The sequence below is a fragment of the Aptenodytes patagonicus genome, chromosome 3 (genome assembly GCF_965638725.1).
Source record: "Aptenodytes patagonicus chromosome 3, bAptPat1.pri.cur, whole genome shotgun sequence".
NCBI lineage: Eukaryota > Metazoa > Chordata > Aves > Sphenisciformes > Spheniscidae > Aptenodytes > Aptenodytes patagonicus.
The window spans coordinates 11,915,205-12,058,545 of NC_134951.1; the positions used below are offsets into that span (position 1 = coordinate 11,915,205).

A 143,341-nucleotide genomic window follows, 5' to 3' on the forward strand; every position below is an offset into this window, starting at 1 on the left:
AGCGGGCTCCGCCCCAACATGGCGGACGGGGGGGGGGAGGGGGGGCGACGCCCACCGCGGGCCCGGCGGGCACCAGGCCTCGCCTCAGGTGAGCCCCGCCGCACCAGCCCGCCGCCACAGGTGAACGGCAGGGCGTCGCGCCCAGCGGTGCTGTGATTGGACCGCGGCGCCGCTAATCGCCTGTTGCCGCGGCAACGCGCACGCCCTCCCGCAGGCACACCCCCGCGCCCCCGCTGTCGGCGCCTGATTGGCCAGAGCGGCGGTGACGCGCGCGCGGGGGTTTTACGGCCCTCAGCTGGAGTAGAAGTGGCTGGAGAGGGCGAGCGGCGGGCCTGGAGGCGGGAGGTCGGCGTCGCCGCTGCTACCATGACGTTCAAGCGGAGCCGGGACCGCTTCTACAGTACCCGCTGTTGCGGCTGCTGCCACGTGCGGACCGGCACCATTATCCTGGGCACCTGGTACATGGTGAGAGACTGCCGCGGGGGGCTGCCGGCGCCGCTGAGGGGGCGGTGATCTGGGTTGTGCGCAGCGCGCATGCGTGGGAGCTTGGCCGTTGCCCAGCCTGGGAGCGGTGGGCGCGGAGCGGGCAGCGCGCGTGCGCCGGCGGTGGGCGCGGGCGGGGGCTCCGAGGGGGGCCGTGGCGGCGGGCGCGGCGGCGTCCTCCTCCCCTCGCCCGAGGAGTCGTGAGGCAGCTGTCGTCGTGCCAGCCGTCGCGATTGTGCCCTGTGCTGCTCCGTGCGGGGGAAGCTGCGCGAGTTTCCTGGAGTCACCCGGAGTGGTTCGGGCCCCTCTTCCTTCCCGGGGTCCGTTTCGGGCTTGCCAAACCCAGTTGTCCCTTGGCGGCCTCCCTTGCTGTGGTTAGAAAAATAAAATGACGGGAATGTTCGGGGCGTTTTAACCTGGGTCCCCGAGGGGTTCTGTTACTACTCCCATTCCTCTTCTTCGATTGGAAGTGTAGGGTCTTTTATATGTTTCAAACAGTACTGAACTGTAAGTAAGTTCTGAGGGAGGAGATGCTGACTTTTGGGGAGACTGGAACTTGGGGTATGTTGAGAATAGGATGATAAGATGCAATTCCTCTTAGTCTGTAACCTCCAATAGGAAGGTGAGGGTCTTCGAAATGAACACAGCTTCTGCTTGTTGAAGAGCTTTGTGGAAAGGGAAGTTCCCAGCTATTTGGTACTCTGTGTTCTCAACACAGTGAGGAGCGATAGAAATGGGTTTAGTTTCTAAAACGCCTCTTGTTTTCTGACTGGTGGGCGCTTTTTCTCTGAGAGCGCACTGTGGTGGTGAAGCTGAAATATTAAAGATAGTTTTGAACTAGAGTAAAGTAGAAATGTGAAAACAGTATCAGCAAGTTAAGGCCTGGAGCCTTAACTTCCCTTAGTTCCCTTAAAAAAAAAAACAAACCTGAGTTCCCCTTTGTTGAAGTCATTTCCTTATCTTTCCTTCCCGTTACCCTTATGGGCAGTAAAAAAGTGAGAATAGTTTAAAAACGTTGCATCATAGCTTTTCTGTTCTCCGGAAGATGTAACCAAAGCCTGTATTCTCCTTCACCCTTCCCCAGGTTGTAAAAATACAGAATGCAGAATTTTTATGCCTTGATGTGAAGGAGCCGTGCACAGAAACTGCTTTTACAGGCATGGGGATTTAAGTTTGGAGAGTTTATGGTTTATCTTCAGCAAGTATGGGGAGAGCCTTTTTTTTTTTTTTTTTTCATCTCGGTCCTTCCATTGACAAAAAAATGTACAGGCAAGCAATAAAATGGCAGGAGAGAGGAATAGGAGAAAAAGCAAGGTAGGGGGGTGGGAAGTGTAACAAAACACTAGGAAAGGGATATTTTTTCTTTTTCAAAAAGAAATTGGAAAAAATGTCTTGGTGTTGATTAAGTTCTACTATTGGTTCATGTAAAATAGAAAAGTAAGGTCCATTGCAGTATTGGACTTGTTCTGGAAACCTGCAAAACTTCCAGAAGTTTTACCCTATGTTGATGGAAGGAGATCAAGAATATGCTTCTGGTACCTCAAGTAAAAGCATAAATTGTTAACAGTAAGGAGACACTTATCCTTGTTATGAAACAAATGCACCTTACTGCCTTCTCCACTTTTGTTTCCTGTTTGCAGGAGTATCTAGAAACCCAGGAACTTGGTGGGGGCGGTGGGCAGGGATGTGCTTTACCTGGCCACAGACCTGGTAGTACTTCCAGCTTCTATCTCTCTTGCTGTGCTTCTGTTTCATCTTGTTGCCTGGATGCAGCACCTCTTCCATCTTTCTGAATCTGTGCAAATATCTGTAGTGCTTATGGACCGTGAAAAGTATTCTGGTCGTTGGTGAGGCTGGTGGCTTCAGAGGTGGAGTGGTGTCTGAGGCAAAGTGTTCCTTTGATCTCGTGTAACTGCAACAGATTCAGGCTGCTAAAGGGGAAAAATACAGTTCAATTCAGGGTAGCGGGGTGCATGCGAAGTACTCCATAGCTGTGTTTTTCTATAAACTGTATCAAACACTGTTGAACTATGCATTGACAACTTTTATCCAGTTCTTCCCAGCTGTCAGCTGGGAAAAGGTGATCACTTTTAAGTCTGACAGCTGTTAGCTGTTTGAGATGAAATAAGGTCTTACCATGAAGTCTTAGGTGGTCTTGCCTAATGCTTTAAATCAGAATTCGACTATAATTCATACCTTTTGAAGGTAAAGTACAATTTGGACAGTAAAAATTAAACTTATCTTTCTGCTGACAAACCTAAAAAAAAAAGAAATGGCCTAGGGTATGTCAGGTTGTTTAGACATGTTAATTAATGCACCATTTAAGTATATCACTAACTTCAGTCTTTCAGACACTAGCTTGTGATAAGTATTTCTAAATCAACTTAATCTGTGCTTGTAAGTTACAGTGGGACAAACAGTAGTAACTTTCTGTGTGGGGTGGGTTTTTTTGGTTTGTTTGGGTGGGTTTTTTTGCGAGGGGGGTAGCTTTTTGGTGGGGGAGAATGCTTAGTTCAACGATAGCTTTGTGTTACTGAAAATCTTGGTCAGCCTGTATTTACTGGATAGACTGTGTTCTCGTGCTGTGCAGTCCTGAAGGAATTTGATACCAAACATAAAATGGAGTCTCATAGCAATCTACTCCAGATGTTTTAGTAAGATAAGAATTTTGACTGTTTAATACAAGTGTGTTATTCTTAGGTAGCCATTTCTTTAGTCATTTTCCTAGTACTTGCTTATATGTATAATCTTAAATCTTGCATCTAATTAACTTATTTCCCTACTACAACAGTTATATCACTGTCCTTGCTGTGTACTTCTGTGAGTCTAGAGAGAACAAGGACATTATCTTCTAAAATGTCTGCTGTTGATGCTGTGTGATCAAACTGCGTCTTTTAAGCATGCTTCAGTCCGTATGCTGCTACTGTTTCTCATAAATAGATAAAACTGTATTTGCAAAAAAAAATGAGTTAAGAACATTTCTAGCAGACTCGTACTTGAGTTCCAGGACTAATATAGTTTGGTTTACTCTGCAACACCCACTGCTGTTCTGTGTAGGAAGGAAAAAGAAACCTCCTATTCCTAGCTCCATAATTGCAAATGTGTGGCTTTGAAGTTTGTTTCTTCCTGTAAACTTTCTTATTAGGCACAGCGCTTTCCAGAAACCGGAAGCATGAACACTGCACTGGCAAAAATCAGATCAGAGTTCAATAAACAGTCTAAAAGTAATAGCATTGTTTTGGAGGGAGTGGCTGTTTCATTCTGGCAGCAAACTTCAGCAATGGAGTCAAAATGATGCAATTGCTACTGGTTAGCAGGAGGGTGAGGATGATCTCTGAAGTCGTTTGTTCACTGAACAAGATTTCCAGAAATGAAGGAATGTAACTGGTCTCAATCTTATCTTGACAGTGCTAGAAGCTCTGAAGTATGCTATTTAAAATTATTCTTTTTCAGTTTTTATTACTTCAGTATAATAAAAAATCAAAAACCCCATCTTGGTTTGTTTCTTCAGGAACATGTTTAAGGAAAAATACTAGAAAAGTGAGAGGAAGATGAAAGTTTAGTAGTGCAAGGCAATTTTCCTCTTCTTTCCCACTCATAAAAGGAAATAAGCAAATGTTAAGTAGGGATTCTTGTTTATGTCCAAGATTTTTAGTCACTCAGAGTGCTTGGGGAAACCTAGACTTCATGTTCAGGCCTCCAGAGAGATGAAGCACTTACATGATTAGGCATTAAATGTATACCATGGAGATAAAACTCACTAATTGAAAAGCTAATGCTTGTTCTAGTCTCACAGTCTTTTGAGTTCTGATCATACGGAGAGCTAATATTTCTGTTACCAGTTTGTAATAAATGCTGACTTTCTACTTTAATACCAGCTATTGGGTTTTTCAATTTTGATATAAGCTGCACCAAACTTCCGTTAAGCTCAGTTATCCCATTAAGAAGTGTATTTCATTCTTACAAAACTACTACAAAACTAAATTAATTTTTTTCATCTTAATGGAACCATCTTTTGAATAAGAATTTGAACGTAGATTTTGTAATTTATTTTTTTATTACTATTTTTTGACTTCCTAACAAAAAAGACTTAGGATGGGGACTGCTGGGATTTCTGAGGTGTTACCCTAGAATGGTGCAGTATCCACCGAGTGCTGGCTTGTCAGGGTTGGTGGGGTTTTTTTGGTGGGTGGTGGTTTTAATCTTCAGATTACACTGAGGCTTACCTATGCTATGTTTTTTCTGACTTACTCTCCTTGTAGACCATTTGTGAACATATATTTTATTCGCGGTGAGTATATTCTTTTAAGCTCTGATGCCTTGCAGTCCAAACCATACTCTTGTTGCCAGTCATGTTGACTATCGAGTTGAAACAAGCCTTGTGGTCTTGCTGTTACCAAGCTTCTGTGAAAGAAGAATAGTAGTAGCTAAAATACAGGCTCTGGCTTTGTGCTTAAAAGGACTCCTAATTTGGAGTTGTTGGTAACTTAGTTGAAATCCATATGTTTAATATGATGAATTGCTCAGTGCTGTGATATGATTCACAAATAGCAGTAATGGAGTACTGGAAACCCTGGGGTGTTAATGGGCAGAGGTTTGGGTTTGTTGTTGTTTGGGGTTTTTTTAAGTTAATCTTTTTATTCTGTCTCACTGATCCTAACAGACTGGATTTTGAATGACTCTAATTTCCTATTTTCCTTGCACGCCATTTCAGGTTGAGAAAATAAAGCCTTAATACTTTGAACTGTGCTCAGTAACTAGTGAAATTACTAAGGACTTTTGTATGCTAAATTAGGACCATGGATAGGATGAAAATAAAAAAAGTGATAGACGTAGGATCACAGTCTCATGATTCCAAGGCACTCAAGTTCTTCAGTACTTCTGTATTAATTCAAGTGCTGCTAGCTCTTTATCTTGAGGCAGATAGCATATCATGGCAGTTAAACTCAGTATTGAAGTAATAATTGTCTTTCATCCTGAACTTTATCACTATTTAAGTTAAAATGATGACTGTGTATAAACAATAAATGATTTAGCTATAATTGAACGTCTCTTTTTGTGTTTTATGAAGTAGAAATCAATGTTTCAACTGACAGAGAGATGAACTGTGACATAGGCTTTTTAAAACAAGTACAGAGCAGGAAGTTACTTTCCAAAGCATAGGTTGATAGTCCTGGTTCACTCACAAAGAGGAGGAAGTAGAAGGCTTGAAAATGCATTGAGAGCAGAAAGCCAGAGTAGAGGAGGATGAAACAGGAGTGGTGAGAGAATATAATATTCTATACATTTGAACAATGGTGAAACAAAAGATTTAGACAAGTGACAGATGAGCAACTCGACAGTTTGTCCTGTAGGAAGTGTCTTGCGAGGGGGGGAAAATATGCTCATTTCAAGGCTAAAGATATTGGTGGGTAAACTTAGTTCTTTACTGCCAGCTGTACTAGTTATTATATTTTATATTCCAAGGCATAAAATGGAGGATACAAGTGGCTGAAAGTAGCTGGAATTTCTGGTAAGTTTGTATAATACATGATAGCATTCCTACAAAATGATCAGCTTTCATTTCACTAAAGGGCTCTCTTTAGCAGAAAATGTAAGCAAGCTTATCACCATGGTATCTCTAAACCCTGGGGGGGGAAGGAAAAAACCCAACAAAACCCTTTAAAAAAAAAAAAAGCTTGTAGGAACTGTGAGTCTTAAAAGCTAAAACTCCTTTTAAATGTTTAAAAGCTTTTTTTCCTTACTGAAAACTTCAGTAATTGTGCATAGACTTGCCACTATTAGTATCACTGACTCCTGGAACCAGGCCAGTAAAAGAAGAAATATCTGGCAAATATTCTTAAGTTGTGAGAAACTGCAAACCAGTTTGTTTTTTTCTTTTTGAGGCTAGTTGTAAAAGATCCTTCTGGTGGTGACCGTATTGAATACTGATTGGAAAGCGACTGCAGCTTGAAAACGCCATCATGACTTCTCTTTGTTATGTAGCCTCTTTCTTTGGCATGTCTCTCCAGATACTAGTAACAGAAACTATGCCCCTGTAAATCTTGAATAGGTTATAAATGCTGTGAAGGCAATTTTGCAGAGGCTTAAGCTACTTCTGACTCTTTGAGCTCTTACTGTCAGTGAAAGCATTTCTGGTATGTACCACAATGGGGAGACAGAAGTAGTCTTCAGCGGCAGTGTAAGTGAAGAGAAGGACTGGTAGGCACACAGCCAATGCTGAATGCTTACAAATTTGGGGGTTCAATCTTTGTGTGAGATTTCTTTAACTTTACCTGTGTTTGTTGCCTTTCTGATGAGGACTGATGAGGTTTTAATAAATGATCTAGGAAGGGGAGGGAGCCACTTCTCCCCTGCTTGTATTAAAACTGTAACATGGGAGAGACCAAGCAGCAAGCTACGTTTGAGGATTAGAGCTGTAGTGGAAGTTTTCCCTCGTATTTCCTGTGCGATGTTTGCATGTCCCCTTGCACTGCTTGCCCCCCAGAACAATTTGAAAGAGTAGGGTGCAGTACCTTATTTGTGCATTAAATTAACTCTGTCTTTCAATTTGTTGTAGAAAGCAGAAACTCTTTCCAAATGTTCCTCATCGTGTCCATTGTTGTACTTTTTCCTTCCTGGCCTCTTTTAACTGTTTCCAGTTTTCCAGTTCACAAATCTGTGCATTCATCATGCAGCATCAGTTTAATTATGTCATTTGAATCCTTACAAACCCTATCCATCCTCTTAATTTGCAAAGTTATTTAGTTGTTTTTCGTTAAAACTAGCAAGTGTCCAGTGCTCTTCTGGGTTTTTTTGGTAGTGGTTTAACTAAATCAGCTTGAAATTTAATAGTAAATTGTGGGGTTTTTTTTCTTTCTTCCCCATATAGGCAAAGCAAAGAGTTTATTTCTAACTGAAATAAGAACATGCTAAAATTTTTTTTAAAAAGATCATAGCTGTTGCAGTGTAAATAACCTTTAGGTAACTGTGATCTTTCTCAGGTGGTGAACTTGCTGATGGGCATCTTGTTGACAGTAGAAGTGACTCATCCAAACATAGTGCCAACTGTTGATATCCAGTATGAAGTCATCGGAAATTACTATGCTTCTGAGAGAATGGCCGGTAGGTGTATAACTCTGCTGTTTGATTAGAAAATAAAGCATGTAGTATCGTGGTGTATTTGCCTTACACTAGTGTGTAATATATGCATACAGCTTTTAAATATGGTTGTCTTGTTTTTTGAATTTCTCTTTAATTATTCTGGGATTGAGGTCTTCTACAAGAATTAAAAAAAACTTACCTGAAATGTTATTTTTATTTCGTATTACTCCTAAGCATCCTAAACGGTAAGACTTCTAAAGGTTTCTTGGCTTTCTAATGCTTTGAGTGTTGAAGTATGTGTGGATGATCTCTAATTCACTTTCTCCATAAATATTTACTATCCTTGCTGTGTCAGCAAAACAAAAAGCATAAAACTATTTTTAAAGATTTTTGGGGAATTTTTAGTGATCCTCATACATTTAAGGAAAGAGTTTACAGCTACTGTGTAGGAGTTTACTAAGAGGAAAACCATGCCATTTTTCTAAGAACAGTGGAAGAATTGGGATGCCAAGTACTTGAGTGAAACCAAAGTATTTATCTAAAAAGCTTGACATGCAGAAGAAACAGAAGAGAAAGCATCATGAGCAGAATTAAACCTACTTCCACTCTGTTGTTATAGATGAAGTGTCTGATGTGTGCAAGTGTAATCAGTGTCAAACTTTCGTCCGTAATGACCAAGTTTCTTAACTGTAGTATGACGTGTAAACTTGTGCGTATGCTTTGTTTTTCTTGGTTTTAAATGTGCAGAAATACGTTGAGTGTGGCACTTCTAATGTGTCTTGTCTAAGTCTGTTGTATTACACTAAAATTTAGGGAGGGTCAGATCCAGTCTGGAGCGAAGATTAGTACAGCACAGACCTGGATTTTGAGAGTTCTGGCTTATAGTCTTCGTATTAGTTGTTCATGACCTGAGTTGAGGATCTGTCAGTTCTGACCTGTGACTCTAACTCACACTTGTTAGTAATTAAATGAGTGGGAACAAGGACCAAATGCTTCATAAAGCCAAGATATTAAGTAAAATTACAGCAGATATCTGTAAAATGTTACATGTTTTGTAACAAATGTTGGTGTACTTGGTAGCCTTAAGCCTATATGACTGAAAGATGCTTGTGAAGGTGCTTTCTCCACTCTTTTAGTGTAAAATGGCTATCGCATGCTTTTGACTTAAAGATTCATGTTTCCCATGTTGGAATATGGGCTAGAGGGTTTTGTGTGCATGAAGGGATCTTAGAATTTTGATTGTGCACGTGGGTATTGTGAGTAACAAATCCTCAGAAGAAAACCACACTTGTTGGTTATTGCCGAGTACTTGGGGCTCTCTGATCAATGCAATGCATTTCAGACGTGGGAGGACCTTCGTGCTGCCATCTGTGTATGTAGATATTATTATCTTGTACTGAATTGGGTATGTAAGTGTTTCTACAGTGTATATTTTCAAATCAGTTGCAGACTAGAAAGCTACAATTCTCAGATCATCTGTTTCAAGTATGGGAACCACAACAGTTTGGCTTCAGTATTGCTAAAAACATTAGCTTACCACATCTATAGACTCTCAAGCTGGTTTCTTTCTTTGTGTTTAGAAGTGTAAACTGCTTGCTGTAGGAGAACAAGTACAATCTAACTCGTGGAAAGCAGCTGTGCTTCTGTCATCAGTAACTATGATGCACAAGGAGAATCTTTATCATTCAGTTTCCATGAGTGTCCTGGATTCTGCTACCATTTGGCTTCTGTTTGACTGCCTTTTCTTGTAAATAATGGGATACCTTCCATGCAGTGATTTCCTGTTTTCCTTAGTGTTACTGAAGGAGCAGTGCTGCTCCCACTGCCAATGACCAAATTACATAATCAACCATTTTAAAGTGTGAAGGTCGATACTGTGCTAGCTTCACTTAAAATTCTTTCCAGTTGTAAAGTTAATCACCTACATACTTCTAGCACTGACATATATTGCAAATCAGCATCGTTATGTTGCATTACTATCAAACTATGTCAGGCTTCTAATTGGTGTGTCTGAGCTTTATTCAGCCTTTTGATTAAGGCAGAGGGATTTTTCCAAACGCCTGCTGGTTTTCTTGAACCAGATTTTTTTCCATTAGGAGATGTCTGAGTTACTCAGTTCTGCTGCTGCACAGATGAAACAGTTGAGTGAGAAAAGATCATAGTAATGGATAGAGCTTGTGTACCTGTCAGCTGCAGTGTGACAACTTCAGGAAATGACTGATGCTTATTGTTTTTCTTTTAATGCAGAAAATGCCTGCGTTCTGTTTGCTATCTCCCTCCTCATGTTCACAATCAGTGCCATGATGGTGTATGGTGCAATCGCTGTAAGTATATTTATAGTACATGGTTTTAAACTTGCTACTTGAATTTTTAATGAAATACCTTACAGGCTGCTGCTTTGTTTTTTTCCTTCCTTCTTAGCATCGTGTAGGCTGGCTGATCCCATTTTTCTGTTACCAACTCTTTGACTTTGTGCTCAGTTGTCTGGTTGCCATCAGTTCTCTAACCTACTTGCCCAGAATCAAGGATTACCTGGATCAGTTGGTAAGTATTTGTTCAGCTCATTTTACATTTGAAATTAAACTTTGGTTTAATTGGATAAGTGACTGAACTATAGTTACCTTCCTGTGCATACGAAAGAGGAATTCAGGCTGCAGCAGCCATAGGGGATGACTGCTAGGGTGGTTATGAGAATGAGAGCTTATCAGAGGTGGAAGGGCCAAAGGTGTCATTGCACCCTAAAAGGAAAGCCAGGGAGAGTAAAGAAAGAATTGTGGCAGGAGTTGTTGGTTTAAACTGCCTCTGCTACGTTTGCACTCGAAACAAAGATGTTCTAACCCTTTAAGCAATGTGGTTCTGTGTCAGGTTTGCTTCTGCAGATGAAAAATGTATTGACCCTTATTTGGTGGGGGAGGGGAAGAAGAGTATAGGTAATGGTTCATATGATGTAGGGTCCTGCAGCATTATGGGATGGAATCTGAGATTCTGATGGTTCCTTTTTATGTTCTATATGGCTCTTTTCATTTTGCAACAATACCTTCTGAGGAGACTGTAATGGAGTTATCATAAACACTGCCTGTGTTTTAACTGCAAGAAGACTCAATGGATAGAATACGCTGTCAGTTAACGGGGATCACAGGCTTTTTCTGGGTGGTGTTTAGATCTGTTCAAGTAGATGTTTAAAAAAAAATCCTTTTAAAACAGATTAAAAAATTGGATTGGCATTGGAGAGAGGCTTTGTTACTGTGGCCAGGGAAAGAGAAGAGTCTGAAATTTGCAGAAGCTCTTAGTTTTGGCTCTTCTGAAGTTTGAGGGCAACTTTTTTTCCTTTCTACTCTGTGCACATGTACATTACTGGTAGGACTGACAGCAGGTAGTTAATACTAAGTCATTAAAGAGTTACCAAGTAGAGGACCATAAGTACAAATGCTGTATAAGTACAAAATCTGTATTAGCATGAGATTGAGGAAGTGACTAGGGACATGGACAGTAGAAGGCTTCTGTATAGGTAGCCTTCTTCTGTTAGAGACCTGTTCTTGCAGGACGGAGGCAGGATAAATACTGTGCTTTGTGGGAGGATAAAGAAGAAACTAGTGAGAAACAGGACTTTTCTTTGTTTCTGGGGGAGTAGTTTATGCAAGAGTTTGTTTCATTTGGCGTGAAGTTTGGATGTTCTTCTGTCATATTTGTGACTGTGCAGTGTTCGTGCTTATCTCCTCCCTTTCTCTCCCTTCCCTGTCTTTTTTAACTAGCCGGATTTCCCTTACAAAGATGATCTCCTTGCCTTGGACTCCAGCTGTCTCTTGTTTATTGTTCTGGTGTTCTTTGCTTTATTTATCATTTTAAAGGTAAGTTAAAACTTAAGCATGTGTCTGTTTCATGTGTTACTATATTAAGATGCTATCAGCCTGAGTTAATTCTCAGTGCTGAATTAAGAACTCAGTTGACTTCTTAATGCTGAGTTAAGAACTTATTTGAGCAGAATTGTTAGGATGTTCAGTTATGGTATGACTTAAGTCTTATATTTTGTGTACTGGTGTTTTCAACTAACTTGTTTCTATGCAGTGGGGCATGTTTATGCAGCTCTGCCCTTCCTGAGTAGGAAGTAGGAATGCACAAAGACTTCAAATGCCATCTTTTTGCATATGTGGAGATAAATTTAATATTTGTAATTAAGCTTGTAGTGAAACAATATTGAGTTACTGCATAAAAGTTTTCTAAACAAAACTTAAAATCTCTGACTGTGCCTAACAAACCAGGGTGCATGTTTTAGGAGGAGGAAATGCATAGGTTAATTCAGAGCTGCATCTTTCTTCCTACCGAAGGGTGATATTACCAGTTACTTTCTTTTTGATGGTCTAAATACAGAGGCGTCCATCTGAATTGCAAAAACTTGTGCAGACAAAGCAATTAGAGAAATGAGTTGATAATATACATTGGCCATGACAATATTCCTTTGTTGCATTCAGACTGAATTTAAGAAAAAAAAAATGAAGTAATGAAAAAGTATTTTACTCATTTTCTGTACATTCTCCAAGAGGAATGTCTGACTGGGGGGAGTGGAAGCCTAACACAGTAGATATCTTTGTATTGGGAAATTCGGTACCTTGTGTATAACCACGTGCTAACTTGCCAATGAAAAATTCAGAGATTAATGTTATACAGATTAATAATAAAAGAAAAATCTAATCCTCATCAGAGCATGATAGTATGTCCTTCTACAGCAGTTAATGTTGACTTTAAGTCCAGGCTACTTTGCTCTACAGTCTTCTTCTTGCCACCCCAGCTGTGTGTTCGTGCCCTCTCCTTCGCACCGGTAGTTGGACAAATAGTAATGCTAACTCCGGGATGAGTGGGACTGTGCTGTTGGCCTGTCCTCCTCCTCTTCCTCCTGGCGAGTTTGGACTGAGATCCACAGAAGCATAAGCCACTTGGGGATTAATTTGATTAGCACTGCTGAGGGAGGCAGGCAGAGAGATTAGTTGAACGGATCTGCGAATTCTTTTGCTAAAACCTGTGTGGTTCATCCTCTCTGAGTCACTATGATCGCAAAGCTAAATGGGGAACAACATAGGTATGTGGCTAAATCTGTGAAATAGCAACCGTTCCACAGATACGTATTGACTAAGTTGATTTATGCTCCTTTTTGTCATATGAATGTAATCCAGCATCTAATTGCTGAATCAGCTAATGCATACGAGGTCTTTAAAAAGAGAAATCTCTCTTCTTGCAGGCATACCTAATTAACTGTGTATGGAACTGCTATAAATACATCAGCAACAGAAATTTGCCAGAGATAGCTGTGTACCCTGCTTTTGAAGCTCCTCCGCAGGTAAAACCTCCTTTTGAGATAAAAGGAACCAGCATCATTTAATTCTGAAGTAGAAACCCACCATATCCATACATGTTTACAAGCCTTGTCCAGCTTTCTAAACAAAGACTGGAAAGATTAAAGAAGTTAAAGCAGCTAATGTTACGGTGGGTTATTTCTTAGTTACATTCTATAGTGCATAAAACAGGAGGGTTTATAGAGAAAAGTCTTTGAATGTTTTTCTTGTAGTAGAGGGAAGCTTTCTGATTGCACCAGTGAAAAGCTTCCTTGCCGCTTTGCAAAACCAAGAGTCAGTGGGGTGGAATGGATGACCTAGGGTTAGGTTCAGCAGAGCAGTAAACTACTGTTGCACCTTCTTTCGCTTCCTCACTAGCTTACTAGAAACAGCAGTAAGTTCATCTTAAAAACACTTGCCTGCAACAGGGGATTGAGTTGCTGATGGGGCATGTATGTTCTTGTTCTGGTTATTTTTTTTTCCTAAACCTTCTGCATTAATCTCTTCAAAATGTCTTCTTTTTAGTATGTTCTGCCAACCTATGAAATGGCAGTGAAGATGCCTGAGAAGGAACCTCCACCTCCCTACATACCTGCCTGAAGCAATTTTTATGTTAGTTAATGTCTGTACCAGCTTCCTGGGGGTTTTGTCTTTTAATCTTGCAAAACTGCTTAAGTAATAGAAATATTCAGGGCTTTAGGAGCAAACTGTTCTGTTTAAAATATGTTTGATATAAACTTACTAAGCAAAACACATCTGGGAGTGATTTTGTTTGCTTTAATTTTTGTTCTCCTTAATGCTCTTAAACGTTTTATTGCCTTAGGGCCTTACACTGCAAGAACTTATGCATGTGACTAACTTGTGGCTTTTCATAATACCAGCTGAGCCCACCTATGATTGAAGTTAGCTACAATTATAAGTGTCTGCAGGATCGTGCCCTTAATTTATATTAATTTTTTTGTAAAGTAGTTCATAAAGACAATCTGATCATGCAGCAAAATGACAGTTTGCCTTTATCCATTTTTTGGAGGGGGAGGGGGTTTGAATGTGGTATATACGTGACTTTTTTTACTTTGCACTTTTCTCATACGTTATCTTACCTTATTGTGTTGTTTTGGTTATCCTATGTCTTGAAACATCGCAGTTTTTGGGAAGAAGTGAGGGTGGCACAGGAGTTGTATTAGTGTGCTGTGAATGCAAGAAAAAAAACAGAAATGTGGAAGATGGTTGCATGCTTCTAATCTTATATGTATTTTCCTCTTTGTGATAAATGATACTTAAATAAATCTTTTACGAAATGTTTACCAGTAGCCTCGGTTGATCTGTTTGGGTTCTTTTGGTTTTGTTTTTTAAGCGCTTCAGCGTTCTGCAGGTAGTCCCACATCCATGCAGCTTAGTGAACACTGGCTTCCTACAGGTCGTTCAGTGGCTGATCTGTGTTCTTCACCAAAAGTCCTCCTGTGGGTGGAGGACGTGGATTCCCTTTAAGGTATAAGCTTGTATTGCAGCCTTTGCAGTTCAAGTACGCGGGTGTCATCTTGTCTGGTTGCTGCTTACACGTAAGCTGGGAAAAGGGAACTGTACTGGAGGCTTCTAGCCCTCGGGGCAAATTTGATGTCTGATGAGCTCAGGTGTTAAGAGCAGGACAGACACCCAGTAGGACTACATTATTTACATTGGAAAATGTCCAAGGTTGTTGGACGTATGCCATAACTTCAGAAATTTTCTTCTAAAAAAAAAAAACCAACCACCCAAACCAAAAAAAACCACTACACCACCACCTTTCTACTCTTCCTCTGCAGTAAGAGGTAAAAGGTAATTTAATGATCTGCTAATATATCTGAAGAAAAAATGGCTTTCTACTTCGGAAGATAAAAGGGATCTGAGATTAAACTCTGGAGAAAATTATTTAAATTGCTACACCATACAGGTTGCTGATTATTCCAGTCTGCTCAAGTATGTACCTCCTTCCTGTCCCCCTGACATGTTTAAAAATGCCCTCTGTCATTACCACGCTGTCAGTAATAGGTTCCTTAGTTTTCTCTTTGCTCTCACAGATGGCAACTTGGGTACCTTCAGCTGCGGTGGTGTAAGAACCTCTTGTGCCACTGTTCTGGCAGTGCCCTGCCCTTCCAGTTACTCTGTGCACCCAGGTGTCTTGGCAACTGCACTCGGCTTCCCAGTTCTGAGGAACTGCATTGGATCTGGACTCCCACAGAGACTCTAAAAAAAGGGGAATCTTTACATGCTGGCAAAGACTGTTTAAATGTGACTTCTGCAGGGGAGCTGAAAGACTACATGAAACGCAGCTGAAACTACGAGCGAGTTGTGTGATACTCGAATACTGATCCCAGAGCACGTACTCTGGCCTGGATCCATCTGCACCGAGGGAGATTCAGTGTGTGTGACAGAATCAAGCCAAAAACCTGCTCCTTCATTAGCTGTCATTAGTGGGCACCAAAGGAGCTTGAAAGTGTGTCGGGTATGGGCAGAGAGCTCTGGCCAAGGGGTGGGTGTTGAGACTTCCCAAAATGTGGGTGGGTGAGCAGTATTTGGCGGCAGCAGGCACTGCTCGAAATTTGTGCGGGGTGTGTGCCTGTGCTGTTGCTCAGAGCTGCAGCCCCCTCTAGGAGATGAAAGCCGCTGTACTCCGCTGGACCCCTGTCCCGTGGCTTTCCCCTGCGCGAAGGGTGCTGTTCCCTCTTCCCTGATTCCGTCTGCAGGCTTTGTAAATGCGATGGTGGCCTCTTCTGCTGTGCAGTCGAGATAGCACTTGCTGAAGTGAGTCAGTATCTGCCCGAGATTATACTGCTGGTGGGTTGTGAGGGTGTGGTGGTTTGTTCCTGTTCTAAATCGGGGCTTCCTGTTCCCCTTACGGAGGTGAAGGGAGAAAAGATGGTCCTGCAGCCCAACACGCCGACTGCGGGTTTGGCAGTGGTGTCTTCTAAAAGACTGCGCTGGAGATCGTAGTGGATTTGTGCCTGAAACCGTGCTTTCCGTTAAAGCGTCCTGCAGCTTCCCACAGGAACTGGCAGGATTTGCAGTGCCAGGGACCAGACAAAACGCCCTGGGTCAGATTTGCCGACAGGGAGGGCAGTTTCCTGTGCCTGGGTGATCACGCCGCGAGCTTTTTCTCCCGTTCTTTGCAAATACTGCCCTGGAGATAAAGCTTTGAGACCAGCAGGGCAAAGTTAGCAGACCCGGATCAAACAATTCCAGCGGAGGGAGAAAGGGTGAGTTTGCATTTCAACTCCCCCTGCTCCCGGGTTTGAACCCCGTCCTTAACCGTGCCGCAAGTTCCCAAAGTTCAGCTCTAACCCTTACAGCCCTTCCCTCTCGCCCCGGCCGAACGCCCCGTCGGGGCGGGGGAGCGAGGGCTGGCAGCCCGCCCCTTCCTGGCCGCCGGCCCCCCCCGGGGAGGAGGCGGCGGGGGGAGCCGATGCCACCTCGGTCCTCGTCCCGGTCCCCCCCCCCCTCCCCCCCCCGCGGCCAGCAGCTTTAAATGCGGCGCCGCGGGGCCGCGGGGCGGGCGGCGGCACCATGCGGCGGGCGCTCGGCATCCTCGGCTGCTGCCCGGCGCTCCACCTCCTCCTCCTCCTCCTGCTGCCGCCGCTGCTGCTGCCCGCGGCGCGGGCTTCCCCGCACCGCCTGCGCCGGCAGCCGCGGCCGGGCGGCGGCCTCTCCGGGAGCCACGCCGCGGCAGGTACCGTACTCCCGCGGGGGCGGCGGGAGCTGCCTTCTGCCCGCAGCCGGCTACCTCCTGCGAGGGGCTGCGCGCCCCCCGGCCAGCCCTGCCCAGAGGCGATGCTCCCCGGCTCGCTCGCTACGCGCTTTGCTCGCTGCTACCCAGCCGCTCGGGGTACCCCCTGCCCTTGCTTCTCTTAGGATGCTTAGTTTTACAAACGATTACGGGAGAGTTGTGCCCCGGGGACATCTTGCTGTAGCTGCAGCGGTCCACGGACCATGCGCTTCCAGGCAGAAGTACCATCTACATTTTTTTGATGCAAAGCTGGCCTTGCTAATCTTTAGAACCTACATGACTGTTCTCTACCTGCGTTCACTTCTCAAAACGTCTCTTTCAGACTCACGGAACGGTCAGGCTGCTGAAAAGTTTTTTCTTTCCTAATCTGAAAAAGATAATTCTTCTGCTTTCAAATCTGGGATTTGGTCTTTTCTTTGTAGGACAAACATTGTGTGTCTTTTTCTTTCATGTCTTAAGCTATGCATGCATGCACAAACATTTCTCCATGTTTTCTCAGCTTTCCAAAGGGCACAAAGCCATTCTTCTAAATCCTTACGCAAAAACTGAGTTACGGGATGCATGTAGAATTAGATATGATATACCTGGACGGGATCCTAGATTCGTTCAGTCTGTTAATCTGTCCAAAGGCAGAATCAACTCTACTGCTGTGTTTCCTGATGGAAGAAAGATATATCTGTGCAATTTGATTTTTTCCCTCCCTTTTCACTTGCACAAGAGAAAAAAGTTTTTTAATGCATTGAAAAAAAAAGTGCTGTTTTCACCTCTACTTTTAAGAGACTTGTGAAGAATGTTTTTTTTTTTTAAACTGGAATGGAATCATAAAAATCAACCTGATAGTAGCTGGGAAAGGTGTGTCCCATTCCCAAAAAAGCTCTTCAGGTAGTATATTCAAACTGAACACCTCACATTTTGCTATTTAATGCACTGTTGATCAGGAATGTCTCTTTTGTAGAAATATTGTGCTTTTGGGTTGTCTGTTTTTCATAAACCAGCAGTACAAATCCATACCTTGATGGTACAAACTAAGTTCATGGTATCGTCAATGTCAGGTCAGGGTATCGGGACGGAGAGTGTACAGCTTAGGCTGCCTGCTGTTGCTGTCTTGCTTATTTTTCGTCTTCCTAGAAGTCATGCTTGTCTCTGATCTGAGCTATGGCTTTTCTGTTTCAGTCTACATTTATATGTCAGTGAGGAATTTTAGAAGTTAGAAATATTTGTGTAAATGTTCATTTTTACATGTAAAATTACTTCATAAATAATAAGTTCCATTTTTTTGTCTGCTCTAGAAGCCTTTACACAGTAACAACTTCTAAAGAAGCCTTTATCACAGCATCATTTCCATCTTTTTTCCTGTTGGTCTTTATTTCTTCTTGTTGTGTACTTTGGATCGTGAATTACAAACAAGAAATAATTCCTAATCAGCAATCTATATTGTTACTATCCTAAAAAATATTGTTAGCATCTGTTCACCGTGTAATCTAGCCAGTTGTTTTACCATTTTATTTCTGTAGCTTGTAAAAATGGAATTCAGGCTTTATCTTTATAAAAATAAAAAGTAAGTACATTTATATATCATTGCTACATTTCTATGTTGGCTGTTACATGCAAACTACAACCCTTTGTTTCAAGGATAGTTAGCCATTTTGTGGGCTCAAATGTGGACCCATCTTTTAATGCTTAGAAAAGGTCGGTTATTTATTACTTGTCAAAATGAACATTTAAGAATTTATATAATAATATAAATATATATTATTTATTTAATATATATACACATTTCTATTTTATTGTATATATATATTACATATATGTAAAATAATGTGTTGCTCACTCTAATTTTAAGCCTCTTCCTAGAGAATTGAGAGTGCCAGCATTTATCTGGTAGGAGTAGTTTGCCATGACAGCTCTCACTGCCCTAGGGTGAGAGCTCTGGTCCTGTGTAGGAGATGATTGAAGTGTTTTCCTTCCTTCTTGACAGACACTGCCTGCAAGAACCGGCCCCTAGACCTCGTCTTCATCATAGACAGTTCCCGTAGTGTCCGACCTGAAGAGTTTGAGAAAGTGAAAATCTTTTTGTCAAAAATGATTGATACTCTGGACATTGGGGAAAGAACAACCCGTGTGGCGGTCATGAATTATGCTAGCACTGTCAAGGTAGAGTTTCCCCTCCGGACCTACTTTGATAAAGCATCTATGAAGGAGGCTATATCTCACATTGAGCCCTTGTCGGCTGGCACAATGACCGGCCTAGCCATCCAAACTGCCATGGATGAAGTCTTCACTGAGGAAATGGGCACCCGGCCGGCAACCTTCAATATCCCCAAGGTGGTCATTGTTGTGACAGATGGACGACCACAAGACCAGGTTCAAGATGTGGCAGCAAGCGCCCGGACAGCTGGCATTGAGATCTATGCAGTTGGGGTAGACCGGGCAGACATGCAGTCCCTGAGGATAATGGCCAGCGAACCACTGGATGAACACGTCTTTTATGTGGAGACCTATGGTGTGATTGAAAAGCTGACATCCAAATTCAGAGAGACTTTCTGTGGTAAGGTGGTCAGTCCAAGAGGGTAGTGTAATTTGGCTCCTTTTGGCTCCTGCTGTGGTTCCACTCCCTAAGAAAGAAGTTTCTCTTTTTGAGAAGTGTTACGTATCACGTTTAAGTATTTCCTTTGCTGTCTGTTGGGAAAACAAGTCAACCTTTTTATTCACTGGAGGCCAAGTAATGACCTTGAATTTTGAATAGTGACCTTACCACGCAAGTAACAGACCTGATTTCAGTGGACCTCCTTGTGCAGTTGGTCTGATTTAGTGCAAGAGAAAGCACGGCAATCTGGCCGGGATTCGGCTATGTATATTTACTGACTTACTGAGAGCGCACACCGGAGCTGTGCAGTCCGCTCATTTCTTCTCCCATCCAGTTGGGAAGCAAGGAGGGTGGAAGTGTGGTTCTGAAAGGCTCCTTATAGATTCAGAGTAGGAAAATCAGTGTGGCAGGTGAACCGCCACACTAGCTTGAGAAATTTGGTGCAGGATGAAGTGCCCGAACACAACGGCAGGTCATCTCGGGATGGACTTTCACTCTGCAGGCATTGCTGGGCTTTTTCAGTGTGCCAGATTCACACCTTTCTCTGTTTCTCTGCAACTTGATTTAGACAGGGAGCTGTGTCTGTACCTCCAGTTGGATGGGTTGAATTTGCTTCGCTCTTTGAGGACTGGTCTTGGAAAAATGCTGGATGTGTATTTGGTTTGGGCTAGAACTCCACTAACGATGCTAGGCCAGTGTGGGTTGTTATTGTCCTTCACAGAAAAAAAAGGGTCATGTATCTGGACTATTTAGAACTGCCTATAGATAGCTATGCCACAGCCCTACCCACAAAAATCAAACGACAACTTTTTGACAATTAAAAGACTTGTATGGAGTAGATTTTTCTAGTAAATTTCTAAGGAAATTACTTGTAAAATAATTCTCCAGCAAGTAATGGGTAAAATCAGGTGTAAAGAACATTGTAAGAGAATTAAAATAACAGCCATTGCCTTGGGAACTTGGTTGGCAATGTGTTACTTTGTTATTTCAGAGCCTTACTGAAAATTACCACCATACCTTTTGAATACGTTTAGAGTGAACAGACCTCTTTTTCTAGGTATGAAATAAATGTGTAGGACCATCTGTAGACAGGACACTTTGCCCAATAATTAACATAGGAAATGCCTTGAGGTTTGGTTTGACATCATGTTGTGCTGCTGATGTGACCACATCTTCTCTCTGGTAGCTGGAAGTGGGTACCAGAGCCCACCTACCTGGACAGCTATGTGTGCTGTGAACACAGCACTAATTTTCCACCTATGTTCTCGCCAAAGCAAGTCCTTTCATAGCACCGGAGAAAAATCTCTTGTTCTTAAGAGTAAACGTACAGTTTATTGTGCTGAAGCATAGGAGTTACGTCCCTACTAAGCTGGAGGATAAACCAAAGAGAGCTCACACATACACACTTCCAGTCTAACTCTGAGTTGCCTGCATGCAATTAGCCAGAATCTGTGGGGTTCATGGACAAAAATGGGGTAAAGGGAATAGTTTTTCAAAAGGTTCCTGCAAACCGAATGAATCTAAGAGGGTCTTGTAAGACAGTGTGGGTAAACTGGGTCTTTTCCAGCTCCAGACTGCTTTTTGGTCAGAAATCTAGACTCACCAGTGACAATTTTTTCTTTGCTTTGACCAAGCCAAATAAATTTGTAGGGTGAACTGAAAACAGGAAAACTAATGTTCAGGGGCAAAATACTTGGCTGAGATCAAGTTCTTGATGCACTGAGAGCATCATTCAACATGAGACCATCCTGTAGGTGGAAAATCTTAACCTTGAATTGGTGTCCCAGTCAGTGGAAGCTTGACTTTCCTACCACAAAAATCTGACTATTTGAGTCTGAGCTTCTCAGTTATGGTTGAAAATATCACCCACAGATTTTGTTCATAAGTCATGGAGATGAATTCTCTTACTCCCAAGGGTGTAGCAGAATGAAAAGACACTGCCTTGGTTTGAGATTTGGTTTTGCCAATGGAAATACAAGACGCGCTTTCTGTCAGCCTTATTAGGGGACATCTAAATCTTCCATGTTTTAGAAAATGGGCAATGTTGTCTTGCATTCAGAAATACATGAGAAGATTCAAGCACTCTTGCTTCTCATTTCTTATCTCACCACTATTGCTTTGGAGCCTGATTTTACTAGTAGTCAATATCCACATCATAACTACTGATCTAAGTAAAATCTCAGGTTAATAACAGACTTGTCTTCCCATTTTTCTCCTTTTCCCTTTCATTTCCTCCTCCTTTCTTTCCTTCCTTTCCCCCTTTTTTTCCCCTTCCCACTTTTTTCCGCCACCTTTTTTTTCCTCCCCCCTTTCCTCTCCCCTTCCCTTTTTCATCTCATCTAAATTTAGTAATCTAAAAATCATCTAAGCTTAAGTGAGTATCTAGGATTCCTTTACAGTCTGTGGAGAGAAACAGAGGCATCTTGAGGTGACCAAAGAAGCAGCAGACCCAAAGCTAAATACACTTGAGAAAAATTCGTCAGAAGTTAATTAGTTAGTTACTTAGACCGGCTGTGAAGGAAAAGACTGTCAGCACACACAGTGCACTGCAGAGACAGCCCAGCGTTACAAGTCATTTTGTCTGTCCTGTCACCACAACACACACATATCAGCTGCCATCCATCACGCTGCTTTTCGTATCACTGTTTTCTGTTTTCTCAGTCTGATGAGACAGCCTTACTGTCTGCTGGGGAATTAGCTGGTCCCTGAAAATTGAATCTCATTTTGTAGTTTGCAGTTTCAGCTTCTCAGTTCTCTGAGGTTTGGACATTATTTCTGCACTGTCCCTCAATTAGGAGATTCACGTGCCTGTAAAGGTACCTTACTGGAGAAACTTTCCTCCATATCCTCTTTTGGTCTTGACTTTTTAAACCTGATGGAACAGGGCAGCTGCAGCCCTCCCATACCCATCTTGCGCCAGTGGGTTTCTTTGTTGGCTGATACATCTGGACCATCATTACGCAGACACTCTCTTCATCCCTGAGAAGACAGTGTGTTACCTTAGTGCCTCTGAGTCATTTTTCTTTTCCTCCTGGTCTTGATGCTCTTTCTATTGCAGTTTATTTTATTTTATTTTATTTTATTTTATTTTATTTTATTTTATTTTATTTTATTTTATTTTATTTTATTTATTGTGCTTTCCGTCACATTTCAGTTTACATGGGAGTTTTTTACAGTGCAGCAGGAATTCATAAATCAGGTTATATGCCAGTGAGCAGAAGTTAGTAAGCTGCCAGACGGTGACTGATATATTTTGGGATTATTTAAACTGGTTGTCTGTAATAGAAAGGGACTGGATGCAATAAGCCAGAAGGTCCTTTTCATTGCTGAGTTCTCATTTCTAGTGTAATGTTACTAAATGCTTAAAATCTCTCTCTCCCTGTTGTGCCCTTTTCAGATTAATCTTATCTTTCTGCCACCTCAGGTGGTGAGTTATTTCAGTGCAGTTGTTCCAGTGTTGTTTGCGACCTCTTCTTCTGGCTACAGAATGATGCAAAAGATGCCTGTAACTTTTGTGACGGTGACACAGCACTGACATTTACTACTACTAATCCAGCAAACACTTCAAGATGTACTTTTGTAAGCACAAATTATTAATGAATGTTTCTCTCCTTTGGGATGACTGAAACGCCTTTTCTGTAAATGTCCTTTGTAGCTGCGAATGTGTGTGCACTTGGGACCCATGACTGCGAGCAGGTCTGCGTGAGTAATGGCAGATCCTACCTTTGTGATTGCTATGAAGGCTACACTCTCAATCCGGATAAGAGAACCTGCTCAGGTATTACTCCTTCGGTAAATGTGTTCAACTAGAAAAAAAATCACTTTTTAAAACCATAATTGGATTTGAGAAGCTACTTGTGTACTTCTGTTGAAACAGTGAACATCTGTATCTCCTTCAATAATAATAAATTTAATAATAAATAATAAATAAATAAGTCTACTGCAAGTAATGGTGAGAAGTAGTTTGATTCCATCACCATCCTTTTTATTATGCCTACGGAACCATTCATTAGGGCCAGATGCCAAAACAAAGTCTTCAGATGTAGACACCGTATAGATATTTTCTCTTACCACATATTCTAATTCCTTCAATTAGTCTTGCCATTTTTGAGCTGATTCCAAATAGAAATATATTTGAAAATGTGAATATGCTCTCCACCCCAAACTACTTTTTATTAACAATGAATTGTTTCTCCAATGTGTGTCTTGCAGCTGTGGACACGTGTGCACCTGGAAGGCACGAGTGTGATCAGATCTGTGTGAGTAACAATGGATCCTATGTCTGTGAATGCTATGAAGGCTACACCCTGAATCCGGATAAGAAGACTTGCTCAGGTAAGAGTTAAAGGCCACATTAATATATGAAACTCATGGAGACGTGGACATGTTTTCTGAGAGTTACCTTCATTGTTTCTAATTGAAAAACTGCTTACAGACATCAACTCTTAAAATGAGAATTCACCTGCACACTTTCCCCTTGGTTCCAGTAACAGTAAAATTGCATTTTTCTTTAAATGTGTCGATTACAGAAATGCAATTTGGCACTTACCTACCATTTTATGGTCTTCACAGTACTTCATAAGCATCACTTAGTCCCTGGGAGAGGATGAACCTATTCCAGAGATGCCCACCAGCACTGTGTCTCCATTGGAGAGTGAGTGCCACGACTCCATAGAGAACTTAAAACCTGATGATTTTCCCCTGTCCTCTCCATCTCTCCTGTTGAAACTCATTTTTTTTACAGCTTGCTGCTTCTGCTTCCAAGCTGTGCAGGGCTTTGCGATATAGCAACCCCAGTCTTACACTAGCAGCAGCTTCTTGAATTGTCACTCTGAAAAGTTAGCCTATTATAAAAACTTTTTTTTCCCAAATATTTCTCTGGAGTTGTTTCTTTAAATCCAGAAGTTTTGAGCAGCACCAGCCGTAGGCTAGCTATAACTGGTAAGTGCATCCCTCCCTTTGAGAGCACATAAGCATCTTCTCACTGAAGTTTTCACTACTCTTATTTCTGAAGAGAGAACATAATCTTCTAGTGCTCCTGCTTTTTTGTTTGTTTGTTTGCTTTTGTTCTCACTAGGCTTTATATCTCTTTGCCATTTAATAGCATTTCTACATATCATGCCTGGCTTTTTGTGCCTGCCTTCAGCTCATGGATGAAAATATAAAGTTAAATTTGGATTCACCATAGTTACTGCTAATATTGCAAGAAACAACTTCTGCCTTGTCACGTGGCAGATTATTGCTCATCTCAGTACGGTGTTTTAGCTTCATCAAGGCTGTTAGAATTGCTGATGAAAATCAGATTGCGTGAGAGGTGGTAGAGTAATGTCTTGCAGTCCAGGTATCTGCCTCCTGCATTAAATAATTAGTACTGAATTCAGTTGTCTGCAGCATAATATAATAATGTAGTAAGGCACTGGTTGAATCCTAATTTGAATCCTAATTAAATTGTACTTATAAACGCTGAAGCATTTAAAACGCTTGAGTGTCTGGGAGGGATTAATAGCTTTCTTCTCTAAAACATGGTTCACCACAGCCATGGACATGTGTGCACCTGGAGGGCATGATTGTGCACAAGTCTGTTTGAGTAATGATGGATCCTACAGCTGTGACTGCTTTGAAGGCTACACTCTGAATCCAGATAAGAAGACTTGCTCAGGTAAGACCTGATCAAGGAAATACTGTGTTCAGCTAAAAACAAGTAACTTCAAAAAATCAGGTTAATTTATGTAATTTTTCTGACAAATTATCCAAGAGTTTCTGTACAATTCCTGAAAACACAGTGCAACTTTTTTCCTATGTGTTTCCAGTAATAATTTAAGACCCATGTGTCGTGAGTGTGATCACTGTTTCTGGCGGATGTGTTTGGACCTTAAAAAATACTTCAGCCTTAGAGCTCTAGAGGATAGCGGGAAATGTTCTTTCCCAGTGCTGGGCTCTTGCGGAGAATAGGAGCGTAGGGGTAGCTGGTACTTAAGGATGTACATATAAGTATATAGTACCTACAAATTAATATGTATTCTACATTATTTTCACTTGATTAGGATTTGAACTTCACTCTTCATTTCTTTGGATGTCTCACTGATGATTTATTTATGCAAAATCATTTTTTCCACTTCCATCATAATCTCTTTCCTTACTACATTTTGTGTGACAAAGCGCTGAACCTAGGTTTCCGATTCCAGGAGGCTCCTAGGCAAATCTCTCCAATTAAGTCGTATGTCTCACGTCTCAAAGAGGCGAAGCCAGAGGGCCTCAGTATTTCTTCCTGCCTAGTTTAGGAGCTGATTTTGTAAATATTGTTCCTAAGATTAACTCTCACCTGGCATTACATAGATTCAATAAACATCTGTGAGGGAATGTGAATTCAGTTAGGCATCCCCTTTGGGAGTCCAATCCTGAAAGAAAGTTTCTTTCTTTCTTTCTTTCTTTCTTTCTTTCTTTCTTTCTTTCTTTCTTTCTCTCTTTCTCTCTTTCTCTCTTTCTCTCTTTCTCTCTTTCTCTCTTTCTCTCTTTCTCTCTCTTTCTTTTCTTTCTTTCTTTCTTTCTTTCTTTCTTTCTTTCTTTCTTTCTTTCTTTCTTTCTTTTTCCTTCTTTCTTTCTTTCTTTCTTTCTTTCTTTCTTTCTTTCTTTCTTTCTTTCTTTCTTTCTTTCTTTCTTTCTTTCTTTCTTTCTTTCTTTCTTTCTTTTTCTTTCTTTCTTTTTCTTCCTTTCTTCCTTTCTTTTTCTTCCTTTCTTCCTTCCTTCCCTTCCTTCCTTCCTTCCTTCCTTCCTTCCTTCCTTCCTTCCTTCCTTCCTTCCTTCCTTCCTTCCTTCCTTCCTTCCTTCTCTCTCTTTCTCTCTCTCCGCCCCCCCCCCCCCCCCCCCCCCCCCCGCCATGTGCCTTACTGGACCTCCTTACTGCAAAGATATCCAAATGTAGGAACTCCTTCTCAGCTTGCCCTTTCAGAGTTGACGTGTTAAATTTGGCAGACAGTATCAGCCTCACACATAAAGTACCCACTTTGTAACTGGCAGTGGGTGCCACGTCTCTCTTTTTTTTAGCAGCCATGTCTACTCTTCTGTTTGTGGTCTTTTCACTCCATAAAACAGTGTCTTATCCAACTCAATAAGAGCTGAAATAATGCCAAATAGTCTCTTAAAATCCAGATATTTGTTCTCTGAAATGCCTTTGGATAATTCTTTTGTAACTGGGTCACTGCTAGTTCAGTTCCTTTTGCAATCTGTTGCAACTGCAAAAAAGTGTTGCCAGTATTCCAAAAATCATATTAATTTTGTGATGTTGATAGCCAGATAAAAACACACTCTGAATACCCTACTATGGCTAATAACATGCGACATGCAATAAAAACATCCTGATTTGAATCCAAATGAAGATATGCTTGCAAACGGGAATTACTAACACCAACCAAAAAGGCTGAATTTTGGGTATTGATTAATATTCTTCTCTTCTCAAATGCCTGCCGTAGCTGTCGACGTGTGTGCACCTGGAAGGCATGACTGTGAGCAGGTCTGTGTGAGAGATGATCTGTTCTATACCTGTGACTGCCACCAAGGCTACACCCTGAATCCAGACAAGAAGACTTGCTCAAGTAAGAGCAGATTGCTGTTCCCTATCCCCCCATACCCTCCCCAGCTCAGTGCACGTATTGAAATAGCTCTCATTAGCAGGTTAGTATATTTGGATCTGTTTGAGAAACTTTCACATGCATTCAAGCGTTATAAGACAGTTCTATGTCACTCTGCCTTTTCCGTTTTGAGCAACATTCAGAGACATAAAGCACTTTATATGCAACAATGCTAGCAACTGCTTACCATTTGGTCTTTTTTTATCACCTTATAACTAAGGCCTTCACTGTATTTAAAAAACTGTAATTATGCAATATTCAGCAAATCCAGAACTGAGAAATAATTGAAGAGAGAAGAGCTGGGGTTAGTCACAGTCACGCACTCTGCAGTACTGTGGAAGCTGTGTACCACCATGCAGGAGACTGTTTGAGATGGCGTCCTCCCCTCCAGGCTGAATTTCATGTTGCTGTTTGTTTCTTTAGTTTCTCAGCTAACTTTGTGTTACAGTGAAAATGTAATTTTTAAAAAAATGTTTCTTTCCTTCCCTGTCTCCTTACTGTAAAGTTATTGTGTGCTGGAAACTTTTCATAGCATGCCTTTGGAGGTGATCTGGCGCTTCACATCTGGTAGGGTTAGGCAGCTGCAGTCAGAGTGAGCATAGACGGTACGAAGTCAGGACTGAGGGAGACCCCAGTAAGGCAATTAGTTCATCTCGCTGCTCCGAGGCAAGATCAGTTACATGTCTCGGTAGTTCCTGGTAAGATTCACATAGGATAGGCTCCCGGCATGGAAAAGCATTGCCATTGGGAAGCATTAAAAAATGTTACCTTGTTTTTGGGTAACTATTTCTCCAAAATGCATTCTGTAGGAACTGATGTATGTGCACCAGGAACCCATGACTGTGAGCAGGTCTGTGTGAGTAATGGTGGATCCTATACCTGTGACTGCTATGAAGGCTTTACCTTAAATCCAGATGAGAAAACATGCTCAAGTAATAATTTAATGGGTTTTTTTCTGAATATATTTATTGAAGTACTTCTCTTTAATGCGTTAAATCCTTTTAATCTATTTGAGAAACGTTACATTAACTCACTAACTCCCTGAAAGTATAATCCCTTTTCATTCTTTTCTGCCTGTTTCCACTAATGTGAGCTAGTTTGATCCTTCTTGTTTAGTTATAGCAGTTATTGTATTTAAAACTACAGTATTTAAAAAAAAAATCTGTTATAATCTGCATTTCCTTATGAAATGGGAATAATTGGGGGGATTGGCAAGGCAGGGTTCTGGGACATCTGTCTCTGGGGCATGGGACTCAGTTGCGTACCAGCATTTGGAGGATGGTGGGGGGCCAGAGGGGAACAGAACTGGCGTCAGAAGAACTTTTGCAATGCTAAACCACATGTTCTTGTCCACTCCTCCAAGCTGAGTGGGGCAGACATGAACTCACCAACTGCTTTCCCTTCACATGGGCAATAATGGCATCAACTGTTGGCAGAACCTCTGCACCATTTGATGTAGAATCATAAGTAAAGTTGAGTTGGAAGGGACCTCGAAGAAGTACCTAGGCTGATCTTTGGTTCAGAGCAGGAATAACTTGCCATTACATCAAGTGGCTAAGGACCCTATGTAAGAGCAAAGTTATAAAATAGGTGGATATAGCCAAACACCATCTGCAAAAATAGTAATTTTTTGTAGGTCTGGACTTAAACACAGATGCAGTGTAAAAACACAAATCTAACATGTTTTGTATGACTTGTTGGGCATCCCAGTGGCACCGGGAGTGCCCAAGATTTTGAATATCAAATACTGGAAGACTAAATTTCACAGAAGGACTGTAGAAAACCTCAGGGTACCCTTGGGCAGTTGCCAAAGTTGGTTGGAAAAGTAATTTTGTTAAAACAGACATAATCCAAGAAGGATCAGTATCTGTCACTGGAGAATTTTAAATGCGAACATGAAAACTTAACTGGCAGTTGGTTGGAAACTGACCACATTGGTGTGATATTTTGAACTGGCCTTCCTCCAGCTGAATCTTGAACAGCTCTTCTTTGTACATCAACCATAAAGCCGGTGGAATGTTCCAAAGAAGGGAGCTGAACAAATACAGGTTCAGTGGAATCAAGAAGACACCAGTTTCAACATTGGCTCTAAGAAAAATGAATTTCTGCACTGCTAGAAATGAATCTGTTCATAGATTTTTTTTCAGTGAAACACTGAATGAACCACCTTTTGAAATTGATATATTTCAGTCATTTTTCTGTAATTCAAGCAGCCATCAGTTTCCTTGCAAAATGGAAGTATCAATGGCATGATTGATAAGCAAAAAGAGAAACCAAAACAATTCAGAAAAAAAAAGAGAAATTGCATCCAGGTATAATATTTCTATTGTTTTACTGTTATAATGCTCACATAATTTGTTTGGCATTGATCAGCTATGCATTTATATATCTACAGAAAAAAAAATTGAATAATCTGCTGTCGTTGCCTTTGCAAGCAACGTAAAAACACATGTATAAAGTGACAGGTATTACACACAAGTAATCCTTCTTGATAACTTGTTGAAAGTGTATTTCATAATTGTAGACCCTCTTTTAAGGAGGCTCTGCCTTTGGAAGCTTATTATTCTGGTCTCAGACGTAGATGGTAATCTCACTACAGTAGCGGTGCTTCAGTAGCTGTTGATATGTTTGTTCTTAGCCTGCAGCAAGTGGTGCAGCTTGCCTTAACTCCTGTTTTCTTTATGGAGTAGGTGAGGTTGAATTGCCTTCCATGCAGCTAAGAACTCACAGCCATCAGCTGATGCCTGACGTATTATTATACAACAATCAAATTATCATCTCTGAGCCCTTTGTGATCACCCCTGGTTTTGTGGTGGATTATGGAGACAAAGGAATTTTTGAGGACAGCTGAGGCTCGGCCCTGGTAAGTCTGGAAGAGTGAGGGCAAGAGCTAGGAACAGATTTGATGGAATCACTGCAGAGTATGCCAACGCTTGCTTTCTCTTTCCTAAGAGACTGATTACTTCTCTGTCGTACTAACTGGCTCCTCTATTAATATTGCTGTGCCTTTCTACCAGATTTTAAATTCATTTGGGCCCATTTGAACATTGTTGTTCCCTCCATCCATATTCATGGGACATTGGAATGGACTTGTGTTCACACCTCTTGATGAATCGAAAATGATACTCCCTATGCATGCGTATTGCCAATGTTACAAACCAAGAGTACTTGTGAGGTGATACACATTGATGATTTAGCTGAACCTCTATTGCTTAGTATTTAAAATTAATACATGTGTTCCTGCTTTCATTTTTGTATTGTTTACCAAGTGGTAAATTCAGTTCTTCCAATTCTAATCCCAAGCTGAGTCTTGGGTATCTAAATTCCACCCATATCTCAGAAACTGATGCAAACTGACCAATTTCTGATACTGACCAACTCTTTATGTGCCTAAAATCACTAGGTGCCTTCCTGCTTGGCTTGCAAAACTCCCTGGAGGCTTCACTTTGGACTTTAATGCATTCTCAGAAGTGCTGTGTTTGGAAGTTATGGCTACCCCAAATGCCATTACAATCCAGCTGTGACAGGGCAGCAAACCTTGATTTTATAGATAGATAGATTTAGATATAAGGAAGAGATCCTTTTCTATGAGGGTGGTGAGACACTGGAACAGGTTGCCCAGAGAAGCTGTGGATGTCCCATCATTGGAAGTGTTCAAGGTCAGGTTGGATGGGGCTTTGAGCAACCTGATCTAGTGAAAGATGTTCCTGCCCATGGCAGGGTGGCTGGACTAGATGATCTCTAAAGGTCCCTTCCAACCCAGACCATTCTGTGGTTCTATGATTCTTCTGAAGAGAAACCCAAGTTAGTCATTGCCTTAAATACAGCTTATTTTATAGATTCTGTTTACAGTGATGCCAGTGGCCTTCCTGTGTGGGTAGTCTGATGGTCAAAGCACTATGTTCAAGATGGAGACCTGGACTGCAGGTTCTTCTCAGTCTGCATCACTTGAACACACTCATTCTACTTCCCAGGGTGCCTTACATTTTGAGGTGGGGGATATTCTGGATGAGAAGGAGAGAGAACAGGCAAAGGGAAGATTCACTCTAGTCAGCAATTAGAGTTGATGGGGGAGGCTGGTTGGTCCCTGCACCCAGGCCTCTTTTTATTTTTTACTCAATAATGTCTAATTTAAAGAGTGCAGAGGATCCAGGTAGGTAGGCTAGGAACGCACTGCTCTGCCTCCTCCTCATTTAGAGTCAAGCTCTCTCTTGCCTGTCCTGTTTCTGGACTATGACACTTGTGCTTCTGGCTACACACTGGCCCCTGTTCACTGCCCTGGGTTGCAGTGCTTGCTGTAGTCTCACAGCGTGAGTTCAACTCCCGTTGCAGAATCAAGCATTTTCCTGGGATTTAAATGTTCGATAATTGTCATAAATATTCTAAATGCTGTTTTCTCTCTTAGGAGCCGTAACGAGCAGTCTTGTAACAACTGAAGAATCCTGTAAGTGTGAAGCCATAGCTGCCCTGCAGGACTCAGTCACCTCACGCCTTGAAGCTCTGTCCACAAAATATATCCTTTTTCTTACGCAATCTTCTGCATCCAGCTCTTTACTGGTATTTTAGAGGTAGCTGTTTTGATATAAGCCAGGGAAGGAACATCCCTCAAAACAGAAAGTATTTTCATGGTGATTGTAGAAATGTTATGGAGCAAAATCTTGGTCATTGCAAATACCATTATGCTTCCGCATTTCATTGAAGGGCTTTAGTATCAAGATACAGATAAAATGCACATGCTCACATCCCCTAGATTATATATGCTATGTTGAACATCAGGCATTGCTCTGTTCATAATTCTTCCAGATTACTGTTACTGTTATAGCAAATGCTCAGTTTTGAGCCTTCCTACTATGTCCCAAAGTTTTCAAAACAACTTCACAGGCAGTGTGACAACAGTCCCATTAGCTGCGGTATTCCTCTGCATCCCACCTCTGCAGGCAGGCGCTGTCCCAAGCAATTTTCATGCACCTTCTTCTTTTCCGTGAAAATGTGCTAGGCTGTTAATATCCAGCTGCTGGGAAATACGAAAACGGGAGAGCTGCGAGGCAGGGTGCCGAGGTTGGAGGCACTGGGCAAGCCTCGGGTCCACGGGACATCCGAGGTGCAGGCTGGCGGGTGCCAGCTACGCTGCGCGGGGATTTGCCAGCTTCATTTGCTGCAGTGCGGCGCCTGCGGCAGTGAAGAGAAATGTGGTCAGCCCCCGGATTAGACATTTCACAAACGTGGGAGAGAAAAAAAACAACAAAAAAAAGAGAAAGTGGTGAACTCTGTGGTACCACAGCAAACCTGAATGCTGGAATAAATGCCCTCAGATGGCATGGCAGGAACTAATAACTGGAAGTTAAAGTTGGGCAAGCTGTGATTCTACATAAGGCACAATTTTTAGAACTGAGAGTGGTAGATCACTGTGACAATTTACCAAGATTTTCGTTGCTGGAAATTTTTGAGACTACGTGCTTTTTTCTGTAAAAGGTGCTCCTGTTCAAATAGTAATTGATTTAGGGGAGTACTTTATACAAAGAACTGACGCTTTCTTTCAGAGTTATTCTTTGGTGGGCAATTTGTATCCCTAGCGTCCTTTCAAGACAACCTGGAAAAAGCAGCAGAGACAATCACTTGCTCCTCAGCCCTGAATGTCACTTGGCCCAACCCCTTCTAAGAAATTAGGGTTGTTGAGATCATTTGGGAAGTGGCCAGACCTTGACAGATCTCTAAAATGTTTTGAAATCTCAGGTTCAAGAATGTATTGACCTCATTTAGAAAACAGACTGTTTGTTGAAAATGCAGCAATGAGAAAGATTATAAATAAACCAAACCTTATAGCCATCTGTTATATTGCTCTTAACAGCTGACCACTAGATGAAGTGTCTGAGAAGCTGCAGGCGTACCAAGGCAGACAGCAGGTTGTCTGAGCTATCATTCTACTTAATTTTAAAATAATCTTTCAGAAGCAATCCTTTTTATTGTGTTCCGCAAGCTTTATTTTGTTGCACAGCTTACAAAACGGCAGTTGGTTTGTTACTGTTGACAAACATCAAGAAGACTTCAGGAAGACAACAGTCTTGAAAATACAGTGACCCTGAGGATCTTCATGTACAGTCACTTTATAGCCATAAAGCTACCTATACCTGCTGTGCTTCAGTTTGTACTACAAGTAGTACAGCAGGTACTGCTTTTCTGAAGTAACTGCATTTTTATTCTCTAATTTAAAAGTAAATCCAGAAAAAATGAATGGATACAGTATATCACATTATATAAAACTGTGAAATGGCAAGGCAGAGTAGAAAATGTGCCGATGTCATCCGTCCATTAAATGGGAAAGTAATTTGGGGTCTTGTAACTTATTTTAATAAAATAAAGTATGAACAGCACACTAATGTTGGAAGTTTTTTTGTATACAACTTAAAGAATGTGTGTTACGAAATAAAGTGTTTAACAAAAACAAGGAAACAAAACCTCACAAGATAAAGGAGGCATAAATGGAAAAAATCCACATAATTAAACAGGATACTATCCCCAAGTCACATAGTTGGAAAAAGAACCATTTGATTTTAAAACCTACAAGTCCTTGTTAATACAGATAAAAGGTTTAATAGTAATTTCAAGTATTAATAATGTTGTTTAACACTCAGAAGGATGAAAGATGTCCTCCAATTTAAGGTTTTTTATCCTGCAAGATTTACTTACAGTATTAGTCAGTCATTCCTGTTGTCGTACCGCGGACTTTACTGGGACTACTTGTGTCAATTGGGCTTGTAAGATAAAACACACAAGCTAACAATTTAAAAACCTAATTGTTGAAGGCATCCACTCGTTTTGCACACTTGGCATTTGTAATCATCCAAATGTTTTAGAAACTATATTTAAATAAATCTGAAGATGGAGTCAAAACTATGATGATTATTCTTTTTTTTTTTTTAGAATTGAAAAATCCAAAATATTTTGTAGAGCTTTGCAATATAATTACACAAAATATTATATCAGTAGCTGGTATGCCAAGGACATATTATAACGACATCTGTGCTTGCTTCATACCCTGCACATAATAGATACAAACAATTGCAAGGAAAATCGGTGGGCAGAAGTTCAGTTCTCATGTTCACTGCACATCCCAGTGAGACTTCAGATACTTCTATACAGTAATGTTAAGTTAGAATATAATACTAAGTAGCACAGGTGAACATGGAACACAGCTTCAGCAAGGGCTAAAAATGAGACTATAAACTCTCCAAGACTGCTGGATTGGTCTGCAGTTGGTATTTTGTGATGTGTCCCCACTGATACTAATTTGCTGTAGTTCAATTATAGTTAGTGTGGGACAACCTAGCTATGCTACACTTGCTTCCTCAAAGTGCTGTGTATGTGTATTTTTTCTGTAAGTCATGGAGTTTTATATCCAGCGCTTTGCTTACTTTCATGTCCTCTGCTTAGACATGGGTATTATATAAGGATTTATAGGGCCAGAAGTATGCCTTGGCCTCCGTACTTGGTAAGAATAAACAAGTTGTAAATCTAATGCAAGACTTCTCAACTTCTTGGCAATTGGGAGTGGATGACATCAGTCCCATTTATACTAAGGCCAGTTGTCAGATGAGATGTACAATTTTATACGACAGTGGAAAATTGTCCTGGAGGCCAGATGTGTCTTGCAAGCTGTCAGCTGGGCAGGCTTTGTTTCATGCATTAGTATTCATAACTCCATTTTACGTTACAAATGATAGTATTTACATTCAACTCCTCTGAGCAATTATCTTGTCTCACTTTGTGAGCACCAGATAAAATTCCAAAGTGATATAAGCAATTTCTTTAAAATAGGACACACTAGCATGTCCTATTGACTGAACATTTTTTTTTTAAATATAGATGTACTTGTTGATATGGAATGAGTAATTATACTGTTTTACTTATTGGGGCAGTAGAACGTTAAGACTAATGCAGAGAACTGTTATGAAAAGAACTAAATTTTATCTTTTGGATGGTATTTTAAAATTATTTGTATTCTGCTTAGAATAGAATAGAATAGAATAGAATAGAATAGAATAGAATAGAATAGAATAGAATAGAATATTTCGATGTCGAGGTGCTGGAGCGTGTCCAGAGAAGGGCAACGAGGCTGGTGAGGGGTCTGGAGAACAAGTCTTCTGAGGAGCGGCTGAGGGAACTGGGGTTGTTTAGCCTGGAGAAGAGGAGGCTGAGGGGAGACCTCATCGCTCTCTACAACTACCTGAAAGGAGGTTGTAGCGAGGTGGGTGTGGGTCTCTTCTCCCAAGTAACTAGCGATAGGACGAGAGGAAATGGCCTCAAGTTGCACCAGGGGAGGTTTAGATTGGATGTAAGGAAAAATTTCTTTACTGAAAGAGTGTTTAAACATTGGAACAGGCTGCCCAGGGAAGTGGTGGAGTCCCCATCCCTGGTGGTATTTAAAAGACGTGTAGATGAGGCACTTAGGGACATGGTTTAGTGGGTGGTGGTGTTGGGTCGACGGTTGGACTCGATGATCTTAGAGGTCTTTTCCAACCTCAATGATTCTATGATTCTATGATTCTATGATTCTATGATTTCAGTCAGAAGGGACCTACAACAATCATCTAGTCCAACTGCCTGACCACAAGCATTTTCTAAATTACCTTTAGCAATCTTATTCAGCTCTAAGATGCTTACAGCGGTTTAGCCAGCTTTGCTTTATAGTTCTTGTATAGTATGTGCTTCTAAGTTGACATCAGTCAAAAAGCTGGCTGCCCAGCGCTCCTCACTGTTCCATGTTCATGTAACTTCAATGCAATGATGTGACGATAACCCGTGGCTGGTTCTATATCTCCACATTTCCAGCCAGCCTCTCTGAGAAGAGGGGAATGTGCTAAACTTGACAAGACACAGGTTTGAGAACTTGGCTTCGTCATGATCCTCCTTTGACATTGAACAAATTGCTTATATTTCAGTGTTTGTGTTGTGGATAATTGCACTGTGGAGTGCTTAGCGGCTATGAAAGCGAGGGGGATGCCCTGGGAGACATGGCACTTCTATTCCTCCTGTGTCAAGCAGGCAAGTTTTTAAAGCAGGATGCAGAAGACTGAGGAGAGACTGTCTTCTGTACATCTCCCGTGTTCCCCTTTTCTGTCGATCAGCTATGAAATAGCTTCGGTACGGAAAATATTCATTTTGCAGCCGGGTCCAACCTAGCTTGGAGGCAGTGCTGCAGAGCCAGGCTGCTCCTGAAGCCCCCTGCACCTCTCGTGCGGGCACAAATCCAGGCTTGATCCTTCACCCTGCCCTCTGCACTGCCCAGTGTCCAAGAGCTTCGTAACAGCGGCCATGGGGCTTGCTTACCCTCTAACCCACTGAATCCAGGCATTATTCAGCTGTGTATGAGCGACTGACTGACCAGACCTGGCTGTGGGTGCCAGCAGCACCTGCTGAGGGAGCGGGGACGGCGTCCAACGCCTGCGGCCTCAGTTACCTCAGTGAACAGTTAACGCCTGGGGCAACTCTGAGGTTGGGGTGACTCTGGGGATGTGCTGGTGTAAGTTACACTAAAGCCGCTGTGTGCAAACACTTTGGCACTCGCAAGCTTTCACGTTTCCCGTCATGCATAAGCAGAGCGACCTTTATGAAGGAATTACCAGTGCTTTCTACCCAAGTTGAGTACGACCGTTAACGCGCTGCCCGCCGCTGTGCCGGGGCGGGCCCCCCCCGCTCAGGGGCCCGCCCTCCGGCGCCGCTGCCGGCTGGCGGGCCGCGGCGGAGCCTAACCACCGCCACCGCCTCAGCCGGCGCCTCGGGGGGCGGGGCCAGACCTGGCTCCGCCCCAAAGGGGCGGGAGCGCTTGTGCCTGGCGCCGGAGGGCGGGCGGCGGTAGATGAATCGCGTCTTTCTTCTCCCGCTGCCGGAAGTGGAGGAGCGCGCGCCCGGGGCGAACTTCCGGCGGCGGTTGCCAGGGTGACGCGGTTACCAGGGAGGCCGCGCTGGGCCCGTCGCGCCGCGCTGCTGAGGAGCGGTGTGGGTGGGCGCCCCTACGCCCGCCCGCTCCCCCAGGATGTTCATCTACCTGTGCAAGAAGGTGCTCCTGGGGCACGGAGGAAAGTCGGGGCGGCGGGGGGCGGGCAGTCCTCGGGGCAGGCGGAGTTCCCGCCCCCCCGGGAGCCCCCGGGGATTGGGAGCGCGGAGGCCTCAGGGCGCGGAGCGTCCCTCGGGGCTCCCTCCCGCTGCCTGCGGCCGCTGCGGCTCTGCTGGCGCTGGTGGTGCGGCCGTGGGCTTGGTTCCTGCCCAGAGTGCTGGTCTGCTCTGTCCTGCCTGCTCCCTCTCGGCCTGGGTTTGGGGCTTGGGGGTTCTTTGGTCTTCAGCCGTCTCCTAAGCAACTGCTCCCCTAGGAGAGTTTGGACGTGGCTCTTCAGCTGGAGACCAGCTCGTGGCAAAGCCCTGTGCGCAGTGGGAGCCCTCTCACCTGTTGCTCACGGCGCCTTCTCTGCACACCTTTGAAGATGTCCTGTTATTTACTGCATATGTTAGATTTCCCTTTTCTGAACTGTTGTGTTGCAGTTTCACTAGTGCTTGTAAATCTAATTGTCTTCCGTCTCTTTTTGCATGTACTGATCTGTTGATAGAAATGTTTATCTTGTGTGCTATCACAGGTGTCTTTGAGGTGTTCAAATAGAGTATTTGAAAATAAAACTTGATTCTTAGAACTATGTAGAGGTACAAAATATTTCTTTTTCAGATTGCAATTCCCGGTAATGTTCGATTAAGATGTATTTCCTGGAATACGGATCAAGGTTTCATAGCCTGTGGTGGAGAGGATGGATTACTGAAAGTTTTAAAATTAGAAACACAGACAGGTAAATGAGACTTACTTTTTTTTTCTTTTAAGAACAAAATGCACCACACTGCAGAATTCTGAAAGCATAACTCGTTCCACAAGTTACTTGACAATATTGCATATGTTTTAAATCTGTACATAGATATTTATGTGTTTGCATAAACATCAAATGTGCTGTCACTTTCTTTTGAACGCTGTTTTCCTCCAGCTTGTCTTACGTGGCACACGTGTAATTTGTCTACCTGTTATGTCTGCTGAAGTTTTCTTCAGTGCTTCTTTTTTTTCAGGGCATACGTTTCATTCTTGTTCTTTTTGTATAGGCTTCCAGCGTATTTTGGAACTTATTTCATTATTTCTTAATCTTGTTTTGAATGTTCTCTACCAGCTTCATTATTTTAGGGAGAAAGGCGTGTATATATTTTTTTTAATAAATATGTTCCAATAAAAGTAAAATCTAATACATTTTCAAATTCTTTTAAACTTTTTTCTGAATGTAACAAAATGTGATAGCCATGTTTTTGTTGTTGTTTTAGGTATTTTTGTTTGTTTTGTTGGTTTTTTTTCCTGAAAAACTGCTAGACCATAAAGAGTATGACTTTGGATGACAGATGTGAATAGCAAACACATTGAACTGAGGGGTGGGAAATTCATCCTGCAGTTACAATTTACATACATTTAGGTGAAGTAATTTTATCTATGTAAATAGTGATTAGAGCTGCAGTATTGATAGAGACACAGTAATATGTATGCTTTATTAGGTTTATTTTACAGCTATATTTGTTATTTTTAGATGAAGCAAAAATAAAGGGACTTGCAGCTCCTAGCAATCTTTCTGTGAATCAAACTCTTGAAGGTCATAGTGGTAAGTGTCTTTGGGCATTTAATGTACTTTTGATTAGAATAAAAAAAAAACCAAACCTTGTGAATACTTGAAAATATTTTGTGAAGTTGATAGAGTAATTTTGCTATAACTCTTTATTGTAAGCCTGAAATAAAGATTATCAGTATTCAACTCGGGTGTGTAATAGCTTGGCTATCTATTTTTACCAAGTTATCTGATGAAAAACCTACAGTCAATCTTTCATGATCTATGATTGAATTACCGGGTTGAGAATCAAACTGATGTAGCCTTACCTCAATTCTCCTGGCTGATACGATATGTGCGATGCAGATGCATGCTGCACAAATCAAGCTCTGCCTGTTACGATTTAAAGTTTGCTTATGGATTTTGCAAGGTTAAGTCTGTGAACTTTGACATTACAGCCTAACTTGTGTTTTGTATTACCTCAGGTTTTGCTTTTTCCAAATTATTTGGCCCCCATTCATTATCCTGAGAAGGAAGTATTGATTTCTATTTAAGTGGATGATGTTATTGTATGTGTTATATTACAGAGGGACTTTTTGGGGTTTTTTTTAATCGTGCAGTGCTACTGGTATAGTGCTTGTTATCTCCGACTTCAGCATGGTTAATCTGGAAGTGCTAATCAGTTGCATGGGACTGGAATATATTATTAGGTATTTACATAAAAGATCATGATATGTTTGCTCCCATACATTTGTTCACATACTGCCTTGGTAGATGACAGACAAAGAATGCTTTATAGCAGAAGAGAAAAGCTAAACTGGTGGGGAGTTGATGCTGGAATTGCTAAGTTAAAAGAAACGATGATCTAATGTGTTCTAAAAAAAAAAAGAACAATTTTCTCTTACACTATATATATAAAGTTTTAACCTCTGTACGATAAGCTAAAATGAGAAATGTGACTAAAAGCATTCTTAAGCATTTTTTCTAGCAACATGTGTGGATAACCCTGGGGTTTTTTTGATAGTGTCTATGAGATTTGCTTATATGTTACGGTAGCTTTACATTTACTTCTGAAGAAATCAAAGTTAGTTCAGTAAACCTGATCTCTGTTTTAGATATATCTTCACTTTCCATTTATTGACCAACTACAGAATGTGTACGTATGTAGGCTGCATTATAGTATACAGACAAAGTTTAGAGAGGTTAGAAAACAGGCTAGAGAACGATAGCGTGTGAAAGTAAAAAGTGAATGCAGGGAAATTAGACAGGGAGGAATTAAACTCTCGCGTGAAAAATGTTACATGGTCATCATCCGTGGACAATGGGATATGAATAGAATGCTAAAATCCTTATGTTATTTAAAGAAATGGTCTTTTTATGAGGATTTGCAGTTGAAACCTGCCAACATTCAGGTTATTTTAGGGGCCTGGTTAAATATGATTAAAAAAAAAAAAGAATTGTGAGGAATTGATTTAGTGGATATTTTGAATGGATGTCTTTCAATTCTGAAATAGATTACTATTACCTTCAAAAATCCATGACATACAGGATATCTTTGATTGCATCTGTTGATAAAGTTCATGACTGAAATGCTGAAAAATGGAAAGGATACAGAGGAAATGGATGACTAGTGGTGAGGGCATGAAAGAGTGTGATGCTTGAAGTGACCAAGTTCATATCCAGTGTTGAACTGATGAAATAAGACGCTGCTTAGAAACGGTTTGAAAATGTTTCATGTCAGGTCAAATATTTATGAGTAGGATCCCATGTGAGACTTGAGGGTCTGAAGCAATTGTGTGTAGAGTGCTCTCTTTGGTAATCGTGAGGGAGATTTTGTTTTAAAAGTGCAGCACTACGAGGATCAAACTACTAAGAGGAAGAAAAAAACAAAACAACATGACTGTAAAGTTTTGACAGCTTCCCAGACTAACTTGTCAGAGGCAGTCAGAAACCGCAGAACTATGATTTGGGTTTTGCATATTGAAGCAATATTCTGAGCATAATTAGGAGAGGATGTTACTCAAGTGGGTGAATACAGAAGCAAAAGGAGCCATTTAGCAGAATTTTGAAAGAGGAAACAAGGGATACAGAAAGAATGCCTAAAACTAAATCAAAGTCAGCAATGCAAATTTTTGAAAAGCTCCAGGTTGATTAAGTTGGATGTGGTGGTTTTTATTAACTTATTTAAATGGTGTAAATAAAAAAATTTGTATCATTTTCTAGGTTCAGTGCAAGTGGTGACCTGGAATGAACAGTATCAAAAACTGACTACCAGTGATCAAAATGGACTCATCATTGTGTGGATGCTGTATAAAGGTATTCTACAGGATAAATTTAAGATGGGATAATATTCCATGTTGTGAGAAATCTTTTTTCTTTTATCCCCCCCCCCAATTTTTACAATTCTTTTCAGACTTTTTATTTTGCAGACTGTAAAGGTCAGAATAGATTTAAAATGGTTTCCAAGTTTTTATTGTAATACTTGTCTACGTTTTTCATAGTGTAGTCACATATAAAAAGACATTTGTCCTGCAGAGCTACCTTAGGAGAAGATATCAGTTCTTAGCCATATGCTTGGTAAACTGCTCTAAATTTCTTATTTTCTTCTCTCTGTTACTTTATTCCCTTGGAGGAAAATAGTATAGTGGACGAAAAAAAGAAGCAGTGCTTCTTTGGGTAGGTTCTGTTCTGTGTATCATTGTAATATTTAAATAGTTCTGCAAAGTGCATCATACAGACATACTGGTAGAACTACAAGAACTTAGCAACCCTGCTTAGAACATCAATTAAATACTTCCATAAAAACAATCCTTAGAAATGTTTAATTAAGGCAGTGAACTAATATGACTAACCAGTGTATTGCTGTAATTGGCTTTTATTGTTCTTGACCTTTTCACACATGTACTTCTTTGGTATGCTTAAATTCATTTGAAAGTCGGCAAACCTCTCAGTCAAATTAACCGCTTTCCAACACACGTGGGAAAGAAAAAGAAAATAAAGGGTTTTATTTTTCTCTTGGGGATTTCTGTGTAATGAAAAATGGAAACAAATAAAATCTCAGCTCAGCTTCTCATTTCAGGAATAAAGAATATCGCTTGATTAGTCTTTCTGCCTGATATGTGGTGGCTATGGTCACATAAATCATCTCTTAGTTTTGGAAAAGAACCAGTAAATTACTTAATATATATTCCTATCAAAGATGGTTGTTCCCTCCATTTATGTTTCCTAGTATATTCTTGTCAGTTCTGAACTTACGTAAGCACAGATCTCTTCCTGCAGGGCGCCTCTGGGACTTTGGCTCTCCTCTGATTCCTCATTTGTCAGGTTCTTTTTGGAAATCAGTAGCTCACATCTGAACACTGGATTTCGCAATAATTATGTCTGTGTAGTCTGGGGGACACTATAGCGTAGTCTTGCTAGACTTTTACAGAAAGGGTGGAACAACTTAGTTTTTAATTCCTTTCCAAAATTCATTTTTTCTGTATCTTTGTTGTATACTACATTGCAGAGTCATGTGTAACCTGCTATCTCATGTTTACTTATAAGCAGACCATTCTCAGGTTTCTCCATTTCATTGAACATCTAATTTGATTGCTTGGTAACTTTTATAAACCTTTTGTGTGTCTGTATTATGTTTTATTTGTTTTTTTTTTTAACAACTTCAGGAATTCATATTGCTAAGAACTGTCATTATCATCCTATTTGCATATTTTTTTAATTGAGAGTAATTTTACTTTCTGAATTCAGTGATTAGCGTGTACCTTGAATCCACTAGAGGATTATTAAATCAGAAGTATAACTCCGTTTTTCATTCGCTACTAATAGGTGCTTGGTATGAAGAGATGATTAACAATAGAAATAAATCTGTTGTTCGAAGTATGAGCTGGAATGCTGATGGACAAAAGATTTGTATTGTATATGAAGATGGAGCTGTGATTGTTGGATCAGTGGATGGTAAAATTTAAGCTCTACTAATTGTTGTGGTGTTACATAGCTTTTGTTTTCAGTATTATGTACATAGTGGTTCTGCTTCTCTAGATAAATACAATTAATACTTTATAATTGTTGTTTTGACTTTCTTTAGCTGTTTCAGTTTTTACATTGGTAACTTGCATCCTGTTTTTAATTTTGTGCTATGTTTATTAAGTACAATCAATGTTCTGTTACAGGCAATCGCATTTGGGGAAAAGACTTGAAAGGTACCCACCTGTGCCACGTGGCCTGGTCCTCCAATAGCAAAGTTTTACTCTTTGGAATGGCAAATGGAGAGATCCACATTTATGACAATCAGGGAAACTTTATTGTAAGTTCATGGTGGTATAATAAAGGTATTAACTTCAACGGGCATAAAAACTTACTTCCTCTTAATTTATTTCATGTTTGTTTGTTTAGTTGGTGGACTTCAGTACTGAGAACTGGACAAGGTCTTGTGCACAAAGTTTCTATTCAAGATTTATGCAGCTGCAGCTTTCTAATATAAATATTTCTTGGTAGCTAAATGAATATCCCATCAACTAATGCCTTTTTGCCTTGCAGTAGTTATTGAAAACGTAAAAATATGTATTGTGATGCTAATTAAATTAAATGAAGCTCACGTTAAAAGTACTAGTGTGCTTTTAGAATAAAGCAGTAGTTTATTTTCCTGTTGCTCCTGTCATTCTTTATTACATAAGGAATGATACATGCTTCAGAGAAAACCTGGTAATAAGTGGAAAAATGAAAGGAAGTAACTAAACTATTGCTGTGTTCCTACAACTTTGGTTTACTTATTTATTTTTGTCTACTTAATTGGAGTATTTGAATATGACTGTGACAAAATGCTAACCAGAAGTAAAACATTGACTTTGAAAAGAGCAATGTATTTGCCTGTTATGGTAAATTTCCCCTTCCCCTTCCCCCTTTAACCTTCCCCTTCCCCCTTTAACCTTCCCCTTCCCCCTTTAACCTTCCCCTTCCCCCTTTAACCTTCCATTGTATATTTCTTTCTTCCCTCTGTGTGAGTCATGGTGTTTCTAGCATGTGCTGTAAATGACTGAAATTCTTTAAATAAGTTGTTGTTACTCCCGCTGTGCCCCCCCGCCCCCCCCCCCCCCGACCTGTTATCAACAACATGTGTCATCGTGTGTACTCTCTCCCCCTCCCTCCCTCCCTTCCACAAGTTACCTGGTAGCCCTCCTCAAAGTGATCCAGGTGCACTCCTATCTTTCAGAAAAAGCCCTTACCTGTGTTACCAGATATACAGGGATAATTATTACAAAAGTAAACTTATCTTAATCGGTGTTCTAATTTGGACATTTAGTTTTTTCCAATTATTTTAATATATTATTCAAGAGACTTTTATCAAGAAAAAGCTGAGAAAAGGTTTCTTTTTTAAAAAAATCTTGTCGCCGGGAGTGGTTTGAAATTATTTTTATTTTTTGCAAAGTTCCAGTGCGGTTCCTTGTGTGTATGTGTGGGGTGGGGTTTTGTTTTGTTTTCTTTAAGTTACTTTACTTTTCAAAGAATGAAAATGCCAACATTAAAGTATTTCTTTGCAGTTAAAAATATGTGTCTTCATATGTCTGATGTGGCTTTGAATAAGGAAGTTTTTCAAACTCTTAAATTAAATTTTGAGACTGTGAAAATTTTTCTTGAGAGAGGAAGAAAAAAAATTGCATAGACTTCTGCATAGGTCTTCTGCAAGGTATCAGTAGAGATGTAAATTGTTCTTCTAAATAGCATGTTGTATATGACTTTAAATAATTAACCATTCTTGTGTAGGTGAAAATGAAACTGAGTTGTTTGGTGAACTTAACTGGAGCATTCAGTATTGCTGGAATACACTGGTATCATGGTACAGAGGGCTACATTGAACCAGATTGTCCTTGTCTTGCTGTCTGTTATGACAATGGAAGATGCCAGATAATGAGAGATGAGAATGACCACAGTAAGTACAAAATGTGGGGCGTTAATTACTGAGCTACTCTTGACCCAAAACGTCTACTTGTGTTCATATTCTTAATGTTTATTTCTTAAAAACTAGATCCTGTTTTGATTGACACTGGTATGAATGTAGTATGTATTCAGTGGAACCACTGTGGAAGCGTATTGGCAGTGGCAGGCTCCCTAAAAGCAACTTCTCAAGATAAAGATGTAAACATTGTGCAGTTTTATACTCCGTTTGGCGAGGTAAAAATATTTAATATACTTACATAACATAAAGGTTTTTATCTTCGTGTGTTTTGTCTATGTGGTCATTACTGGTGGAATTTGGATGCCAAAATGTAGGTGTTTAGTGTGTTTAATGTGCCCTAAGGTATCTAGGATATCCACCTGGATCTGGGAAGATGACATAGGACCAGGTACCCTTTTAGAACAGCAAGTTAGCGGCCAGCGTGAAAATCTGAGTGTGTGTCATAAAACACTAAATGATGGGATATGCATAGTGTCTAACTTGGAACACCTAACTCAGATACCTGAGTTCAGACTATAGTCAATGAGCGATTTGGAATGCTTAGGCAGCAGTTAAGATGCTAACTTAACATCTGTGTTTCAAATCTGGAAGTACTTGTTCTCCACTGGCTCTGTAAGAGACCTAGGCATCTCTAGATGAGGAGTTTAAAATACGGCAGTGAATGCTCCCCTCTATTTTTATGGAATCAGTAAAACTGAGAAAACGGCATCTGATATCAGTAAAAGCAATGGACCAGAAACCTCAGACAAGGTAAACGGCTTCTAATCTTCATTTTTCTGTTGGGGATACTGTTTTGTAAATGTTTTTTGTACTTCATGTCTTTTTTATAAGATGTTAAATGTTCACCAGTTGAGAGACAACTTTGCTATATATTTTCGTTCATGGTGCTACTCTTGCCTTGCAAGGTAATTTCAGGTAATTTCACTTTCCCTCCTAGTAATATATCTGGAAATCAGTAAGTTAGTGCTAAGTATCGGAGTGTGAGGAAGTTTGTTCCTTGTGCAGAGAAAGTACTTGTCAGCCCTGAGGGTAACTGTGGTAAGAAGGATAGAGCTGTGAGCTGTGCTGTGAAAGGGGTTAAGATCCAACATTATCTGTAGGGGTTTCCTTAGTTGAAAGTATTAAATGGAACCAAAGGTTTTGGCAATAATGTTATGTCTTTGGTTACTAATGTCCTTCAGATTAACTGAAACAGGTGTTCCAGATTCTGTATCTAGTGTTTACAAGTAAATTCTTTAGATTTTAGAATTGTTTTGTACTAGTTCTGATATTCAGGTACGGACTTAACTTTTTGGAAGATGGTATCTTCCGTGAATAATGTGCGACCAGTATTTGGACCTGGTATTTCCATCTGATCAAAGGCGTGAAATAGGTACTAAACTGTGTAAGTTCATTGATAACAGTTTATTTAGGCACAAAGTTATGCCCTCAAAAGGAAAGTTAGATCTAAGCATAAGTATCAGTGTTCTGCTCAGTAAAAAGTTGCATTTTTTTAAAGCCTAAGATTATTCAAGCTCTTACAGTAAAGAGTAGATTAACGTATCCTTTATTACATACATCTATATTACTTGCAAACAAAAAGCTTCCCACAAACAAGTGCTCTGTGGGACTAAGATTATAGTTTTTGAAAACATTATTTTTTTTTCAATTGTTTCCTTCATTCAACTTCAAATTCTACAGCAAAATAAAGATACAAGAAAAAAAAAGATGGAAAGTGTATTTCTTTGCTAGCTCTTAATTTAAGAGCTAGCTAGTAGATGTAAATGGACATCTAACTGACTTTCTTAGACTTTTTTTGAAAGGGAATAAAGAGGAGGAAAATGTCTGTTCCCCCACTGCAAATTGTGTACCTCTGCAGCTGATTCATTGTATGCTCTTGATATAGATTAGCTATGTGTTTTTATTTGTTTAAATGATCAGCTGTAGTTAAGGGTGTTGTACATCAACTGACTAATACACTTCCAGTGTAAATGAAACTTCTGAGTCATGTCAGGTATCAGTACTATTGTTGTGTTTATTTTAGTAGTGACTGAAATTACAAAGGTGATTCAAATTACCAACCAAAAGAAAAAATGTTTATACTGTTATTCTCCATCTATTATTTATTTTTTGTAAGTTTGAACTGTCACCGAGTCCTGTGTTTTCTTTCTCTCTGACAAAGAATTGAGGCAAAAGAACAGTTTATGGTAATGAATGTTAAATATCTCCCCCTTTATTTGCGTGCGTATTGTAATTTGGGAGTCATGGGGTACTGTAAAGAAGATGTATGTTTGGTTTTCATCAACTATCAAAACTGTTGTTTATGTATTTTAGAGTGGTTTTCCTATGATAAATTCAGAATCTTTTTCTTTCCTTGTCTTAAAAAAGCATTTGCGCACACTGAAAGTTCCTGGCAAACAGATAGCTGCCTTGTCTTGGGAAGGAAGTGGACTGAAAATTGCACTAGCTGTTGATTCTTACATATATTTTGCAAACATTCGTCCAGATTACAAGGTATGTAGTAATGTGGCACTTAACTGTATTAATAAACTTCCTGTTATATATTCTCTTTCTGAATGGGTTGAAAAAGTAGCTTTCTCTAATATATAAATCAATGCTTAACTTATGATTAATGTTTGAGCAACACTACTGACTTGAAGTTGTAGTGGAATGTGTCTGTCTTGGTAATGGAATGACTTAGCCATTGCTTTTATAATGAATTTATGATTTTTATTTTCATAATAAGGAAATGTATGCTTTGTTAATATTAACAGAATTGGGCATGATTCTAAATTTGGTAGTGATTGAGACTGTCATGTAGGTAAGGCTCCAGTGTTTTCATTGCTGTTTGGTTAAACTGAGTCGACTAAGTGATACAATGGGAATTGTTTGAGCCTTACTTTTACTGTCATTTTTTTTTTGGTGGTGAGTTACTAGTTTGAACCAGGAGAGTTGTGTAGAAACCTGAACAGTAGAAATGAATGCAACCTGATAGGCATACTTTCTACTTGTATTTCAATTCCCAATATACTTTTTGTAAGTGTGTATTCAGCTAATTCTAAATAATGTTTTTATCTTGTCTACCATATGGGGGTTTTTGTTTGTTTTCTTTTAAAGAGTTAGGACTATTTCACTTAAATTTACAGTTTAACAAAAAATAGCAATTACTGTCCAGTATACAGCATTGTATACTTTTTTTTCCCCCAGCACACGATATGTTCTTTAATCATCAGTGCGTAACCACTGTGATTAAAGAGAGTGTAATGTGAGGAACATACTGCAGCTATATTGAAATGTATTGTTCCACTCAGTTGTGAAAAATCATTGGTCAGGGAGTTATAAACACAAATCCGCTAGGAAGCAATCTCAAATAGTTTGTTGTAAATCTGCTAGAAAAGACTTTGGAAATTTGAGCTGGAAATTAGTCTTGCAGGAAATGCTACCTAATGTTTATTCTGGGAAATGTGTAACAGCTGGAACACAGGCCTATTGCTTTTTCTTAAACTCATCAGTATCTATGAGACCATGTGTATTTCAAGATCTGGCACAGTTTGCAAATGAGTATTTTGAAACCTTAGTTTTAGAAACTGCATGTGTCAGCTCTATTTTTTTTTTTTCTTTTGCATATTTAAAGTGGAAAAAGATGTGCTCAAATTAATTTATTTCTGCAGCAAATAAACTCTTAACCTGTTGGTAGTATACTCAGTTTCAATGTTAAATATTTTTATAGTGAATGATATGTGTTGTCCATCAATAAATACTACACATTACTACCGCTATGTTCTTTCTGATCATATCAGTAACTCCCTTTTAGGAACTAGATATTCTAAAAGGTGACGGTCATTAAATGGTAGTGATTCAAAGCTGTCATTAACTTAGGCTGGATTGGAATTAGTGACCTGGAGCTGAAGTGTTAGTATCACATTACCAATCTACTGAATAATCCGGTTTCCTGTATTTTTCAAGTTTTACCATAATAAGAGAAAGGGGGTTCTAAATTAATATGACAGTAAAAACTATGAATTGAGCTGATTGTTTTTAAACTATTCATAGTTTACATGGTATCTTTCTGGAGTTGTAATACTAATTTAGAGTCTATAGCTCTAGTTACATTTCTTCTGGTGTATATTACCTTATTCAAATCTATGTTGGATTTCACTTTATATCCTTCCTCATCATCCAGCATTCTGGGGTCCTTTGCTAGTTCTTGAAATCCGTTTTAGATTTGACAAACATGATTTACAGTTTACTGACTTGTTACCTCATAAATTACTCCTTTCATATAAATTCTGAATATTCAGAGTAGTATAAGTTCCAGTTTGCATCTCTGGGAAGGATCCTGTGGGTAGTGCTCTTGGTTGTCAAAAACTACCTTTATTCCAATCCTTTTATTTTTCCTCCTGTATCCAAAATGAGCTTGATTTTCTTGAAAATCCAGCTAGGTCATATCAGTTGGGTCATCTTCATTCGCATGCCTCTTGCCTCTCTGAAAGATAATAAATAATAATAAATGATAATAATAAATGAATGAGGTACAACTTCCAGGACTAAAAACATGATGACTGCCCGGTGTGTTGTATTTACCCATGTCCATCTAACTCCTGTGTTCCCCCACCCCCATCTCTACCTTGTGTGAAAGCTGGATTTACTGATTTGTGATTTCCAGAATCATAACGCTTTTTACATCTGCCCACTCCTGTTCCTCTGGCTATATTGCACAGCATTGTGTTTGAATTCCCATAGAACTCTACTTGAGTGAAAACCACTGGGTTCTGACAATTTATTACCATTCAGTTTATAGATCTATTCTAAAAGTTCTTTTGCTGATACTTTAGTTTATTGTCTCGGTTTCATTCCCTGTAGAGTGTGGGAACCCTTCTGGCCAGCTCTCTAACAAGCTTTCTCCTCTCTCTCTAGTAAATGCTGATGCAGAGAATTCTATTAGTTTTTCTACAATTGCATCATCATCCTTAAGTTTGTTTGTTAACTTCACCTCCTTTCTGAGGTATTTTCTGATTCTGCTGTGTTAGAAAGGGTTTTCATTATTAATTTCTAGAATTTAAATCAGTTGAATGCAATAAAATACCTCTTAATGGTTTTTACAGTGTTTGGATATTCCATTTCTTCTTTTGCGTTTTTGCCCTTTCTCCTACTTGTTACATGAATAATTATATTCTGGGGGGAAGGGAGGGTTTTTCTTATGTTAGTAATATGGAAGAGGTGATGTGAGTTATTATAGTGCTCTAATATAATTGCTTGATTCTGTCTGCTTCAGGAATTGCACTGTTTGAGGTGTTTATTATATTTCCCTTGGGAAATGAACTTTGGGTTTCCAAATCAATAGTCATAGAGCAAGCATTTTCATGGGAAAAAACATCATCACAGTGCGTATTTCCGTGTACCCACTGAACAAGGAAGAAACAAGGGGAAGTGAGATCTTGTCAGTTTTTGAGGTTGATCCTCCCAATTCTGATTGTGATAGGTTATTCTGCGTGATGGGAAGGCTTCTTTTGCCAGTTTAATATTATGCAGATAACTTACTGCCAGAGCTGTGTTCACATACTTTTAATAAGTCAGTTCATCACCTGACAGGTAAAGAATATTGAATACTGATTGTGTATATGAAGTTAAACACTCTCTTTCATAGCTGTGAACAATTTATTATTGAATTCTTATAATTTCTGATAGGTTTTATCAAAATTGTCTCTCTTGGCAGTGGGGTTACTGCTCCAATACGGTTGTTTATGCATATACCCGTCCTGATCGTCCAGAATACTGTGTAGTCTTTTGGGACACAAAAAACAATGAGAAGTATGTGAAATATGTCAAGAGCTTGATTTCCATAACAACTTATGGAGACTTCTGTGTTTTAGCAACTAAAGCAGATGAAAATCAACCTCAGGTAAAGTCTTTCTTTTAATTTTCACTTGAAACGCTCTGTTCCACATGTCAGTGCTTTACAGCCAGAGTAAGATGAAATGTAAAAATCTGAATCTGTCTCGGAGTGCGTCATTCAGTTGTCATTTGACAGAATGGCGCTTGAATGGGCTCAGTGTTTAAAAACAAAGAACTCCAACAAACAACAAAGTAACAGCAAAAATGTGCAGAACCGATTAACTGCCTCTATATTTTAACTCCTTGTAGCCATTAGTAACTCAGTGAAAACTGCAGCCTTCAAGATAAGTATTTCTAAAGAAACATTAAGAACAGTTCTCCAAAGAAAAGCCAGAAGTAGGAGAGCATCAGAATGGTAACAAATAATTAATCAGTCAGAAGTGGAAAAAAAAAAGGGGAATTTTTTTAGGTGATATAAATCACACCTTACTACAAACTGCTCCATTTGTTTGTTTATTTATTTATTTTAAATGTAGTGACAAATTATATGATAAATGTATCCTTTGGTTAATGTACATTCGGTTAGCGTGATGCTGTTACACGTTTTTTCTTACTGCGTTCACTTCTGAATTATTTTCTGTATCACTTGTATATTGCTTACAAAGGAGGAGCATGAGACGGAGTCAATTGGTGCAACGGTAAAAAAAAAATGCTTTAGTGCTGCTTTGCTTGATTGTGCAATAAATGGTGCACTGTCATATGGATTGAAAATATGTATACATGGCCAAAACCATTTGGTGAAATTGAGTGCAATAAAATGAGATTTTTCTGGGTTGTATTTTTAAAATAGGAAGCAAACAGTGGAGGGACTTAGTGTAACTTTCTTGAGCATAAATAAGAGATTTAATTTTAGCATCTGAAAATTACACATAGTAAGCATCTTTCAATTCTTTTGAAATGGCTCCAGTGTAATTATTAACACTGTGGGGGGTCAGCTTCTAGGAAATGAAGTGAACAAGTTTATCCTTTCTGTAGCAGTTCATTAGAGTTGCTTTCTGAAAAACAGATTTGTTTTGCAATAGATTTTGGTCATTAGAATTGTGATTTCAAGATGGCAAAACATACAGCAATAGCTGATGGGGCAAAAAAGACTAATTTCAGCAGGAACTGCTTAAAGGTATTGCAAGCGGATATGAATGTCAGTAAGTTACGAAAAACTTAACGTGGATACCCATAGCAAGGCTCGAGCTTTCTGCTTTGATCAAATCAGACAATGCAAATTCCCTTGTCCTGGCACCACCCTGTGTAGCTCATGCAGCCTCTGTCTTGGATACTGGTACTCCATCACCTCTTGGCAGTCTCTGATCTACTGACTTAGAGTCTCAGAAATAAGTAAAAAGGGCTTAAAAGAGAAATTGGTTGAAGAGTGAATGTTGGGATAATTTACCAGAGAAGAATTAATATACACATAATGGAAACAAACAATAAATAGTTTAAAAAGCCAGGTGTGGTTTCCTACAGAGGTGGAGGCTCGACATATTTTTTGGAAAAGAGAAATTTGAGAATGCTGGTGGAAAGTTTAACTCAAGAACGAAGAAATAAAAATACTATTTTTGAGACGTGTTTATTGCTGGCAGAACCAGAAAAATAAATTATTTAATGAAAAGAAATCCTTGTTCAGATCTTTTTCTGAAAGAATGAAATTCATACAGTAGCTGAAAACCTAAATTGTGCCATTCTCCTGTGATTAATAAGCTACCAATCTGTCAGTTTAAAGGGGTGAGCTCTACAGTTGCTGTAGTCTGCTACCACAATTACATAAATTGTTCAGGAGCTGAAAGAGCTATGAAGAACTAATTATCTTCCATTTCCTGGAGAGTCAGGATAACAGCTCTTAGGTGATTCAAGTTTTGGCAGCCCTGTATATTTTTTTTTTTTTTTTTTTTTTTTAAAATCTAACAACTTTACTGTAAAAGTTACTACTTAATTTCAACACTTCTCATTCAAGATATTCTTACTTCCCTGTGCAATCATCATAAAGCTATTTAATCCTTGAATTGGGTCTGCAACAATAAATACATCAGCAACAACAATGAAACACTGGTGTCTAGGTCAATTCTTATTTATTTGCATCTCCCTGAGTTTAACAGACCAATCTGAGGTATCTGTGCTATCAAAGCCTTCCCAAGCAGGATTACAAGAAGGGCAAAACTAACAAAACTCATCAGTTTTGTAGTATCTGTGATACTGCAGGGCGGAGGGATAGTCTTATTCACATTTCTCCCCCCATTGTAGCCCGCTTGGAGGTTCAAGGAGATCGAGGTCTGCAAAGGATAGAACAAGGGTTCTAACTTCTGGGAGCTAGCGAGGGGGTCTGATGCAGTTTATTAGATTATCCTTTGCATGAACAGCTAGGCGAGAGTTGAGTCACTGAAAAATTGCTGGTGTACCATGCTAGTAAATAATCACAGAACAGTGTGTGCCCCACAGAGCAGGGCGTGAGACACTGGCTGTCTTGCCCGCATGTTATCTGTGGTGGTACATCCTGCATATTGTATTTTGTCTGGTAGATTTGTTCCTTCTCTTAAAACAGCTGGTCATTTTTCTGTTTTGTGCTTGGCTTTGTTTATAGTGCTAATTGGCAAATAACTCATTACTCTCACGCTTATGCTGCTTTATATTTACTGCAGTCACAGTCCCTCTGTTTTCTGTTGCTGATCAGCATTAGATTGTGTGAAATGTGGGTTATGAGATACACCTTCACAGAAAACCTTGTACAGCTTACTAACTTACAAAAAACGTGGTAGGAATGACACTTGCTTTTATTTCCATACAGTATGTGCTGGTTCTCTGCAATTCTATTGGTACTCCCTTGGACCCAAAATATATTGATATTGGTAAGCAACTTGCAATAGTCTTATTCTGTTGGGTTTTTTCTAGTCTTTATAATGAATTTCTTATGCAAGTCTGTTATTCAATGAAACAATCACTGTGTGGTAACACCCCTTGCATCCAAATGTTGTGACCTTCTGTTCTATACATGGTTGTAACTATGATTTGATATTGGCTTCTCACTTCTACTTGGACTTTCCCTAAATGTAATAAACATGTAATCAGGGGTTCCCGTGTTGTGAAGTGTAATTTGTGTTGGAAATGACCTATTAATTATTCTGTTAATAACAATAGTGGCTTATAAAACTGTTGAAGATTATCAAAAGTTTTAATGAATCTTTCTATATTTTGTGCTTGTTAGTGGATAAGCAACTATAAGAACATCTTGATTTAAGAAGTTAGCCTCTAAGTTAACGTTATGTATGGGTTGCTGTGCGACTTGTTATCCGAGGCTGTGTTGCTTGAAGTCCCTATTCTCTGGACCATGGTAGCCTTAATCCTTATTTTCTGAACCATAACCAGAGCCCCTAGGTCCTACTGTATGTAGGATGAGTTATTTGACAACCTGGGAAGGTAGATATCTAGCTGGCCAGCTTGGCAACAAGACTTACTTTTAAGGTATCCTGAAGTGAACTGCCTTCATTATAATATTAAAAGACATACCCACAGGTCAAGAAGACCCTTGCCCAGGTGAGGACCCTTCCCCTGTGCAAGCGTAGTAACAGAAGAGAATGACACAACAGATATTATAATTATATGCAAATCACTAACCAATCATTGTAACTGGGAGTGTACTACCTTGTAATTCTCGTGTATAAATGTAACGGTGATCTCGGCATAGGTGTGCTTGATTTGTGGAAATTCCACCTTGCACCCGGCGCCGCAATAAAGAATGCCTGCTTTCTAAAACTCCAAATTGAGTCTTAGAGAGTTTTTCATCTGCCGACTTACGGTAACAAAACCAGTCCTATTCCTTGTAAAAACTGGCTACATTTAAACTGATTCTTTCAGTTAATACAAAGTATTTATAATAGAATTTTAAAAAATTGTTACTTTTCCTTTTTTTTAATGGATGTTCTTGGTGATTCAGATTTTCCATCACAACAGTGGTAATTCACCTCTTTAAGAAAATGTACTTTTTTTGAAGAGGGTCCTGTTTCTTAGAGCCATTGAAATAGTTTGATCTGGACTTTCATTTAAAAATAACATGTTGCTGCTTCCCAAATATCTTAAAGATCAATTTCTCATATTTCAGTGTTGATAGTATCTTTTCCTCATCATCTTCCTCACAATTGTTTTATCTAAATAGTTTTAGATTATAAATTAAAAATCAAATTTAAAAAATCAGTGGATTATAACAGAAGTATAAAAATACCCCCAAATCCTAAATAGATCTGAATTCCAGGCTTTCCCTACTGCTTGTTTGCTGCAGGTGTGGTACAGAACAATTGCCAAGTAATTGCAAACTACTGTTTTCTGGGAGTTTTGCTAGAGAATAAAGATCATTGATTTTTCCCTTCGAACAGATGAGGGAAGTGCGGACAAACTGACAAATTAATCAGCTTTTTGATTAATTAATCCACTTTTGTTTGTTCTGTTTTTTGCTTTATTTTTAGTTTGTTATCCAAGTAGATCTGAATTTGGATTTAGAATACACACTGTGAACCCCATTTGCAGTTTTCTTTTTGAAGCTTTATTCTTTGATTAACTTTTCTGTTTTGTTGAAAGGCTAAATTGTTTGTAATGAAGTTTTAGCAAAAATATTTATTTGCTTTTGAATGAGAGGAGAGTATAGTTATTTAAATGAAAAGTACATATTTTTAGAACCTCATAGCTAAAATGGTGGTAAGTAGAAGGTGTATTTGGCAGCAGACATCTAACGTGATTCCACTGTTAGAAAGGTGGGATATGCTATACCACTGTTGTGCTTAGTGGTATAGCACTTTCTGAGCACACTAAAATACTTAGGAAAAAAAATTTCTGTGCATGGTTGATAGAGCAGAGGAGTGTAGCCATATTGGAACGGGTTATGGATAAAAACAGATTGCTTATTGTAAACCTGGAAGAATTCCTCCCCACTTATTTTATTAATGTAAAGTTTTCTACTTAGTATGTCTATATAGCTTTGGAACTTCCATGCTCTGATTCTGCAGAAATTAGGTTTAATTGTTAAACAAACCAAACCAAAATCTTCTCCCTACCCATGCCAAAAAGAGATGTAGCTATTATGACAAGAAACCTCATGAACTTTTTTCAATGTAAATTGCCTCCTAGAGCCATTGTTTCATCCTCTCTGCAAAAAGTAACTCCTCTGTCTAAATCTCATTAGAGAAGTTAGTTCCTAAGCCATAGTGCTAATACTTGGTGTTAGTATTAAACAATAAACAAACAGCCGTTCTGTCTGATAAAATAGATGGGAAAAGTGTCTAGCAAAGTTTTGGTAAGATAGAAATGATGAGGGAAGTAAGATGAAGAACTTTAAGACAAGGAAGTAACAACAATTCACAGAAGAGTATAGGTAGGAAAAAAAAAAGAACCAAAGAACAGAAATAGTTGAGATCATAAAGATGATTATTTTCCTCAACCAGTGCTACTGAACAGTTTTATTATATGTTAACTTAAGTTTGTGTCGTTTTCTAACATTGTTCAGTTTTTCAGTGATAACAGGAGGAAATCAGCTGTGAGTCAAATATATATTGTGAAATTCATGCCCTATATTGTAGATCATAACTAAAATGAAGAGTGTCCTGCTCTGAGGAATGACTTCTTTGTCCTATGGAATGTGTATGAAATATTGTGGTACTTCTTAGTCTCATAATTTCTGTTTATGTAAATTTGATGCCCTCTTGCCACCCCAATAGGGGTGGCACATCAGAACCTTAAGGAATAAAGTGCCGAGGAAATTCAATACCAAGAATTTTACAATGGATGGAGGGGAAAAAAAAGAAAAACCAACCCAAAACTGAGCACTGCAGTAAGATGATGTGGTGGGTGGTAGTGGTGTGGGTGGGGTGTCTGTTGTGTCCCCGCTGTCCCGTCCCCCCTCCTGATCAGATGTCTACGCTGTATGTGCCTACTAGTCTCCTGGACTTACTTGACAGGTGGGATTGGGGTGGTGGGGGGAGGATTTGGGGACTTACAGGGAGTAGTTAATCTCATTTCTACAGTTGACATCTAAAATAAGTTCAGTGAATCATTCCTGAAAGGGGTCTTTTTGTTCTCCATTGGGAGAAGCCCAGGGCAACCAGCTCATCTCTGTCAGAGATGTCTAAAATTAGGTGAGACGAATCCCACTCAAACGGTCAAAACTAGCTTTGCATGTACACCTCTAACTCTGCATTTAAACTCTTCTTTGCATTTTTCTAGTGTTCTGTTTATGTGAGCTTTCTAAGTCTATCTGTAATAGTTTTATTTATTTACATTATAAACAAAGGTATCAGTTTCTTTATGATTCCCCCATTACGACCTGTTTCCTACAGCTGTCTGTACACAAGAAAATAATCTTCTCCAGTGACTAAAAACAGTTAAAGAGAAATGCTATTTAATTGAAAAACGCTGCTGCTGTTCCAACTGTATTTGAGTTGTGCTGAAGAGATTAAACAAGCTTCTCTTCCTTTAGCTTAACTAAGCGTTCTACGGTCTGCTTCTGTTCCCTCCAGTGTCAGAGGAGCACTTTAGTGCATAGGTTTACAATGCTCTTTCCTAGTGTGAGTTCATTTGTGAAAATGCTAGGCATTATAGCCTTCAACCTCACAGATGGGCAAATATGAGAGATAAGGAGTATTTGCATTTTTGAGTCCTGAAAAATTTCTGTAGTCTCAGTAGTTCAAACATAACAAGCAAGACTTCCATTGCTGTATAGTAAACACAGCCAAAGATTCAACCTTTTTTTTTTTTTTTTTTTTTTAATATATGCATCCTGTAAGACTCCTTTAAAGTTAGCCCTCCAAACTTACAGAAGGGATTGAAGGTGAACGTGAAAAGTAAACGCCTATAAATGCAGCACTTTTGGAACACATTGTGCTGGTTTTATCATAGTTGCTTTCCTTTTTTGTAACCTTTGAAGATACAACTTGAAATATTTATAATATAAGGTCAATTTGTGTGAGGTGTAGACGCTTGTACACAGTCAAGGTCTTAATATACAGTATATCATTATATTAGGACGAGAGGAAATGGCCTCAAGTTGCGCTTGAGGAGGTTTAGATTGGACATGAGGAAAAATTTCTTTACTGAAAGAGTGGTGAAACATTGGACCAGGCTGCCCAGGGAAGTGGTTGAGTCACCATCCCTGGAGGTATTTAAAAGACGAGTAGATGCGGCGCTTAGGGACATAGTTTAGTGGGCATGGTGGTGTTGGGTTGACAATTGGACTCCATGACCTTAGAGGTTTCTTCCAACCTTAATGATTCTATGATCATGCTGTTTTTCACAGTTGGAGCTTCTTGGCAGTAGAAAGTATAATTGGTCCAGTTTGACAGGGTGTTGAACTTAAGCAGCTGGCTGGCCTTGCTGAGGGCAATAGAGAGAAGACCTTGTAAAACCTTAAAGGCAGAAGACCTTTCTGTAAGTTCTTTTAAGATTCCAGTGGGTGCATAATTTCTAACAAAATCATTATCCTTTTGTCCTGTTTATACATGAAAAAAATCAGCCTTAAATCAATTATCAGGTAAAAGTAATCATTAATAGTTTAAGATGTAAGCAGTACAAAAGTAAAATTAACATATCTCTCACTCAAGATAATTGGAGGGGTGTTATTGACTTATGAAAAATATATTATCTGCCTGTGAAATTCTTTTTCTTTCTCTTCTTTCTACCAAAACACTTTTTCAGGCTATTCTTTTTTAGTAAAGCGATAAATTATTGCATCGAGTTCTGTCCAGAAAATGAGTTGCTTAAGTAATTTTTGTTTTGAACTCTTGTTCTTGTTTCAGACTTCTAAGTGCCATCTTTCAGAGTGGTTTAAAACCACTTAGGTTGTTACTTTATTCAGTTTTCATAAATGCTTATGAAAAATGCCTTCTCATATAGTAGGATGTTCCTCAACAGCCCACTCAGTATCTATGTGCTCCTGCCTATTCTTAAGTGGGTGCTCTTGACTGCTGTGAGTCTAAACTATATTTTTTTGACTGGCTGTAATTACTGCAAATCGAACACACAATATCTTTGTTTTTTACCAGACTGCCCCTTGTTGGAATAGCAATCAGCTGGTGCCCTACTGAGCCATAAAGATTTTACTCCTCCTTGAGACTCTGGTGCCCTGCAGGTCTCTTGGGCTTTGACCTGGTAGGAAATTGATAGCGGAGAAAAAAGATTGCTAATCTAGGGATGCTAAGTAGCTGATGGAGCATTTGAATAATGCATCTGAGAACGTGTGTTAAGGTGCAATTTGTACAAATTGTCAATTTATAACATTTTATAAAATTGTTTCAACAAAGTGCTGTTAATCTCCCAATGACAAAGTAATTGTGATAGTGCACAATGTTTGGTTCACCCCCAGGAGATGCAAATCTTACGTTGTTGGGCTCTAAGCCAATAGTTCAAGAAGGGCTCAAAAAAAGAAGTGCTTATTCCCTTTATTCTGTTGAATTGTTAATTATGTCATTATCTTTCTAATGCTTGCCTCTGCTAATGATGGCAAAAAAGGATTAATCAGTCATTATCTGGTGAAAGGCCATCACTTCAACTTTCTTTAGACATTGATGGATGGTTACACCTTAAAGCTCTTACTTGTGTTGCTCTTTATTTTGTCCAAGGACATTTTCTTCCTGTGCTTCCTGTGCCTTGTTTTTAGGGTCCTTCACAATAGCTAGTGTTTGCTAGTCCATAAATTAGTCTTTTCTCCATTGTCTAGCTTTATTATGTTCCATCCTACTAAGGTACAAAAATTAACCAACACAGTTTCTTCTGTGCTTGTTTCACAGGCTCACAGGCTTTCTGTCAAAGTCCTTTCATGCATAACTAAATAAAAACTACAGAAGGTTAAATATCTTGTTATATAATATCTTTTTAATGGAAACACAACAGATGGTATCTGCTAAGAAAATGTCACTCAGGCTGGATTATATCATCTTCTTACATGCGCTTAGGAGCACTGACATAGTGAAGTGTTGAGTTATCTTTCACATGTGTGTTAGTGCCCAGTGAAACGAAAACAACAGCCTGATCAACATACAGGTGGATTAAAGGCAGAGTGCTAGAGTCATGCCTAGCTGTCTCGCCTCTCTCCTGCATGCCTTAACAAGGATGGCTGAACTGTATGTGAAACACCACTTGAATTGCTGTTACTTACAGTTGATCATTGTAAACTAAACTATAACTGATTTTTAGTATTTCTTCACATTCTGTAAACTGTGGCCATTCATGAGTTGTCCCATGTGCAGTTCAGTTGTCTGACATTGTCTCTGACATTTTCTTCTATTTATGAGCTAACACTTCTAGAGACGTTTGAATCAAGCTCTAAAATTAGGTAGATGTTATTGATCAGGCTAAGTTCGTCCCAGTTTCTCAGAACAGCCTGTAACAGGCTTGTATGAAAACAACAGTTTAGTCTTGTGTGTGTCTGTCTGTCAGATTGCTTCCTTTCCATCAGATTTAGGTGGGATTACTTGTCTGTCTTGTGTTTGCATATCCTATTTCATATACTAGAAAGTGTCTCAGCTTTTTCATGCAGCAAAGTAATACAGTCATGGATTAAGTTTGTTTTCCATCTACTATTTTTTAAAGATTAGACATGAGAGCAGGTGTTTTCTAACTGTTTTGAAGTGAGATGGAATGAATGTGGATGACATATAGACATCGCAGAAGGTTATTTGAGATTCCTGGATATCTAAGAAATAAAGTTTCTATCCTTCAGGGAGGAGGTTTTATGAAGGAACAGTGAAGAGAAATGAGGCGAGAAGAGAAAGAAGGGCCAGAGAAAATTTAAAGGGCAGGTTTTTCACATGTTGGTGTTGTTTTGATGGGATAGTGTGTTCAATCCTTTTCAGTATTTGATCACTGAAAAGTAAGGCACCTGTTTAAATGTTTTCCATACTTATTTTCAAGGTCTGAAAATTAAATATTAAGATATTAATACTGAAGTTAGCTATCTGCAAAATCAGTGGGAAGAGCTAGACAATCTAAGAGGTCCACATGTTTAGCATGGAAAGCTGCTATGCAGTGGAAGTGCTGAGCAGAGAAGTGTCTGAATCTCTTGCCTCCTTCTGACTTAAGGTGCTTGCTTTTCTGTCTGCTTAATAGTCAGAGCACGAATTCTTTGAAGAGCACTGATGCCCACGTGAGCAGCACTTGCTGCTAAAATCAAGGCCGCTGTATAAGACGGTAATACTTCCCTACACTAAAGGAAACTAAGTAATTAAACCAGCTGCCTAGAAAGGGATTCTAGATCTTCCTCAGCCTGAAGGGATTGAAATGAGCATCTTTGCTTTCCCAGGAAAGCACAAATCCCATTCTTTCCTTCTCTGCCCCAGCAACAGCCCAAAGTTGGAGTGGTTGGGGCATCCTTTCCTCGTGTTGAATCTATGCTGTTATGCAGCCAAGAAGGAAAGTATTTTAGGAGCAGAGTGTAGCCCAGTGATTAATGCTCTGAAATGAGAAGGGGGGATAGAACAGAATAGAATACTTCCAGTTGGCAAGGACCTACAACAATCATCTAGTCCAACTGCCTGACCACTCCAGGGCTGACCAAAGCATGTTATTAAGGGCATTGCCCAAACGCCTCTTAAACACTGGCAGGCTTGGGGCATTGAGCACCTCTCTAGGAAGCCTATTCCAGTGTTTGGCCACCCTCTCTGTGAAGAAATGTTTCCTAATGTCCAGTCTAGACTTGGATTTTAGTTTCTTTTTCCACAGATTTATGTTTGTTTTTTTTTTTCTTTTTGTGTTTGCTTGTTTAATGACTGTCCAGTATAAAATGCTAAAGCAATTTTAGAAAAAAATCCCGTATGTCCTACTTTTATGCAATTGTTTAATCTATACAGGCAATTTTGTAAAAGCATCGGTTCCCGCATATAGATGCTGCTCTTTCAGATATGTTTTTGAATGGATCTGATCCTGATGATTGCATCCATGTGCTGTGTATCCATCTCCCTGCGATTTCACATTTGGCTTAAATCCAATCATTGTTTAGCCTGCTGTTGCAAAGAAGGGAAGGCCCTGCCCTCCATGCTGGCTGGTCATTCCTGCCCTCTCCAACATTTGTGGTTTTCTCTTTAATCCAACTTAAGCTAATCTTTTCTTTAATTTTGAGCTCAGTTAGATGAATGAATTGATCCAACTTACTCTGTGGTCAAGCTACTGCTAGAGCCGATACAGAAGAAGCGTCAGGGATTGGTGCGTGGGGTTTTTTTGACAGCAACAGTTTAAGTTAGGCATGTTCATAAAATGCCTAATTGATTGTATTCCTATGGATAAAGCATAGATGTGTTGCCATCTTGTTTCTGAATCACAACAGAGCTTATGTGAATTTCCTTTTTTCCCAGATTGGGGTACTTTGAGGTGTGCACAAATGAGTAAGTTTAGGCTCTGTGGAAGCTGTAGGTCAAATGGGGAGTCACCCGGTGAGTCTGAGGAATGCCCATGGCTTTCACATGTGGGCTTGGTTTAGCATTGTCTTAAAGTGTTTAAACGTTGACTAAGCTGAGTCCAAATATAAGGCTTAGTACAAAAATTTTGTGATTTGAGCAAGAGGAAACCTTATTCCCTCACAGGTCAGGATATTCTCATGTTTCATTTTTGAAGGGTAAAAGCATTGATTACTATGGCATGTACAGCTGCAAGGTAATAAAAGAACAGAGCAAATACATAGAATTTATTAATGCTGTTAATGAAACAGGAGACTATCCTTCAGTTGTATGTGACTAATTATTGAAATGAATGTGTTATATGCAACTCAGTGTATTTCATATAAACAACTGTACTGCTCACATGTTAAGCACCATCAGTAAGCCTTCTTATCTAGTATTTACATTTATACTAAGAAGTATTCTATAGCCATCAGGTAGCTTATATAATCCTCTTAGTTTCAAAGAAAGAAAATCTGTTCAACCAATCTTCCCCCATTTGTCTCTTATAGCACTGCTGCTCTTTATGGCAGGCTTATAGCTCCCTCCAGAGTTCTGTTCTGTGCTAAAATACAGAGAAAATTGAGATTCACTGTAAAAGAATCAGATTTTGTGCTCACAGCATGTTATCTGTATGACTCAGTGTTTCACTAACAGGCTGGGCTACGCAGTTCTTTTGAATTTGACTGTTTTGTCTGGTAGCATAGTGATTTACTTGTAGAATTTGAAGACATTGGGGGATTTTCTTCATAGGTTTCTGCATTTTTCTACGCCTTTTTATGTGCATTCACTGGTTTTCAGAAAGATGAAAAAAAGGATTGTAAAAGGAAAAAAAGACACAATATAGTCAATACAGTCTATTATAAAGAATAACGTAATGGTTTGAGTGCATTTTTTTTTTTTTTTTTTCCTTTGCTCACTGAACATTGACAGCAGGAATGAGATACTCAATTTATCCACATATTCTAAATGGGCTTACGGCTAAAGTAAAGAAAATGCCCTGCCTTCCTACACTGTGATCTTTGGATGCAGTAAAGTAAGACTAAGCGCACACTTTGCTAAATATTTAATTTGCTGCCATGCAGACAAAGAATTGTTATTTGGCCCAGCTATTAACTAAGATACAAACAGCATTTCTAGGTCTTGTCTAACTCAAAATTTGTTAACTGTTTTTAAGTGGTGCTAATCAAAGAATCTCTTCTAGATTGTCAACTTTTGAGTAGTCTTCCTTTTATTTATATTTGAATAATTACAAATATGTCAGATACGGAGGTATTTTATAGATCTTGTTAAGAGATTTGAGATATTCCTGAACTGGTCATTAACCTGAAAATTTGTCTATATATATTTGATGTCTTCTGCATTAGCACATGGAAATTTGCTGAAATAATAGGGAGAAAAGTGTTAATTTTAAAATCAGAACTTGTAAAGAATTTCTCTGTTCTTCTGAACAAGGCGACAAGGCCCCAGTGAAGTTTCTTCGCAATTAATGAAAACTGCTGTTAGGTTGTGTGTGGTGTGGTTTTTGGTTTGTTTTTTGTTTGTTTTTTGCTTTTAACCTATGAAGATACAGTTTCATTCATCTGGAAAAAAGTTTACAGATTAGCATCTAGTCCAATACTTGCTGCGCTAATTTTACAACCATTTGGGTTTCATAACAGGGCCGTTGTTTGTCACAATGACCAAAACGCATGTGATAGCAGCTTCAAAAGAAGTGTTTTACATCTGGCAGTATCGTGTGGCCAAGAAGCTCACAGCAATGGAAATTAATCAGGTAGCACGGACCAGAAAAGAAGGCAGGGAAAGGTTTGTCTTCAGGCTTTGTCATTTTTCTTCCTTTACATTGGTATTGTTGATAAAGGTGGATTCTCCCATGCCTAAAATATGAACTCCTGTCTTCTCATTTTTCTACTCGGTTTGTTGACTTGCAGGCCTGTAAGATTAAGTACTAAAGAACAATTTTTCATAACAAATGTGTGTTTGTGATCCAAATCTCTGACTTTTTTTAGATTAGCTCCTGTTCAGTGTCTCCATTTGCTCGCTGCGTGCTTCCCTTACAGAGCTGTGTGTCTTGACGCTTTTTTCCTCCTCCCCTTTTTTTCCCTCCATACTCTTAGTTTCTAGGCAGCTATATTCCTTCTGATAACTTTAATTGCTTCTTGTGTGTCAATGGCTGTAGGGACATAGTCTATCCTGCTAGTTCTTCTCTAAATACGCTTGTGTCGGATTTGTGTCTTGGACATCTAATCCTGTATGGACTTTCATCCTCTCAAACTAAACAAGCCAAAGTCAACATCATCTTGCCTCCGAAATATTTCCTTCCCAGGTGCTCATTAGTGGCATTAACTTTTCTGTCACCTCCACAACTTGCAACTTTGTTATAATTTTCTTTTGTGTTATTTTATGTTTTCTTCCATAGAGACGCTATAGCATCTTTCTATAAATCTACCACCTCCTGTCACCATATATCCACAATAATGAGTAATTATTTGTACATGGTGTAATAACTTAAATTGTTCTAGTAGCTGAATGTCCTAGCCTGGGACAAGATTGTAAATTTGATAGAAATACTGAAAAAGTAGAGAGTTGTAATTCAGCATAAATTATGATTTTAGCATTCTAAAATCTTTCGTAATGCTACTTTTTAAGGCAAAAGAGAAGTTACGATGAAGTATTGAATACAGTAACATGTAAGTTTTGTGGATATGAAGGTGAAGCTCTTCATAAGTATGGAGAAGAGCCTGAGGAAATGTGGAAGTGCATGTTTGAAAAGAGACAATTGGGGTGGTTGATGGTTTGCAGGAACTTCTTGTTGCAGAATGAAAGTTTATAGATCATATGGGAATAGATCATCAGGGGCTGTGAAAGTGAAAGCAAGTACCATATTTTATATCAATACAAAGCAGGGTTATCAAAGGGGATACTACTGGAACATAAGAGTAGGCATAGATTTTATTCTTTTTTCCAGTTGCAATGGTTTCTTCTCCAAGGATTGAAGATACCTATATGCTATCAAAAATGATGCTTTCTTTGGACTTGCTTTTTCTTCTAACTTTCCTTTTCTACAGGATTTATCATATCGATGACACCCCTTCAGGATCTGCAGATGGACACCTTGATTACAGCAGAGCTACTGAAGTGAGTGATGTTTTTAACTAGTTTATTGTGGTGTCACTGGTAGCTTGAAAGATAATTAGTTAGCATTGCTTTATTTATTTTCGTAGATTTTTCATTAGTAGAAGTAAAAGAAAGTTTAAGTTAGACCACTTCTACCTTTTGTACATAAGTGTTATTTTTCTTCGCTCTGGTTAGTGCGTTGTTACTGTGTCATTATGTATTACTGTAAATATACACTGAACTGTACAGAACACATAAAAAGTATATTCTGGAGTCCAGTATGTAGACACCTGCTCTCTTCTTGGTGAGAAGCAGCTCCCCTTACTTCAACAAAGTATAAGCTTGTTGAAACTCAATAACCCTTGTAATCTTTTCTAGTATTTTCGGCCTTTTTCACTTTATGTATGTATGCGCATGCACGTGCTCGCTTTTGTACTTAACAATACACCTGAAATGAATTACAAGCCTCACAAGTCAGGGATAGTTGCCTTCTTGTGTTTTCTGTTAAACACCTGTTACATTTTGGGTTTCTTATTTTTCTGGAGGAGGGGCAGGAGAAGAAAGGAAGCTGTTAATATTATTATTGTAATGATTCCCATAAAAAAGGCTACTAATATCATAAACCATCCATTTACTGTATACTGACAAGGTTTGATAGCCTCTCTTCATATGGATACTTAGCAACATTCTTGTATATTTAAATAAAACTTCTTTCTTTAGCAGTGCATTCTTACTGTTGCATTAAAACCGATATTGGTATCGCTTGTATACTTTCAGGGAACAAGAGATCCAATTTGTGCAATAACAGCATCTGATAAGATACTACTTGTGGTAAGTTACATGATTAAAATAACTCCTAATTGCCCCTTGTGCTTGTAGGCAGGAGATTCTTCTGCAATGTGTTCATAAGCAGTCATAATTTCAAAGCATTTCTGAATTTAGAATTTACACAGATGAAATCTCTTTCTAGACATCCTCAAAGATAACTTTAACAGGTTCTTCCGTTAACCTGGACTCTTTCTTTAGGAGGGCTAATTCACTAAGTGCTTACAATTTAAGTATAGACTAGTTGCCTGAGTTAGTACTTACAGGTAGGGTTTGATAAAGTCCAGGTCAGGACTTAATACTGTAATCTGAGTTCTGGGAAGTCTCTTCTAGGCTGTATGTAAATGCACAAAGACTTACAAAGTTTGTCTATTTACATATTAATGGTATAATGTATGATGATAGATAATTTCACATGTATGTAGTATGCTATATACATAGTAATACATTTATGGATTATACATCTGTATTATGTATGAGGTATTGTATCATGCCAAACAGCTGGTGCACTTTTTTTTCTGATCTGAAAAGAGTGATCTCATTAGATGAACAGACATGCAGGTGGGTTTTAAAACAAACTAACTGAGCAGAACAAAGACAGAAAAAGAACACCTTCTTCATTTTATCCACCTTCCCAAGAAAGAAAGATATTGATGTTTTCCCATGTTCATACTCCAGTGATTTTTTTTTTTTTTTTTTTTTTTTTGTTATATCCTGTCAAAGGACTGGATTTTACAAAATCAGTGGGTCACAGGAAAAAACATGAATGAAAAAATTGTGACCGTTAGTAGATGACTATGGGATTCTGTTTGTGCTTGGAAGAAGAGTGAGAAAATGAAATTAAGAGGATAATTAATCAGTGACTTTGGTTAAAAGGAAGGGAATGAGAGGAAACGCCTTTGAGACTAGATCTGGATAAATGTGCTGAAGCTGAATGCATTTTACAGTGGTTAGATTTTCTAACACTTCTGGCCCAATCTGCTTTTCAGTTTATAGGGTATACAGATGTGGGAAAAGTCAAAGATGAAAGGTGATTTATGCTGAGGATCTTAGGGGTGGCGGGGGGGGGGGGGGAGAAATAAAGTTTGGACTACCTTAAAGTTTAGTATCAACTCATTTACAGCATAAGGGCTAAACGGTAGGTGAAATAAGCTGGATATGTTGTTCAGTTTACAGAAACACCATGAGAAAATAGTGGCAGTGATCATTTCCGTCCAGGGATGTCAAACGCATTTTAGACTGTTGGCCTGATAGTGTCTTGACACAGGGCATGGGTGTGTCATTTGGCAAAATAAAGATAAACCACATTGGTACTTAGATTTGTTTACTGTTACTCAAGCCTTTAAAATATACTGGTTATTCAAAGCATTTACTTTTAAAGCTAGCTCAGGTCTTGAAGTAATTGGTGAGACTTGTTAGCATGCAGACAGCACTGCATGAACCCAGCTCTACTGCTTTCAGACCCGAGCTAGTACTGTCGTATGGCACTGTTTAAGTGGATTTACCAGCGTGGGACATGGATCTTCTCACTGTTCTCCTTTTTTGTAACGTAGACTATGTCTGAAGGTTCATGGAGAATTGTCGGACTCCTGAAACTGTTCTGTGGGCTGTATGTGGACTATGCCATTCGTTTTAACATCCCTGATTTAAGCAGATCTGTGAATTGTAGCGTCTTAAGAAAGTATCTTGTTTAAATAGCAGAATTCAGAACTTTTAGGGTGATGACGTTCCCTCTCTCCACTTCTGCTCTGTCACTTATCCAAGAACTCTTTTGTCTAGGACAGCATATAAATAAAACCTTTTTAAAGAGTTCATGGACAGAAAAATTGTCTCAATAAGCAAGTATTGCTTTTCTCTAGGGAAGAGAATCCGGCACTATTCAGAGATACAGTCTTCCTAGCGTTGGTATAGTACAGAAGTATACCCTGAACTGTCGTGCATATCAGCTGTCTTTGAATTGCAACTCCAGGTAAGTTACAGATCTGCTTCTAACGCAGGTATCTGATTTTAAAATAAACCACTACAATTTGTGAAAATACTAATTCTGTGAATTCTATGATTCTATAATAATTATGTACTAATTTTACTTTAATATAAACTATTCATTAATTTTAGTTGTTATTAATGGTTGCTTAACCATTTATTTATTAACTATTAATTACATCTGGCCAGTCATCAGATTGCTCTGAGAGACTGTGTTAGTAAAGCTCTCTTATGTTTTAAACTCTTTAGGGTGTGTGTGGGAAGCTTAAGGAAACATATACATGAAAATATCTTTGTTTTATTAGATGAACCAAACATAAGCTTCCTGTGATCATGATGTGAATTGATGAAATTATGTCAAACTGAAATTTTATATCTCTAAGGCTTCTTTCTCTTTCTATGTCCTTCTAATGCCTGGAAACTTTGTTCATCCCATGTTAATTTTCCATTGTTACAAGCTGTAGCTGGTGGCAATGCTTCTAGCAAGACTGGTTTTCCTAAGCTTCAGCTGTGCCAATACTGAAGTTGTTTTCTACTTAACAGCTATTTTTTTGCAAGAGAGAGCACGAGAGTCTTGGCAGAAAGGGCAAAAATATGCTGACTAAAGAGGACTTGTAAGACAATTTTAATAACTTCAAAATAACTTTATAATTTCAAACAAAATGCATAATGCATGTGTACACGGCTCACCTTTTTAGGTATAGACCAAAAATAGATTGCTTCACTTAAAAGGCAATGTGATCTAGTCAGAGCCACAGTAGTTTTGTTTCGAACCCAAGCTGTTTCCTTCCTAAATGACTTTATGCTAGTGAAAAAGGCTCAGATCCATAAGTGTTTTGAAGTTAATTTTCTAAATTGCTTTTGAAATTTTAATAGGGATTAAGGGTGTCTAAATACCTTTCAATATTTAGAAATGCTTTTAAAATGGCATTGTAGTAAATACAGGCTACTATGATTCACTAAAGACCTATGTAACTGGAAATTTTCAAATGTAACCCTTTAGAAATTGTGTTTTTCGCATATTTTAAATTACTTCAAAGATTAATTGGATTATATGTCATATTGTCTGGAAAAAACCTAAAGAATACCCTTTGTAGAAATATAAGAAATACTGTTTGAGACTAACAGTCTGCATCACCGTGCTGTCTTTTTAATTTAAGATTTGCTTCATTGCCTCCTAGTAAATAATGAAGAACAACTCTGTTTGGTTGTTGATTCTAGACTCTGTCAAGAAAAGTTTGGTGAGGGGCAGAACCTGCAATTTACTCAACTTGGTATCTGAAGTACTAAGGATCTTCAAAATGCTGGATGAAAAATGGGCATATTTCAGAACCTTTGCAGGGCCAGATCCTGTATGAACAGATGAAAAACTTCTTTCCATGTCTCTGGTCTCTCTCTGCTGTGCAGATAAATGAAAACCACATGCATCTCACTGAATCTATGGAATTATACTGGTATTAGATTAGAAGGGAAATTTGGCCTGAGTGTGCCAGTTTAGGGAATTATTTCAGTTTTACAACCTTGAATAGTATTATTTAGCTGTCTTATTTTTTCTTTCTTTGTTTTTCTGTAGTCGTGTTGCCATCATAGACCTTTCAGGTGTTTTGACTTTCTTTGACTTGGATACACGGGTAGTAGACAGTACAGGACAGCAAGTGATAGGTGAGCAGCTGAAACTGGAACGCAAAGATGTCTGGGATATGAAATGGGCCAAAGATAACCCAGATTTGTTTGCAATGATGGAGAAAACAAGAATGTATGTTTTCAGAAACTTGGATCCGGAGGTAAATATTAACATACGTAAACTACTCATTTTACAATTTGCTCATAAGTTAATGGCTCTATGTTGAATAGTATTATTCTTGTGCTTACCATTCAGTTAGGCAAGTGTTTATATAAATAAACTTGCTTCTGGAAATCTCAAAATCTTGTCAGCTCTAATGTGGGAATGTTGTTTAGGAACAAATAAGTAAAATGAACTATCAGCCATGGAAAGATAAAAATGCTGTCATATTTTTCGTGAATGTATGAGATATTTTCAGGAGCGTATTTTTTGTATGCTTTGGAAAATATAAACACAATTTTAGTAAAGATATTTGTAAACCACAGTTCAGTTGAATCTAAATATTGGCAGGTGTTCCTTCATCTCTTTCTCATAATTTAATTAAAAATCCTCATGTTTTCTATAACTATGTCTGTGTATATGGAATTGTCAATAATGTTAATGATTTTAGTATTTGTTTCCTGTTGGAAATGCAATTAAATCCTAGTTTGCAAAAGAAGAAAGTCTCTTTATGTATACCTAACAGATTTGGGTAGGATTTAATCAGACAGAATACAAGTTCATTCCTCTGTAACTTATTTAACTTTTTAAGGAACCTATACAAACTTCTGGATATATTTGCAACTTTGAAGATTTAGAAATCAAGTCTGTGCTTCTGGATGAAATACTAAAGGTAAGTATAATTAATTTTATTTTGTACAAAAAGTTGGTGTCTGTCTTAATGATTTGAACAGTAGATGTCTATGTTGGGTGAAAATAAAAGTGACATGGAATAAAATTATGTTTCTTTATCCATTATGTTAGAATCCTGAACATCCTAACAAAGACTACATCATCAATTTCGAGATTCGGTCATTACGAGACAGTCGAGCATTGATTGAAAAAGTTGGCATTGCAGAATCTTCCCAATTCATAGAAGACAATCCACATCCCAGACTTTGGTAAAATTTCTTTATAAGCCCACTTTGTTTAAATTTGTGTTCTTTTGTATTCTTTCCCTGTTCAGACAGATCTAGTATTAAAATACAAAACCTCAAATCAAAACCAGCCAAAGCAGTATACACTTTAAACAGAATCATTGAAGAAAAAAAAAAAGATTGCAGTGCTCAGCTGCAATCTGAAGGGCTGCTATTCTAACTGAGAATGTCTCTTCATTGGGCTGAATCACCTCCAAAGGAGTATTGCAGCATTGAGGGAGGGCCCAAAGAGAGCCTTGTAGTCTCCTGCTTGCCTGGCTCCCCACCTCTTTTGCAATTGGCGTGTTTGGGCAGTTTCAAGCTGTGTGGTGTTATGATTTCCCAGAATGCAAGACAGTGAGGTTTTTGTTCCAGAGCATTTGAGAATTTGTGTTTCAGGAGATGCTGAGCAAGTGTTCAAGACTCCCCAGCAGCCATCTTAAAAAAGAACTTGGGGCCAGTGCTTCCCCAGGCTCCTAGTTCTTGAACCCAAAAAAGTGGGCTGTTGTTAAATTGGAACTCTATGACTTTATGTATGTTGTAGTACCTAGAATGGAAGGCATGCTCTGTGTGTGTCGTGGTTTAACCCCAGCTGGCAACCAAGCAATACACAGCCGCTTGCTCACCCTCACCCCCCGCCCCGCTGGGAGGAGAGAACTGGAATAGCAAAAGAAAGAAAACCTAGGGGTTGAGATAAGAACAGTTTAATAATTAAAATAATAATAATTTGTAATGTAAAGGAAAACGACGAGAGAGAGAGAGAGAGGAACAAAACCCAGGAAAAATAAGTGATGCAACCATTCAACACCCAGCCGGTCCCTGAGCAGCGGTCACTGCCCCTGGCTAACTCCCCCCAGTTTATGTACTGAGCATGACGTCCCATGGTATGGAATGTCCCTTTGGCCAGTTGGGGTCAGCTGTCCTGGCTGTGCCCCCTCCCAGCTTCTTGTGCACCCCCAGCCCTCTCAGTCGGTAGAGCATGGGAAGCTGAAAAGTCCTTGGCTAGTGTAAGCACTACTTAGCAACAACTAAAACATCGGTGTGTTATCAACTTTGTTCTCCTCCTAAATCCAAAACACAGCACTGTACCAGCTACTAGGAAGAAAATGAACTCTATCCCAGCTGAATCCAGGACAGCGTGTCACGGTAGCGGGTATAAGGTACTGGCTCAGGACACCTTTTTGCTCTATGCTGTATGAGCCCCAAAATGCAGTGCTCCCTGCTTTCAGGGGTGAATCTAAAGGAAACAAAGTTAGCTTTCTGCCAGCTTTTTCAAGTTGGTTAAGTTAAAATTCAAGTTGGTCATAAGTTGAGAGGGTATTTATTTGTTTATATATTTTATACTGAACCTTGATGACAAAGAGCTTAAAACCCAGTAAAGGGAACACACTAGAATGGTAACAAGGTAAGAGCAGTTGACTAACCTTGGAACATTTTGGACAGGCCATAAAGGACAGAAGTGAGAAAGGGTGGGTACGTTAATCATGTTATGATGCAGCCTCTCAGAAGTAATCTGAGAAAAGGAGATGTTGGCGTGTTTAAACTAAACATGGACTCAGCTATTAAACGAAACTTGAAAAGCCTGCACAGCAAACATGTAAGGGTAAACCTGTGAAAACAGGAGTTCTGGAAATCTGTTTAATATCCTGTGTCGTGAGGGCTGGAAGAGTAAATGCATCAGTAGATAATTTAATGAAAAGTCAGCAGCAGAAACTAAAGTTTCATCGACAAGTTACTTGTTGAATGATGCCAATTCTCTTTAACTCTCTGGACATTGTTTCTCTATCTGTACCTTTCTTTAGTAATTTTGGCTCTGTTTTGAAGCTAACTGATTTCTTGCAGTATTGGATGTTTGGCTTGCATCAAGGGGGGTTGAGAGTTCTCTGTTAATTCTGACAGTTCGGAGGGGAATTTAGAATTGCTGAAAGACTGGCCAAGACAACTTGCTTTAAAAGTTTGTCCCAAAAAACACTCCTTGCTATCCAGTTGTGCTTTCTTCTCCAGAACGTACATTCTGAAAAACAGGATTTGATAGCTACATGTTGAAAGTTTCTGTAACAGTACTGTAATTTTATTAGTTTGAGTATGTAGGGTAAAATGTTTGTTTTGCGAGTCTTCATTTTTACTAATGTCTCGAACTAGCTGAAAATTTTTTGAGTTTTGAAGTCGTTCATGCTTTTTGCTAGTACCATCTATTTATTGAATATAAAATGACTATTAGTTTTGAAAGTCTGTCGCGGTAAAAGTTTTGTATCATAAAATCACAAAATATATGTCAAATGCTGTTCACCTTGCTCCAAAATTTCCATGAACTTAATCTTTGTTATGCAAAGAAACACACGATATGTCACATATTTATACAGAAGAGATGGATTAGAAGTGCTGGATATAAAGCAAATGCATTCTAGATCAGAATGGGACAGTGCCCTTACTGCTAGAATGCAACAAATAGGATGATGTGTGTTGCAGATCGATTAAATTTGCCATACTGTTTTTCTCTTGGTTTCATTGATGTCAGTGATGAGCACTTGAGTTGAAGTGATACTAACCTTCTCAAATTGATTCAAAAATACTGAGTTGATACTGCCTAAGCATGGCTTAGGTCACTGAATACAGCAATAATATTATTGGTTTTGTCAGTGCCCTACTGCACTGACTTTGTTTTACAGTGTCAATCAGCCAGTCTAAGTTTACGTAGCCTTATTTTTGCAGAAAATTCTAGAGCTTATTCAAGCACCTGATGGACGTAGGTTGGCCTGAAGGTGGAAATTCTCTATTTGCAGAACTAACCAATGGGGCAGTACCAGTACAAGGTTTCCCAAACTGCCCTGCTTTTCCAGACTGCTGTGCTAACTGGACAAGGAACATTCAGATGGATTAGAAGGATAATTTATTCTTCATGGCCAATTTAGTTGGAGGCCTTCAGATTGAGGCTGCCATCAAGGCTTAAAGTTATGATATATGCATAGATAGAAATATCTAAGTGGAACTGCATTGAGACCAGCAACACATTTCACATAAGACAGTTGCAATACTCAAACCCTGCCCACTCCTCCCAAGCCAGTGTCCATTTGAACAGCTGAACAAAAGAACATTAGCAATTATTTAAACATCCTTCCCTGAGCAAGTACTGGACAAATCACAGAATGTACTGGGGATCAATATACAACTGAATTAAGATTAGTTAGTAAACAATACAATTGCAGTAACTTGAATGTCTTCTTTAAATAATGACTAGTTAAATGGTTCCTCATTTAATTTACTTTACAGCTGCTTTTCCATCTATTATGTTTGTTTTTCACACAGGCGTCTCCTGGCTGAAGCTGCTCTTCAGAAGCTGGATCTGCAGACTGCTGAACAAGCTTTTGTACGTTGCAAAGATTATCAAGGTATTAAATTTGTGAAGCGTCTAGGCAACCTGCAGAGCGAGTCAATGAAGCAAGCAGAAGTGGCAGCCTATTTTAGCAGATTTGAAGAAGCTGAAAGAATGTATCTGGATATGGACAGAAGGTAATGGCATGTGGTCATCTCAGCAGCAAATAAAGAAAAAGAGTCCCGGGGGGGAAAAAAAAGCTTGCCTTAATAAGAAATGGCTGTTTTAATACTGAAGACTCTTTACCAGTTTCTGGAAAGACAGAAAAGGATCAGATGGAGAGAATTTTGTTGTATCCATAGATAACCAATTTTGTATGTAAATCAGCGCATTCCAAACTGTTTGCAAACCTCAGCTGCTCTAGGTAGTGCTGTGCTTCATAGATGTTTTTTCGCAAGTATTTTGTTGGTATTTCAACTGGGATTCCAAAAATACAAACAAACAATCTTAACTAATGTTTAATTTATGTACTGTTGCTCTTAGCTAGTAGCCAAGAACACATTCTTTCCAATTACATATACAAACAACAGAGGTTTTAATGAACTGTAATCTCTGGAGAGACAGAAAGGACTCTGGATGAAATTGTGGACCAATCAATGGAATTTTTGCTCAGGAACGAAAACAAACAAAGCAAAATTACAATAGTACTGGGAAATATAAATTAACACTAAGTAATTAGCTAGAGCACTGTCTGTACTGAAAAAGCAGCAGTTGTACAATGTAGCCTGTAGGTGGTGGTCAAACATGGAGAAGCATGAATCACTTGCGCACATGTGAAATTTTTAAGCTTTGATTAATGGAGCCATGAAAAAAAGTAGGGAATGATGGAGACAAAATTATTTCTTCTTCCATGCTGTAAGAATGAGAAACCTTCCTCTTCCCCAGTAAGGGGGGGGGAGGCAGGAGCTGGGGAGAGATACATGTTAGAGCCTGGTAATGGAAAACTTTCTTGCACATATTAATTAGCCAATGGAATTATGCTGGTTTGGAGAGGTGGACTGCCTCGTAAGCACTTCAGTCGCACTGCAACACCAATTTTTAGATATGGCATATTCCTTTCCACATGGCTGAAGAGAAATTTGGCCGTTATAGGATTGTAGAAGTCAGAGACTTACTTTTTTTTTACTGGTTTCTTCAACAGTAGAGCATCTTCTCCAGCTACAAGAATATGGGAATTCTGTATTGACTTTGTGTCTCCTCACCACTAGAAAAATCTTGATAACGACCTACCATAAATCAGGCTGAAATAAATCTATTTTTCAAATACAATTTTAAATTTTTTAGATAGATGCTCTTATTTAGTTGACTGCATTGACTTGCTATTGTCTTCCTTAACTCGCTTGTAAGTTTAGGGCATTTTTAAATGAAATGTATAGATCTCTCCCATTTATTTTCTGTGCACCTGCAGAATTACTTCTATATGAAGTAATACAGAATTACTTTATATGGTGGAAAAAACATGCCAGACACATGGTGGGTCATATGTATGCATGAATAATAAAAAGGAGAGACTACTTCCGAGTCCTTTCTCCTTCATCCAAAGTCTTCTTGAATCTGAAAGAGAAGTCTCTGAAAGCCATTTTATTACATCTCAGCTTTAGCCTCCATTATTCGTATTCCTTGCTCCTTGGCCTTTCCCCTCATCTGCCTTCTGCTTTTAGCCTTTTGCAGCTGCTGCCATCTATTGTAGTGGTCAGCAGTGAAAGACAAAGAATGGTATACAGAATAAGAGGAAACCTGAAGTAGCATCAGCTGACTAACTGTCTTGCCAGCTGCTCATTTAACTCCTCACAACAGAGTATGGGTAATAGGGAAGTGCGTACGTATGGTATAACCTGTGAGCTCTCTGAGTATTTGCTTTTATGGAATACTATTTAAATTGTAAACGAGATTTGGGATCATTGTGATACCTGCAATGTAGGTTATGAACATGAAAATACTTTTGGATGCTTTTCTCAAGGTTTTTGTTAGCTATTTTATTGTCTTTGACTTTTTCCTGCTATCTTCTGTTTATGTTAGAGATCTTGCCATTGGACTACGGATAAAACTGGGAGATTGGTTTCGAGTATTGCAGCTATTGAAAACTGGCTCAGGTGATTCAGATGATGCCCTTCTTGAACAAGCACACAATGCTATTGGAGATTATTTTGCAGACCGTCAGAAATGGTATGTTCTGTAGAGGACCTAATAAGAAGGAAATGAAAAAGGAAATGATAAAACTGATGACAAGACATAATTTATGAGGAGAGACAGATGTCAGGAAAGTCAGGATGCAATGCATGCAATAATTTTGGAATGATGTGATTTAGCTCAGATCTTTACGGTTCCATCACTGCATGTACCTTTAAACAAAGAGCTGTTGATCAACTATCTAAAGAATGAAGTGATAAAAATCTCAGTTTTGCTAGAAGACTGTTTGCTTCAAAGGCAGCGGGGGGGGGAGAAATACCTATACAGTTGTATTAGGCTGGATATAGAAAGTATTAAAGAAAAAAAAAAGTTAAAAAAGAAGCACGAGAGAATTATTGAACATCAGTGAATTTCAAAACTAACCACAAACTTTCTAGAGTGCTTAAACCCACAAATATTTGAAAAGGTCCAGAGTTCTCTGTGATCTGGATCCGTCTCCAAACAGGGCACCCAAGGAAGATTTTAAGAACAATGCACGCATGTAATGGTATTTCTCCAGAACACATTTTTGCAGTCAGGTACTTACTGAGCCAGAAGTGACATCTTCTTAGTTAATAACTTGAAGAGAAATTTTCTTTCATGAACTTTTCTTATTGCCTTCTAAGCCCATGTAAACTTTTAGCATCCAGAACACTCTTGTCTCATGGAGTTCCACAGCTCCGCTATGTATTGCAATTACCCAAACTGTATTATCACAAAGAACTTGGGTCCCAAAGCAGTTGAAAACTTGTGATTAGATTTTGCAATTAGATTTTTAGATGCTTTAGGTAACTTTGGAGAATGGTCTTGGAGATCTTAGTGCTTGTGTTTTAAAAAATGGAGGCACAACAGTAAAGCCCTTTTCTCAAAGTTTAGTTGTAAGTTGCTGTCCGTTGTCAGCCGTGATCTGTGCAGATGTGGGAATACGGTTTTAAGATTCCTTGATTTCATAACCTTATGCTAGTCAGAGAATCAATCTTGCTACTACTTCAATATAATGATCTCTGAAAACTAAAACTTTTAGTGCATTTTAGAAAAACAGTGATATTCTAGCTACAAAAACTCTCTCAAGCAAAGTTACCTGTTTAAAATAATGTCATTTTAAATTTACAAATGCAAAAGTACATAAACAAAAGTACATAAACTAAGTACATATAAACACAATGAGTGTTTATATATCAGAAGCCACCACTTTTTTTTTTTCTTATTAGGTTAAATGCTGTACAGTATTATGTACAAGGACGAAACCAGGAACGTTTAGCTGAATGTTACTACATGCTAGAGGACTACCAAGGACTGGAGAATCTAGCTAACTCACTTCCGGAGAATAATAAATTGCTCCCTGTAAGCAAAAAGCACCTTTGTTTTTCATTGCCTTATGCTCAACTGTTTATTTAAAATTTCCCATCTTGGGAGGGTTAAGAAAGAAAGAGAGAAAGAATGCAGTATAAGACCTACTCACTTAAGCATAATGATGTTACTTTGGTATTGATCTCCACTGTTGTTGATTACTGTTGTTTTCGTACTCCATCATTCTTCCTTGCCCTTATTATCCAGGTTCCCCAGAAAGACCTGATTATTCATCACACTTTATGGCCACATGGCTAAGTCATAATTCACTGCTTCCCTCCCCAAATTGTGGCATTTCTCTCTAAAATAGCTATGCTTCACTGAGAAGTCACTCCTCATGGCTGGACACTTATTTTTGCTTTCATTTTATCGCCTAGTCTACACTGGGGTTTTTTTGCCCCAAATTCTTCCTGGTTGCTATCCCTGGTTTAACTTCTTACATGGTAGCTTGTTGTGGATGGAGTGAGATTGTACTTCACTCGTAAGAGAGAAGCAACAATACACTTTATTGATATAAAACAGTGAGTTAACAAAGTTCAATGGTAAATGCAACAGTGGTTTAACAAGATTCGATGGCAAGGTACGCTTGATTATTTACTGCATAGAAGACAGGGTCAGACAAAACTGTCAGGGAGACCCTCCCATTGAGTCATGAGGTTCAGAAAGGACCCCCTTGCTTTCTAAACTCCTTCTCAGAGAGGAGTCTAGGTGTGGCTGGATCCAATCCTAGTCCCGGACTTGGTCAACGGTTTATGTCTAAGGGATTATATATGCGCAATCAATCCTTTGTATCACTTAGCTAAGATTTCAAAGTTTAGCATGCTGTTAGTCACTTACCAAGGATCTGTTGCGGCAAGGAGTCTCTCAACCTCGAGGAGTAACCTTGAGAGGCGTCCCTACTCAAGGGGACATCCCGCCGTGCAGCCCGACGCTGTGCAGGAGAGCTCAACGGGCCCTGGGCTGTCCACTATTCATAGAGTAAGATGATTGACTTACAGCCATATTTGCGTATCAGCAAGTCGTTTGAGTCACTGCTCCAGGCAGCCCTTGGCTACTGTGTTGCCATCCATTCCCAAAGTCCAGCATAACCTGGATGCAGCCACAACGACCCCCACTGGTGGTCATTGCTTACGCAGGGCAGGGGGAGCACACCGCCCCATAGCTCTGGTGGGAATGCTAATGTGCAATGAAAATTGAAGATACTCTGCTGAAAGGAGGGAAAGTAGGTGGTATAGCCTGAAATGACCTACTAAGTAATAGCTAATTTAAAACTATCATATGATTGATTAATCCAAAATGCTTGAAAAATGCAAAACATGCTCATTTAACTCTATTTTCAGTTGTTTGAACAAAGCAAGACATAGCACTTTCTTTTTAAGCTCTTTCTAATAGCGAAGTTTTGTGAAATACTCTAAATGAGAACAACACACTCCTTCTGGTATGAGTTGATTTGAAAGAAAATTTTTTAAATAGCTTTTTTTTTTTTAAAATTTAGAAGCAGTATGTGGAAGTAGCACGCTGTTCTAAAGATTTACAACAGTATGTGTTGTCTTCACAGAAACCGTGAAGCAAACAACCCCTTTCCCCCAACTTCTTGGAATTAAATTAAACAAGAATACAATAGTATTGCAGTTGCTACGCAACATACTAAAAATCTGGAAGTGAATTTAACACGGTGCTGATGCTTTTTGCAGGATATAGCTTATATGTTTGTAAGAGTGGGGATGTGTGAACAAGCTGTATCGGCCTTTCTGAAATGTAATCGACCAAAGGATGCGGTAGATACCTGTGTACATCTCAACCAGGTAAAACAGCAGTAGATAATCTGCTTTACCGATACCAATTTAACAGTGAGATTTCTATCCTGATGCCCAGTTAAATACAAGTCCTTGTTAAGTGTCTGATGATTCGTCATGATTTCTGGAAAAGTCATACTTCAGTGCTTAAGCCAGTTATCTGAAATTGGGATTAGACCATTGCAGGGACAAAGCTACATGCAGCAGTGCTACTTCTGCATGTGTGTGTGTGTGTTAAGCATGCTCAGCACACAGACATTTGTGGCCTTTGCAGAGCCAGGCTGTGCTGCCTCCTGATGGAATGGGAGGAAGACTGGAAAGCTTCTGGCTGCTCATTTTCCACATCCCCCTCCTTCCTTGTACAGATGCAAATGTACTTGTGGCTGCATTAGGATGTAGCTGGAAAAGAAGGTATCTGAAAAATGATCTGTATGTTTACAGCTAGAGCTGTTCCCCAGGATGATTTACCTGTGCAAATGTTTGTGTCAACACAAATAAGAGAAATTGAGGATGGCTATGAGGAACTTGATGTATGGGAATGGCAGGACTGGCTAGTGCTGTCTTTATGTGAACAATTTCCTAGTTTATGGATCTGAAGGGCTATTAGGTATGAGATTCAGCTAAGTTTCTCAGTCCCGCCAAACTTTTGATCTGGGGCAAACACAGTAGCCAAACTGTTGAAGATCAGGAAAATTCAGACAAAATGCGGTGTATAGAAGGATAAGTAAAGTGTTATTGTTTGTGCCTTAAGGTTATGGGCTGAAGTCTTCTTTTAGACATGCTTTTGAGAGTCTGGGTTTTAGTAATATCAGAAGTGTTGAAATCCATGTGTCCAGCTATGAGCAGCAATGAAGTGATTTTGCAAAGCTTTTACCAAAGCAGAAGCAACTGCTTTCTATGTGGTTTTGGACGGAGGTCCAGCATTTGTTTCACAGGCCTGCTGTATCACATGATTGGCAATGATGTTAGCATTTGTATTCTCTTGCTTTTTACTTTAATTTTATAGTAGCCTGGTTCTAAATGGTGATGAAGTATTGCACAACACAAGTGTTGCAAACTATTCATGGATAACCAGCTTGTTCTGAGAATGTATTTGAAAAAATGAGGTTGATAATTGTCTGCTTTCATTTCTAGTGGAATAAAGCTGTGGAGCTGGCTAAAAATCACAATATGAAAGAGATTGGATCCTTGTTAGCCAGATATGCAAGTCATTTACTGGAAAAGAATAAAATCCTTGATGCTATAGAACTCTATCGTAAAGCCAATTATTTCTTTGAAGCTGCTAAGCTCATGTTCAAGGTATTGCAGGTTTTATTTTTATGTCAAATAACTGGGTTTTACTTCCATGCTACTTTTATTTTCTTGGGGTTATTTTAGTGTTAACAATATCCAGGCAATAAGCAGATGTCATTATACAGGATACTGCAAAGTTGAATCCAACTCCTAAGTTCAGGTATCTCTATCTGAAATAGTTATCCTGGATGTCCTCTGTAGCCAGTGGAGAGGAGACTTTCAGGACACAAGCCATGAGATTTATTTTGGGACTTTCACTTCAGAACGAGATGAACTGCACCTCAGAAAAGGTCCTGTTGCCCTGCATTGCCTAGTAAAGGAGTATAGCAGACCGGCCTGGGTGCAATGTCCACATTATTTTATCCCCTTTATTTTTAAAAATAGCAGTGTCATTAACTAGAAGTTAAATTTTGGTATTTCTTCAATTGGTACCTTCAATTAAAAACTGCTGTGGTGTGCTTTTAAGATAAAGATGTTGCTTAGATTTGGTTTGGCTGCAGAGATTTTTGTACATAGCTTAAAAAGTCTGTAAGTGATATGTAATTTTTACAGCAAATATTTATAGTAATATATATATATATATATATATATATACATATACACACTTTCAAAAGCCATTCTTCTTTTCTGGGAAAACCACCAGACCTTATTGAAAGCTCTGTATTTCTTAAACTTCAGTGTTTAAAAATTGCTATTTTTTAGTTTATTTTTATATTAAGTCAATAGACTTATACATGGTTACACTGATTTATCCTTCCTGAGAATCTGGCTTTATATATTTGTTAGCTAAATAAATATAGAATAATGTGCATTCTTCACTTTGACATTTTCATTTATAGTTCTGTTTGCAGTGTAAATTATTATATTTCAAATGCAGCATCGTTTTTTGGCATGATTTCCTAGGTTTGTACAAACATGCAATTGTCCAAGAGAATGAAGCGACTCTAAGATATTTTTTTTTTTTTAAATCTGTATTAAATTTCTTCATTTTGTTTTTTAAGATTGCAGATGAAGAGGCAAAGAAAAGGACAAAGCCTTTGCGAGTTAAAAAGCTTTACGTATTGTCAGCCTTACTTATAGAACAGTGCCATGAACAAATGCAAAATGCACAAAGGGGAAAAGTTAAAGGAAAAAGTTCAGAGGTAGAGTGTCTTTTTTGTTTTTTCTTTCTGAATTCTGGTCTGTGCTACCTAGTCAGAATAAAGCAAGCTATCTTCATGTGAGGCTATTATGTCTTTTTTTAATAATGTTTTTTCCTGCTAAGAACAAAGCTTTCCTTAAAGCAAGTCTTCCATGAAAACATATTGTTGAAAGTATTATTTTAAAACATTTAAATCATATGTATTAATATGTTTTTCTTCCTAAGTTTAATGTGTTTTTCTTAATGTTTTCACTATAACAATGAAAATCATGCTAAGAAACTCCAGATATTTTTTTTTCCTGCAAGACTCTCACTTTCCTGTCATTTAGGAGTATCAATCCCAAAGAGAGATCTGTGATTAGATTAAGCTATGTTGGCTGTAATTTAGCAGGAGACGGCTCCAGATATGGGGAAAGCAAATGGAAGAGGTTTTTTTTTCTGCTCACGCTTTCATCTTCATATGCACAAATGAAATAGTTTAAACAAAGTTTTAAGAAATCTGGTGTTGAAATGCAGTATTAATCCAAACTATGAACCAGTCTGCAGATGTGCACAGAATATATTTGTACACATGTATATGATATTTATCTTTGAAAATCTGCACCATATGTTCTGCTTATGCACTGTATAAAATACGTAACAATGTTCACTTTAGGTCCGTGTATTTATATTTTCCCTAGTTAACACAGACGGTGTAATCACCCAGTACAGAAAAGTTCTTTTCATATATCCCCATTTCCTGCTGTATCTGTTTCGTATAAAAATTACTTGTGATACTGCTTTGTTTTCAGACTGCTTCAGCTTTGGCTGGTTTGCTAGAAGATGATGTTCTTTCTTCAACTAATCGCTTTGCAGACAATGCTTGGCGAGGAGCTGAGGCTTACCATTTTTTCATACTTGCACAAAGACAGCTCTATAAAGGTTATGTAGATGCAGCACTTAAAACAGGTAGGACTTCATTTTTAACCCTGTAAAGAAACTGTTCTAATTTTACAGACCTGCACAGCACATAATTTCATTTATAGTTGGCATATTTTTCTGTTCTTGCTAGATCCATGGAATTTAAAACAAAACCATATAATGAATTGAATATGGCTGTAGTCAAGATACCTGGAAAGTATTTTCTTGGAGACAATGCAAATCTAACTTACCAAATATTACCTGGTTAAATTGGACAATCTCTGTAGATGTTGACTGTTTTGTTTCTTTCTTTAAATTATAAGGCATGCCTGAATTCACATCAGACCTCCCTGTAGAGCTTCATAAAAAATTTGTGGGAGTTAGAGAAGCAAATAGTGCCCTATACTTCATCCAAGTAATGAAGGTCCATTTCAAATACTTCTAACATGTTTTTTTTAAAAAAAACAAGTCTCAAAAAGACTTTAATTTCCCTGTCAAATCCCCTTATTTTCATTTATTTTTAAAAGGTGTTGAACCATGCGTGTTTCACAGTCATGTCAATGAAAAGACTTTGGTTCATTGTGTCCAATTTGTAAGATTAATACTGTCTACTAGTAGCAAATATTTCATATAGATGCTTGCACTTCTCAGAAGACATGTAATTTCCTTGGAATTTTTTTTTTCCATTTCTTAGCTCTTCATTTGCGAGATTATGAAGACATTATCCCTGCAGTTGAAATCTATTCCCTCTTGGCACTCTGTGCATGTGCAAATAGAGCATTTGATATTTGTTCAAAAGCCTTTGTTAAATTAGAATCCTTGGAAACTCTTAGGCCAGAGCAGAGGCAACAGTATGAAGACCTAGCTCTAGAGATATTCACGAGACATTGTCCGAAGTATAATAAAAAATCTGATCTGGATGACGTTCTTGAGAGGTGGGTTTATATTTATACGAGACTGTAATAATACTACCATTTTTTTCTGCTATTGTCTGTATTTTGGGTTTTAGCAGGTTATGTGTGAGCAAGTTAATTAGGTGCTTTGCTGCTTAAACCAAATACTGGGCAAGAATGATGCAGGTGTTAGCCAGTTTGCAGAAAGGGTAATACAACACTTTTTTATTTGGGAGAATAGACACTGACTGTATTCGAGGAACTGGGCATAAAGATACAGCTTCATCTTAATTTGAAATGCATGTGGACAGAGCACAGGAGTTCTAGGACCTTTGATAAGGTGTCACGTGCCATTAAAGTAATAATGTTAGTTTGCATCACCATTGTGGTGTCATGCAGATGTCAACAAGTGAATGTTTAACCATCATTAACCGATGTCTCCAGTGTTTTGTGAATTACCTAAATCTACATGGTGTGAGAAGATGAATATGTCAAGTGAAAGAATTAGAATATGAAGGGCACGCTTAAGGGGCAAGTCCTTGGGGTGGCTGTACTCACAATGGTGTCTTTGACATATGTTTCCTGCTAACAGCATGGAATTCTAAGTATGGAAATTCACTGATTGTGAATCAATTTTCTTTTTCATGAATAGGATTTTAACCTGTCTTGTTTGATTTTACTGTGCAGATGTACTGAATCTCACTAGTGGCTTTCATGTTGACTCTTCAGAGGAATATATGTAATAGTAGTGCAGGTGTCTAATTGGACACTACCTTTATATGGCTTTCACTGCTTCTTTTCACTTCATCTTTTGGATCTGCTGGTCCTGATTTGTTGACTGTATGGTTCTGGGGATGCGAATTCTGTTGTGAAGATTTACACACTTGGCTATGTTAACAGTGAAGTGTTACGTGATTTCGTAACTTCTAATCAAAAAGTGGCGCACATCTGAATAGAGAAGCAGTATTTTACAGATGAGCATCACAAGTTTTGTAATTAGCTGTAGGCACACAATCAGGTATTTATGCTGTTATGCAAATTTCTACAAAACAAGTCTTCGTTGCTATTTTAAAACCATGTTTTTATTCTTTCAGCTTTATTTACCTTTTTTTTTTTTTTTTTTTAAATAGCGGAGATGGGAAACTTCCTGTATGTGTTGCAACAGGAGACCCTATCCTGGAGTATCGATTCTGGATGTGCAGTGTATGTAAGCATTGTATGAAAGCCAAAGAAGCAAGCAATTACAACTTCTGTCCTCTGTGCCACAGTACAGCATAGCAGAGGATAAAGGACTGTTTATCCTCCTATCTGTTCTCTCTCCTAAAAATACTCTCTAAAATGTTACCAATGTACTATATTTTAAAATACAGCTCAGGTAGTGTATTGTAACAGCTAGTGCCACTGTTAGGGAAACATTTAAAAAAACCAAAAAAAACCCCACAAGAGAAACCTTTACTGGCTCCATTTATGTGACAAAATGGCTGTGTTAATAGACTCAGGTTTTTTTTGTTAAATTTTTTTTAACAAAGTTTTAAGGCAAAAGCATTCTTTTCTCATTGTAAATTGAGCCTAGTTTCAAACCCATGCAAATTGAAGGTGGGTTCATTTCAGTATGTTTTACTCTGAGCAAGCTCAATTTTTTTTTGTTTTTGTAATTCCATAGGAAATTATTGCGTTTTCTCAAAACTCACAATTTTTTGAAGGAACTAATTCCCAAGTGGAAATAATGCTACGGTAGTTGTGTTATTATTGTATACGTTTTTCTACTACTGTTTTTCTAGAGCGATGGTACCAGTTTAGGCATACATCTGTGCTATTTTCTTTTGCCAAGTGTATTTAAACCCACCACAGCAATAAAGGGCTTGCAAACATTTAGCAGCCGGTGCCGTTGGTCTGCATCTGGGTTCTTGAGCTTTGGTGATGTCTTCAACCAGTGAAGGAGACCTCTGTGAACCTTCCAACTGGAATCTGGTAATGAGCTATTTTTTTAAGTAGCTTGAAGAGAGGAGCTGACATCTGTTGAACAGATTTCAAGAGCTGAACTGCCATCCTTGTTACACATGAAGGTTTAAGGAACGCTGTTTTACTTAGAACTGCGCTGTTCTATCGCTGGATTTGAGGCTGTGCTCTGGAAGTGCTGCAGGTCCTTGCTCCACGCTCTGAGCTTTCCCCAGGCCCAGCCAGCGCTTGGCAGCCTGGCAGCGGCCACGGGCCTCGACGTTCACGTTGTGCATCAGGACGTTTCCGAGAGGGCAGCGTGAAGCCTCTCCTGCGCAGTCTTTTAGGGCAAGTAATGCCTTCTCACCTGAACTTAGGCCAGGTAAGAATAAACCTCATTTTGTATGGAAAATAGTATTAGTAAACATTTTTTTCCTGCCCTGGTATTTGCGCTTCTTTGTTCCTTCGTAGAAACGTGTATTGGAGGGCTGCGCCAGTAACGCCATTCCGCGCTCCGCCAGCAGGACCGGCTGGGGAGGGGCCGGCTACCAGGCAGGGCCCTTCGTCCGCCCCCTTCACGGCTCTCCCGGGCGGGCGCTCGGACGCCGTTCCGGCCGCTGCCGTACCCGTGACGTACCGACGCGCCCGCCCCGCGTGACGCCGCCCGGCCGCCGCCCCGCGGCGCGGCGGAGGCGCGGGCATGGAGCGGGAGGCGCCGGGCGGCGCGGCGGAGCTGCTGGCGGCGGCGCAGGCGCAGCTGGCGGCGCGGCGGCTGGCGGCGGCGGAGGAGCTGTACAGCCGCTTCATCGCCCGGTGCGCGGGGCCCGCCGCCGGCCCCGCCCCCGCAGGGTACGTGTCGGGGCGGGGAGCGGGGGGGGGAGGCGCGAGGCCCGCCGTAACGGCCGCTCTCCCTGTGTCCCCGCGCAGCGCCGACCGCGACCTCGCCACGGCCCTCAACAACCGGGGCCAGGTCAAGTACTTTCGGGTGGAGTTCGCCGCCGCCATGGAGGACTACACGGCCGCCATCGAGTGCCAGCCCGGCTTCGAAGTGCCCTACTACAACCGGGGCCTGGTGCTCTACCGGCTGGGTACGGGCCGCGCCGCGCCGCGCCGCCCCTCAGGGCGGGCCAGGCCGCGGGGCCCCCGCCGCCCGCACCAGCGCGGCCTGGCCCGGCGCCGTTCCCCCGGGTGGCCGGGGGCAGGGCGGCGCGACGCGGGCATGCGCCCTGCGAGCCAAGCGGCGGTGCTTGGCCCTCCCCGCCTGGCCCCCGCTCACGGCTTCCCCCCGCCTGGGCTGCTGCCCACCCGGTGCGAGGAGCGGGCAGGGCGCTCTCCCAGAGCCGATGAACAGCCGAGAGCGCTGTTTTATCCCGAGATTCACTCGAAGCTGCGGAGTGATTCCCTCCGTTTTACAGCTGGGGGGACGTGCCCGGCACCGGCTGGGGAAAGATGTCACACCAGAAATAAATGGTGCGGACGGAGACTCGTTTTTCTCAAGTAACCACAGGACGTTTCAGCTACGAGTCTGCCCTGTGTAGGCAGTTAGATATCCCTATTTGCGGATGTGCTGCTGTGTCATTTGAAATGATTCAGGGAAAAATAGGGGGGAAGTTGCAGTTTCAGAAAAATTTGCGTTAGGGGTAAAACTAGCCAATTCCAAACGTTGCCGTTCAACCTAAGATAAAGCATCTCTTAGCAGGTGTAGCCGTAGTGAGCACGGCCTCCTCAACTTGCAGTGGGCTGTCAGCCGTCTCGGGGGAATTTGCTGCCCAAGTTTTGAATATGCCATAAAAAAATGACACCCTTGTTCCTTTTGTTGGAGCTTGGGCATTGCAAAGTTAAGACCCAGAAGCTGAGGGACTAGAGAAAGCACTAGGAGAAGGGAGCATGACCAAGGGCATCAGCTGGGAAGCCGTATGCCTGTGTTCCAGGTTTAAGGCAGCCTGGCTATTAGTTGCTTGAGTGTGGACCTTTTGGCTCCATCTCTTGGAATAAGCTGGCTGAGTTGAGCCTTAAACCCGTTTTAGGTTCAGAAATAGGCAATCGGGTTCTTGCTCTGAAGACCTTTGACTCCCACTTGGGCCTCTAGAAAATCCAAATGTAGTGGGTCCAGTAAGTACAGCTGCTACTTTTTGTTATGGAAAGTATTAGGAGTCATTCTTCAGTTGTGGTTTGTGAGTTTGAGCTGTTACAGAGAGATAATTCATTCTTTCTTTTTTCTTTTGGGACAGGATGCTTTGATGAGGCCATGAAAGATTTCAGGAAAGTATTAGAGTTAAACCCCCAGTTTGAAGATGCTGCACTGAGTCTAAAACAGGCTATTCTTGATAAAGAAGAAAAAGAAAAGCGGGGATATTGAACGTGCAGCTAGTGGTGTGAAAACGTTTTGCTAAACACTTACGTGATTTTTGTCACTGATGGATGAAACACAAGATCATTTACATCTGTTACGACCTACTGAAGAAACCTCATTCTTGGGTAAATAAGTTAAAAATGGATTATGATTGCAAAATAAACTATATTTGGATATTGTTAGTGTTGAGGAAAAGCATAATGTTAGATCTATGTGAGATACTTGTACAGGTTTTGTACAGAAGTACTTCATAAAGATGTTGGAAGCTCAGTAACAGCAAATGAAGTCTGTGGTTCTCTTACTAAAACTGTTTCTGTACTCCACAGCTTGTTTTAAACAGTCTGTCATGGGGAAGAATAATCAAATTTTATAAAACATTTAAATACTTAAGATTGGAGCTTGTGAGAAGTACAGTGGTTGAATAATGAGAGTGTTTGTCCATATTTAAATGTAAATTTGATTTAGGCTAAAAGTGCAATTGTTAATTATAAGGTGGTATCCTTGAGGTGCTGTGGTAACTGATTTTCTTTTCAGAGTGTTTCTGTATTAAGAAACACTTAACAAAAACAGTAAGATCTCTGTAGGTGACACCATCTGTACCTTGCAGGAGGAATGTGGTGTAAGCATTTAGTCCATCATAAGTTCATTCACTCCTAGAGGTAGCTTTACGTTATGTGAGCAGGTAGGGACAGAGCATACCTATTTTTTGTAATCCCATTGTAAAAGTATTGGACAGGTTAATAACTGAATGAATAAAAATGAGCATGTACTTTTTATCTCATGATTGTCTGTGAAGAGCTTATGGTAGAGAATGTAGTTGGGCTGTTCACAGTAGGAATTGTGGCTTTCTCCTTTTTATTGGAAAGGCCAATTGCTTGAAAAACATAATGTGAAATCGATCTGATTGAGCTGGCTGTGAATACCCAGGCAGCTTCATTTCTCACATGATGGGAGGACCATTGCTGAAATCTATGAATCGTCAATAAGAAACACCCTTGCATGTTCATAGCAATACAAGTTCTAATAAAAGAAATGCTCTTTGATTGCCTGCATGAGCGTTAGGATGGGTTTGGGTTTTTTTTAATAAATTACGCTAATGATGGTTCTGCCTCTTACGGTGAGTTTCTCCGTGGATGATCCTGGAGCCTGCACAAGTGCAGGGCTTACTGAAGATGGTGGGACCCTTTGGGGTAAGTCATGAGAATGGACTTTAGCCTCTGAACATCTTCCGCAGCAACCTTACTGAGATCGCTTTCAGCTTTGGGATGAAACTCTGCAACAGCCACAATGAGCAAATTTGGAGCACAGGGCTGAGAAAATGCTGCATTTACCTCTTGTGCTCCATGATGCCTGACAGCATCAATTTTGAAGTTACATAAATACGATGCGTGATGGCAGGATGTAACCATTTACAGTTTGGAAAGCAGGCTGTGATGTCATAACAATGACCATTTTTTTCAAAAGTTTAATTTTGGACTTTTCTGGATATATTAAGCACATGCTTTGCTTCCATTTTTATATCTTAGTGCTCTGTCTCCAAAGCAACATTGATAGTTTAAGGACTTGGCACGTTTCATGCCACCTCAGTCTCAAAAATTGAGAAATCATACCAACTCTTGGTTGATAGTGAGAAGGTGAGCTAGAACTAAGCCTGTTCCTGACTTACCATGCCAAGAAAATTAAAAAGACAGTATGAACAGTTGAGTATGACCTATGAAGTTTTACTTTGAGAGGAGAGACCACAGATGTGGTTCTGCACAGAACACTTTAAATGACAGGATACAGATAAAAATCAAAAGATTAACAGCAAATAAGTATTTTAGAAAACAAAGATGCTAGTAATAATATCTCTCCGACTTCCCAGTTTGTGGTGTTTTGTGAATGTTGCTCAATTACTTCTAACGCATTCATTGTTGGCACAGAAATATTGCACTGGACTGGGAGCAATTTTGTCGCAGATTCTCCACAGTATTAGAATCATAGAACAGTTTGGGTTGGAAGGGACCTCTGAAGGTCATCTAGTCCAACCCCCCTGCCGTGGGCAGGGACATCTTCAACTAGATCAGGTTGCTCAGAGCCCCGTCCAACCTGACCTGGAATGTTTCCAGCGATGGGGCATCCGCCACCTCTCTGGGCAACCTGTGCCACTGTTTCACCGCCCTCAGCGTAAAAAATTTCTTCCTTATATCTAGTCTCAATCTACCCCCCTTTAGTTTAAAGCCATTCCCCCTTGTCCTGTTGCAACAGGCCCTGCTAAAAAGTTTGCTGCCGTCTTTTTTAGAAGCCCCCTTTAAGTACTGATAGGCTGCAAGAAGGTCTCCCCGAAGCCTTCTCTTCTCTAGGCTGAACAACCCCAACTCTCTCAGCCTTACTGTATTTCCTTCTTCTGTAAAAAGATGAGCTGTTGTGGTGTATTTCGGCATAATTTGGAATTCTTCCAGGGTAATTTTGGCCAGTAAGGCTCTCGTGCACATTTTTCCCCTTTCACGTGCACACATGAGTCACTTAGTTCTCTGGCTTTACATCGCAAGACTAGTTGGGGTTTTCAGTCTGAGATTATTAAACAGTACTGTGTGGCGTTCTTTCACTCAGGCCTGTTGAAAGAGTATAAACCACCATTATCAATATATAAAAAAAACCAACTTGAGGAGGATGTGTTTAGTAACTGCCCTTGTCCTGCAAGGTTTCCTGTTTGTAATCCTTTAAGAATTAGAAGTCTAATAGAGAGTAGTAAAATTATTTTTATGTAGTGTTTCCACATGAAATTCAGACAACCGCTCAGCTTGTAAAAGGAGCAGGGGTTGTGTGCTTTGGATGCTTCGCAAGGCAGAGGTACTGTGGCTTTACACCTTCACCGGGCTTTAGGGGTTGTCTCTGCTTGAAAATTATAAACCTCTGTAGAGCGTCTGGGCCAAGCCTGTCTGCCCGCTCCATCGGCCTCGCAAAGCGCTTGCTGGTCAAAGTCACGGCACTGTACCAGCGCGTCCAACAGGTGGTTGCTGCTAATGTACATTGGCTGTCTCTTTACTCTGGCCAGAAATGTTTCAGACGTGAATAATTCACAGCTGCTTTCCTGAGGTTTCCTACCTATAAACCTACTCTCCAAAAGCCCTTGACTCTTTCCTTGACACAGCCTTCACTGGCAGCCCCTCCGTTTAGTTTGTTCCCCATAGCTGGGATTAATTTGGCAATGAGTAACTGTTCTCACCTGGTGATTGACCTCTAAACTTACTTACAAAAAATATGTGATTTCCTCAATACGTTACAGAATGTGTTCTTTTTTTTTTTCTTCAGTATATGGAACAACAGTCTCTAAGACCTTACTTGCTCAGAGAACAAGGCAAAGTAACATCATCACCCTATGCTTTTCCCTAGTACCCTATTTGTCCTTCTACTGAAACACAGGAGGAGGAATTGTCACACCACTTTGCAGTGTTGCAAGGCCTTTCCCTTGCTTTTGCAGAAAGGTGGGAAAAGGTGGCAAAATCCCAGGTTAGCAGGGCACAGAGCGGTATGAGAAGTGTTTCATACATGTTTAGTGTGAGGTGCAGCATAGGGAACAAGGAGAGCCATTCTGAAGGGAAAGCTGTGGTACGTTGAGGGGAAAGGGCTAGGTCGTCAAGTGGCCAGATTATGTTTCTCTTCCACGTGCTTTCCCTCCGAGTGGACAACGGAGGTAAGTTAGCATTAAAAACCTGAAAATCTTCGGTTCTTACAACTGAGGACTGCACTATGCACTGTCCTGTTTAGTAGGTAACCTTGATAAAAACTAAATTAGCAGTGAAAGGTGCGCTCTTCAAATTTTGTGGGGAACGAACACCTTCGTATGAATCAAGCTCAGCTATACAGGTCATGCTCTCCCCTGACTATCAGAAAGGGAAGGGTTCAGAAAGAGGCAAAAACAATGTTCAAAACTGAAGATTGCTAGTAGAAGGGTAATATTCTATATTCTTTTGTGTTAGCAGATTATTGTCGGTCTGCCTAATCCTTTTAATAGAGGCAGAGGCTGGATCAGTAGAACAGATCCAACCTCAGCCTGTGGCTTTCATGCATGATGGAAGGGCTGGTTGCTTTTTATGAAAAAAATTTTGCTGTGAGATCCGGTCAAGGTGGAGGCCCACCTAGCAGCATGTTGTGATCATGTGAGTTGAACTCTAGTCTGTTTCTGAAGGTTAACTGTTTCCAAGATTTTCCTTGTAGGATCCCTTTAGTCCCTGAGCAGGGAGGGATTGGATGCAGTCCACAGCATCGCTTCCTACAGCCTACGACGATCAGGTTTTTCTTCATTCATGTCTTTGTACAGTAAGAATATGAAATGAACCTGAAGGATACTTTCACCTCCCAGCAAGGAACAGCTAGTCCAATCCTGTCATAGACATCACAATAGTAGGTTTCAACCTAACTCCTATTACCATGGAAAAGGCTAATCCAAAGTTCAGTGCTTTCCAGACTTGTATGGGGACTCCTGTGTGCCTGTATCTGTGCATTTAACATCTCTCTTGCACCTTCCTAATTCCTTTTCTCCACATTGGCTGAATAATGAAGGCTTGTTCAACTATAGTGGTATGACTGGAGTGGTTCATGAAAGCCTAATCCAAGAAAGAGTTTAAGCCCATGGGCCTGAAAACTGCAATCTAGGACATGAGTTAGGTGCTGAAGTTTCACTTGCCACACCTGAGAGGAGGGAGTAATCCTAGGAGAACCTAGATGCAGAGCAATACACCATGCAATAGCATGGCTGAAGCATAGCTTGGGAAAGATACCCTGAAAGCTAAACAATGAATGCCTAACCCTAACACACTTGTGTGATTCAGTGTAAAAAACATCATCTGCCATGAACAGCAACGAAGGTAGGAGGAGGAAACCAAGGATGTGGAATTTCTCTGGCTTGTCTGTGAGAATGTGGGAATCTGAAATGCCTGTTGAAATGGGAATGCAGGTCTGTCTTATCTCCCTTTCCCTCCCAGCGTATCCAGAAGAGAAAGGTCTCCCCACCTGCCAGGTGGGGGGTGGATGGGTATGGGTGTGGGTATGTCCTGACTTTCCAGGGCAAAAGGGAAAGATCTGGGATATTCTACTTGCTGCAGACAAGTTTACCTGAATCTACTCTGCAAGACTGCAGAGCAAGCAAACCTTCGTGACGCAACACCAGACCTGATGCTCATCTGTGTGGAACTAGACAGCGTCCCGTGAGCACTGGGGAAAGAAGAGCTAGGATTTAGCCATCATTATTTAACCTTCATCCCAGTTTACAAATTTCAAAAGGACTGCTTTTTAGATTAACAGAAAGTTAACCTAAACTGATGAGTTTGTTACTGTTAACGTTAAAAATGGGGAATGTGCTCTCTTGGAAAACGTGTGGGAGCAGTAAGCTTGCTTGACTCTGCAGTGTTAGCTCCGGACAGTAGAGTGCACTGCTCATGCAGCAGAGAGGAAGGCGTCTCTCAGGCTGCTGCTGAAGGGGGTCTTGGGATCCCAGTACCCTCCGATTCCTTTTTACAAAACTTAGTCCTTCAGTAGATACAGCTTTAAGACTACATTTATTCAGCAATCATCACAGGCATGACTGCAGCTTTTGGGAAGCGTGCCACGTATATGCACTAATCAGCACGTGTAACCCAGCCAGCCTGTGAAGATAAGAGGCTGTACGAGCTGTGCAAACCCACTGGAGGCTGCACACGTGTGCGCTATTAGCCTGCATCGGCATCGGTGCAATTGTCCCCTCTTCACTGCTGTTGGAAACCTACTCGTGCTGCAGGCACACCTTCAGTTACAGTGCAGGCACATCCTGAGAGCGATTACAGGTGGTCATGGGTCTGGTTTGTCCTTGATCTCTAGAAAGCAATTAAATGTTTTCTGTGGGCACAGAAAACAAAATACCAGGTAAGTTGTCCTTTTTACTCATGTTAGAGCATCCGTCTTCTCCCATTTTGTAGAGTTAGCCTTTTCCATACAGGGGCAGGTGAGAGGGAGGTGAGGAACTAACAGGTTTCCAAGACACTCAGGTCAATGCAATGTTATACACAAAAATCTGCACTGATGGGAAAAAAAAGTGTGCTGTTGTGTTGCATGTGGAAGAGGCCCTCAGTAGCAGATGGCTTGGCTCTTTGAAGCCAATGTTGGTACACCAGATGGTTGCTGTGGCACATTAGCAAGGAGATGTTCTGCACTTACATTACTTTGTATGTATTTTTATTTGACTTTTCAGATTTGCACTTTACATTCACATGGGAGGATTGGCAGTCACTTTATGAAATGTTACAAGAAGCAGCCGTAATCAGGGCTGGAATAATTTTAGTGATCTGCAAGTCCGTATTTCAACATCTGGAAGAAACAAGCAGTGTTATTTTGCAGCCTTGGGTTATTTTCTGGCAAGTTTTCTTTTGTAGCCACTTCAAAGAGGCAACAGGTTACAACATTTACTAATCGTGTTAGCAGACCCCAGCACTTCCCAGTGTTGTGGTGCTGTCCTGAGTCCCACTGTCTGGTCTTTTCACTTCAAGCAAGGTAGTTCTGGTGGTCACTGAAAGAGGTAGCTCCTGTGTCTAGTTGCACCGTTTAGAAAGCAGCCAGCACAGATGAGCCTTCAGGTGCTGTTGGAGACACACACACAGTGGAGTGAGGAGTGAGGCTGGAGCACACAGATGAATAGCTCTGGTTCTCTAAGGGCAGACGAAGCTATAGGGTAAACCCTAGCAATCTGGAGGATTTGGACCCTTCAAAAGAATTTGGAATACGGCAGTGATTTGTGCCTTAGTGTTTGTTTCTAAAATTTTGGATCCATTTTCTTTCAGACGGGGCAGTCCAGTTGAAAACCTGGTGAAATAATATCTGGTTCCAAAACTGCTTGCTACAGCCCAACTTCAACATGTCCTGCTCTACTGCTGGCATCTTCTCCAGAGCCATGCCACCTGTGTTTGGCTTGGCAGGTAACTCTCCTTCTTCCCTCTCTTAGGGGCTCAAGCTTAGACCAGGAGACTGCAAACCCTGCCTGTTCCCTAGTTCTTGTCCCAGAACTTACAGTTCTAAGGTCTTGAAGGACAGGCTATGCATCGCTTGTGCCACAAAGCATGGCGACCTCTCTAGGTGAGTACGCAGGGCCTGGTGTTCTTACCAAATTCAGTTTACATGCGTCAGCTTAGATCTGGATCAACAATCCAGACTGGTCCAGCAAGTACGTAGCCCTGGTGATTGGCTGAACAGTGACCTGGAAAGGCTGAGAATGATGCACAGTGTATTTGTGTAGTTTTTAAAGAATACATACATGCTGCACGTTAAGTCCTAATGTATTAAAGTATGAACTAAAGGTAATGTTACACAGTCCACGTTCGAGGCATTTCAGATGCCAAAACCAGAGGTCCTAAATCCCTTAAAAACATCAGGTCAGGAGTGCTTTGCAATGGCTCTTTTTATGCTGAACACCTACCCTTCCTCTCCCTGCTTGAGCTGCACTGTCCTCTGCAGGGGCTGCCAGGTGGTATGTTCGTAGGAGAGCACGCTGCCACCAAACAGTGCACATACACCTGAGAAGAAGAAAAAGTACCACTTGGTCCATATCAAATCCCACTTTGCTGAGCATCGTTTTGTCTTTTGTCCACCTTTTGCAGAAGTTACAGCTGATTAGACTTAGGCTTGTCTGAACACTTGCATGCGGCACCTTCTAGCTGAACCTGCCTTGAATTTCAAATTTGGTGTCAAAGAAGCCCTCAGGCAGTTTGGTAACTGAGAGGCTGAGACAGGAGAAGTTAAAACCTCACGAGCTGCAGTGAGGCTGTGTATGAAAGCTAGACAGAAACTCAATCTAGTGCTAGATGCAGCTGCGCACTTAGGAAGCAGCACAAGCCAGAATTGCATCATGTTCATGTCTAGCAAGTTCACGAGTTGAACTGCTTATGAAAGGCCAAGTCAAAAAATTATGTAGTTACTTAAGCTGCCCAGGCAGGGCTACTGCCATGGCTCGTATCAGTACATGTGCTAGAGTCCACTCAACTGGGTGCACTAGGAGCAAAGCACCCTCGGGTGACTGTCCTGGGATTTTCTTTGCTCTTCTTAGACCTGTTAGAGGAGGACAGAACCTCGAGAGTGTAAGACCAAACCCACACGCCTCTGCTTCCCTGCGCATTGGGCTGGTGTCTGAGGAGACGGCTGACTGGCTGGGACAGATGGGAGACAGCAGAGCTGAACTTCATGTAGATATTATGGCGTGTAAGTTGACTTTTCTATTCTAGACATTTTGAGCTGAAGTGCTATGAATCTGATCCTATAAAAAGTCAGAAACACCATATAAAAATCATATTTACATACCAAACTCTTTTGTTTACTCCAGCCAGTCCAATCTCAAGTCACTGAAACTGTGTTGCAGAGCAGATTTGAGAAGAGAACTAAATTAAAGCTGTGCACCAGTCAGGCTACTTGGACTGAATGCTGGTTAGGTCTTAAGTCTGTGAGGTGTTTAAATTGGCTAGTTTTTAAATGGTCTTAAGAAGTTCAGAGGATAGGGTCCATGACTGGGAGGTGAGCCTTTCACTTAATCTTACCTGTTCCAGTCGATGTGCCAGGGTCCTTACTGCTAGCCTTTTAAAATGAGAAGGGTGTCTCACCCTGGGGCTAACAGCTACTGGACAGAACTCTGCAACATACTCACTGCCGTTAATCTCACACCTATTTGAGAGAACAGATCAACAGATCTAGAAGAAATTAGGGCTTTGCTGATGAGCGCATTGGTCATTCAATAACTACTTGCCCATCCACAGTGATGTTCCATCTTGGGGTGCTGTTGAAGTCTAAAGACCTGGTTACCCAGCAGTTTTCCAGGTATAACTCAGTGCTGGGGCTCTCGTCTTTCAGCTCCACCTCGAGAAACACAGGCTCCACAGGTCGCTTGAGTATTGCCATGTTGGGCTCATAGAATTCCGTGAAAGATTCATCTTGAGAAAATGTCAGGGGATTTTGTTGTTGTTTAATTTTATTTAAATTAAAACATGTTTGGAAATTTTCTGATTTTCTTAGGAGGAGGCTTACCTTTGGACACTCTTGAAACTACGTTCAGGGCTTCTCTTATCCTTCTGTATACTGCAGAAAAGGAAATGCTAGTGAGGTTCTTTAGTAGGAAGCAGGGCATGTCTTAACAAGGGAACTTACAACTGAAAGAGTCTTAGAAGTTTAAAAATGGAGGAAGAGAATTGCCTACCTGCAATATTTGATCTTGGTACCATCGTACCGGAGCCAAAGGGAGGTGATGTGGACGGATCACTAGCGAAGGCACCTAGCACTAGGGTCTCTTTTGCTCGATAGTAGCACAAGACTGTTAGTCTACAATAGGAGAAAGGGTAATTTTTGTGTTGACTTTTACTTTCCAGCAGCTGTACCAAAGTGAAAAGTGTCAGTGAGCGGTAGCTCCTACCTGTAGTCTGGATCTCTTGTGATTGTCGGTATGCTCTGTCCTGGAAGAGTCTCCTTTTCATAAGAGATTTCGTTTTCATAAATAATGTGATCACCTTCAAACTGTGCATATGGGAAGCTCATTAAAAATTGAATCTTCTCACGAGCTGGGACAGGGGAACAAAAGAGAAAACGCAGGAGAGACAGAGACTTCCAGCAGATGTTTCTGCTCCGGCCATGGGCTTACCCTTACTGAAGTGCCACAGGTAGTGACATGGAATTTGAAGAAGGCATGTCCTTCATTGTACTCTCTAGGCTTGCAAGAGCTATCCCTTAGTTTGGTTTTACTCATATCAATGGCAGGAACTGTCTTCATTTGGGCAGATATCATTATGGTACCATCTGGGTGGCATACTGAGAAAATCAGAGAGCTGGTTATAAACTCAAGGAAAGAATCACAGATCTTTTTATTGATTGATCAGTTGTATAACTTACTTATAAATGCTGAAGAATTAAAACTGCAGCTAACGGAGAACATCTGTAAGGTCTCCATAGTTCTCACTTTCCTTAGGGCAATGTCAAACCTTGCTTTAATTTTCTGAAAGGACACTTCCTGTGAAGGATGTGATGGAAGAGGTCTCCTGTTAAGGCATGTGATCCACATGTACAAAGTTCTGCTCTTTAGCTTGTGCCACTTGAATACTAACAAGTCACAAGAGTTAAGTCAGTGTGAAGACTCGAGCCTGATGCAACATGGGGGCAGAAGTTGTCTTGTATGAATTAACTGGTCACTGTCACAGAGATAAATTTTGGCTGATTATTGGTGAATAGTTCAGATGTTTATTACAGCATCAATTTTCGCCTGCCATGTCTTAACTTTTCTACAAAATGTCCCTTTAAAAGAGCTTCTTTCATAAAAGCTATATTGAAATATTGTTTCTGGCTCAGTGCAGATGGGACATTTTGCCTCATCTTACTAAAAATACTGAGGAGTTTGTTTTTGAAGACTTGGTGCATATCTTTTAGAGACAACTTAGCACTGCAGATTACCTAACACATGGCATTACCAGAAGGGTCCATGTCCGATACCTCTTGTCCTACTTGCACTGGCTTAGAGTCCTTCCTTCTGGAGGTTTTCCAATATGTGGAACACTACAGCACTGCAGACTGTGACTGTAGGACTGTGGCTATATGAGCAAACAGTCCTACGTGCTTTAAAGAAGGCATTGCTATACAGTTCATGTACCTCATAGATAACTCCCACAGCGAACAGAGGTATTTGCAAGATCAAGTGTGTAGAATTGGTAACTGCAAGATACCCATTGGTAAGTGCAACGTGCCGGTTCAGGAGCTTGTTATGAAGATACAGGTTCCAATACTGGTGCAAGCCAAAAGTAGGGATGGCTAGATACAGGTTTTCTTCATCACAGTAACCAACTGCTTCTGGTAGTTCTGCGGGAAGAAGGTGGGACAAAGAGTTAGCAATGAAGGAAGGGCTGGGCGATGATGTTTGGCCCAGGCAGGGATTCCTATCATGGCTAAATTTTGCACTGGCACTGCAGCAGCACTGTTACGTGCATACTGGCATCGTCTGCAGGGCTTTGGCTGTGTTGTGGAGGTAGCAGCTCGCTATTGGTGGGATCGGGAACCTTTGTTCTTTAGCGGTGGCCTGCCAGCCTGCTTGCAGGACTACTCCCTGTTTCAGTAAGGCAAGCTGAGCTATGTATGTAAATATGGTTTTTTGGTCAGCCTTCTTTGGGTTGAACCCAGAGCTATTTCAAAGATAAAATAGGACAGTGAGGAGACTGTCAACTTCGTGGCATCCAAAATCTAAGAAGTTTGAGAAAATACCAACCAGACCTCCTGACTGTTTCAATAACCCGCTAAGTACAGCTTTTAGTGGATGATTGTCTCCTTACAGAAATGCTGTCTTTGGAGTTCACAGCAATTCATTCGAGTCAGTTGAGTTCTGCCTTGGACGCGGAGGCAGAATTGCATTTGAGGACAAACTGAAACTCGTAGCAATGTCTGAAAGTTTTGCCAGTAGATGTATGTTCAAGTTATGAGGCATCTTGTTCACTGAGTTTGCAAGCCAACTTCTACACACTAGTTTTTATTGCTCTCAGTGTCTCGAGGGCAGACTGTCTTGCCAGTATGCAGAAGAGCTGCCATCAGAAAAGCAGCAAGTTGGCTATGTTACCAATAATGAGCTATTGAAGGGTGGGGTTTTCCCAAAAGCTCTCATCCTCAGTCTAATGCTGTTCTCATTGAATTCAATGAAAATCTGATCCATGCTGTTGATGGATCAGGGGGGAAAGCTTACCGATATCAGCAATCACACATTCCACCTCTGCCGAATGATAATAGAGTGTCATCTCCGGACCCACGCTCATAGTGTAGTTAACGAGGAGGGTATATTTTGTTTCATTTCTATTCACATACTGAAAGAGAGAGAAGTGTAAGGCTGCAGTAGCAATGGCTTCCAGCACAGACAGGCATGTATATCCTGAGCAGCACTAAATAAGTATTCCAACACCCTCCTCTCCCCTGCAAATAGCTCAGTCTCCAAAAACATCGCTTCAGTTGGCCTAAAACTATTCAGAAACCTGGACTGTATTCAACAGCTTTTTCAGCCAAACATAAATGTGCAGAATGTAGTGCCTGTTCAGAAAATGGAGGCAGAAGTGAACACAGTAGTGTTTCCTCTGTAGCCCACTGGTGAAAGAGCTCATAGAGGGAGATCCATGTCCAAATCCTTATTCTTCTTTACTCAGAGTGTGGGCTCAACCCAGGAGAGTAAGTAATCGGTAAAACAGAAGGTGTGATGGGATGCCATGAGAGATCCCTCTCAATATCCTCATTTACTTCACTAAAAGTGCTCCCAAAGCAAAACCTGCTGTTCAACCTGAAAGAAATACTTCTGAAAATTTTTGGCTTGCTTTGATCCTTAATGCAATTTAACTGTGGTTTGACTGCAGCCTGAAAACTATTTGTGCAAGTCCTGATCCTGTGCATTCACAATGTTGTTCCTTGTAACAGAAAATAGCATCGCAGCTCTGTGTGATTTGGTTGAAACAGTGGTAGAGGACTTGCAGTTATGCATCCTCCCACTGAAATGAGAGGTTGAATTCCCTCTGTGAGTTTATACTTTTTACAAATATTTAGATTACAAATGGTCTGAAGCTTAACAAAATTACATTTAGAAGACCGTGAGCCTGCCTCTATGTGCTCTCACGGTGCGTGGCCTGTGCCAGCGGTCAAATGGCTCTGCATAAACAGTAGGTTCAGGAATTACTGGGTGTTAGTAACCGGTGTTTGCAGGATTACAATAATTGATTTATTTTTCCAAGGCACTCCTCTTTCAAGGGACAGCATTTAATAGAGATTTGACAAACCTCTTCCTGCTGGGCGTGTGCTCGGACATTAGCCATGCTGACAGACACTAAAGGAAGTCATATTTCATACCATGTAATCACACCTGATGCTGCGTGTCTCCCAGAGACCTAGGGAGAGCAAGGTGGGGACATACAAGCCTCTAATCTTAATTCAGATGAGCTCAGACTCATTGACACCTTTGTGATTGAGGAACAGTTGTTGGTTAATAAAAGCCAGACTATGTTCTGAAAAGGGACTGCCCTACCTCCTCCACTCAGCTGCTGAAGTGACCTGCTGTATCTTACCTCCTTTAGAACATATGAATCATCAAAAGAGACTTCCAGGATAAATCCTTTCGTTCTATTAGAAAAGGGAGTTTCATAAATCTTAAACCCCTGGTGCTGTGCTTCCCTCAGGGTAAATGGCACATTTCCTATTGCGATTGCCACCAGAGAGACATCGGAAAGAAAGTGTCCAAATGCAACATTAAATAGCCTTTCCTCTGGCAGAGTATCTGTAGGGAGAGAACATCAAATTACTGGTGATGTGGATCAAGTAACGAAGACGGTTGGGGTGGCCTCCCATTCAAGTTCCAGGAAACTTAGCCAACAGCCATCTCTTTAGTGGCTCTGATTAATGAGTGTTTGTGTTCTAGTCAGATCTGAAATACTCTGAGTACGTGAGAATTGCTTCAAGCTGCAGGAGATTAACAACAAATACATACAACTTTTTAGAAAGTGAGTTCAGTAACTTTCTAGAGGTGCACTAAGATGTGCAATGACTTTCCTATAAAGAAATCTAGAATCTAGTTCAGCCACATAAAATATGGAAAAACTATCATAATGTATGCCAAGAGGCTCCTTTTTCTTTCTATATCAGTTATCCAGGCAGCTCCAAAGATGTTTAGTGTCTTAATGCATTGGAAAATGTCATTAAAAAAACCATTACTGCACCACCGGTTGGCACAATGATTTCAGTATGTTCCCAAGATAACAATTGCAGGCAGTTTGGGGGAGAAAATGCCATCAATGAACACTGTCCTTAGACAGTTCTCCCCAGTGTGATAATTGCACAACACAACATCTTTATTCTAAAGTCCTAGTGCTCACTGGAAAAATCTGGATGTTAGTGTGAAAGAAATGTTTACGTTCTTATCAGCAACTTATAATTTTCATTTCATTCCATAATGACGGGTGATAAATGGTACATCCGTTAAGGCTAAAGGTTTGGGGTTTTTAATAATACCTTGAATCTTGACTTTGGCTAGCAAATTGGAAGTGGGAGTTGGGAACATTCTGGTGAATGTAGGTGTGTGGCAGAGGTCAAATGGAGCAATGTATAACATAGCAAAAGCAAGAGATTGGTAAAAGTCAATGAGAGGAATGACTTACTGTTGATAACTGTTGGTATTTGTGGCATGAAAGGTGTGGTGATGGATTTGATGACAGTATACTTCGTGGTTTGCCAATCTGCATCTGTCCACGTGTGCTCCAAAAACAAGTCAATACTGTAGATGACTCCATATACACCACCAGATATGGAGCTCTAGGAGGTAAAATTTGTGATTAAGTCTTAATTCTCAATAGCTCAATAGAGGAATGACTGAATATGGCTAAAATTCTTACACTAGAAAGAGAAAATGGTATTCTAGTACAGTTTGGGATGGATTTTCCTAGGGGAGCTTGTTTGTTTGCTTGGCCCATTTGTCTGGTCCATGTTTGGCTCAGATACTGCTGAGATTCTCAATAAGGAAGTATCAGGTTTGGGGGGGTGTTTAGTAAGTAACCATATTTGCATTTATTTTTTTATAATCCCTGGATTACCAGTCATGTCTCTCATTCTGTCCCAGTTCACTCTGAAAGTTTGTCAGTGCTTCCAACAGTTCTTCAGGCCAAGCCTGTCTGGTGTTACAATACACTGTAACTGGTGTCCACTGATACACAAAAAAGTGAACTTCTGAAGGGCATAAATCAAAATCACACCAACATCATCTTCACAAATGGAACTGGTAAAGAGCCTTCTGAGAATATTGCCAGCTGCTTTCTAAGTGTTCAAGGTCAGGTTGGATGGACTTTTGAGCAACCTGATCTAGTGAAGGATGTTCCTGCCCATGGCAGGGGGGTTGGACTAGATGATCTTTAAAGGTGCTTTCTAACCCAAACCATTCTATTCTGTTCTACTGAACATTTGACACTGCCTCTGTACCTGTAAATTATAGATTGACAAGGAATATACCATGTCCAAAGCAAGTGGCTGCACCCAAACTACATGCTGGGAACCTGTCCCATGCTAACTCATGCTGTCTGCATGGAAATTGTCTGGGAAATTACTCCTTGACCCAGGCCAGAAGTTTACCAGGACTAGTTTCATAATGTAACAACATAGACAATTGAACTCCAGTGCCCAGGAACCCCTTCACTCTTAATTTATTAGTATATCTTATAGATTATTAACAAAAGACAGTCTCTTGCTTCTATCATGTTCTGTAATCATATAGAGACTTAGTTTCTGAGTAAGTCCTTTCAAAACACAGAGAAGGAGCATCTAGGTCTTCAAATATTTCTTGTATGTAAGAATTTTAAGCAGTAATCAACCACTATTTGGAACGATTTGGAATGATCATGATTTAGAAATACCTTCCTTGGTGCAGACCCTCAAATGTGTTAGTGTGTGACAGGTTCGTACTAACCTTTAGCTTGCCTCCTTCTGCTCCAATAGGGATAGTTATTCTGATGTGTGTCTCGTTGTGCTCCAGTAAGTAGTTCTTCTCCTCCGGGTGTACTATGACTTGATCATCGACTCCCATTAAAATGTTTTTAGACAGAAAGGTGGATTCTTGAACCACTAATGTGGGGATAACACTTGGCACAGTCCATGTTAGTGTAGTGTCAGTGAAACTGATGCCATCTGTTGAGTTAGATAGACAGTCCCAGAAGACCGGGTAATTGGAGTTACCAGTAAGTCTTCACGCTGCAATGGCTGTCTTTCCCTAACTCCTTTTCACCAGGGTACCTTTACAGCTTTCACTAATGAAGCACCTTCTAGGATATTAGCAAAAACCGATGGCTATTTTGTCACCAAAACCCTGGCGCTTGAAGTGGACTTGAATCATTTCAAGTGACTAATTAATTTATTCAGAAGAACCGACGGTCATGCTCCCAGCTACCTGCTCTTTCGTCTTTCTGGTCCCAGGAGTTTTGCCTTATGGCAAAAGGAATCGGGCACAGAGCCGCCTGTTTGGACCTTCCCCTTGAAATACTGGCTTCAAGATCATGACAACTTAAAACCTTGTGCTTCCTCATCAATTGTTCACATTAATACTGTTCTGTGAGAGACAGAAGGTGCAGCCACCACTGTTCTGCAAAAAGCCAGGCTAGTTTTGCCTCTCCAGAGAAAAGGACTAGGTGAGTCCCAAGGATGCAGAGCTGCATCCCCTGCGTGGAGTTATGTCACAGGGGAGAGCCAAGGCTGTGGGCTTAGTCCAGGGGAGGCTCCCTGGCCCTTCTGCAGCAGTTTTACTTGTCTCCAGTTCCCTGCATCTAACGCGGGGGTTTGAGAAACCAGAGACAAGACATGACACTGCACTGGGAACACAAGTAATATAGCATCACAGCAGGGAACATATTTGTCCGGGACTAAAGCCATGGACTCATGTTGCTCTGAGGGCAGCCTGTAAACCTCTTCTCTTACAGAGTAGGTCACAGGGAAGTGGGGAGACTGTGTTTTCTAGTAGCTCCTTAGGCAGTTATTCTTGGTGAACAAGGAAGAAATCCTTACCAACAGGACAGGATACAGTTGTGTCAATCAGCAAAAGCAGCCACCGCTGCCTGTACATGGAAGTAGAAGTGACCATGTTCATATTTACACCACTGACCTGTTGGGATGCAGGCAGAAAAAGGGAACTGATGTTCTATAGAGGCAGTGGAAACAGCACAGTTTTGTGTCCAATTGAGAGCAACAACTCACCACGCTGACGTGAGACTCGTTGCTGTGATAGGGCGCACGGAGGTACACTCGGGACAGCGTATTATTGAAGCTGTAGCCCAGTTTTGCTGCATCGCTTACCATTATTCTTTTTCTCCCTGATGGAGAAACAAACATCAGTTGCCATAGCTGGTATGCAACATTTTGAGTCTGCAAAAGAGAGATGAGCTGTATCAGATCTAAGTCTACCAAAGTCTCTTAAAAAACTATGATATTGTAGCACCTATTTTCCTGTTAGAAGCTGGAGTAACTGGAGTGACACTGGACACTACTAGTTCAACCCAGGCAAGAAATACCCTTGATATATACAAAGATAAGGAATTCTGTAGCTCTTTAAGGAATCTTTAGAGATAGCCTTATAGCAGCCCTGGAAGAGACTTAGACTGGTGGCCTTGAACAAATCCCCTTGGACAAAATGCCTGTGCTGTTAATAAAATGATTGCCTTCATGTCTGTCGATTGCTGGAGCAGTCCAGGGGCCACATGACAGACTACCTTTTATAGTATGTAGCCATACTGTGTCAAAGATAAGAGAAGAATGTCTGTACGGGTCTAGAACAGTCTCTCCTGAAATGATAACCATATGGGAGGATAGTCAAAAGGAAAAATGGGCATAAAGAGCAAGTAAGACATGAGAAAAATAGGACAAGGGTATATATTTCCCCCTAATACTTTCCAGGCTCAAATAATTTTCAGTTCAGTGACTCCTGAGCTATCTGTAGCTTCTTTGTATTTTGTATATCTTATTGGATTTCTCTTCAGTCAACTTTTCCAGACTCTCCTTGAGATCAAGCAAGCTTTTAACAGCCACATCTTTCAGCAAGGAATTTGACAGATTCACTACCCATTGTGCGAAGAACCACCTACCTTTGTTTGTCTTGAACCCAGTTTCCACTAATGTAACAAGCATATGACTCTGTTCTCCCATCTAAATGTCTTTTTACAGTCTAGAGCTCTAAGAAAACCTGAGAGGTTTTTCAGTACTTGATGGCATCTTTGCTATCTCCCTTTTTTTGACAGAGATGGAGCTATGCCCCAAGAATGACTCATGAGACTAGTGAGAAGAGGCAGGCTAGGAACTGTTAGCAAAGACTCCCCTTCATACCTCTGGCAGGGCTGACATCCACGCTACGGTGTAGTCATTTGAAACTGCAGGGACATCAGTCTTCACTGACACCTGGGGACACAGAGGAGATTCTTTGGGGAAAAAACAAATCTTCAGCATTATTACAGGCATGGGGAGCAGAGAGAGGGCTTTCAGATTTCTTCTCCAGTGTCTGTCAGGGTTTAGCAATTTACATGCACTGGAGGTAATTAAAATGTTTCCAGAGAGGTTCTTGATGGCAGTAATTTCTGTGGCCTTAAAATGAAAGTTAAAGCCATGGCATTTATGGTGGTGCATGTACAGCAGAGGGAATACTTTGTGTATAACCAGGTAAATAAAAAGTCCTGTTTCATATCTGGTAAGCTGTAAACTAGATCCCACTCTGGAGACTTTCAGGGGCATCTGGGTCTCTCCACCGGAGATATATGGAAGCAGGCTATTGGCTTTAACAGGACTGGTTCCTCTTCCTATGCAGGCTGAACACCTGAAAATGCAGGATCCACAATACCTAAGGTAGATGCTGTGGTGTAAATCTTGCCAGCATGTGCTGCAGAGTGAGGCAAGTTCTGTACATTGAGCTTGGAGTCAATGTTTGCCTCAGACATCCGTAGCATGGTTTGTGTTGCAACACCCAGACGTGACTGCACAACCTCAAGTCCTAACACGAGATATATGCTTTCTTCATCCTGCCTATAGTAGGTGCATACAAAAGGCAGTGAAGTTTGTTTTGTTCAGTGCCTTATTTCTACATTGGTGTGTAGATGCTGGTAGCAGGCTGGACAGCCAAATCGTACCACCCAGTTGGAGGCAGGTTCTGTCTCACAATGATGTCCTGTGAGTTGTGTGATGCAGCAGGGGTGCAGCTCTGCAAACTCTAGGTTTTATTGTTTCAAATATAAGGATGACATTCTCACAGATGCCGCAGCACTTTATAACGTAAAGGTATTCTCGTGAGCTAAACAGGTTGGCCTGCCTGGCTGCTGATTTGCTTGCAGTGGCTTGACTTACATCATCTGTACAGTTAACTGAGTTTCACTGCATTCAAAATACCTATGACATGTAAATGTGTTACTAATAAGCACCTACAGTTACACCCTCTGCTGAGTATCAGCAGGTCACTGTTACGCCTGGTACATAGTGTAAAATCAACTTCTGACAGGAATTTGTGGAGGTTGTTGCGCCTGGCAACAGGGAGCTTGGATGTAGCTTTGCCTTCAGTGGGAAAGCTTTTACCTCCATGTAGTTTTCTTCACATACAATTTCTCTTGAAGCCCAGGAAGAGTAGGAGCAGTACATAGGGTAGGTGTAGGTCACAGCTGCCCTCATGCTTGAAAATGAGGAGATCTTGATGTTCACAGTCAGTGAAAACAGCTCATCTGCCTGGGAAGAAAAACAGGCAATTCATCAGATAGTGTGGAAGGTCCCAGGAGCGGCTGCAGGGGACCATCCAGCCCAGTGTCCTGTTTCTGAAAGTGTTTTATAATGATGAGAACAGATTGAGAACTGTAGTGACAGTTCCTCCAACATACCACCCTGTCTTAAGTGGTTCCTGTGCAGGGGCTCTCTGAGCCAGAGACATTGCCTCAGTACTTACAGCCTTTGCCTCAGATCACATCTCAGTGCTATTCTTGCCACAGTATTAAGGAGCAGTTAGTCAGGGGGAGGTCTGACCCACCTCACCATGTGGTTCACATTCCTCCCATGCATGACTGCTACGTGCCTCCTCATGGAGAGAGTACTGGAGCTTTTAGTTTGATGTAGGTAGTTCAGATCTATCTTACAAATGCTGTTTAGTGTCTATCTTGACCAGCTGGTCTATCTTGACCAGCTTCAATAAGAGCTCCTTATGGTCCTCCAACTTTACAGGAGCCACACATGAAGCCATGGACTGTGCTTCTATCTGACATGGATGTGTATTTTTCTACAGAAAAAGGCAAAACCTTTCCAGAGAAATTTCCAGTCTGGAAATCCTGGTCATTGCACAGCACACTGTACACCCCCCATTCTTGTTAGCATAACCTCTGCCGATAAAGTTTTACCTTATTTTTTCTGTGGGGCTTCCAGGACCAACCAGACTAAACATGGACAAGCAATGAAGTTTCTACTCTGATGTGTTCTGTTTCTGGGTACTTTTCATCTCAACTAACATTTAGAAATTTGAAATCCAGGCCACACTTTTACATGTATTTTAGGAAGGGGTGAATCACCTTCTGGAGATGCCTGTTTCTCTCCATTGACTATTGTGGAAGTGTAAACAACTAGTTTAGACTAGACATTATCTTTTAGATGGCTAAAGTTACGTGAGACAAATCTGGGTCTAATAGATGTGTGTGATCTACATTCCTAGGCATGTGTTAACAGGCACATTACCACACAAATTAAGCCAGGAAATTATCTGCCAGGATCACACTGCAAATGTTGCTTTTTCAAGCAGATGCCTACTTCTTTCCAGAGAGGGTTTCAAGAAACTCTCTGGCAAATCAGCAGCTACAAGGATATGCTTGAGAACTGGCAGCTAGTCAGCAGCATTAGGCTAAGTGGCATTTCACGGAGAGAGGAAATCCCATGTCAGTCACACTGAACAAACCTCATACTGGAGAGCCATTGCCTATTCATTTCTACACACCATCAACACTAACTCCTTGAGTTCACTATTTCTTGAGTTCTCAAAACATGCCATTAGAATGCCATATAATATCTCAGTCTTGGTTTTTTGGAGAGGATGTACTGTCTGAGTTGTTTTCAAGCCCATCTCTGGGTCTTACCTCGTTGGCCACATGACAGCCAAGCACCGACGCGCGGAAGACGGGGTTGCCCCACACGTCTTCTGACAGGACATAGCCACAGCGAGATGCTAGTTTCTCATCCAGCAGAACGGGGCCAGCATAAGGATCTACAGAAAAAGGGAATGACGTGTGGGATGGAAAGCTCAGGGCAAGTCACGGGGCAGAGTGGTGCTGAGGCCTCCTCATGCAGCTCTCCTCTGAAAAGAGGTCCAGCTGGGTTGGGTGCTCTCCAGCGACGTGTGCTGTTAAGGAGCTGGCGAAGCTGTGCTGTATGTGTTAGAGTGCATGAGACAGTCTGGCATGTCTGAAGCTCACCCACATTATGTTCACTTTAATGCCCATTTCTTTGTGTCCAGAAGCTTGTGCTACAGCCACCTTGAAGCGCTATTATGGAGAGTTTCTCTGAGGCATCATATACATTTCTCCCTCCCTGATTTTACTCTCTAGAAAAGAGTTATGGGCTATTAAGCCCATCCATTTCTAAAAACCCTCAAGTCGTGATAATCTGCTGCTCACTCTGGTCAAAGGGTGCAGTCATGGACCTATTTTGGATGGGCACTTCTACAAATTGATCAGGTTTGCTGCCCATCTCTGCTTGGCAAGGCGCTGTGTGCTGTTAAGCCTATGGGAGAGCCAAGTAACAGGCACGATGGGAGCTGGCTCCGCTCAGCTCTTGATACTGGTAGAGTTAATAACATCATATTTTGCTAATTATCTGCCCTCTGATTAAGGAACTATTTTAGTCTTGGGTTAGACACAAGAATCTGTACCAATAGATAGGGTTTAACTAGCTGCCATTGTAATTTCTAGATTTGTCTGTCATCTTTGTATGTCGAACAGTATTAATAACTGCTGTTTCAGTAGATGTATTCTTGCAGCCAGGATAGACTAAGGAGATAAGTGAGAAAAATTTTGGAAGAAGAGGGAATAGGTTTTATGAGACCAACTGATAGAGCTGGAAGAAACAAACAACCTTTTTGTGCCTGAAGGCTGGTCTGTTTTTTCCAGTGATATCAGTTGCTCTCATAAATGCTATCACTTCTCCCCACACCCTTGCTGTACTTGACTTTTTCAGTTCTGCCTCCAAATCAATTGAAAAAACCCAACCCCCCAAAAAAAAGTGGACTGATCTCAACAGAAAGAAATCTGGTTTGGGGTGAAATCACATACTTTTGTCAATCTGATGTGAACATTTTCTGGTTTTCATTTTGGTTAAGTAGATTTTTGTTTTCCTCAGCAAAATGGAAACCCTTTGTTCAATCTAAACTAGGGTATTTAACTGCCATTGTGGTGTTAAATAAAAAGGAAATTAAAAATAAATCCTTTAATTGCTGCAGCACTCACTCAGCACTTGTTGAGAGTGTGCTTTCTGGGTATTACCCAGCCTACACTGCTGTTGTCATTTGTGCTGTCCAGACATATCCAAGCTGCAATGTCGCCTTTGTTTTCCTTGCTAGACAAGTGTAAGGGCTCAGCAGAGGAAGGAATGAAAGCCAAATGTCAGTCCTTCCTCCTCAGAGCATCCTTTCTCCTTTCCCCAGCATGTTAGTTGTAAGAGGCAAAGGGGGCTGTGGCTGTAGAAACAGGCTTTACTCATCTGTAGGGATACTGGCCAAACTGAAGTGCGAGAGGCCAGGTTTAGGTGGCAAGGATGTTCTGCAAGTTCTTTGGGGTCAGTTACCAATTATCATGTAGATGGCAGCAGCATCCAGACCACAGACACTGTGATCACTTAGGTGATTCCCCAGCCTTCATGGTACTCAGGGCAGCCACTTGTGACTCACCATTGATTTCCAGCTGGAAGAACTTTCCCTGGAGCAAGAGGTTATTCAGTTTCATCCAAAAAATCCTGGAACGGCAACTGCTCTCTACAAAACCTGGTGGAAGCACATATGGAGCAGATGAGCCAGTGGGACCGGAGGGCAGAGAAGAGGCACATCTTGTTACAAGCAAAATAACCAAGTTCTCATCCTTGCCTCTCCCCACTATCCTTTTATCAAGTTTCACCAACCTGGGGGAGCCATCTGCCTCCCTTGTCCCAGCCAGAACAGCAAGAAAAACAGCCAGATCCTGCAGTGTAAGTACATGAACAAATGATGGGGTGAACAGAGGAAAAAAAAGATCAAGATGGAAAATGAACGAGGCAGCAACCAAAGTCTCATTACCTGCATAGTGAGTAACCCACAGCCTCCATCTGTCCCCAGACACCTGTGCACGGGCAGCAAAGTCCTCCTCCCTTTGAAGTAAAGCTGACCCAGCTGTGGAGAGGGAACTTGGTCAGAGCCAGGAGGAAAGGTATAGCTGACCTTTTACAACAGAGATTGTGCTGTCTTCTCCAAACCTTGTGTGTGAATCAGGAGGGGCCGGTGGCTTCTGTCGTGGAGGGACGCCTGGGCTGAATCCTGCAGTGCCCTCCAACGTTATCTGAGCTCCTGGCAGTGGGAGCAGCCTCCTTCTCACTGGGAGGGCAGAACACTCTTCTGCCAGGTATTTACAAGGTCAGATGCTGCTGCTGAGCCTAATTTTAATGAGTGCAGCAGGGGGTGCTCGGTGCTTTCCATTAACCCCTGGGAAGTAATCTCATTCCTTATAAGCCAGTCGGGTAGCTTTGGCTTCAGGTCTTAAGAGCACATGAAACATTTCCCCGGAGGTATTTTAATTGGGTCTACACAGGAAATACATTTTTGTTTCTGTGAAATGTCCCAGTGACCCAGCCATGCCAGAGATAACAGCAGTTCTTTGGCAGTTACACGTTTTGCTTTTGTGGATCCAGTTAGGTCGCCCTTTGATTTGTTTGATTATCGGAGAGTGTTTTGGTGAAAACATCTTGATTTTAGAAGTGCTCCAATATGTCTGGATCAGTCAGACCATGTGCAGGTCTGTAAATGGCCAAACATATTGCCTGGGAAGAGAAAGTCATTGCGCCTGGTGGGAGCTGTGGCTCTGGGACTGCAAGCGCCCCGGGAAGCAGGAAGTCTGAGAGGTTTGGTGAGCTAAAAATACGGCTTGTGTGGCATGGATGAGCTACGGTGGGGTGAGAAGTACAGGACATTTAGGTTGACATTTTAGCCACTGAAACCCAGGGCTCAATCTCCTTTTGAGCCCCATTTTGGGGCATTACCCAAAAGCAGAGCTGTGCTGTAGAAATGAGATTGTTTTTACAGTACACTTCACACCACTTTGGGATGAAAAGCCAGTGGGCACATCCAGTCACAGGACACAGTGCAATCAGTGTCATTTTCTCCTCTGTCATCCTCTCTCAAAGGACCTCTGCAGTAACAGCAGAACCCACACCACCGCCCTGCCAGAAACGCTCACTTTATACAGCAGGGAGCTGGTGGCACGCTTGTGTGAGTGCTCTGGAGCAGAGCCCCGGGGCTTTAGCAATCTCCTAATTAATGTCCTTTGGCCACAAGACCCTTTCTCATTCAGCGGGAGCCGAAGTCCAACTTCTGCAACAAACTTCTCATGAGCCCACGCAGGACTCGCTGCACGATCCTGGCCTGCGTTAACTCTGCGTCCCCGGACTCAGAGTGACTCTTCATTGAATCCAGCTGGGGCTGGAATTAGGCTGGAAATGGCGGTACTCAGATACCACAGTGATGAGTGTGGTGTAACAAGGAGATTTTGAATTTTGAGTGAAAACTTCAGTATATTTGGATAGCAAACGGTTCCAATTTTGATAAGCCACTTCCAAGAGCCATGTAGCATCTCTCTGAGATACTGAGAGTCAAGGTCTGAGGGAGCCATGTTTGAGAGAGCGTGATTGCAATTTATTAATGAACAGCCAACCATCAGGACAGGTACACGACTGCAATTAGCTGCCTTCTTTGCACAAGCAGCGAGGAGATGAATTTCTAGATCTTTGGACAACTCAGAGCATCGTAATTACTGTTTCTGGCATTAATCATGGTTCTAAATGTGGCAGAAACAACTTTGGATGTGACATAGCAATTGTGGTCAGTGTGCGATAGCCAGCTCTTGGCCTCGCTGTCAACCAAGCAAAGCAAAGCAAAGCACGTCCAGGTCAAATGCTTTTGGCTTCCAAGGATCGCTTAAGTGCTGCGGAAAGCATTGTTAGCACTGGGCGGCTGGAAACATCGGCTGCTTGTGGTCCCTAAAGTCCCTGTGGTACTCATTATAAAGGTAGGGATGATAAGCTTGTGCATTCCAGGTTGTTATATTTGTCTACTCGGTTTTCCTTGCTGTTTTGGCTGCATAAGAGCACCCATCTTAATGTTCATGTAGGGTAATAAACAACTGCTGTGTTTCGACGTTGAGGTGATGGCATTCTGTGGTGGATAAGACGATTCATGGCTTGGGTTCTTTTGAGCTGAAAGGTACTGTATGAACGTAATGTTTTGGTTTCTTTTTTTTTTCCTGCATGGGTCTGGAACTGGGTTTTGTATTATATAACGTGATTGAAAGTTTAAAACCGGCCACTTGGAGCAGCATGCATAGAGCACCTCTCCCAGTGAGGCTTGTTTTTAGTGGTGGAAAAAGGCTGCAGCCCTTTGAGTCACGGTGTTTGTCTTTCTGTTGTTCTGTGGCACTGAAATCCGCAGGTTACCTGAATGCTGCAGAAAAAGTCTTTTTCATTTTTCTGTCCCAAGTCTTTTAATTAAAACTTTATTTTTCCAACTGGTTAAAATGCAAGGAAGTTTTTTTTTTTTCCCCACTAGGTCCCATGTAATGATCTTAAGTAAGCCTCATAGTTTGATACTTAGTCTGAGTGTGGGATAGAGTAAAATGGCACCCATTATTGGACAAAAAAATAACTAGTGAACAATGGGAAAGGAAACGGGGTGAAGTCTGGTGTTAATGTACCAAAACCAGAACCTTTCTTATACAGAGTTGGGAGAAGCCAGGATAAGGAATCCCTGCCCTCCTTGTCCTCTTGCAGCTGCAGGACTGGCAAATCTGAAATAGAGATGGAAATATTGGTATGTAAGTATTTCTAAACCTAGAAATAGCTGCCCAAGATGGTGACCTAAAATGTGACAACCAACTAGAGAGACCCACTAGGAAATCTTCAAGAAGGAGATGCTAGAGGAGATGCTTCTCCATGGGAAGAGCTATGCCCTGGAGTAAGCTGAGAACTAGATATTCAGGTTGCGGGTCCAGCGGGTGAGAAATGGGAATGATGCTAAGCTTTATCTCTGAGAAATGTTTTCTCAGGGTGTGTGTCTGTGAGACACGGAGAGGTGCAAGCGACCTCCACCTGCAAGGTAGCACTCCTGTTCTGGAAAGGGCTTGATCACCTTGGCATGGACGTGTGCCTGAGCTCTTCTCCCACCTGCATGCACCAGGAGCTTGTAAGTGCATTCAAAGGGCTTTTAAATCCCCAGGGAAAAATAGCGTATAAGGATAGTTCTGGTTTAACTTCATACCATACCACAAGATAATCTCACCGATGCAACTAAAATGCTCTGTCCATTTTTGTATGCACATATTGTGTTTCAGAGGGCTGAGGCCTTACTGTCGTGTGCAGATGGTGCAGAGGAAAATACACCCTGTATGGAACAATTATAGAATAATCGGCTCAAAGAGGCAATTTCTTCCTATCCCCATGAGCTAGTAGTTGGCTTATGCCCTGGACTGTGAGGGTTTACATTCCTTGTTTGTTATTCTAAAACTATTATTATTATTATTATTATTATTATTATTATTATTGTCTGTATAATGTGTGTTTAGAAAGTGTCCTTGTGTTTATGCCATTTTTATCTTTAAAATACACCACACTCAAATTCATATGAATTCCAAAAGGCAACGCTTGGCTATCATTGCATGTCACTAAATCATTAAAGTGGTGGAAAAAGCGCAACTAAGCAGACCTGTATAATGATGGGCTTTTAATTTTTTTTTTAACGTGCTATTGGTGTTAATTTCTGTGTGCCTGTAATGTTTGTGTTCACTGTAACTGAACAATAGAACTTTGTTTTTGTTCTTTGTGTAAATTAAAAACATCTGTTCTCTTTATACGAAAAGTTGTTTTTTAAAAGAAGCTGGTCTGATCTAACTAAATACCAATGCTGTGTCCACAATGAGTTACTATTAATATTTGGGAAAGGCAACCATCCAAAGCAAGTGTAATGTCAAATCACTGGCGGGAGTGCATATTTATTGCTCGAAGTGACAGATAAAAATGCAGAGGTTACAAAAACAAAATTCTTGCGGATGACTAATGATGCGTATATATGCCCCCAATGCCCCATCACCACATTTACAATTGGCAGGGTGTTCTCCACCGCCTCCTGCTCCCCAGGAGTAATCGACAAGCGACTGGTAGCTTGGCACCCTCCCTGGAGGAGCGATGCTGCTCCCACCTTCCCTCCGGCAGACCCTGATGGAGTGACCTTCGGGGTGTGCTGGAATCTGATCCATCTATTTAATTTGTCTGACTTTTCCCCTACCTCGCTCTGGTATTTGACTGCATGGGTTTATTTTCCACTGAAGGCACGTGACATTTTTTTTCTGCGCAGGTGGAGGAGGTGGAGCATCCACTGCGCGTTTCTGTCGTGCCTGTGATGCCGGCACAATGGTGGTCTTCAGAGTTGTCTGTAAAGTCCTGGTATGAAGAAGTTGGCAGCCCAAGACGGGAGTCTGTCATCTTTCTTGTGAGGAGCAGTCCTGCATTCAGCAGCAGTCTTGCTGAAGTAGCTGGAGGTTATTTCAGAGAAAAAAATATACTATTTGTCATGAACGCTGGTGGCAGAACTGGGGTCTGAGAGGTTCAGTGCTCTCCCTGCCCAGGTGGCTATGCAGCCTTGTCACTAACGTACTTGAGCACCTCAGAGATGATGAACTTGTCCTCATAGGCAGGCGTCTTGGGAAGGAAAGACATCCTAATTGACATTTGTTGATGAAGGGCCTGATTCAAGAAAGCATCTCTATTGAGTGCAGCAGTTAAGTCTTTGCTTAAATCTCATTTATCTCTGTAAGATTTAGACACAAGTAAACCCTTTCCAGACCCTGGGCATGCAGAGCCCAGACCTGCTTCTCCCCTTCCTGCTACCTCCGGCTGTCCTGTGCCAAGGGTGCCCAGCCTTTCACTGGCAAGAACCAAGAAAAAAAGCTTGGCTGTGTTAAAGAATTAGATATTTTGTTGACGTGCTTATTGCAGTCAGTGCCACAACAGGTATTGACCTATTATCAGCGTAACTTCCCTGCTCCCTCTTAAGATGCCCCTAATGTGTCCTTCCCCTCTCCTGTTCTCCTGCAGAGGAGCCCTGTGCTCCTTCCTTTCCCATACCCTTTTCCCTAATCCCCATATTATTAATTTCCATCTCTTTCCACAGCATCTCCGCTCTCTCTCTGCTTCATACTGCAGCGTCCCCCCGTCCCACTCCTGACAGGTACCCGCACCGGCGCTGGCTGCAGCCCAGGTGGGTGGGTGGCTGCTTCCCATGGAGGCCAGCTATCATCAGCTGGTCGGTGGTATTTCACCTCCATCTCAGACACCAACGGCCTCCTCCAAGATCCAGCTGAGTGCAGAACTTGCTGAGTCACATTTTCACCACAAAAACGCTCATGTGCTTCCTGAGAGTCATGAAGTTATAGGCACAGCTTGGCCGGAGAGGAGCAGACAGCTCTCACCCTGAAGCGCATCCAGGAATGCTGGCAAGAAGTCGCTTTTTATTTCCTATCTCGGGTTACTGCAACGTGGGTTAGGACTACAAAAGCTTGAAATCCCTGGCAAGCTAATGCTGTACATCTGTCTAAGATGACGGCCAGCATGGACAACCGTGGGCTTCGGCCCATGACCAGTATGAAGCACTTTGTTCCTTGCTGAGCAGCTGTCATTAACAGTGATCTGTGAGGTTTCTTCCTGATTTCACTCGGTGGTTTGCATGGCTGCTTTCTTCTCTGGTGAGATCTCCACGCTTGCCTGTTCGGCTGTGGAGGTGATCTACCGCTCGGCCTCACTGGCTAATTGTTCTTGTCGTTTCGCTGTCGGGGGGGCGCATGCTTTTTCCATCAGCCTGATGAGCTGCAGTCCCCCACATCCCCTCGGGGGGTGCAAAATCTGTAAAATGGAACAGCGCTTGCTCCCTGGGACAGTATAAGGGATTAGCAGTGAATGTTTGCAGGTTGACTCGAGAGGAGCTGTAACTCACCAGGCTCAGTCTCCCTGTGAGCAGAGGTCTGTTTGGGAAGATGATCTGTGGAGTCATTGCCTCATATTACTGGCAGCTTATGTGCCCTTTCTACTGGCAGAAATTGGTGAATTAAATTGGTGCTGCACTAGAGGAATTGGGTCTTTGTCTGTGTTTCATGGGACCTGCCAGACTTCCCTTCCTCTCAGTAGGATGTGGCCCACATGGTCCACAGCGAGGGGGAGAGCAAGGTGCAGTGTCCTCTTTTGTTCCCTTGAGAGTTTGGTTGCTGTCAGAAACAATTCTGATGCAATTGTCCCCAGTTATCCAGGTTGATCTTTCGCATGATACTGCTGTTACCTGCGGCCATGACATTTTTGGTGTAGGGGTAGGATGACAAGCTGCCTTGGCTGGCCATATTTCAAAGAGTAGCATTAAGAGCAATAGTCGCCCATGGCTTTGAGGGTCCTTTGCCTCCTCTTTGCTCTTCTGGCTGTGCAGCCATGGTGCGGCTGGGACCCTTGAGCAGAGCGGCAGTGCCACAGCAACAGTGCTGCCCCTCAGCTGGCCGGGGTGGCCATCCATTGTGTGGGCTCAGACTGCCTGCAAGCCCCCTGCCTGTGTGCCCTGGGCTGCTCATCAGAGCAGCACCAAGGAGCTGGGTGCAGGAGGGGTCACACACAGGGTCGGGCTCCATGTGTGCAGCAGGTGAGGGGCAGCTTTGCCGCAGAAGTAGCACCTGCACTGCCCACGGCCAGCCCCCAGCACGGCTGCAAGAGGCAGCGTGGGCGTGGGGCTGCTGGCATCAGACCCTGTACAGATGCTGCTCTCCAGCCCCTTCCCAAACGCCTTTAGACCTTCCTGGGCCACCGCAGACAAAACTGCAGATTTTCATCTGTGCTTTCCCGTCCCTGGTGCACTTGTGCTGTGGGTGCTTTTTTTGCCTGTTCCCATTAGGTGTCTCCCTTTTCCTCCTTATGAACAAGCTGGAGCTGTGCGTATTCTTGGCAGTGATCGCCCCTCACGCACTGGTCTGAGTTGGGGCACCCAGCGGGGCACCGGGGCTCAGGGACCCCCTTTCCCTCCAGGGCTGAATTTCTGGCTCAGGCCACATTGCCGGATTCTGCTGCAGGATCTTCGTGCAGAAAATTTCCTTGGCAGGGCAAGGAAGCGGGATCCTGCTGCCAGCCCTACTGTGCAGGGTTGTGTCCCCCCTCTTTTCCCACCTCCCAGGCTGCTGCAGTGTGCTCCTCGGTGCTCTTCACGGTTCGGGGCAGTGAGCATCCCTGCCCGAGAAGGTGGATATGTTTGCAGGCAGTGGCACACCACTGAGTATCCATACAACTTATTTTGTAGCTCCATCAAACCCACCTCAATGGAGTTTCAGGCTAAGCTCAGATTTCCTGGTAGCAGGAAAGCAAGCCAGTAGCGTGGAAGAAGGGCTTAGGGAAGGACTGTTGCCTTGTCGCAGGTACTATATGCTATCCCTATTTGGGACCTAGGATGTTCCCCTGTGTTACAGATGTGTGAAGAAAACACATGCAAAGAGGGATGCCTGATAGCAAGCTATGCACAAAGGTGACTGCCCCCCTCCCCGAATCCTAATGTGAAATGATGGCAATGATATTCCTGAGACTTTATGTGGGGAGAAAAAGGCCCTTTCAGCAATGAGATGGCTGTGAGGCTTTTGCCTCTCTTTCTGCAGCTGATTTCTGACCCTACCTCTGCTCTGATCAGTTTGGGTCCCTGTGTAGCCCCTGTGACATCCCCTGGAGCTGTCTAAAATTATTCAAGTTTTGTGCATCTTGACACTGGACACAAGTTCATGCTGTTTCCATATTAACTGGTGCTCAAAATATAGCAGGTTGTGAAGGCAATAGCAATGCAGCACCCCGCACGCTGCATCATTCACAGAGATCATCCAGTCGGTGCCATGGCTTGCTCCTCATCTGCAAATCACCTTGTATGGGGATTTATATGGCACTAAAAGTTTTATAGCTGATTGCATTATTTTATTCTTAATTCACGTGCAATGCTGAAGTGGCACCACTGGCACTCCTGCAGCATACAAATTTAGGTCATCTTGTCACTATTTTGTAGAGAGGAGGACTTAAGCTTGAGACTAAGACACTATCCTAAGATTTAGGTGCTGGAGTGGAACATCTTTACAGAAGTCTCTTTTAAAATTTTATTTTGATTTTTATTTATTTATGAATTCTGGGCATGGGCTCCTGTTGTTGGCAGTGCTGTTAGTTCAGCTGTCACACAAGCAAGGTTTTGTCCCAGATACAGCTGCATCTATAATCTTTGGGATAGGTTGACTTATTTAAACAACATGTAGCATCTGGTCTCTGTGGCTTGGGCGACTTACCAGAGGTCACACAGCAGAGATTGGGAAACAGCCCAGCTCTCCTGCCTCTGATCTCTGTGCTCAAACTTTTGCAACTGCTTTCTCCACCACAGAGCAACATTAATGTCCCCGGGCAAGAGAAGTAACATAGCTGTACACACATTGAGTGTGCTGGAGATTTGACTGCCATTCAGAGAGACATGACAAGCTGAAGACATGGGCCTACGGGAACCTCAGGAAGCTCAACAAAAAGGAATGCAAAGTCCTGCATCTGGGATGGAGTAACTCCATGCACCAGTATGGCTGGGGACCGACTGCTAGGAAGCAGCTTTGCAGAAAAGGACCTAGGGGTCCTGGTGGACAACAAATGGGACAGAAGTCCACAGTATGCCACTGTGGCAATGAGGCTACTGTGCAGTAGGCTGTGTCAGCCAAAGTGTAGCCAGCAGGTTGAGGGAAATGCTTATTCCTTTCTGTTTGTCACTTGCTGGAGTACTGTGTCCAGTTTTGGCCCCTTGGTACAAGAATGACACGGACAAACTCAAATGAGTTCAGCCAAGGTCACTGAGCTGGTTGGGGGCTGGAGCACATGAGGTAGGAGGAGAGGCTGAGCGATCTGGGTTTGCTCAGCCTGAGGAACAGGGGTAGAAGGGATATCTCACTGTTGTGTCCAGCTGCCTAAAGGAGGGTTGCAGAGAAGATAGAACTGGACTCTTCTCAGATGTTCATAGCAAAAGGACAGGTGGCAATAGTCACAATCTACAGCAAGGGAAATCCTGACTGAATAGAAAGAAAAAAATTCACAATCAGTGGTTAACCACTGGCGTAATTGCCCAGAGAGGCTGTGCAAGCTCCATCCCTGAAGATTTTCAAAACTTGACTGAACACAGCCCTGAGCAACCTGATCTAACTTTGAAGCTCTGAGCACAAGTTTTGATCAGATGACTTCCAGAGGTCCCTTCCAATCTAATTAATTCAATGACTCTACAATAGCTGGATATCTTCAGTATAATTCCTGCTGTATTCCCCAGCAAACTGAACTGAATCCTTTGTCAGTGTTGTTTTCACAGGCACACCTTTCATAACCACCACATATATCACAAAAGAGAAAAGAAAAAGTCCAACACCGAGAGGAAAAATTGAAGCAAAATAATGTGCAAGGGCTACACAAAAACTCCAGTGTCTCAAAGCTGCTGGTTGCTGCTAGTGTTGGCATGAGAGGAAGCATAAAGTGGATTAAGTGCAAGGACAAACAATCCGAGGCATTCTGCTAGCAGAGTCTCCTGTCATCCTCGCGCTTCTCACCATGATGGTGATCCAAGCCGTGCAGAGTCTTGGATGAGGCTCCAAGCGCTGAATCACTTTGACTCCCCTCCCTCCCCTGCAATGATCACACATAGAAAACAGACATGACTGAGAGAGACTCGGAACAGTTTATAAAAGGAAAGTCACTTTTCAACACAATCCTCCATGAAAAAGGATTGTTTGGTTTTGTCACTTAACAAACACCCTGATGGCTTGATGAGAAACATACTTGTCAAGCTGAGTTTCCTTCTTCAGGCTTGAGGAAGGTGGGTTTAGGAAACTAAAAGGTGGTGGTAGCCTTGAGATGGGATCTGTCCCTTGATGGCCTTCCTCCCGCATGGCCCCCAGTCATGTTCCATTACCAAGATGCTGCAAACAAGTGACAAACATATCTGCCCTGCTGCCAGAAAAGTGCATTGACAAGGTGATTTCTATACAGCATGAAACCTTTTGTACTGGAAGAATATTAAGGTTACAAAGTGAAACTCTCACAATGATGTAATATTAACTCTATTCTCTCATTAGTATGAACGAGGATGTGCCTAACTGGCATTGGCTCCTGTGTACATGGGAAATGGACCCTGCGCTAGATCAATCTGGTAATATAGCAAATGGTTAGTTAATGCATGTTTGGGTGAAAAGTCTCTGGGCACATCTGTATTGGTGTTTTAAACTGTGCCAGGGCACATGTCGCTTATACATTTCTGCTATGGACAAATTTGCGCTCTTCAAATTTCCCAGGTGCAGTCTGAGAGTTAGCACAGGCAGGTAGGAGATCTGCAGAGAGAGCTAAGAGCATTTAGTGGTATGGATACAACCAGAGAAAGCTTAAGTTCACTAGTGTAAATTCATTTCTGTGCTTGGGTCCTAGCCCTACTTGTCCCTATGCCTTAGTCCTCATCCTCAAATTTGATCATGTCTTCCTTGACCTCTGCCTTCTCACCGGCCTGTTTCAGCTCTGCCTGCTCCCATCCCACCGTGTGTCCCTGCCCTGTGCATTCTGCATTGATCCTGCTTTCCCTCCAATCCCTGGCTTTGCCCCGTCCTGTCTCTTGGATGTGGTTTAGATCATCTCCTCGACTTACAGGCTTTCCTCGTACTTTTCAGTCATGGTCTTGCTTCACCTCTTAACACACTCATGACTCCTGTGGTGTCTGACCTCATTTTGCCTTCACTTTCACCACTGAATCCAGACTGACCAAACTAGTAGGCAGATCCGTGTTGCTACAGTCAAGCTGTTTTCCTCAGGCTGCAAATCAGAGAAACACTTCAGTGTGTCCTTAAATCTATTCCCCTTGGTGCACTTAAGCACGTTCTCCTGTTGCCCCGAGCAAGGAGGATGCCTGCTGCTGAGCGAGGTGGGATTGCCTAGTGAGTTGATGTAAGCTCCTGAGCAATGTGGAACAGTTCAGAGCCTGGGCAGGACTGATGTTAAATCACAGATGAAAACAGCAATCTGTCTTCAGTGTTTTTCCTGTTGTTGTTGTGGCCCAGACAGTTGTGCTGCCGAAAGGCTAAAATTGACATATATGAAGAAAAGAGACCAATAAATAGAGGTCAAGGGGAATATTCAGTATGCTGTAATCTAAGTAGTAAAACACAGGAAAAAAAAAGAGGGAGGCTTTACTAGGGTGAGCCTAGTCTATGCTCAGGGATAACCCATGCTAGAAATTGGTCATGTGGCACAACCTGGGGAAAATGGGTTTGGAAACAGCCATGCCTAAAGCTGGAATTAACACTAGCTTAGTCAAGGTTGCCCTTACTTGCACTTAATATCATGCTGAATCCAAGATCTGCATGAAAACTGTTTCAGCTGTGTTGGCCAGATTTTGAGACCTTGATAATCATTGTTTCCTTCTTTGCACCTCTGGAGTTGGCCTTTTGTTGTTTGAGGTTGTTTTTCTTTGCTCTTGCATGATTTGCCCTTTCCCTGCCACCTAAAACCAGCATAAAAAAAATTTCAAAGCAACTTTTTGAGAAGTTTAAGAATATTCTCTTTGCTGGAGTGAGCCCACGTGAAGCTGCAGCTGCTCAGTTCCCTTGGCAAGGGAGAAATCACTATAATTACTGGCCATGGTCCCCCCTATCTCTGGGATTTGGGCAGCTTCAGGCAATGACAGGTAGTTAGCAGCTCCATGGTTAGCAAGAACAGTTTCAAGCAGTAATTGCAACCATTTCTTACTCCTCTCACCTAGAGGAACTAGAGAAACTGCTACTGCCTCCTGCCTTGCTCCCTTCAAAGCCTTTGGCCCTTGCTTGGGCATCACCATTTTGAAGTTCTGCTCATTACACACATGCCAAATGATCCTACTTTAACAAGCCAAGCCCATTGATTCCAGAAGGACTGCTTGTGTGCTTTAACTTATGTGTGTTTACATGCAGTGCTTGACCGGGCTTTACCTTGGGTTACCACCACGGAGATTGATGAGAAATCTATTCGGAGGGTAAAAAAAATAATGAAGCGTATGTCTAGCAGGATTTCATTCTGGGCTTAAATTATATAAACACTCTTATAATAAGCATCTTTGGCAAAATCCATGACCCAGCTGTGCCACTTTTCTCGCAGTACTTCTATTCCTGGATCCATCCTGCCGAGCTGTAGGAAATTTCTTGAAGTGCCTAAGTAAGCACCTCCTCAGGTCGCACTCCCACAGCAGTCAATAGAGAGAGAACAGCTCCTCCAGACATCGCATCCGATCTTAGCTCAGCTTTGCTCTGGAAGTGGAGGTGAAGCCTGTCTTTCTTCTGGGACCATACTGGGAATTTACAGTGACTGGGCTCCGAAAGTGGCCTCGGTTAAGTCCTTAAAGCTGGGGGCTGAAGGGGATGCCCTCAGGTCTTAATGTCTAAGAACCACCTATAAGGTTATTACTAAAGCCCTTGCACCCAAAACTCCCCCTGACCTTGAGCTGGTTGTGCAAGGTTACTGAACCGGTCCTACTCCTGCTGCAGCTCCTTGCGTGGGTCCTGAACCAGAGCCACGGGCTCGAGCGGGGCTGTGGGTGACTGCAGCCGTCTGTCCTCTGTGCCCAGAGCTGTGAGATCAGAGTCTGAGCATCCGCATTCTCCACGTGGATGGTTTTGCACTACACGTATGAACCAGATTATTTTCAGTGAAGAATCATGTATCACGGAGCAAGTTAAAAAAGCAAAAATCTTGCCCTTCAGGAATTAATTTCTAGCTATGGAAAATAACAGATAACACGCATCCACAACAAAAAAGTAGAAAATAACCTCAAGAGTTAAATCTGATGAACACAAAATACTGCATGAACTATAACTCAAGATACTCACTCCTTTTGTTGAAATCTCTCTCACGCAGCATTTTAAAAGACATTAACATTTTTAAAAGTAATCTTTTCCCAGCTATTCTGTATTAATAACTATTTACATAATAAGTTATTGTAAAAGATATATACATAACATACTTCTTTGAAGATATGCACTGGATAACTTGGAATAAATCCTACCTCATTTAATACAGATTTTCTGAGACGCGTAGAAAAATGAGAGTCCTGAAAAACCTGGAAAGAATTCAAATCTGATGAAAACCAAAAATACTATATATGATTAAATTTTCCAACCAGCTTTAATAACTACACCGATATTTAAAACAGAGCAAAACATGAGGTATGTCAACATTTTTCAAGGCTTCTAATAAGTTTTGAGAACATGAATACTACAAATTTATATCCAATTATTATTGTTCCTTTTTCTTCTAAAAATGGCTGTAAAGTAATTGAAAAGGTAAAACAATATTAGAACATGCTGTTAAAAGGTACTAAAACACCTAAATCCTTTCAACTACAAACAAAATAAAATGGAGATCACTATAATGATCAAGTGATTTAAAAACTAAACTAAAGTTAACACAGGAAGAATTTTTTTTTTTTATAGCAGGGAGGTGAAAAGCTAAAAATAACATTTGCTATATGAGATTGAGGTTTGTTAGTAAGATCAATACTACTTTTGCCTTTTAAGTCCATATCACATGTAAAGTATTCTAAAATCCCCATTTTTTAAAATCCTGATTTTTCAGGCATTTCAACATTTGAACATATTTTCTGTATGTAGAATTCAGTCATTCATTCAGTGAATGCAAGTTTTTAAGATGCAGTACCTGACGTTCTGGAAATATTTTATTATCTATTTCAGAGCACTCTTTCTAGACTGTCACTCATACACTTCTAATTTAAACAGAGTTGAAATAGGGAAATTAAAGCAAAACAGAAAAGAAACTGAAACATGAGTCTGTTCAGCTGTGGCACAGCCTGTCTGTTAAAGGAGATCTGAACACTAATCTCATTGTTGATTTACATCAGATTCCTTTAACTTTTGTCTGAGTCTTTATTGGAGCTGTTCAAATCAGTTTGTAAATGTAGATTGAAGGAGCAATTTATACCATTATCTTGACAGGCAGCTCAATCAGGATAATTCATTGAAAATATCTATTTGAAACTCATCATAGAGGCAGAGCATTTAATGCTTTCCTTTTTCAAATAAGTAAGGATCATTTACTAAGGAAATGGGAAATTAAAACACTTTTTTTTTAAAAATTTTATTTTCTAGAAAACAGATGTACCTAAGGTCTTACTAGCTTTCTTTGCATTGATGTGATAATGCATGATGCTTTCCAAATCATGAATGAGCCTTTCTAAGGAACCTATAAAAATTATTTGCAAATTGTAAAGTTCAAATTTTTAATAAATAAATGTTTACCAAGTTACAGTAAAAGAAACAGCATCCAGAAAATCAGAGATGTGTTTTGACTTTAAAACACAGACCCCAATTCAGCAAATCAATTTAACATGTGGTTAGTAGATGAACAATTCCCTTAAATTAAATGTATAACGAACTCCGTCGCTGCAGTGAAGCTCAGACATCTAAACCAGGAATCTTTCCAGCGATTAATAAGTAAGGCGCTCACTTTCAGAGACCTGCTTTCCCACATGCTTCAAATTTAGATCCTGGATAGAAGCGCAGGTTATCTGAACTGGCTCTTACCTATTAACTTCAGGGATAGATTTTTCGTGATGATTTTACTGCTCAGGAGGCTTTATTTGCAGTTCTCAGCCAGGTGGGTGTTCTCATCACCTTGTAACATCAAGAAGGGCTAGCAGGCTTGCAACCTCTGATAGCACGGCGGGATCCCTAAACTTCGTGCAAACTGGAACTTTTGCAGGGGTGCAGCTTTTGCTAGACTTTGAAGGCTGCTCTCGAGTCAAAATATGAGGGGCTGGCAGTGAGGTGCAGGAAGAATTTTTATGAAAGATGCTAGTGAAGAGCAGAAGGCTGCTAAAAGGGACTTCTGTATATTGGTCTGAAGGGAAAACCCTGATTGTTTGGAAAACCTCGACTGACTAAGAGGACGTAAGTCTTCTTTATAGAAAGTGCCCAAATGCTTTGCAGACAAAAGTCCTATGAAGGAGCTAATGTGTTATTATTTCACTAACAAAACTAAGGCACAGAAAACTTTTTTTCCTAGTATCACAGAGGCAGCCAGTGATAGAAAGACTCCTGACCTCTGGTTCCATACTGCTACCTCTGGGATGTGTTCTCATTGCTTCTTCTTTCCTTGTGGAGTTATTAACATATTTATATCTCATAATAAATAGATACCTATGATATTTTAAAATATGCTAGGGAAGAAAATGGGAGCAGAGTGTTAGTCTGAAACTGCGATTTCAGTAAAAACATCTTAATCTTTTTGGTTTGCATGTAAAACCAGTGGAAAGGTTAATGAAAAAAGTGAAGGCACAACAAAAATAATGAAGTTTTTAGTATTTATGAGAGCAGACTTTTTCATGCATAGACAACTAGAGAGATGGAAGAAGCAGAGGGATTTGGGGGGCAAGAAGCTCTCCTCGTGTCCACTGGGACACCTGGCTCCAGCGGGTTTACCTGGGGGGTGCACAAATGCCTTTACTCTGGAAGCTTAGCCTATTTTCAAAGGAAGTTTTAAGCAGATAAGAGCTGTTTAAACCTTTTCAATTTAAAGGGCTGCTATTCAGCACAGAATGAAAATGATGAGTTTTCCAAACAGCGAGATACAATGACAGAAATTGCACAGCAGCACTGGAGAATAAATACACGCATTTCAAGCTGATAAGCATCGGGGTACAAACTGAGTATGAAGATAATTTATATTTGTTTTTCTTTGGCTATTATGAACTTTGATGATTTTCATCCTAATTTAATAGCACAATAAATCATTTTTATGAACGTCATGCTCTTTAATTGCTTCCTTGTTAAAATGTGAGCTAATTGTCCTTGGTCTTGGAATAAAACTTCAGGGAAAATAAAATACTGTTCTGAATAACCCGAGTCTCTTAAGTTCAATAAAGTTGCAGCAAAGTGCAAATGTCAGAACAGCCTGCTGCTGTGTTCCTCGCTGGAAATGATGAAAATGAAAAACGCTGCTGTGTGTTAGTTGTTGCTGTTGGGTAACGGGCTGTGGCTGAAGAAATTCTACCACTAAGACTTAGCCTCTGACCACCTCTACCTTTTCTGACTGTAGCAATGACTAATGCTGAAAGCCCACTTATGTAGGCAGGCCTGTACACCCGTGTTGAACATGGTAGTGCTACCCTCTCACAAACGTAGTGCTTTCTATAGAGAAAGAGCTCTGCTGCTCAAAAACTCGTATGCCTGCTCCTTGGGAATGACACCAAAGAATACCTTATAAATGAAGTATGCTTCCCATTAGGGATTACAGCATCATTTGATCAAAGTCCACTGGAAATAGCTCTTGGCAGCATAGATGTTCTCTGTAACTCTTCACTCGCTTGAGTCTGATTGGCAAAGTTGGGAAAAGCAAAGCTGACTTGAGGGCTAGAGGAGAGAAGGACACAACAGGAGTTTTATTGTTGTTTTTGCTGTCTTCTTGTTTTAAGGAATGACTCTGTGAAATTGGTTTTTCGGATGCAAAGAAAACATTGGCAATGGGCTCATTCTTCTACAGAGCTGGTCGTGCCCTACATGCTGGCTCAACTTGTAAAAAGTAATGCAATACAGGCATCGCTTAAAATTAAACAATTTTTTGGCAACTCTGGTGAAATATATTGTCATCGGCTGTAGAGTACTGACACACTTGATAGAGTTAAAGAATGTTTGGAAGACTTCAAGCTCTCTCTGGTTTGAGTTTAATGAAATCTGGGCAATCAAAATGTCTACCTGGCAGCTCACAAGAGACACTTCGTGTTCATTATTTTGTAGTTAAACTATCTATTTGCCCCGATGTGCAAGGCTACAAATTTGTATACATTTTTATATAGCCTATTTCCATTGTAAATTACCCATAAATTAGATACAGACTTTTAGGCACCTCGGAGGGGTTTTTCAATCTCTATTTTGGTATTAGGGATAGATGTTGTTGAGTTTTGTACATTGGTTCCTCTCTTGAGAAGATCAGTGCTTGCAGTTGGGAGAGAAATACATCACTCCACTGCCTCTTCTTCCCATTCTATGGGCTATAAATCATAACATTTAAAAAGATGAAATACTGGTGCAGTGCCATTATTTATGGCTGTTTCTGAAGACTGCAGAGCATCTGACAAATCTAAATTGATCCTGACAAAACCTCAGTGAGTTATTATGCAGCTAAACATGTCCTCCATAGAGATGGCAAAACATAAGTGATATGATTTATAAAAACCTCCATACCCCATAGTACCCCCTCCCCAAATACATTGTAAGCATGGTCCCAGTTAAATAGATATGAGTCAGCTGCACATAAGTGTACAATGCCTTTAAGACCAAAGGCAGAGATAGATGAAGAAGAGAGATTCCTCTTTTCTGCCATATTGTGCCTGCCACTTTAGTGTTTGCACTTCAATGCAAGAAAAATAAGGACCACTTCACTGACTTCATTGGATTTTGTCTTGATCTCAGGTGATGGTACCTAGCTAGGTACCAGCTTGGACACAGAGATGCATACGCATTCGGTTTGCCCTGTCAATGGAAAAGATGAAGTCCTGCTCCCAGCTTCCTTCCCTTTCTTGAAAATTGTCCCATTGTCAGTGTATGGGCCATTCCATTAAAAAAAAAAAAAAAAAGCTGTAAAAATATGGCTTCTGCTGAGGACCATAGAGAATGGAAGATAGGAATGCTTTCCTGCTGAAGCAGGCCCTAGAAGAATTTCTCTGCGAGGTCTTCAGGCCTCTCTCACCCCTTTTCTCTCCAGACTCACATGTTCCAGTTCATTTTACTTTTATTTCCTTTTTGTGAGTGTAATGTGCAGATTACGCAGCTGTCTTTTTGGTTATTAAATGGGTTTTTATAGTTTAAATATATCTCATGTCTGTGTATATAATGGTCCCAACATGTTTATGACAGGTTATGTCATTGGTTCCCTTGTTAGGGAAACTAACAAAGCTTCTCCATTAGCTTAAGAGGCCTGGGAATTTTGTGCATCCTGTTCTTGTTGCTGTATGTCAGTGCTGGGCAGATTGCCATTATACCTCTGTGCATAATTCACTGGTTAAGAACATGCGAGTATGTCTCCCTCTAATGTGTGGCTCCAACAACAACCTGCTCATTCCCCAAAGCCAACGAAGGCAGTCTTGCCAATTCTTGTGATTTTATTGTGAGTCTCTTGACATTTGGTGTGTGCCTTAAAAAACACAGCTCCTGGAGTTAAGATGAATGCATAAGAACCTCAGCTTTCATTTGAAAAATAACATAAAATAACATATTCTGAGCCTTCATGTTGTGAAAGTGTTTGGAAGTGGACCCCAGCAGTTAAAACCCCAGAAAGTAAATGCTATCAACCCCAAATGTGTTATTAAAGTCATACCTCGTGGTGTGATTTTTATTTAAAGACAAGTTCATGAGTATGGGAACCTGTCTGTAACTTTTGGATGGCTCAAGCTGGCAATGTAAGAGATGCTGTTCCTGTTTAAGTGCTGGGCTTTTGTACTTTTGATGCTAAAATTCCCATGCTTGATACCCAATGACAAACACAGTGCTGATCTGTGTGCTGCTCGGGATTTGTCTCATCTGCAGCCAGCAGCCTTGGGCCAGCTTGTGGAACTGAAATCCAGGTATGTTGCACTTAGTCAAGGACAACTCTGCTTTAGTTCGCTTGCTTGGAAGAAAGATCACACCTGTGCAGGTGCTAAGCAAATTCCCCCCCCGGTTACATCTGCATAGTTCAGAGAAACCTCAACTCCTTTGGTCTCAGCTCCAGAAGCCACACAGTCATGTTAATACAGAAATGCGCGCCGGTTAATATATCCTGCTTTTCAGCGTGGTAGTTAGTTTGGGCACTCTACTGCACTAATACAGCCATACAACTTCCAGACGGGAGCTAGGTTGCATCTGGCCAGCTTGGAATTTGGGGTAGAGCGCGTTGGCCTGTCCACACCACTGTAAGTAGACTTATCTTAACAGTGCTCAGGGAATTGCTTCTTCATGGTAAACTGCCAAAAAGAGGCCCTGTGCGACTGAAACTGAAGGCTGTGCTTTCTAGCAGTCTGTGCCCACAAATGTTTGACAACTGCTGTGTTCATACATATGCAAAAATGGAGCGTCCCAGGCTGGATTTGCAAGTTACACGTTGGGCTTTTAAATATCTGCCCATGCATGTATCTGTAAGCATCCTCTTACCTGGACTGGACTTTATGAAGATCACAGTCCTTTCATCAGAAATTGGCACTTGTAGCAAATTCAGCACTGGCTTGATGATACTTACTGCTCCAGCTCCTGATATTCTTCATCTTGCTGCCTTTTTCCATCCTTTTCCTCCTTGGGTTGAGCCAACACCTGTGGTCCCGTATGGGCAAATTTGGCAGGTCCAGGGATGGATAACAAGTTCTGGAATATATTTTTCCAACTGTGTCATCTGGCTTATAGGAGAACTCTGGCTTAGCTGTACTGCCAGTACTGGAACGACTCTGGAGCTGTCTCCCAGTCAAATGGTTGTAGAGCTGGCTGGCTTGCTTTGTTTTCCTGGACAGTGTATTGTCTTTTTTTTTTTTTTTTTTTAATATATATATTTTTTTATTCCCTTTTCACTGTGAGAAATGTGGCCCATATGAAACATCTGACATAGAAGCCTTGTTTTAAATTCCTTCTGCAGTCTGTGTGCTAGGTCTATTAAGATAAAGGAAAGTCTTTTTCCAGTGTCTGTGTATGTTCTCATTGTAGCTGGGAAGGGAATTCTAGGAACTACCTGGGTCTCTGCTTGCGAACATCCAAATCTGAGCTCTAAGAATGAGAATAGATTTCCTCACTTGCAAAACCACAGCTGTGGTTAACGACTGTAATGGAGATGAAGCAGCACATTTTCTTGTGAACATTAATAACTCCTGTGCACATTGTCCACATTTTGCAACCACATTTTCAAACCACTGCATGTTTTTCAGAGGACAGCTGCTCGAGGGAAGCCTCTCTTGCTACCAAATGCTGGCACTTTGTTGTAAAGGTCTGCACTTCATTTAAAGAGTAGAAATACAACAGGACTGGTGGCCCGGCACTGGAAAAATCAACAACCAAATAAATCAGCTAGCTGTTATTGATCTTAGTTTCCCCAAAAATGATATCGGACTTCAGCATTCCTCAGGCTGAAGGGAATGAGAAGTTCATTTTTGAGTACTTGCCATAGTGTATATGTCAGTGCCACTGACTTTCCCTCATCGCAGCCATCTGCAACCCTCCTGAACAAAATCATGTGCAGCATTGTGTTTAATGTTCCTGAAAGAAAAGGGAACATGTAATAATTATTTTAAAATAAACACCAAAGGGACAAGTACTGTGTTCTTTGGCTTAATTCATACATGGATGAAATCATTTCTCTAAACAGGCCTGCCAATGTCTTGTTTCGAAGTCTGAGCCTTGGAGGAGTCCTGCAATCACTGAATGAAGTGTCAGCCATCCCTCCCTCCTCCCACCGTGCTCCCCACTCCACAGCGGCCCAGCGAGCCGCAAACCACAACCACCACAGCGCGATGGCTGTGGCTAGGAGGCATGAAATATATGCTCAGGATAAAAATATAGCATAGGCAATAAACATGAGAGAGAGCCTGGGTGCTCTGCAGCAGCTGGTTCGGCTGCCCTGGTACTAACTGCAGACTTTGCCTCTGTTTTGATGCGGAGCAAATGCACACGCTAATCATACGCCCTGGTGCATGGCCTCCCACGCATGGGAAATGCTCCGTCGTTGGCTCAATGGCTCCAAGAACCTGTGGGGAATCAGCATTTCCCCTGGAGTAGCCTGAGGACTTGTGGGTCCTCCCATGGGTCCCATGCCAGCTGGCTGGGTGAGGTGCTGCCCACACTGCCTGGCATACGAACCGCTGCTGGTTGCACCATCAGGGGGGCTGCGCTGCAGGAAGGTGCAGCCCACCGTTGTGCCTAACCCCAGCACATGTGCTTCAGCTCCTGCCATGAGCAACATCAGCTAGCTGCGTGGGTATAAAATTTGTTGTGTGTGCATTAGGTATATGTGTCCATTCATTCGTGCTTTCTTTTCTTTCGGTGAAGTTCCCACTGACTGGAAAAGGGGAAACATAACACCCATTTTTAAAAAGGGAAAAGAGGAAGACCCAGGGAGCTACAGGCCAGTCAGTCTCACCGCTGTGCCTGGGAAGATCATGGAACAGATCCTCCTGGAAGCTATGCTAAGGCACATGGAGGACAGGGAGGTGATTCAAGACAGCCAGCATGGCTTTGCCAAGGGCAAGTCCTGCCTGACTAACCTAGTGGCCTTCTATGATGGAGTGACTACATCAGTGGACACGGGAAGGGCTACAGATGTCACCTATCTGGACCTCTGTAAGGCCTTTGACAGGGTCCCCCACAACATCCTTCTCTCTAAACTGGAGAGGTATGGATTTGATGGGTGGACTGTCTGGTGGGTGAGGAATTGGTTAGATGGTCGCATCCAGAGGGCAGTGGTCAACTGTCAATGTCCAGATGGAGGTTGGTGACAAGTGGTGTCCCGCAGGGGTCCGTATTGGGACCGGTACTGTTTAATATCTTCATCAATGACATAGAGAGTGGGATCGAGTGCATCCTCAGCAAGTTTGCAGATGACACCAAGCTGAGTGGTGCGGTCAACATGCCAGAGGGACGGGATGCCATCCAGAGGGACCTGGACAAGCTGGAGAAGTGGGCCCGCGTGGACCTCATGAGGTTTCACAAGGCCAAGTGCAAGGTCCTGCACCTGGGTCGGGGCAAGCCCCGGTATCAATACAGGCTGGGGGATGAAGGGATTGAGAGCAGCCCTGCCGAGAAGGACTTGGGGGTACTGGTGGATGAAAAGCTGGACATGAGCCAGCAATGTGCGCTCGCAGCCCAGAAGGCCAACCGTATCCTGGGCTGCATCAAAAGCAGCGTGGCCAGCAGGTCGAGGGAGGTGATTCTGCCCCTCTACTCTGCTCTGCTGAGACCCCACCTGGAGCACTGCGTCCAGCTCTGGAGCCCTCAGCAGAAGAAAGACATGGACCTGTTGAGGCGGGTCCAGAAGAGGGCCACAAAAATGATCAGGGGGATGGAACACCTCTCCTCTGAAGAAAGGCTGAGAGAGTTGGGGTTGTTCAGCCTAGAGAAGAGAAGGCTTCAGGGAGACCTTCTTGCAGCCTCTCAGTACTTAAAGGGGGCTTCTAAAAAAGGTGGCCTCAGACTTTTTATCAGGGCCTGTTGCGACAGGACAAGGGGGAATGGCTTTAAACTAAAGGGGGGTAGATTGAGACTAGCTAGAAGGAAGACATTTTTTATGCTGAGGGTGGTGAAACACTGGCAGGGGTTTGCCTAGAGAGGTCGTGGCTGCCCCATCTCTGGGTCAGGTTGGACGGGGCTCTGAGCAACCTGATCTAGTTGCAGATGTCCCTGCCCACGGCAGGGGTGTTGGACTAGATGTCCTTTAGAGGTCCCTTCCAACCCAAACTGTTCTATGATTCCCTCTCCTCTCCTCTCCTCTCCTCTCCTCTCCTCTCCTCTCCTCTCCTCTCCTCTCCTCTCCTCTCCTCTCCTCTCCTCTCCTCTCCTCTCCTCTCCTCTCCTCTCCTCTCCTCTCCTCTCCTCTCCTCTCCTCTCCTCTCCTCTCCTCTCCCCCCTCCCCTCCCCTCCCCTCCCCTCCCCTCCCCTCCCCCTCTCCCTTTCCCTTTCCCTTTCCCTTTCCCTTTCCCTTTCCCTTTCCCTTTCCCTTTCCCTTTCCCTTTCCCTTTCCTCCCTCCCAACCTGTCTCCCTTTTTTGCAACATCTGTGCACCCAGTGAGACATCCCCAAAGGCACCCAGACAGCACAGTGGCGGTGGCACGGAGAAGGGGCCTGCGTTCAGCACGGGGCATAGACTATGCTGAAAATCACAGGAGTCTGCCTGGCTCTCAGCCAGGCGAGATGGGGCCGTTGCGCTGAACATATGAAGGTGCTGGGATGCCCATGGGTTATTCATGGCACACCTGAGGTCTGGCATGGTGAAGTCCAGGATAATGTCTACTTTACATGTATTTCAAATGTGTGTTGGTTTTTTTTTTTTTTTTTTTAAGCTGACGGGCACAGGAAGAATTTGCATTTGTGAGTGTGAACGTGTGCAGTCGCAGGAGTCCGGACGTGATGACCTCTGCAGTGTCCTATCCAGGCCTGCGTTCCTGTGCTACCAACATTGGGGACAGAGGACCAGGGACTTTGCAAGGGTGTTTACCACCTCTTGGCAGTCACTGTCCTGTTTAATTTTTAATTACCTCCGGGGCCAATCTCAAGATATTACCAATGCCCTCAGAGGGAGTTTCGTCAGCCTGTATTCAGAAATCACAGTGAAAACTCAAACTTTGCTTTGGCATTCATTCTGAGGAACATTTTTACACTTTAATATAATTTAGATGAGACCCTGTAACTGACCTGTGGTTTTTTTTATTTTCAAATCATTATTTGATTTCTCTGAAATGGTGACCATCTTGCCAAACAGAACATGGTACATACACTGTTTATTTATTTTTTATAGGAAAATCAGTAAAACATTCTCCCATGCGGGGGACCCATGTAGGACTCCATAATTCCCACTTAGCAATAATTGAAAGAAGTGGGCTTCATCTTGTCTATCTGCACAAGGCTGACTTTCCCCTATTAGCACCATTGCTTTAGCGCTGAGCCAGAGTAATTCATGCCAACAAATGCTGGACCAGCATGAGGAATGTTCACAGACAAACCATCCTGCACTAGTAGACGGCACAGAGTTAGAATATAAATGCTTCAAAGACTTGCAGACATCTCAGCGCAAAGGTACTAATCCAATGAGCAACATCCTGAACAGATGTCTGCTCTGTAATTGCTTGCGTGCATGTTAACACTAGCAGGTGATGATCTGACCGCCGGGCTGAGCGTGCACGTATTTGTGTGGGTGTGCAGGGGTGTGTGTGAAAGAGGATGATTTTCTTGATGTTGATATTTTGATGTACAGTAGCGTCTGATAAAATGCATCATTTCCCCTAAAGAGGGACCCCATCAATCACAACAGGTTGAGCTCTATCTACCTAGTCTTAGCTATGTTAGTCGGTGGCTAGGAAGGAAATTGTTACTCCCCAGCCTGAGTGAAATGAGTCATGAAAGAAGCCAAGATGCTGGCTAGAAATCCTGTGTGAGTTTGATACAATGTTCACTATGTCTTGGAAGAGCTATTTTAAGAAGAATTTGGCTGGAATCCTTGACTTTTGATTATTCTTTTTTCCTTCTCCTTGCATTTTACTGTTTCCCTGTAGCATGTTCTAAACGTTGTGTCTTGATTTATATCTGTAAATAAATTCTCCTTATTTACGAAGATGTAATGTCCCTGGGGTCCAGGAGGCCCCAGCCATTCCATGTAACTGAAAGAGACGTTACCTAAGTGGACCATGAATCAGAAGTGGGGCAGACAGGGAGAACTATTTTTACCAACCCGCTTGACTTGCGAGGAGGTCTGCCCAAAAGGCAAGTGGAGGCAGCTGGTTGGGGGGACTAGGAAGGTGCTAGGCATTATACCCTGGGGTATCATTTCTGAGCATTACAAGGTACTTGGGCTGTGCCGAATTATGGAGCAGGGGAAGGAAGCAGGGGAGACAGTGGGAAAGCTTTTTGTGTGCTATCTATGCAATAGTCAGGGCATTCTTGACAGAGGAAGAAAGGTAGAAACTGGTGGCAGCTGCTAAAATGACTGTTACTTTTTGTTGCTCGCTTGCCAGCAGCAACCTGATAGAAAATGTGTAGCAGCTTAAGCTAGGTTGGTCACGGTGGAATTACAATGCAGCTTTTCTCTGAAAAGCGTCTCCTCGTAGGCTTCACTTTCATTCCTCCACTGCCCCTCTGATGCCATGAAATAAAACCTAGTGTTAATGATGCCATTTCTGGCTAGTGTCCACAGAGATGTTACCTTTTCAGTCCATATGTCTGGGTGGGAAGCTTATAGAAGATTTCTGCTTCTCTTGGGAGAAAAAGTCATCCCAACTTTTTCTGGGCAGGTTCTGGCTGGAGAGGTGTGGTGCGATCTGCAGCAACTTCATGTTGTGAGGAGTGCAAGTATCTGTCACCTCACCTTTCTCTTTATTTATGACCTTTTTTGGTAGGGTAGAAACATTGTCCTAATATGAGTATAATTTCCATTGCCTTCACTGGGACATTTCACAGACTAGGGATCAAAAGTCTTTTCTTTTTTTTTTTTTTTTTTAAATTGGGCTTTATTTTTCAGGAATTTATTTTACTCATTTATCTTGGTAATAATACTCTGCTAGCTCTTCTCAGTGAACTGAAGATGAAGAATGGCTTTAAGTACTTCTACAGATAGTTTTCAGAGCGTGTTGTTGTTGTTATGGTCCTGAACTATGGCTAGAAAAGTAATTGTCTTGGAAATGCCATCTTCTCACTCAAAATATCTGCTCTGGGTTGTTTTTGAGTCTAAGTTATTACTGCCAGTGATTGCTGAAGATAAAGTGTTTATTTTAGTGAACTAACAAATGTTCTACTAGCATGTTCTGTTTGAAAACATTTTCATTGACTTTTTCCTTAAAAGGCTGGGATTTCTGGAGAGGATTGGGTCTTCTGTATGAAAAATGCAAAGATTTGAGTAGAACCAGAAAATATTGCAGGTGAAACACATCATTAGAAAGTGCCATTTCAGGCCTCCCTCATGTGCTCACTTTCTCATATGGGCCTGACACCCATCTCTGTGTCCTGTTGTAGCCCAGGGTTCCCACCTCACACTGCTTCCCTTTGCCATGGGAGGACATCATGGTGCGTTGCGAGATGCAATCCAACCAACTATTACCATGAAACAAGCAGCATAACATTTCAAAATTAAACTGTTCATCAGTTTTTTTTCCCCAAAAAGGCAACACTTTTGCAAAAAGGGGGAAAAACACTGGCGTAGGTAGGAGGCTGACTGAATTCCTTGACATGTCACTTCAACACACTTATCAGCTTAGTAATGATGACAATGTCTTATTACTAGCAGTGAGGTAAGTGGCAGAAAGCAGCCAATATGGTTATCAACTCCCTTGAGGAATTTGGAGAGCGACAAAGAAGAAAAATCATCTTTCGTCTTGCACATAGACCAAATATGATATGTAATCACAGAAAAAAAGAGCACACAACAAGCCAGTCTTTGTCAGCTGTCTAATTATAGCTACAGCCAACTAAATAGCCAGCAACATCCAGTCCTCATTAAATCTGCTGTGCACAGAAATTATTGTTAGGGTCCAGAGAAGCCGGGATAGTGAGAGGCTGGACAGAAGTCATGCAGGGGAAAAATGATTTGAGGAGGGGAACCACTCTGTGGTCCCCCATCTTTAGGGACTGAGGAACTGAACCACTACTATTAGCAGGACCTGTCTTTTTTTTTTAGCAATTCAGTTTGTGAGTCACCCAGGGATGCTAATGACGATTTTTCAGCCACTCTCCACGATACTTTTGAAGTGCTTTCCTGCTGAAAACTTTCCTTCCCACCTTTTTATGATTGTGTTTTCCCTTGCTTTGGCCTCTTTTATGTTGTTTTGTTCACTGGTAGGAGATGGGGCTGTCACTCTTGTCAAAACACATAAATAAATAAATAAACAAACCCTCCAGGTGTTTAATACAAAAGAATACTGGTTGCATGTGAGCAGCTGCGATCAGAGTAACAACACTGAAAACAGCAAGTAAATGCATGATAAAACTGGCTAAAATGGCTGGGAGGTGTCCAGGTGGCAATATTAGTAGGACAACTCAGAGACTTTTTGAAAACACCTTGAAATCCAGGGTACAGAACATTTTGATAGCTATTTTCGAAACATATGAACAGTAAATTTGCTTTTCCTTCTTTCCACGTGTCCATTCTCTCTTAGTATTCTCCTGTGGAGAAAATCCCTTCCTGAACTCTTGCTATAACCATCTGTCTTCTGCTTCACTTCTGATCATGTGCAAACCAGACCCTCAAGCTATATTAATGGTTTGATACAGTAGCAATAGCTGAATGATATGGGAATAGATCAGATCAGCATTTTTCTCTTGAAACAATTCTCTAGGGAATCATGAGTTTAAAAAGTAATGAAAACTTCTGCAGAGAAAAAACACCCCATGTTTTCCTTGGACTTGGGGATGTTTAAAAGCAATCTGAAATTTTTCTACAATTCCCCTGAATTTTTCTACAAAAAGCAAATGATTGTTTGCAGGCAGCTGCCACCAGGACGGAGAGCTCTTGCTGTGTAGCCGGGAGCAGGCAGCACGGGGAGGCTGCTGTCAAGTAGAGAAGGGAAACGAACTCCCCTCTGCTCCTGCCTCCCTCACCTCCACCTCCCTTCCAGCTCTGCTGGGTCAACAGTGAGCAGTGAAGGGAAGGGCTCCATCCGCTGTCATCTTTCCTTTTTCATTAGGAGCCTGACAACCATTGCTTCTAGATTCAAATGCTTTCAGCTTCAAAGTGGGGATTCTAACGTCCTAAGTAAGCAGAGGGGTAGTATATACAAGCCCGTCCCTCAGAGCTAGAGGGTATCCACAGGAGCCTTTGGGTCTAGAAAGGCATGGATGCACAAAATGCAAGACATATTACTGATGATTTGCTTCTATTTATTCTCAAAGACCAATATGATGGAGTTTAAAGGCTGAATTAATTCTTAGCTGTGCACTGAAGTCAACAGAGTTAGTCCAGGACTGTGTTTGGCAATATTTCCATATCCTGCAATTCAGCATGGAATATGTAGTCATCTGACAGAGGGTTCAGTATGTTTAGTTGTATAACTGCTAGAACAGATAAAGGATCAGCCAGGCAAACAGTGAAATATGAAAACGGTTCTCGTAAAAACATCCCAGCCTTGGGGCATGCATCTGCCAAGACTACTCCGTGGTGACATGAATGGACATAGCATTTAACTACTCTCCAAGAGGAGAGAGGATTACAAGGAGGTGGGGAAAGCAGAAGAAGCCAGAGCAACCCTGCCAACAATAGCAGGTTGCAATACTTAATCTCAGTGCTTGTGCCAATGCACTTCGAAGCTGCTGTTGTTTTTATGAGGAAAAATGCAGAAAAGACTAATCTGTGTATTTATGTCTGTCTGGAAATGTTATAAGTGCCGTGTGGTCATTCTGATTCCAGAACCAATGGGGTTGGTATTCCCAGGATGGGGAGACTTGGACAGGGTGCCAGAACTCAGCTGCTACACGTGGGACTGAAAGCAGAGAGAGGAACTCTACCCACATTTCCAAATAACAGAATTTTCTGGGGCTGTTTCAGCTCAATGCTACAAATTGTATGCCCTTGAGAAGTTCTAGAGCATCATCTTCATCCCTTTCATAACAAGCTTCCCTATTATGCAATTAATTTGCTCATTTATTTTCTGGCATGACTGTAACTGATAGTGGTTTTTGCGGGAGTTTATGCTAGTGAGGTATGCTAGAGCAAGCGTCCTGTGTGCCATAAGCTTTAATGAACACACTGAATAAGTTCAATAAAGGGGCAGTGGTATCATGAGCTTCCTTTCATACCAATATTTTCCTGTGTTTGCCAGTATAATGTTATTTAGCATAAGGGACTGCGGCTTATTATCTACCCTTCTTTCTGTTCCCAACTACAACAGAGTATTTATTTAAAAAATATAATGGACTTTTAATGGTGGCTACTGTGGTTTGGTCTTTGGTCTCATGTCTTTCTTTTGATAGTGACAGCAGAAGTTGTTAATACAGTGCTGATTTTTTTGTGGGCACTAGGATCTGTATGCAGATCACAGGCACATCGCATAGATTATCAAGCAGTATTGGTATAAGGCAGGCTTAATATAACAGATATCTGTGTCCCGTTCCTGTTTCTTATCTACTGCCGTTGACTGTGGGATGCGGGGGGAGCGGGTGCTTTGGTGTCAGGTTATGCCACTGGCGACAGAGCAAGAGGGAAGCAGGTTTTCCGCTGGCTGTTTGAAAGATCCGCAGGAGAAGTGGACTTGGATTCATCAGGACATGCATTCCCTGAGGAGGGTGGAGGAATAACACAGATGATTTGCTGCTACTTTGCATTACTCGTTTGGTTACACAAAACCATAATACACTGATCTGTCTTTCCTATCTGATCCTGCCATGGTAGTCTCCATGCTGTCTAAGGGTTTGTTTGATAATGTGTCTCTGGTGGTTTGTACCGTTTTGCTTTAATCCAGCTAAAGCTTAGCTCTGTTTGACTGGTAAAAGACAGTGACATGTAGGAGTAAGGCTTCTTTGGCTTTTTTGTTGGGTAGGACAGATATTTGGCAGCCGAGTTTCCCAGGGACCTAGGGATTAAAGTGAACCTTGAGTTTCTTTCTTACTTAAAAGTCTCTGTCACTCCAAACTTGACATTTTTCTTCTATATAAGCTATAAACTCCTGCAGGGGAGAAACGTTTTCCAGATGACAATGCTCCATAAATGGTGTTGTAGGATGTCAGTTATCTGTGGTGGGAGTCGTACACCTCTACAATACTCATGGGATCTCTTTTGACAATGAAATGTAATTTCTGAGAGAAATGAAACGTGTGTGGACAGGTAAGAAGGTGAAAATTAACATGATCCTTGTCTAAAATAGGTTTATGTGAGCTTCAAGAAAGATTTCTTGGTGAACTGGGCTAAATCTGGGTGAACCTGAGCCTTCAATGGTTTGCTTTCATTAGACACATCTGTAAAAGTTTTGATCTCTTAATGGCTCTATATCTGTTAATGTTCCTACAAATTTTTAAGGAATGGGAAGAGCATTTCCACCATAGTAGTGTCATATTTTAATGTTCACTCAAGTTCATGACCTTGCAGATCCAAATCTGATTGTTTGACATGACTGCCTTACACAGCAAAAAGCAGATTATGGAAGTGCCCTGTGCTAATGGAAGACCGAAGAATTTCCTTTGGAAAAGGAGTAGATAACAAGGAAAATGAATGTTCATCAACATAGGTGCTTCAAATACACACACATGTTTTGCTGTAATTTGCCTTGGTGATTCTGTGGAAGCCATTTTTTTTCTCATGTTATCTGGGATCAAATCTCTCAAAGATACGGGACGCTGTGGAGAAGAAGAAATTGTCCTTCAGACAAAAAAAACCAGACCAGCAACAAACAAAGAAATCTTGCACTCGCGTAGTCAGACACTGATACTGTGTACCTAAAGCTGTAATATCATATGAAGTTTATCAGAGGGGTTGGAAAGCTTACACTGGCATCCTTGCCAAATTTCTCCTGGGCAAATTACTATCCATCTTCCTAAATCCTCTTGGCAGTTTCTACTGGAGAAAGAAAAATGTTTTGCCATGTGCTGAGGCCCTGAACTGCACTTAGGTCTGGGCTTATCCCCTGTCTCTGTGCATGCTCCCTGTCTGAGAAGGGCAGCATTTACACGCTCTGTGGGTCAGTTGTCCACCAGGCTGATAACTTTGGATGGGTGATCAGGGAATAAATTATGGAGAGGCTGAAAGACTCTGGCAAAGTGGGCCTTAGCAGATGACAGTCTTCCTCATCCCCTGTTCTAGACACCTGCGTGCTGCTACTGTAACAGCTCCAACCCTCACTTGCTTTTTTCCTTAGAGGTAGTTGCATTTCACTACTATTATGGATGGGTGAAATGACTCTTGCAAGCATGTAGCCCAAATGAGTTGTATGAGTGCCATAGTACACGGAAGAAATGTGAGTCATAAATCATCATTAACATCTGCTGGAAAACGTATCTGTGCCCCAGTGGTTGTAGGTTACTCTGTCAGAGCACTTGACACAAGACCCATGATTGGTGTTGTTTGGGACACAAGTCTGTAAAGATTGAGACTGCTAATGGCTGCTTTAACAGGCATGTCAGTTTTGGCTTAATGAAATTGTTAATATCAAGCAACTTTCTTCCTCCAAACAATGGTGTTGGTAATTCACAAGCTGTTATTCTTGGAGCCCCACTTTAACAAAAGCCAGCCTCTCTGTCTGAATGTTGCTGCTTTCATATTTTATTGCAGAAATTACACAAAAATATTTGGCTTGTCTAATGAGGGCTTGACTATATAGTATATATTGCTGAAAATGTGTCATCGCATTATTCCTACAAAAATAAACTTTTGTGTTTTTTTTCTTGTCCATTGGCATTTTGCTAGTTCAAACTGGGGAACACGGGATGTCTGTGTAACTTGTCTAATAGTACAAAACAAATGATATGGGTGTAATGCCGGTATTATCAGGGCTACATAGATCGTTCCTTTGCACTTACGCTTGTTTTCCTCCCTCTTTAGATCTATAGGTTTAGATTCGCACACTACATTAGACTGTGCTGTTGGCGTCTGTAGTTTCAGAGCCTTTAGGAACATGGGGTTTGACCTTCCTGAATGTCCTTATTAATCCATGTTCTTACATGTGATAGATCATGCAACGCGTTTTGCAAGAGGCCTTTAGGGCCAGGAAAGTTTATTGTGGTTATCTAATCTGACCTATTTCATTACGGAGGTCACTGAATAGCCCCCCCAGGATTTCCTGCAGCTGGGAGAGAGAGTACTTGAAGAAAGTTTTCCATCATGATCAGAGGTGGCTGAAGGCTTTTTGGCATTGTAGGCAAAATTTCATTTGAGGGCAGCAGCAGAATGGGTTGTGAGAGGAGGAGGACTGGAAGAGGCCAGGGTATTTCAGGAGATGGGTGTGAGGTTGCTGGGACAGCTCAGGAGTCCTCCAGTAGGCAAATGTGAGATCAGTGAGCTTTTGGAGGCCACAAGTGTCAAACAGGCTTACAAAAAATCATGGAGGACTGCAGAGAAGACATGGAGGTGATTAAGGTTATTTTTTGACAAGTGTATGATTCAGGAGGAGGTCACAGGGCCAGGTGGTTTGAGATAGAAGCTTTTCAGGTAGGAGATGGAGAAGAAAGGTTGTGGTTTCCAGAGAGAGGATGGAAGTGATGAAACTTTTGGGAGAGGTCTGAGTGGGGGGCAGGAGGGATTTGAGAGTCATGGGAAGTTTGAGGGGGCTGTTGTTTGAGATAGGGATCCAACTGCTTTCCCCTCACCTGTCTGACCCCTTCCCCTCTGGACTTCCCTTACAGCTCCCCCACTTCGGAGGGATGTGAGCCCCACAGCCCCAGCTGTGCTTCACACAGCAGCCGCCCCCGGGTGAGAAACACGTCCCTATTTGTGCAGTTTCTATTTGTCTTACTGTGCCTAGGGGACTAAAGCAAATGGATGGGGAGGGGGCTGCAGGCAGGCACAGGGCTGGACGGGAGACCTGGGGAATGGTCCTTTCTGTTTCTGCTGCTGGGAGCATCAGAATGGGGCATGAGCTGCTTCCCGCTCCAGCTGTGCCTCCACCACCAGTCCCGATCCTTCTCTTGGGGCAGGAACAGGGCATTACCCTGGCATCCAGCTGAGCTGTGCTATGGCTCAGAAGGACCTCCCCTCTCTTCTGGCACTGCACAAGAAAGTCAGCTTGTGGATCCCCCCTTCCCACTGCTTGGGGCTCAGCCCAGCTCACCTGTGGCTGTGATTTGGCTCTGATCTTAAATAAAAGCCACACAGCTGGTGGAGAGTCTACCAAGGCTCTTGCTAAGTCATTTCAATGAGTGTTGTGAAAAACAGACACTGCTTTACTAGTTTGAATCTATTTACTGTCAGAAGTGTGGGAGAAAAAGAAATGGAGCAGAAGGAAAGTGAAAGTTTTGGCAAGGCTGGTCGACTGCTGGAAAAATGGATGGCAAAAAGGGCTTTTCTCTAGACACAAGGTTAGAAACACGGGGCAGAAGAAAAGAGAAAAAGCTGACATGAATTGGATTAGGCAGCTAACAAAGGATTGAAGCAATATATTATATTGCTACTGTAGAGGAAAACGAATACCTTCCTCCCAGAGATGAGAGATGAGGAAAGAAGTGGATATTTGTTCAGTGTAGAGTGCAAAAAGCTGATGGTTTTCCTGTCGGAAAACAGGATTGTTGGCTCTGTGAGGAGGAAAGTGTGGAATAGTTAAGACTTTCAA

General features: G+C 41.3%; 4 protein-coding genes across 7 annotated transcripts; all 4 read left to right on the forward strand.

Moving 5' to 3' along the window:
* Positions 1-268: 268 nt before the first annotated feature.
* Positions 269-14,197, forward strand: LAPTM4A (lysosomal protein transmembrane 4 alpha). Of its 2 annotated transcripts, none has more exons than XM_076332720.1 (7): positions 269-465; positions 7,467-7,587; positions 9,814-9,890; positions 9,988-10,110; positions 11,319-11,414; positions 12,800-12,898; positions 13,419-14,197. In XM_076332720.1, exons 1-7 carry the CDS (start codon positions 367-369, stop codon positions 13,491-13,493), a joined length of 690 nt encoding a protein of 229 aa, XP_076188835.1. In that variant the 5' UTR covers positions 269-366; the 3' UTR covers positions 13,494-14,197. The 2 variants fall into 2 exon arrangements, with proteins under 2 accessions (XP_076188835.1, XP_076188836.1); XM_076332721.1 differs by lacking the exon at positions 269-465 and adding an exon at positions 5,975-5,995.
* Positions 14,198-16,418: 2,221 nt separating this feature from the next.
* On the forward strand, positions 16,419-33,239 carry MATN3 (matrilin 3). Its single transcript, XM_076332722.1, has 8 exons — positions 16,419-16,596; positions 18,632-19,201; positions 22,896-23,018; positions 23,453-23,575; positions 24,777-24,899; positions 26,710-26,832; positions 31,274-31,381; positions 32,725-33,239. Exons 1-8 carry the CDS (start codon positions 16,434-16,436, stop codon positions 32,778-32,780), a joined length of 1,389 nt encoding a protein of 462 aa, XP_076188837.1. The 5' UTR covers positions 16,419-16,433; the 3' UTR covers positions 32,781-33,239.
* Positions 33,240-36,809: 3,570 nt separating this feature from the next.
* On the forward strand, positions 36,810-85,163 carry WDR35 (WD repeat domain 35). Of its 3 annotated transcripts, XM_076332723.1 has the most exons (28): positions 36,810-36,925; positions 37,583-37,700; positions 38,472-38,543; positions 40,710-40,802; positions 42,312-42,440; positions 42,656-42,789; positions 44,247-44,412; positions 44,509-44,654; positions 46,807-46,932; positions 50,135-50,320; positions 50,919-50,951; positions 53,090-53,150; positions 63,371-63,515; positions 64,778-64,847; positions 65,604-65,657; positions 67,511-67,620; positions 69,208-69,418; positions 70,010-70,090; positions 70,222-70,358; positions 73,680-73,883; positions 75,766-75,912; positions 77,127-77,259; positions 78,960-79,070; positions 80,196-80,360; positions 81,356-81,496; positions 82,287-82,443; positions 83,090-83,330; positions 84,419-85,163. In XM_076332723.1, exons 1-28 carry the CDS (start codon positions 36,902-36,904, stop codon positions 84,564-84,566), a joined length of 3,543 nt encoding a protein of 1,180 aa, XP_076188838.1. In that variant the 5' UTR covers positions 36,810-36,901; the 3' UTR covers positions 84,567-85,163. The 3 variants fall into 3 exon arrangements, with proteins under 3 accessions (XP_076188838.1, XP_076188840.1, XP_076188839.1); XM_076332725.1 differs by lacking the exon at positions 78,960-79,070; XM_076332724.1 differs by lacking the exon at positions 50,919-50,951.
* A 763-nt stretch (positions 85,164-85,926) lies between these two features.
* TTC32 (tetratricopeptide repeat domain 32) lies at positions 85,927-88,629 on the forward strand. The gene is made up of 3 exons (XM_076332727.1): positions 85,927-86,075; positions 86,154-86,314; positions 87,458-88,629. Exons 1-3 carry the CDS (start codon positions 85,927-85,929, stop codon positions 87,583-87,585), a joined length of 438 nt encoding a protein of 145 aa, XP_076188842.1. The 3' UTR covers positions 87,586-88,629.
* The last annotated feature ends 54,712 nt before the right edge of the window (positions 88,630-143,341 follow it).

Coding starts and splice junctions, on each gene's coding strand:
- LAPTM4A (XM_076332720.1), top strand. CDS start 367: ATGACGTTCAAGCGGAGCCGGGACCGCTTCTACAGTACCCGCTGTTGC. Junction 9,891..9,987: donor TGGTGTATGGTGCAATCGCT/GTAAGTATATTT, acceptor CTTCCTTCTTAG/CATCGTGTAGGCTGGCTGAT. Junction 12,899..13,418: donor CTTTTGAAGCTCCTCCGCAG/GTAAAACCTCCT, acceptor TCTTCTTTTTAG/TATGTTCTGCCAACCTATGA.
- MATN3 (XM_076332722.1), top strand. CDS start 16,434: ATGCGGCGGGCGCTCGGCATCCTCGGCTGCTGCCCGGCGCTCCACCTC. Junction 19,202..22,895: donor ATTCAGAGAGACTTTCTGTG/GTAAGGTGGTCA, acceptor TGTCCTTTGTAG/CTGCGAATGTGTGTGCACTT. Junction 31,382..32,724: donor TGAAGCTCTGTCCACAAAAT/ATATCCTTTTTC, acceptor ACAGCTGACCAC/TAGATGAAGTGTCTGAGAAG.
- WDR35 (XM_076332723.1), top strand. CDS start 36,902: ATGTTCATCTACCTGTGCAAGAAG. Junction 67,621..69,207: donor TCTTTGAATTGCAACTCCAG/GTAAGTTACAGA, acceptor GTTTTTCTGTAG/TCGTGTTGCCATCATAGACC. Junction 70,359..73,679: donor AATCCACATCCCAGACTTTG/GTAAAATTTCTT, acceptor TTTTTCACACAG/GCGTCTCCTGGCTGAAGCTG.
- TTC32 (XM_076332727.1), top strand. CDS start 85,927: ATGGAGCGGGAGGCGCCGGGCGGCGCGGCGGAGCTGCTGGCGGCGGCG. Junction 86,076..86,153: donor GCCGGCCCCGCCCCCGCAGG/GTACGTGTCGGG, acceptor GTCCCCGCGCAG/CGCCGACCGCGACCTCGCCA. Junction 86,315..87,457: donor CCTGGTGCTCTACCGGCTGG/GTACGGGCCGCG, acceptor CTTTTGGGACAG/GATGCTTTGATGAGGCCATG.